The sequence below is a fragment of the Pongo abelii genome, chromosome 1 (genome assembly GCF_028885655.2).
Source record: "Pongo abelii isolate AG06213 chromosome 1, NHGRI_mPonAbe1-v2.0_pri, whole genome shotgun sequence".
In the NCBI taxonomy this organism is placed as follows: Eukaryota; Metazoa; Chordata; class Mammalia; order Primates; family Hominidae; genus Pongo; species Pongo abelii.
In genome coordinates this window covers 176,437,851-176,569,522 of record NC_071985.2, presented here as the reverse complement: position 1 = coordinate 176,569,522, position 131,672 = coordinate 176,437,851, and the positions used below count along the sequence as shown (strand labels likewise).

The 131,672-nt window shown below is 37.7% G+C and overlaps 1 protein-coding gene and 1 long non-coding RNA gene across 3 annotated transcripts; one reads left to right on the top strand and one right to left on the bottom strand.

The window, feature by feature from the left end:
• Positions 1 to 44,663: 44,663 nt before the first annotated feature.
• On the bottom strand, positions 44,664 to 63,590 carry LOC112133092 (uncharacterized). The gene is made up of 3 exons (XR_002914759.2): positions 63,490 to 63,590; positions 61,766 to 61,890; positions 44,664 to 44,927 (listed from the first exon to the last, which is right to left on the bottom strand). It is a non-coding gene; the product is annotated as an uncharacterized LOC112133092 (long non-coding RNA).
• Positions 63,591 to 63,652: 62 nt separating this feature from the next.
• Positions 63,653 to 130,470, top strand: PRKAA2 (protein kinase AMP-activated catalytic subunit alpha 2). 2 transcript variants are annotated; one of them, NM_001131701.2, is given in 9 exon segments: positions 63,653 to 63,765; positions 92,528 to 92,669; positions 109,522 to 109,615; positions 110,483 to 110,627; positions 111,887 to 111,974; positions 114,086 to 114,310; positions 121,543 to 122,047; positions 123,674 to 123,800; positions 125,057 to 125,734. In NM_001131701.2, coding segments are annotated over 9 exon segments (1,659 nt in total). In that variant the 5' UTR covers positions 63,653 to 63,671; the 3' UTR covers positions 125,296 to 125,734.
• Positions 130,471 to 131,672: the final 1,202 nt, after the last annotated feature.

The window sequence follows — 131,672 nt, the reverse complement described above, 5'->3', positions numbered from 1 at the left end:
GTCCATTTATAAGGCTCTGTGGGCTATTTTTCCATAACTAAAAGATCATAGTGTTAATTGATGTATGTAGTTCTATGCAAACAGGTATTATATTTGGGTAACTCTTCAAGGGACTGCTACAAATACTTGTTATGATAAAACTGATTTGAACAAGTAATAAAATATAGTGTCAACATATTTCTTTAGATAATGGGAAATAAAGCAGCTAACCAGACATATAAATTTGAAGGCCTCTTTGCCTTAAACCCTAAAGTTTACCAGCAAATAAATTGCAGCAAAACAGACTTGATAATTTAGAATGGTGTCATTTCAAGGTAATTAAGTAATTAGAATTTCTGGCAAACAAACTTACCAAAATTCACACATTAAAATGACATCCAGTTCATTAAATTGGTCTGTATAAAAACTATAACATCAGCAGGGATAAATGCCTTTTTAAGATTGACTTATTATGTGTGACAACAACAGCACATCATTCTTACATAACTGATACCTCCCAACAGATTTAAATGGTCTTCATTTCTAAGATCTCTCATTACCTCATAATTTTCTTTCTCTCTTTGACTCCTAATATTTAATAATTAATTATTTTTAGTTTTGAAAAGGTATGAATTGGCTCTAGAAATATTGAAGAGGAAAGTAGCTGAGTCCCTTTATATAAAATTGTATGGTTAAAAAGTAAGAGCCTAAGTTTCTTAAGCCATTGAAATTAACTTAAGAAGACATAGACGTTTTGACTAAGAAGTGTCTATTTATCCAGATTCTTCCAAACTGTTATATTCATATTCCACCTCTGGTTTTTACTAAACAAAAATTGCTAGCTTGCTGCTATAAGTGTTGGATTTGATATCACGAATGCTTCCAGAGGACTGAATGGAAACATCTACAGTAATACTCCTGACAAAAGGCAGGAAGGGGCAGGGGATTAGCAGAAGGGGTTCTGCTGTTTGACCTGAGGCAAGCTGAATAACCTCCCTGAACCTCAGTTTCCTCAACTTTTAAATGGGGCTGACATTTTTCTGTAGTTGTGAGGAGGGCTTAAAAGTATAAAATGAAATAATACATTTGAAAATGCTTGGTACACAATAGGCAATCAATAAATATTAGTTGAATGTTAATTTTGTCAAAGAAAGTAATCTTTTCTTTGAGACAGAGTCTTGCTCTGTCACCCGGGCTAGAGTGCAGTGGCGCGATCTCAGCTCACTGCAGCCCTCCTGAGTTCAAGCAATTCTCGTGCCACAGCTGGGATTATAGGCATGGCCACCAAGCCTGGCTAATTTTTGTGTTTTTAGTACAGACGGGGTTTTGCCATGTTGGCCAGGCTAGTCTTGAACTCCTGGCCTCAAGTGGTCAGACCACCTTGGCCTCCCAAAGTGCTGAGATTATAGGTGTGAACCACTGCATCTGGCAAGTTGAATGTTAATATTTTCAATGAACACTTTATTTCTACAAAATACCTCATTTAACTACAGCTATTTAAAAAGCATTTATTAAGTACCACCTTGAATATAACCATTTAATTATAGTCATCCTTCCCTAAATAAAATAACATCTTCAGCCTCTCAACTCCTGTCTTTTTAAAATATGCAATTTCTTGAGGTTTCAGAAAGTAATAATTCAAAATACTTATTTTCTTGAACGATTTACTTATATGTTGTTTTCTTTAGGATTTTTTGTGAAATCCAAGAAAAGCCATTTGCTTAAGCTAATAATCTTGTGAGAGTACAAGTGAAAGTACTTTCATTTTAAAAGCACTTTCACATCTATTATCTTATTTTATCTTTACAACTCACTGAAGTAGGTGGAGTTGCTATCATTAGTCCCATTTTACAGATGAGAAAACTGAGGCAAGCTCACTTAACTGGATAGAACTGGTTTTCCCCATAGGTAAAATGAAAATGATTCTAACATTAGCTCCTGCAGGGTGAAGTGTATAATGCTTTACAGTTTATAATATTTATAATACAGTTATACCCCTTAGAGTTTATAATGCTATTTACATTCACTGATCTTGTTTCCGAATAGGTAAGGCGGAGATTATTATCCTTGTTTTAGAAATAAGGAAATTGAATCTTGGAAAAATAGGAGATTTGATTACAGTTGGTGGTGAGGAGATTCCTGAAGAGCCACTAGAATCCAGGTCTCTTAATTTCTAAACTAAGGTTTTTTTCTTTACCCCACAAGGTCTCACACTCAAAGGTGCTCAGAAATTTCTGCTGTTCAACAGTGAATTCACAGAGTAACTTAGAGGGACTGAAGAATTAGCTTCATGTCTTTAGTAAAGAGACGGAGGGGAAGTTGTATTTTGTTTGTAATTTCTTACAGGCTTGGAAGGGAACAACATTGTTGCACCTTGTGTCTCTGAAACACATTTGGCTTCATAATTTGTCAAGCAGTTTTTTTGTTACAAAAAGGGAGCTTTAAGAACACAAAATCATAGTAGTACTGGAAAGCAGTCTTGGATTCATGTCAACATTTATACCTTTTTACAAGTAGTAATCTTTTCTTAGCTAGAAATTAGAGCAGTTAAGAGATAATCTTATGGTAATTCAAACAGTTAATGTTGTTCATTAAAAAAAAAAACAATTAGAATGGATGGAGGAACTTGCAAATAAAGATGCTTCAGAGATTTCCAAAACTGGTCCAACTAGAGCTTGGCTGATAACTTAAAAGGAGAGTGATGCTGCCATCTTGTGTCATTATAGGAAAGTGCCATGGCTCCCAAAGTGAAAATGGCAGTAATTGGGGGATGGGGAATGATTGAAATGGGAATTAAGAACTTTTATAGCATACATAAAATAATAGCCAACAGCTATTCGATTTTGACTATCCTAATATTGGTTATTCATTCAATAGAAATTTATTGAGCATCTGCTATGTACCAAACACTCTTCTATAAGCTAGGGATATGGCAATGAATAAAACAAAAATTCCTGTCCTCATTGAACCTTTAGGCTTTAATTATTTGATATGTGTTAACTCCTTTAATATTCCAAGCAACCCTGTAAGGAAGGTTTTTTTTCATTTTACAAATGAGGCTACTGGGGCACAGGAAAGTTAAGTAACTTTAACTGCTAGGTGATAGAGCCTGGATTTGAACCCAGGCAGTCTGAGATAGGAGCCATCAAGTCTTTATTACTATTACTTTTAAATGAGTATTTTTCTGGTGAATATTTAGAATTAGCCGGCTGGACTCAGCTTAGATGATCCCAGTTTTGTTGGCCACATCTGAAACGTAATTCAGGAGGCAATTGAACATATGTGTTCTCTCCACCGGGCCTGATCAGGGTGTTGACCTTGGCCATATCAAGGTCATAGAACTCCTTCATAGCCTGTTTGATCTGGTGCTTGTTTGTTGGCTTCGATATGCACAATGAACCCAAGTGTATCATTGTTTCCTTTTTTGTTTTTGCACATTACTTCCTTTATAGTTTATTATGAAGACTTTCAAATATACAGAAAAGTTGAAAATAATTTACCATGAGCATTCATATGCCCACTCCCTGGAATCACCATTAATATTCTACTTGTTTTATCACATATTTGTCATTCTGTTATCCATCAATCCATCTCGATTGTCATGTTGTTTTCTATCTTCTTCATAGCAGACTCAGTGGTCAATGGAACTGATAAGGCAGAGTGAGTAAGCTTGTTTCTCCTGGGGGAGCTCATCCAAGGATATTTGGGCTACTTCCAGAACCACAGTGCCTTGGGCCACCAGAAAGAGGGTGACATATGGATCTTTTTTTTTCGTGGCCAAAGTCTTTGCTTTTGGCATCAGCTTTGGAGGGGGCAGGAGCTTCCTTTTTCATCTTCGGTGCCATCTTGTGAAAAGGCTAAGGCGTTAATAATTAATCTATAATGAATAAACTTTGTCTGTGTAAGGCAGCAGCCCCCAACCTTTTTGGCACCAGGGACTGGTTTTTTGGAAGGTAATTTTTCCGTGGACCTGGGAGGGGAGTGGGGGGGGGATGGTTTCAGGATAATTCAAGCACATTACATTTATTGTGCACTTTATTTCTATTATTATTACATTGTAATATATAATGAAATAATTATACAGCTCACCATAATGTAGAATCAGTGGGAGCCCTGAGTTTTGTTTTCCTGTGACTAGACGGTCCCATTTGGGAGTGATGGGAGACAGTGACAGATCATCAGGCATTAGATTCTCCTCCGTACAAGCACAGTTCACAGTAGGGTTTGTGCTCTTATGAGGATCTGATGCCATCGATGATCTGACAGGAGGCAGAGCTCAGGCAGCAATGTGAGCCATGGGGAGCAGCTGTAAATACAGGTGAAGCTTTGTTCGCTGGCTGGTGGCTCACCTCCTGCTATGCAGCCCAGTTCCTAACAGGCCATGCCATGCACCACTACTGATCTGTGGCCTGGGGTTTGGGGACTTCTGGTCTAAGGCACACAGGAGAAAGGTTAGTGGTTTCTGAAGTGGCACTTTAATTGTGTGCATCTGGGAGGAAAGAGTGGAAGATTGTTTGTGTGTATGATGTGCACATATATATAAACATTTATGTATTTATTCACTGAATTCAAATATATGTATATATATACACTCACTGTATACATATGTGTATATTTATTCAATGTATATGTGTATTTACTTGCTAATTTAATCATTCATCAAATTTCATGATCACTTTTTCTATGCTAGGATTTATGCTAGGTGCTAGAGATAATCAAATTAATGCTTACGGCTTCTTTCTTCGAATGACTAATTTTTAGAAAAACATGTGAACAAGGCCAGGCGCAGTGGTTCACACCTGTAATCCCAGCACTTTGGGAGGCCAAAGCGGGTGGGTGAATCACGAGGTCAGGAGTTTGAGACCAGTGTGGCCAACATGGTGAAACCCTGTCTTTACTAAAAATACAAAAAATTCATTGGGTGTGGTGGCAGGTGCCTGTAATCCCAGCTACTTGGGAGGCTGAGGCAGGAGAATCACTTGAACCCAGGAGGCGGAGGTTGCAGTGAGCCGAGATCACGCCACTGCACTCCAGCCCAGGGATAGTGCAAGACTCCGTCTCAAAAAAAAAAAAAAAAAAGAAAAACATGTGAACAAATACTTGCAATATTATCATATTTCATTGTAAAGTTTAAGTTGTTTTCTTCAAAAAACTATAATCTTCTTCATGAAATTTGATGAAATCATGAAATTTGATGAATGATTAAATGAGCAAGTAAACACACATATCTTCAGACACAAACCACACCATGTGCCTAACATGGTACATAATAATAAGGCTTCAAAAAGTAGTTGTTGAAAGAATGACTAGAGGAAAGTTACAAGCACAAGGTGAGGGTATCAGGGAAAGCTTCAATGAACAGATAAGTCATAGTTGCATAATAAAATTGAAAAAGATATATAATAACTTAAGTACATAGAAGCAAATGTGTGAAACCTGTATTTTACATCATTCATAAAACTTAATCCCAGATGGATCATAGATATAAACATGAATAATAAAATGAAACTTCTAGAATAAGATGAAGGATAATATATTCATGATTTTGGGATAGGCAAACATTTCTTAAATAGTAATAAAAAAACATTGATGACAAAAGAAGAAACTGATAAACTGAAATTCATTAAAATTCATAATTTGTATTTATAAAATACACCAGAGCTGCCAAACTACGGACTGTGTATTAGTCTGTTCTCCTGCTGCTATAAGGATATACCCAAGACTGAGTAATTTATAAAGGAAAGAGGTTTAATTGACTCACAGTTCCACAGGGCTGGGAAGGCCTCAGGAAACTTATAATCATGGCTTAAGGGGAAGCAGACGTGTCCTTCTTCACATGGCGGCAGCAAGGAGAAGTGCAGAGCGAATGAGGGGCTGAAGCTCCTTATAAAATTATCAGATCTTGTGAGAACTAACTCACCATCATGAGAACAGGATAGAGGAAACCGCTTCCACAATTCAGTTATCTCCACCTGGTACCTCCCATGACACATGGGGGTTATGGGAATTACAATTCAAAATAAGATTTAGGTGGGGACATAGCCCAACCATATCAGACTATAAACTTAATCCAGCCTGTCAAGTGTTTTTGTACAATATATGAGCTAAGAATAATTATTAAATTTTTACATGGCTGAAAAACAATCAAAAGAAGAATGATAAAGTTTTTGCTTATTCAGTAAACATATTGTGTGTAGCTGCTTTTGCACTAAATGGCATAGCTCAGTAGTTGCAAAAGAGACCACATGACCTGCAAAACCTAAAATATTTATTATTTGGCTCTTTACAAAAAAACTTTGACCCCTAAAACATTAAATTAAGAAAATGAAAAGGTAAGCCACAGACTGGAACAATACATGGCCAAAAAGGATATTCACTAAAAGGATGTATATTCAGAGTATATAAAAAACTCCTACAAACCGATAAGAAAAAGACAGACAACCAAAAATAGGGTCTTTTTTTAAAAAAAAAAAGGGGGGGCAAAATTCTTGAATAGGCAGTTAACAAAAGAGGATATACAAGTGACCAATACACATATGACAAACATCGTTAGTCATTAGGGAAATGCAAATTAAAACCACAATGAAATACCACTTCACGCCACTGTATACCCATCAGAATGGCTAAAATTTGGAAGCTTGACAATATCAAATGGTGAGGATATGGACCAACTGGAGAGATAATTGGTATAGCTATTTTGGAAAACTCTTGGGTAAAATCTACTAAAACTAAACCTATGTCTATTCAATGGCCCAGTAATTCCACTTCTAGGGATATGCCCATCAAAAATGATGACGTATGTCTACCAAAAGACTTGTACAATAAGGTTCATAGCAGCTTTATTCATGATAACTCACAAATGGAAACAACACAAATTAGAATAAATCTATATCATACAGTGATACGTGGTGAAATACTATGCAGTACTGAAAAAAAGTAAACCACAGCTACACAAAAGGTCTTGGATGCGTCTTTCAGACACATGTCAAAAAAAAAAAAAGAAATTTACACAGGAGTGCATACTGTATCACTTTAGAAGTTCAAAAACAGGTAACTTGTCTATGGTGATAGAACTAGATAGAATAGTGGTCACCTTTGGGGAGGGGATTGTTAAATGGGAAGAAGCCTTCTGAATATTTGATTTGGATGATGGTTACACAGTTAAACAGATATGTAAAAACAGTGTGAGATTAATATGTGAACATAAAGCTTTTGTACCTATTGCACGTATGTTATACTGCAACAAAGATTTAAATTGTCAAAAAGTAGAAAAAGTGTAAATGAAAGTATGAATAAGGATGGTAACATAACTTAGCTGTGTATGATATGAATGGGAAAAGGGGTAAATAGAAGTATTTGTTCAATTTTCCAAATTGTGAACATTGGTTATATTTATCCATTTCCTGTTTCGCCAACAGAGAAATAATTAATTATTCTGAAATTTTAACTTACTTACTTACTCATTGCAATTCCCAAACAGATGCCAACATGATTTTGCCTTTGAACCATATTAACGGCTGTGGCCATATGAAAGTCTCTATCTCAGATAATTCTCAGTCATCTACCTCACTTATGTCTGTATGGACACTCCAAGAAAGAGAAAGAGAGACAGAGGGAGGAAGGGAGGGAGAGAGAGAGAGTAAAGAAACAAGAAAAGAAAAGAAAAAACATTTCTCAAAGACAACTTTTCAACTTAGAGAAAAAAGATGAGGAACGTGAGAAAGTCCATAACAGGGACAAAGAAGAACAGAAACACCTTTATTGAGTGTAGTGGATTGAATGGTAGCCCCCCCAAATGATATGTTCATATCCTAATGGCCAGAATCTGTGACTATGACCTTATTTGGAAAGGAGTCTTTGCAGATGTAATTAAATTAAGGATTTTTTTTTTTTTTTTTTTTTTTTTTTTTCTGAGATGGAGGCTAGCTCTGACGCCCAGGCCGGAGTACAGCGGTGCGATCTTGGCTCACTGCAACTTCTGTCTCCCGGGTTCAAGCGATTCTCCTACCTCAGCCTCCCGAGTAGCTGGGACTACAGGTGCGTGCCACCACGCCCAGCTAATTTTTTGTATTTTAAGTAGAGACGGGGTTTCACCGTGTTAGCCAGGATGGTCTTGATCTCCTGACCTCGTGATCCACCCGCCTCAGCCTCCCAAAGCGCTGGGATTATAGGCATGAGCCACCGCGCCTGGCTTAAGGATCTTTAGATGAGATCACCCTGAATTACTCAGGTGGATGCTAAATCCAAGGATAAGTGTCCCTATAAGAGACAGAAGAGAAGACATGGGCACACAGAGAAGGCCATGTAAAGACAGAGGCAGAGATTGGAGAGATGCAGCCAGAAATGCTGATGCAACCCCCAGAAGCTGAAATTGGCAAGGAATGGGCCCTTTCCAGAAGTTCCCTGAAGGAATGTGGCCCTGCTGGATTTTGGACTGCTGGCCTCCAGAACTGTAAGATAGCATATTTCTGTTGTTGTAAGTTACCCAACTTGTGGTAATTTGTTACAGCAGCCCTAGAAACTAATACTAAGAACATTATCTTCCTCAGCCCAGTGAAAATTTTCTATTTCTTTAAATTTTGGAGGATGGGAAAATGGGATTCAGAATGACAGAGATATATGAGCAGGGCCTTTGCACGAAATGTTCCCTCTGTTGGAGTGCTCCCCTTCTTCAGACTTTTACTTTGCTACCATGTCTGCATCTCCCCTGATGCCCTTGCTTTATTTTTCTCCATAGAATTTATCTGACACTGTATATTCTTTCTGCTTCTTCTTTTTTTTTGAGACAGGGTTTCACTCTTATCACCCAGGCTGGAGTGCAATGGCATGATATCGGCTCACTGCAACCTCCGCCTCCCTGGTTCAAGCGATTCTCCTGCCTCAGCATCCTGAGTAGCTGGGATTACAGGCGCCCACTGCAACGCCTGGCTATTTTTTTGCATTTTTTAGTAGAGACGGTGTTTTGCCATGTTAGCCAGGCTGGTCTTGAACTCCTGATCTCAGGTGATCCGCCTGTCTTGGCCTCCCAAAGTGCTGGGATTTCAGGCGTGAGCCACTGGGCCCGGCTTGACACTGTGTATTCTACTTGTCGTTTCTTTCCTGTCTTCCCCCACTATATTTCACACTCCATGGAGCTAAGAACATTCGCCTTTTTCCCCCTTCTGTCTCCCTGATGCCTGGTGCTCAGTAAATATTTGTTGAATAAACTAGAAAATAAACAAATGAGCAAGTGAATGAATGAATGAAGGACCAGTGGGGATGGCACACACACAAAGGTCTCAGGCAGAGTGCATGATGCTCTTACATATTGTTGAAGTCGTGTCCTCATTTGAAGAGCCCTGCTTCTTTGTTATTCATTAGATGAAACACACAGCTGTGGGGTTCATCTCATAGCAGCCAATGTTCCAAACCAATCCCACTTTTCTTAGGAATTATACGGTCTGGTCCACTGTTCATAGTTGCTGATTGCATTCTGTCTCCCCAACCTGGATTGTGCCTCCCCACTTAGACATTCTTTTCTCCATTTTCCGCTCCTGCGGCAATGTTCATTGGCCTTTATCTCCCATCTTAAACTGGTGGGCAATTTGCTGGGCTTTACCATACTGAGAAAATGTCTAGGTTAACCTAGTCCAAATAAAAGTGGGAAGTTTAATTAAGACAAAATTCAGGTGAAAAAATGGGGAAGGAAACTTTAGTAACATTCTTTGAATATCTAATACATGCTGGTTCCTTTCGTATGTATTATCTCATCTCTTCATGTCAACCCAGTGAGACAATATCATTAACTACCACTTATATCTGCTTACTATGTGCCAGCCCCAATCACTTTGCATATATTATCTAATGCGTATCTTTATTTAACAACCCTATGAGATAGGTGCTATTATTATCCCCATTTTGGGATTAAGAAAATGAGTCTTAAAGAGATTAAGATCATACAACTATAGTCATGGCAGAGCCAGGATCCAAATGCAGGCAGTTGGAGGTTCAGAGTCTGTGCCTTAAACCAACAAGCTGTAATAAGCCAGTAGATTATTAGTTGGCTACTGCAGGTTACGGTACCTCCATCTTACAGATGGAGGAATCAGGAAAAATAATAATGGTTTTCAATGTCACGTAGCTAGTAAATGGCAGAGCCAATATTTAAACCCAATCTAAACCATATATCAAACTGTTGATGTGTGTGTCTACATGGTTATTTTCAAACGCATCTCAAATTTAGCGTAGCCAGAACTACACCAAAAATGACTCTTCCCCCGGGTTTCTCAATCTAAGTAAGTGGGATCTCCATCTACTCATATCCTTCATGCCCTACATCCACTCAGTTTGCCAACTTTCACTGATTCTCTCTCCAAAATAGACACCAAAGTCCATCTCTTATATCTGCCTTCACTTCAACCATCCTTTCTTCCTAGTCCACTGCAATAACTTTTAATTGCTCTCCCAGTTTCTACACTTTCCCACTTCTAATTCTCCCCACGCCAGCCAGACAGAATGATTTTTTTAAATGGAAATTTGATTATGTCATTTGCTTGCATAAATCCCTCTAAATCTTTATTTTGGGGCTTCTGGTAAAACTTAAAATCCTCATACTATTGTCCTTATCTAACTGCAGCTTATTTTCCAACTTGTTCGTACACCTTAAGGATATTGGCCTTCTCTCTAATATCATAGGTACCATGATATCTATCAACTCATAGATATTAAGTTCCTTCCTAATATGGGGCCTTATTATTACTATTATTATTATTATTCTTACTGCCCCTTTTATTATGTTCTTTCCTTCCTTTCTATTACCTAACTCTCTTTTTTAAAAAACAGATTTATAGCAATGTAATACAGAAATGTAATTCACATACCATAACATACACCCATTTATAGTATACGATGCAATGGTTTTAATACATTCACAGAGACCCGTATCATCACCACAATCCATTTTAGAACATTTTTATCATCCCTAAAAGAAACCCTATACCAATTAGCAGTCACTCCCTTTTTCCTCCAACCCCTCTAGCCCTAGGTAGTTCCTAATCGACTTTATGTCTCCATGGATTTGCCTATTCTGGACATTTCATCATTTCATATAAATAGAGTTATACAATGTGTGATCTTTTGTGACTGGCTTCTTTCACTTAACATAACATTTTCTTTTCTTTTCTTTTTTTTTTTTTTTGAGATGGAGTCTCACTCTGTTGCCCAGGCTGGAGTGAAGTTGTGCGATCTCAGCTCATTGCAACCTCCATCTCCTGGGTTCAAGAAATTCTTCTGCCTTAGCCTCCCAAGTAGATGGGATTACAGGCACCCACCACCAAGCCCAGCTAATTTTTGCATTTTTAGGAGAGACGGGGTTTCACCACTTTGGCCAGGCTAGTCTCAAACTCCTGACTTCAGGTGATCCACCTGCCTCAGCCTCTCAAAATGCTGGGATTACAGGCATGAGCCACCGTGCCTAGCCTCATAATATTTTCAAGGTTCATCCAAATTGTAACACATATCAGTTCTTCACTTTTTTTAATGCTAAATATTATTCTGTTGTATGGATACAACACATTTTTGTTTACATGTTCATTTGGCTTTTTCCACTTCTTGGCTATTATGAGTAATGCTGCTATAAATATTTTTGCCACTGAAAGGACTTCAGCTTTTACTCTAAACAAAATGAATGTCCATTTTAGATGGGAGTCAGAGGAGTGATGATCTGACTTAATATTTTAAAAAGCTCATTCTGGCTGTTTTGAGAACAACTGGATATGGACAAAGGTAGAAGCAAGGAGTTTGGTTCAGAGGCTATTGCAATAATCCAAGAGAGAGATGACTGTCCATTGAATTAAGGTGGACACAGTAGAGAAGTTGGTAAGGATGGTCAGTTCCTGGATATATTCTTAAGACAGATTCCACAGGATTTGTTGACAAAATCGCTATGCAGTAGCATAAAAAGACAGGCATCAAAGATAACTTCAAGGGTTTTAGCCTGAATAACTAGAAGGATGGAGGAGCTGCCATCAAAGAAATGAGGAAGACTGAGAGTGAAGCAGGTCTGGGGAGGAAAGATCAAAAATTCAGTTTTGGACATATTACATTTGAAAAATCTATTAGATATCTCAGTGTCAAGATGTCAGGTAGACATATATATATATTTTGAAAGTGGATCCAGAAGGATCTACATATATATATGACATCTCTTGTATATATAATAGATATCATCCTGGTAACATTAAGTAACCAGTGTTGTTAATTTAATTTTGAGGCATAACTGTCAATTTTTTTTCTTTCTTTCTAATGAGATGGAGTTTTGCTCTGTCACCCAGGCTGGAGTGCAATGGCGCAATCTCGGCTCACTGCAACCTCCGCCTCCCAGGTTCAAGCGATTCTCCTGCCTCAGCCTCCCAAGTAGCTGGGATTACATTTTTGTAGTTTTTAATAGAGACAGAGTTTCACCATTTTGGCCAGGCTGGTCTCGAACTCCTGACCTCAAGTGATCTGCCCGCCTCGGCCTCCCAAAGTGCTGGGACTACATACCGTGCCTGGCCAACTGTAGATATTTAATAAGGGTAACCTAACTCTTTGCCTCAGATGGTATTCTACATATTTTAATGAGAGCAGTGTGGGGTCTGGAGATCTGAGTATGAGTTCCCTTTCTATTTTGTTTGATTATGCGATCTTGAGCAAGTATCTTTACTTATTTATGCCTTAGTCTCGTTAACTTTTTTTTTTTTTTTGAGACGGAATCTCGCTCTGTCACCCAGGTTGGAGTGCAGTGGCGTGATCTCAGCTCACTGCAGACTTCACCTCCCAGATTCAAGCGATTCTCCTGCCTCAGCCTCCTGAGTAGCTGGGATTACAGGCATGTGCCACACGCCCGGCTAATTTTTGTGTTTTTAGTAGACACGGGGTTTTGTCATGTTGGCCAGGCTGGTCTTGAACACCTGACCTCAAGTGCTCCACCTGCCTCGACCTCCCAAAGTGCTGAGATTATAGGTGTAAGCCACTGCACCTGGCCTCTTCAACTTTAAAATGGGGAGTTGTGCAAGATGGTAGCCAAGACCCACTCTGCCCCATCCCCTGCCCTGCAGCCCTAAAAATTCTTCATTTTATTTATCTTAACTGAAAACTGATTTTCTCAAGGTGACAGAATTTTTGGAATTTTACCGGAGAAGGCAGCTTTTTTTCCTTCTCCTGTTAACTCAGTGGGCAAAGAAACAAGAACTTTGTGTTTATATATGCCTGTCTCTCCATGGCCACTTTTTATTTTTTTAATTATTTATTTATTTATTGTTATTATTATTTTCAATACTTTAAGTTCTGGGATACATGTGCAGAACATGCAGGTTTGTTACATAGGTATACACATGCCATGGTGGTTTGCTGCACTCATCAACCCATCATCTACATTAGGTATTTCTCCTACTGCTATCCCTCCCCTAGGCCCCCAACCCCCAACAGGCCCCAGTGTCTGATGTTCCCCTCCCTGTGTCCATGTGTTCTCATTGTTCGGCTCCCACTTATGAGTGAGAACATGCGGTGTTTGGTTTTCTGTTCCTGTGTTAGCTTGCTGAGAATGATGGTTTCCAGCTTTATCCATGTCCCTGCAAAGGACATGAACTCATCCTTTTTTATGGCTGCATAGTATTCCATGCTGTGTATGTGCCACATTTTCTGTATCCAGTCTATTATTGATGGGCAGTTGGGTTGGTTTCAAGTCTTTGCTATTGTGAACAGTGCTGCAATAAACATACATGTGCATGTGTCTTTACAGTAGAATGATTTTGAATCCTTTGGGTATATACCCAGTAATGGGATTGCTGGGTCAAATGGTATTTCTGGTTCTAGATCCTTGAAGAATTGCCACACTGTCTTCCACAATAGTTGAACTAATTTACACTCCCACCAACAGTGTAAAAGCTTTTCTATTTCTCCACATCCTCTCCAGCATCTGTTGTCTCCTGACATTTTAATGATCAGCATTCTAACTGGTGTGAGATGGTATCTCATTGTGGTTTTGATTTGCATTTCTCTAATGACCAGTGATGATGAGCTTTTTTTCACATGTTTTTTGGCCACATAAATGTCTTCTTTTGAGAATTGTCTGTTCATACCCTTCACCCACTTTTTTGGTGGGGCTGTTTTTTTTTGTTTTTGTTTTTGTAAATTTGTTTAAGTTCTTTGTAGATTATGGATATTAGTCCTTTGTCAGATGGGTAGATTGCAAAAATTTTCTCCCATTCTGTAGGGATATGTAATTTTTAACAAACTATAACTATACCTTTGTTTCAAAACACTTCTTATTGAAGAATGAAATACAAACCTTTTTCTTTTTTCTTTTCTTTCTTTCTTTTTTTTTTTTTTTTTTGCCTGTACACTCGGATGATAGTTTCTTTTGCTGTGCAGAAGCTCTTTAGTTTAATTAGATCCCATTTCTCAATTTTGGCTTTTGTAGCCATTGCTTTTGGTGTTTTAGTCATGAAGTCTTTGCCCATGCCTATGTCCTGAATGGTGTTGCCTAGGTTTTCTTCTAGGGTTTTTATGGTTTTAAGTCTTACGTTTAAGACTTTAATCCGTCTTGGGTTAATTTTTGTATAAGGTGTAAGGAAGGGGTCCAGTTTCAGTTTTCTGAATATGGCTAGCCAGTTTTCCCAACGCCATGTATTAAATAGGGAATCCTTTCCCTGTTGCTTGTTTTTGTCAGGTTTGTCAAAGATTAGATGGTTGTAGATGTGTGGCATTATTTCTGAGGCCTCTGTTCTGTTCCGTTGGTCTATATCTCTGTTTTGGTACAAGTACCAAGCTGTTTTGGTTACCGTAGCCTTGTAGTATAGTTTGAAGTCAGGTAGTGTGATTCCTCTAGCTTTGTTCTTTTTGCTTAGGATTGTCTTGGCTATATGGGCTCATTTTTGGTTCCATATGAAATTTAAAGTAGTTTTTTCTAATTCTGTGAAGAAAGTCAATGGTAGCTTGATGGGGATAGCATTGAATCTATACATTACTTCGGGCAATATGGCATGGCCAATTTTATACCATTGTTTTCCTACCATGAAATTAATAATATCTCTTCTTTAAACAACAAATAATCTTTTATTATTACTATTACTACAAGAGTAATACATATTTAATGTGGACAATAATTCAAATTTTGTTGCCTCTCGTGTTTCTCTGCTAATTTCTCATAACATTATGTTCATACCTCTGGTATGGCATTTGTAACATTCTGTCTGCTATTACTGTTCTTTGTGGACTCTGAGATAGTTCATTTCATGATGCCAGTGATTGTCTCTGACTCATTTTTGCCAGTCACAGACTGTTCAGGTAAATGCCTTATCAATCATGAACACTACAAAAATGTATGGTGAATTAATGAGTGAGTCAATAAACCAACTATATAATAATAAAATAAATTTTCTAAAATACAAAGTACAATAAAATTAAATTTCCCAGAAGGACCTTTCTGATATCCGTGGGTGGGTTTTCTGCTCTTTTGAGCTTTTATGTAATATCATTAAACAGCTTGTGATTTCATACACACCTATGAGGTCATTGAAATTCTCTCTGGCACATGCAACTTATTTCTAACTTTTTAAAAAAGTAGCATAATGAAAAGATTATTGCAATTAAAAGCAGCAGTTGGAATCCTAGGTCTATCCCTAAGTAGCTGTGTGAATTTGGGTAAGTTGCTATCCCTCGCTGATCCTCAGTTCTCAATTTGATAAAGTGAGAATTACAGATCCTATGCACTGGGTTAATGTAGAAACACAATGAAATAATGAAATTCTTTGTAGACTAAAATGACTCTATTAAAAATATCTTTAAAAAGATTTTTGAATCAGGCAGTGTGGCTCATGCCTGGAGTCCCAGCACTTTGGGAGGCTGAGATTGTAGGATTGTTTTTAGCCCAGGAGTTTGAGACCAGCCCGGGCAACATAGGGTGACCCTGTCTCTTAATAAAAAAAAAAAAGAAAAGAAAGAAAACAATTTCTGAGAAGACACACTATTAGTACATTATTTTTACTGTTAAAATGATCAAAATTCTTAAATAGAATAATTTAGCAGACTCCCAGTTTAATGCTAAGCTATGATAGTGATCTAACCTGAGAGTTGTGCTCTATGATTTTTCAAATGAGGGGATACAAAAATATGTCCATAAAATTTTTAGAAATGTATGCTAGGGTTGCTGAATGTGGCTGCACCACTCCGGGTTCTCTATTCACACAGTCTCCAATAACAGCACAGTGTTCCTTGTGGTCATCCAAGCAGTTAGTCACAAGAATAATTGAGAGACCTAGTATGGATCACCTAATACATTCTGTGAGTGTTTGGAGAGATACCATATATTTATAATAAATTATTAAACTGTGTGTGTCCCTCCTTGTAATTACTAATACTAAAAATGTGAAGAAAAAGTTTTGAGTCAGACCAGACGCGGTGGCTGTAATCGCAGCACTTTGGGAGGCCAAGGCAGGTGGATCACAAGGTCAGGAGTTCGAGACCAGCCTGGCCAACATGGTGAAACCCCGTCTCTACTAAAAATACAAAAATTAGCCAGGTATGTTGGCGGGTGTCTGTAATCCCAGCTACTCGCGAGGCTGAGGCAGAAGAATTGCTTGAACCCGGGAGGCGGAGGTTGCAGTGAGCTGAGACTGTGCCATTGCACTCCAGCCTGAGCAACAGAGTGAGACTCCATCTCAAAAAAAAAAAAAAAAAAAAAAGAAAAAAAAGTTTTGAGAGAGAGAGATTGAGTTGAGAGGGTATAGCTAACTAGATACAGACAGAGCGATATGGATTCATCCCTCCTTGACCTAGGTTCTTCATGTCATTTTATTAACGTAGGTCTGTATCTCGGTTGGGCACAGTGGCTCATGCCTGTAATCCCAGCACTTTGGGAGACCAAGGTGGGTGGAGTTCGAGACCAGCCTGGGCAACCTGGTGAAACCCCTATCTCTACCAAAAATACAAAAAAATTAGCTGAGAGTGGTGGCACATGCCTGTGGTCCCAAATACTTGGGAGGCTTGAGGTGGGAGGATCGTGTGAACCTGGGATGGGGAGGTTGCAGTGAGCCAAGATTGCACCAATGTACTCCAGCCTGGGTGTCAGAGTGAGACCCTATCTCAAAAAAAAAAAGGAAGAAAGAAAAGAAAAAAGAAAAAGGTTTGTATTTCATTCTTCAATAAGAAGTGTTTTGAAACAAAGGTATAGTTATATTTCGTTAAAAATTACATATCCCCAATAAATCATAATGTCTAAAAACATGTGCAAATGTATTACATAGGTATATTTAAATACATAAAGGCTGCACTACACAACTTTTCTTATGTTACATAGATATCATGTTTCATGGATTTATCCATTTATTCAAATAAACATTGATTAGACGTTTAGTCTGTGTTCAGTCCTAGGAACAAACCAAAAAAAAAAAAAGAAGAAGGGAAGAAATAATGATCATTTCTTTTTTATATGGGGTAAAATCATCCCCAGGTAAGAAAGAGTTCAGACACATGAGTCAGGGTGGTGCTGAAGTTCATCATTTGAAAGAAATTGTTTGGCCTAGGACACTGAAATTGCTATCAAATGCATTTCATTCCAGCCAGAGGGAAGAAGTTTTAAAGTTCTTTGTGAACCAAATACAACCTTTTCCATTCCCAGGCAGGCCAGTGATACCAGTAAGGGATAAAGCAACAGTGTTGGCATGAGCCCAGCAAGTGCCAGAGCAGTAAGGTACACCTGGAGTAGCAGCAGCAGGAAGGAAACTTCATCCAGGACCCCATAGGAAAGGTGGACATGAGCAGCTTGGGATCCTAGTGAATTCACTGTTTCACTGTTATTAGTATTAAAGGTAGACTGGCCAGGCGCAGTGGCTCACACCTGTAATCCCAGCACTTTGGGAGGCCAAAGCAGGCAGATCATCTGAGGCCAGGAGTTTGAGACCAGCCTGGCCAGCATGGTGAAACCCTGTTTATACTAAAAACACAAAAATTAGCTGGGCCAGGCATGGTAATCCTAGCACTTTGGGAGGCTGAGGTGGGCGGATCACCTGAGGTCAGGAGTTCAAGACCAGCGTGGCCAACATGGTGAAATACCGTCTCTACTAAAAATACAAAAAATTAGCTGGGCATGGTGGCGGGCACCTGTAATCCCAGCTACTTGGGTGGCTGAGGCACCTGTAATCCCAGCTACTTGGGTGGCTGAGGCAGGAGAATCGCTTGAATCTGGGAGGTGGAGGTTGCAGTGAGCTGAGATCGCACCATTGCACTCCAGCCTGGGCAACAAGAGTGAAACTCCGTCTCAAAAAAAAAAAAAAAAAAAATAGCCTGGTGTGGTGGCATGTGCCTGTAATGTCAGCTACTCGGGCGGCTGACCTCTGGATTATTTGATTGCATCTAAATTTGAGGAAGGGTGATAGAATCTAAATTCCTCCCCTCTGTGACTTACAAGTTGCAAAACTGGTCTGAATGTCCACCTTTGCCATATAAAAAAAGGCATGTCAGAAAAATTATTCCTTCAATGCATAAAAATAATCCACTCTTAGAGCTAGAAAGACTCTTGATGGTAGCTTGGACCATGGCCTCATTCTACAAGAAGGAAATTAACCCAGAGAGACTAAGGAATTTGCTTACAATAGAGAAAAACCAAGATCCCAAGTCTTCTCATTCCCAGTTCTGTGCACCTTCCACCACACCACATTGCTTTTGTTTTGTTTTTCATGTGAAGGATTCTGTTTTACCAAAGAAGAGCAAGAAAGAACCCTTACCTTCATATATCTATTCCTATACTTTTTAATTCGTAACTCTTTCGCATGTAGTTTTCAGCCAAAAATATTTGGAAGTATGTGATAACTTTTTTTTATAGTCACTATGACTACGTGTACATAGTGATTGGGACCCAGGAATATTGCATAATACAGCATAATAAATATCCCACATGAAAGCAACAGTGGTCCTGGTGAAAAAGAAAAAAAAAACAAAACTGACACACTGATATGGGTTGGTTGTGTTCCAACCCAAATCTCATCTTGAATTGTAGCTCCAGTAATTCCCATGTGTTGTGGGAGGGACCTGGTGGGAGATAATTGAATCATGGGGGCAGTTTTCCCCATACTGTTCTCGTGGTAGTGAGTAAGTCTCATGAGATCTGATGGTTCATAAGGGGTTTCCCCTTTCAAATGGCTCTCATTCTGTCTTGTCTGTCGCCATGTAAGGCATGCCTTTCACCTTCTGCCATGATTGTGAGGCCTCCCCAACCACGTGAACTGTGAGTCCATTAAACCTCTTTTTCATTACAAATTACCCAGTGTCAGGTATGTCTTTATCAGCAGTGTGAAAATGGACTAATGCACACCCTGAATATGGTTCACGGATTGTGCTGCTAAATGCTTATATAAATACATTATATCCCATTTAATTCACACACAAAATAAGAGACATACTATCAAAATTTCCACTTTATAGAGTAGAAAACCAAAGCACTGAAGGGAAGAGTTGTATGTATGTAGGTATGCACATATGTACATGCATTGACATTTTCCTCAACACCACCCTTTTTAGTATCAAAGCACAGAATACAGGCATACCTCATTTTATTGCACTTCACTTGTTTGTGCTTCACAGATAGTACACTTTTACAATGCAAGGTTGGTGACAACCCTATATCAAGCAAGGCTATCAATGTCATTTTTCCAACAGCATGTGCCCATTTTGTGTCTTCATGTCACATTTTGATATTCTGAGAATATTTCCAACTTTTTCATTATTATTACCTGTTAAGATGATCTGTGATCAGTGATCTTTGATGTTACTATTGTTAATTCTTTCGGGACAACCACAAACCATTCCCGTATAAAATAGCAAACTTAACACATTTTGTGTGTGTTCTGACTGCTCCACTTTCTAGCCATTCCCTTCTCCTCTCTCCTTCTCCTCTGGCCTCCCTATTCCCTGAGACACAACAATATTGAAATTAGGCTGGTTAATAACCCTACAATTGCCTCTAAGTGCTCAAGTAAAAGGAAGAGTTACACATCTCTCACTTTAAATCAAAAGCTAGATATGATTAAGCTTAGCGAGGAAGGCAAGTCAAAAAGTGAGACAGGCTGACAGCTAGGCCTCTTGCACCAGTTAGCCAAGTCGTAAATGCAAAAGAAAAGCTTGTGAAGGAAGTGCTATTCCAGTGAACACACGAATGTTACAAAAGCAAAATAGCCTTATTGCTGATATAGGAAATGTTTTAGTGATCTAAATAAGAAATCAACTCCAACATTCCCTTGAGCCAAAGCCTAATCTAGAACATGGCCCTAACTCTCTTCAGTTCTATGAAGGTTGAGAGAGGTAAGAAAACTGCAGAAAAGTTTGAAACTAGCAGAGGTTGGTTCATGCAGTTTAAGGAAAAAGCCATCTCTGTAACATAAAAGTGCAAGGTGAAACAGCAAGTGCTAATGGAGAAGCTGTAGCAAGTTACTCAGAAAATCTAGCTAAGATCATTGATGAAGGTGGCTACACCAAATAACAGATTTTCAATGTAGATAAAACAGTCTTCTATTGAAAGAAGATGCCATCTAGGACTTTCCTAGCTAGAGAAGAGATGTCAATGTCTGGCATCAAAGCTTCTCATGACAGGTTGGCTCTCTTACTAGAGGCCAGTGCAGCCGGTATCTTTAAGTTGAAGCCAATGCTCATTTATCATTTAAAAAATCTTAAGGCCTTAAAATTTATGTTACATCTACTCTGCCTGTGCTCTATAAATGGAAAAACAAAGCCTAAAGGACAACACATCTGTTTATAGCATGGCTTACTGAATATTTTAAGCCCACTGTTAAGGCCTACTGCTCAGAAAGGAAAAAAAAAAAACTCTCTTTCAAAGTATTACTCTCATTGACAATGCATGTAGTCACCCCAGAGCTCTGATGGAGATGTACAAGAAGATGAGCGCTGATTTCATGTCTGCTAATACGACATCCAGTCTGCAGTCCATGGAGTAAAGGATAATTTTGATTTCAAGTCTTACTAATTAAGAAATACATTTTATGAGGCTATAGCTGCCATCTCTCCAAATTTTTTTAAAAGTTCTTCTGTGGGTAAAATGCTATCAAATAATATAACATGCTACAGAGAAATCTTTCATGAAAGGAAGAGTCAACCAATGCAGTAAACATTCTGGTCTCCCTATAAGAAATTGCCACAGCCACCCCACCCTTCAACAACCACCACTCTGGTCAGTAAGCAGCCATCAACATTGAGGCAAGACCCTCCCCACAAGCAAAGATTACAACTTGCTGAAACCTCAGATGATCATTAGCCTTTTTTAGACAATGCTATTGCACACTTAATAGACTACCAGATAGTCTAAACATAACTGAAAACCAAACAATTCGTGTGTCTTGCGTTAATGAGATCTGGTTTTATTGTAGTGGTCTGGTTCTGAATCTACAATATCTCCAAAGTGTGTCTGTATCTGAAACATTAAAAAGTGAGGGAAAATCGTTTTCTGTGTAGTTCCCTCTGCTTTGGTACCCTGCTCTGAAAATTCCAGCCAGCTCAGCTTCCCTAACTTTTGATCTCTTTCTCTCTTCAATTCAGTGAAACTTCTGTGCTTTGTCTGTGCTCTTTCCTGAGAAGGATCATACCAATATCCACTATTCTTTATTTTTATTTATTTTAGTGGATATTCACTATCCATTTTTTTTTTTTTTGAAAAAAAACTCTAGCTCTGTCGCCCAGGCTAGAGTGCAGTGGCACGATCTCGTCTCACTGCAACCTTCACTTCACGGGTTCAAGTGATTTTCCTGCCTCAGTCTCCTGAGTAGCTGGGATTACAGGTATGTGCCACCATGCCCGGCTACTATTATTCTTTATTTTTATTTATTTATTTATATATATTTTTTGAAACAGGGTCTGCTCTGTCACCCAGGCTGGAGTGCAGTGGTGCAATCTCAGTTCACAGCAACCTCTCCCCCCTGGGCTCAAATGATCCTTCTTCCTCGGCCTCTCGATTAGCTGGGATCACAGGCACACACCACCATGCCTGGCTAATTTTTGTATTTTGTTTGGTAGAGACAGGGTTTCAACATGTTGCCCAGGCTGATCTTGAACTACTAAGCTTAAGCAATCCACCCACCTCGGCCTCTCAAAGTGCTGGGATTACAGGCGTGAGCCACTGCTCCTGGCCAACCATTATTCATTTTCTACCACATTTGTATAATTTTTTTGGTACATTTCCTTATGATGTTATTTCCTATGCATCTGATTTTTTAAAAAAATTATATTAGTATATATACAAATGTTTACATTCTGATGTTTTCATGTAACATATTATAAACACCCCCTCACTGCTATATAGTTTTCATAACCATCACTTTACAATTACAATGTAATTAAGAAATTACAATGTTCAAATCACTGCCTATACTTTAATTAATTAAGCATCCTTTTTTAGTCCACTTTGCTATATTAAATACAAAAGGAAAATGTTCATAATTGATGTCCTCCTAAGTAATCTCTCTTTATTTCTCTCCCCGCTTCTCTGCAAGTCTTATTGTAGGCTTCAGCTATATTTTTGATAGTTCTAGGATGCCTCTCTGTCTCTGTGTATGCTACTTCCTTATCTGAAATATCCTAAAATATCCTTTACCTCTTCTCCTTTTGGCATCTCTTTTAGAGGAGGCATTCTTTTCTCTAGAAAGTCTTTTTGTGAGACTGCTATAAGACCTATGTGGTTGGATTAATTATGTGCCCATATCTATCAAAAGACTTACTATACAAAACTCCCACTTCCATCATAATGGGATAGCTAGTATTGGACTTGCCCTACTGCCATTAAAAAAAATTAGAAGAATGGACAAAATATATGAAACAGTTATTTTCAGAATTTGGACATTAAGCATAACAAATCTCTGACCCCTAAGGAAAGGGAAACAAATGAGAAAAGCCCTATGATTGCCCCATTTCTTTTACTTGGGGGTACTCTACAGAATATGAAGCAGGGAGAAAGAGCACAGATGTCTCACTGAACTGAAGGAAGGATGAAATGGCTGGAATTTTCAGAGTAGAGTACCAAAGCAGAGGGGGCCACACAGAAAAAGATTTTCAATAAACTGCATGGGAACCGACTGAGTCTGTTGTTGAATACTAAGTTTTGAATATGTACAGTAAAACTCCATAAGGCTGGAAAACAGTAACTGAAGGCCTGCAAGCTGAACGATTCTCAAAACCCACAGAAGAGCGGAGAGATATTCAAGTAACAACAAACTAAAGAACAGAGACATTATTGAACACCTACAGCATACAATAGAAACCTGAGAAGGCTCATACCAGAGTAGGAAAAAGTTCATACCATAGTAGTAGATTTCAACTAGTCCTAGAGTAAAGGCTACAAAGTACTGGGTTCACCCCAATAAAACTTAAAACAAGCCTCAAAAATATCAAGCTGATCTCAAAACAGCTTAGCATTCTTTTTCAAAAGACATCAAAATTTACATATTGGAGATCATAAAATCTCAATGTCTAATGTCCAATCAAAATGTCTGGACATAGAAGGAAGGAGGAAAAGATGACCCATAGGCCAGGCATGATGGCTCACACCTGTAATCCCAGCATTGTGGGAGGCCAAGGCAGGCGACTCTCTTGGGGCCAGGAATTTAAGACTACCCTGGCCAACATGGTGAAAACCTGTCTCTAGTAAAAATACAAAAATTAGCCAGGCGTGGTGGCACATGACTGTAATCCCAATTACTCAGGAGGATGAAGCATGAGAATTACTTGAACCCGGGAGGCAGAGGTTGCAGTGAGCTGAGATTGCACCACTGCACTCCAACTTGGGCAAAGAATGAGACTCTGTCAAAAAAAAAAAAAAAAAAAAAAAAAAAAGGAAAAGAAATAAAGGTGACCCATAATCAGGAGAAAAAATAAGCTAATATAAATCATCCAGAAATAACAGGTGCAGGCAGGAATTTTAAAGCAGTTCAAAAATTTAAAGAGAAATACAAACATAATACAGAAAAAAAATTCTAAAAAGAGTAAAATGGAAACTAAAACAATATTCTAAATAAAAGAATTCACTGAATGGGCTTAACAGATTAGATACTACAGAAGGAAAGGTGGGTAAACTTGAAGACACAGTCAACTGAAATACACCCAAAGTGAAGCTCAGAGAGGAAAAAGAACAAAAAATAATGAACAATTACAATGATTTGTGGATAATATCAAGCAGTATAACATGCATGTCATTCAAATCCCAGTGGAGTAGAGAAATAATGGTTGGAAAAGTTTTAAATTTTTTGAAAACTATAAACCCACAGATCCAAGAAGTTCAACAAATATCAAGCCCAATAAATACACACATATATACCCACACACAAGCACATGGCCCAAACCAAGGCACATAATAAGCAAATTGCCGAACACAAGTGTATAAACAAAGTCTAAGTGCAGCAGGAAAAAAACCAGACGTATTACACACGGGGCCATTTTCATAAACAATGCAAGCCAGAAAAAAAATGTAACAACATAAACTATTGAAGTGGGACAGAAACTGTCAATCTGGAACTATATACCCAGTAAAAATATCCTTTAAAAGTGAAAGTATCATAAAATAAAATTTAGAAAATAAAAATAAATTTTTAAAATGCTGGCAGATTAGACATACATAAAATAAAATTTAAAAAATAAAAATAAAATAAATAAAAGTTAAGGTAAAATATAGATTCAGACAAATAAAAGCTGAGAAAGTTTATTGCCAATAGACCTGCACTACAAGAAATGTTAAAGGGGCCGGGCTTGGTGGCTCACACCTGTAATCCCAGCACTTTGGGAGGCCAAGGCAGGTGGATTACCTGAGGTCAAGAGTTTGAGACCAGTCTGGCCAACATGGTGAAACCCCTTCTCTACTAAAAATACAAAAAAATTAGATGGGTATGGTGGCGCATGCCTGTAATCCCAGCTACTTGGGAGGCTGAGGCAGGAGAATTGCTTGAACCCAGGAGCCAGAGGTTGCAGTGAGCTGAGATGGCAACATTGTACTACAGCCTGGGAAACAGGAGCGAAACTTCATCTCAAAAAAAAAAAAAAAATGTTACAGGAAGTTCTTCTGACTAAAGGAAAATCACACAAGGTAGAAATTGGATCATGGATCATCTCTAATACAAGGTGGTAGCCCAGTTGCCAAAACTATCACCAGTGGTAACTTGAGAGGATGTTCTGGTGAAGGGGGGTGCCTTGGTTGGTGTAATAATTCAGGCATGGGGAAGGAGGCAATGCATGTGAGACCACTGGCTTGTTAATAAGTTATATTTACACTTTATAGAGGGATATATATAATGAAAAGCTGAGGGCAAAATTAATTGTGATGTCAAGAGAGCCTTGTTAGAAAGAGGCTCTTATCTCCTGTAGTGAGTAGCAGAAAAAGCTGAAAACCAGATTCAAGACTGAATAGTTAGAATTGCCTAGCTCAAAAACACTTAACCAAAGAAGTCTGTTATGCTAATGTCAGAATCTTAGTTGGGAAAAATCTGGGATTCTGAAACATGGGATGGAGAAATCTGGTTGCATGCCCCTGAAGATTTGTGTTACCTAGCCTTAGCTAAACCTTTAGAACCTGCAGAAGCGGCCTGCCTCTCCTTACTAAGAGCTAGCACTCTCTGTGGAAGACTTGTCCTCTACAGTGCTACTGGGCCTGAACATCAAAGTCAATAGCTATGTACAGTGACAGCATAATGTAGCTGGGTTTGTGCTGACCCCGAGAAGGGAAGATAGGGTAGCTGCTCTAAATGAGCAGGAAGAATTAGCATTTTACAGATAGAACTAGGGAAGTACCTGTGGCCAGGCTATGGTGCCTGGATATTTTGTCAAATACCAGTCTACATGTTGCTGTGAAAGTATTTTTAGATATGACTAACTTTTTATTTATTTATTTATTTTGAGACAGTCTCACTCCATCATCCAGGCTAGAGTACAGCAGCACAATCTTGGCTCACTGAAGCCTCCACCTCCCAGGTTCAAGCAATTCTCATGCCTCAGCCTCCCAAGTAGCTAAGATTACAGGCATGTGCCATGCCTGGATAATTTTTGTATTTTTAATAGAGATGGAGTTTTGCCATGTTGGCCAGGCTGGTCTCGAACTCCTGACCCTCAAGTAATTTGCCCGCCTCAGCCTCCCAACGTGCTGGGATTACAGGGGTGAGCCACCATGCCTGGAATTTTTTTTTTTTTTGAGAGAGGGGACACAACCAAACCATGTCATTCCATCCCTGCCTCCACCCATCTCTTATGTCCTCACATTTCAAAACTAGTCATGCCTCCCCAACAGTGCCCCAAAGGCTTAACTCATTTCAGCATTAATTCAAAAGTTCACAGTCCAATGTCTCATCCAAGATAGGGCAAGTCCCTTCTGCCTATGAGTTTGTAAAATCAAAAGGAAGTTAGTCGCTTCCTACATACAATGGGGGTGCCAGCATTGGATAAATACAGCCATCCCAACTGGGAGAAATTGGCCAAAACAAAGGGGCTACAGGCCCCATGCAAGTCTGAAATTCAGCAGGGCAGTCAAATCTTAAAGCTCCAAAATGATCTCCTTTGACTTTATGTCTCACATCGAGGTCACACTGATGAAAGAGGTGGGTTCCCATGGTCTTGGGCAGCTCCACTGCTGTGGCTTTGTAGGGTACAGCCTCCCTCCTGGCTACCTTCATGGGCTGATGTTGTCTTCAGCTTTTCCAGGCAAATGGTGCAAGCTGTCAGTGGATCCACCATTCTGGGGTCTGGAGGATGGTGGCCCTTTTCTCACAGATCCACTAGGCGGTGTCCCAGTAGGGACTCTGTGTGGGGGTTCTGACGCCACATTTCCCTTCTGCACTGCCCTAGTAGATATTCTCCATGAGGACCCCACCCCTGCAGCAAACTTCTGCTTGGGCATCCAGGCATTTCCATACAACTTCTAAAATCCAGGCAGAAGTTCCCAAACCCCAATTCTTGACTTCTGTGCACTTGCAGTCTCAACACCACGTGGAAGCTGCCAAGGCTTGGGGGTTGCTCCCACTGAAACTACAGCCCGAGCTCTACATTGGCTCCTTTCAGCCAATGCTGGAGGGGCTGGAATGCAGGGCAAGAAGTCTCTAGGTTACACACAGCACGGGGACCCTGGGTTCAGCCCATGTAACCACTTTTTCCTCCTAGACTTCCAAGCATGTGATGGGTGGGGCTGCTGTGAAGACCTCTGACATGCTCTGGAGACATTTTCCCCATTGTCTTGGGGATTAACATTCGGCTCCTTGTTACTTAGGCAAATTTATGCAGCCAGCTTGAATTTCTCCTCAGCAAATGGGATTTTCTTTTCTGTCGCACTGTTAGACTGCAAATTTTCTGAACTTTTATGCTCTGCTTTCTTTATAAAACTGAATGCCTTTAACAGCACCCAAGTCACCTCTTGAATGCTTTGCTGCTTAGAAATTTCTTCTGCAAGGGGTTGCAATCCTAGTCTCTGATAAAACAGACTTCAAACCAACAAAGATCAAAAGAGACAAAAAAGGCCATTACATTATGGTAAAGGGATCAATTCAACAAGAAGAGCTAACTATCCTAAATATATACGCACCCAATACAGGAGCGCCCAGATTCATAAAGCAAGTCCTTAGAGACCTACAAAGAGACTTAGACTCCCACACAATAATAATGGGAGATTTTAACACCCCACTGTCAATATTAGACAGATCAACTAGACAGAAGGTTAACAAGGATATCCAGGTCTTGAACTCAGCTCTGCACCAAGCAGACCTAATAGACATCTACAGAACTCTCCACCTCAAAACAACAGAATATACATTCTTCTCAGCACCACATCGCACTTATTCCAAAATTGACCACATAGTTGGAAGTAAAGCACTTCTCAGCAAATGTGAAAGAACAGAAATCACAAGAAACTGTCTCTCAGACCACAGTGCAAACGAATTGGAACTCAGGATTAAGAAACTCACTCAACACCGCACAACTACACGGAAACTGAACAAACTGCTCTTGAATGACTCCTGGGCAAATAACGAAATGAAGGCAGAACAAAGATGTTCTTTGAAACCAATGAGAACAAAGACACAATGTACCGGAATCTCTGGGACACATTTAAACAGTGTGTAGAGGGAAATTTATAGCACTAAATGCCCACAAGAGAAAACAGGAAAGATCTAAAATAGACATCCTGACATCACAATTAAAAGAACTGGAGAAGCAAGAGCAAACAAATTCAAAAGCTAGCAGAAGGCAAGAAATTACTAAGATCAGAGCAGAAGTGAAGGAGATAGAGACACAAAAATTCCTTCAAAAAATCAATGAATCCAGGATCTGGTTTTTTGAAAAGATCAACAAAATTGATAGACTGCTAGCAAGACTAATAAAGAAAAGAGAGAAGAATCAAATAGATGCAATAGAAAATGATAAAGGGGATATCACCACCGATCCCACAGAAATACAAACTATACTATAAACATCTCTACACAAATAAACTAGAGAATCTAGAAGAAATGGATAAATTCCTGGACACATACACCCTCCCAAGACTAAACCAGGAAGAAGTTGAATCCCTGAATAGACCAGTAACAGGCTCTGAAATTGAGGCAATAATTAATCGCCAGATGGATTCACAGCAGAATTCTACCAGAGGTACAAAGAGGAGATGGTACCATTCCTTCTGAAACTATTCCAATCAATAGAAAAAGAGGGAATCCTCCCCAACTCATTTTATGAGGCCAGCATCATCCTGATACCAAAGCCTGGCAGAGACACAACAAAAAAAGATAATTTTAGACCAGTAACCCTGATGAACATCAATGTGAAAATCCTCCACAAAATACTGGCAGGCCGAATCCAGCGGCACATCAAAAAGCTTATCGACCATGATCAAATGGGCTTCATCCCTGGGATGCAAGCCTGGTTCAACATATGCAAATCAATAAACATAATCACATAAACGAACCAAAGACAAAAACCACATGATTATCTCAATAGATGCAGAAAAGGCATTCAACAAAATTCAATAGCCCTTCATGCTAAAAACTCTCAATAAACTAGGTATTGATGGAACATATCTCAAAATAATAAGAGCTATTTATGACAAACCCACAGCCAATATCATACTGAATGGGCAAAAACTGGAAGCATTCCCTTTGAAAACTGGCACAAGACAGGGCTGCCCTCTCTTACCACTCCTATTCAACATAGTTTTGGAAATTCTGGCTGGGGCAATCAGGCAAGAGAAAGAAATAAAGGGTATTCAATTAGGAAAAGAGGAAGTCAAATTGTCCCTGTTTGCAGATGACATGATTGTATATTTAGAAAACCCTGTCATCTCAGCCCAAAATCTCCTTAAGCTGATAAGCAACTTCAGCAAGGTCTCAGGGTACAAAATCAATGTGCAAAAATCACAAGCATTCTTATACACCAATAACAGACAAACAGAGAGCCAAATCATGAGTGAATGCCCATTCACAGTTGCTTCAAAGAGAATAAAATACCTAGGAATCCAACTTACAAGGGATGTGAAGGACCTCTTCAAAGAGAACTGCAAACCACTGCTCAATGAAATAAAAGAGGATACAAACAAATGGAAGAACACTCCATACTCATGGATAGGAAGAGTCAATATCATGAAAATGGCCATACTGCCCAAGGTAATTTATAGATTCAATGCCATCCCCATCAAGCTACCAATGACTTTCTTCACAGAATTGGAAAAAACTACTTTAAAGTTCAAATGGAACCAAAAAAGAGCCTGCATTGCCAAGACAATCCTAACCAAACATAACAAAGCTGGAGGCATCACGCTACCTGACTTCAGACTATACTACAAAGCTACAGTAACCAAAACAGCATGCTACTGGTACCAAAACAGAGATGTAGACCAATGGAACAGAACAGAGCCCTCAGAAATAACACCACACATCTACAACCATCTGATCTTTGACAAACCTGATGAAAACAAGAAATGGGGAAAGGATTCCCTATTTAATAAATGGTGCTGGGAAGACTGGCTAGCCATAGGTAGAAAGCTGAAACTGGATCCCTTCCTTACATCTTATACAAAAATTAATTCAAGATGGATTAAAGACTTAAATGTTAAACCTAAAACTACAAAAACCCTGGAAGAAAACCTAGGCAGTACCATTCAGGACATAGACATGGGCAAGGACTTCATGACTAAAACACCAAAAGCAATGGAAACAAAAGCCAAAATAGACAAATGGGATCTAATTAAACTAAAGAGCTTCTGCACAGCAAAAGAAACTACCATCAGAGTGAACAGGCAACCTACAGAATGGGAGAAAATTTTTGCAATCTGCCCATCTGACAAAGGGCTAATATCCAGAATCCACAAAGAAGTTAAACAAATTTACAAGAAAAAGTCAAACAACCCCATCAAAAAGTGGGCAAAGGATATGAACAGACACTTCTCAAAAGAAGACATTTATGCAGCCAGCAGACACATGAAAAAATGCCCATCATCACTGGTCATCAGAGAAATGCAAATCAAAACCACAATGAGATACCATCTCACACCAGTTAGAATGGCGATCATTAAAATGTCAGGAAACAACAGGTGCTGGAGAGGATGTGGAGAAATAGGAACACTTTTACACTGTTGGTGGGACTGTAAACTAGTTCAACCATTGTGGAAGACAGTGTGGTGATTCCTCAAGGATCTAGAACTAGAAATACCATTTGACCCAGTGATCCCATTACTAGGTATTATAAATCATGCTACCATAAAGACAAATGCACACATATGTTTATTGTGGCACTATTCACAATAGCAAAGACTTGGAACCAACCCAAATATCCATCAATGATAGACTGGATTAAGAAAATGTGGCACATATACACCATGGAATACTATGCAGCCATAAAAAAGGATGAGTTCATGTCCTTTGTAGGGACATGGATGAAGCTGGAAACCATCATTCTGAGCAAACTATCACAAGGACAGAAAACCAAACACTGCATGTTCTTACTCATAGGTGGGAATTGAACAATGAGAATACTTGGACACAGGGCGGGGAGCATCACACACCAGGGCCTGTCGTGGGGTGGGGGAATGGGGGAGGGATAGCATTAGGAGAAATATCTAATGTAAATGATGAGTTAATGGGTGCAGCAAACCAACATGGCACATGTATACATATGTAACAAACCTGCACGTTATGCGCCTGGACCCTAGAACTTAAAGTATAACAAAAAATTTTAAAAAATAAATTTCTTCTGCAAGGTACCCTAAATTATCTCTCTCAAGTTCAAATTTCCACAAATCTCTAGGCAGGGCAAAATGCCGCAAGTCCCTGCTAAAACATAACAAGAGTCACCTTTGCTCCAGTTCCCAACAAGTTCCTCATCTCCATCTGAGACCACCTCAGCCTGGACTTTATTATCCATATCACTATCAGCATTTTGGTCAAAGCCATTCAATAATTCTATAGAAAGTTTCAGACTGTCCCACATTTTCCTGTCTTTTTCTGAGCCCTCCAAACTGTCCCAGTCTCTGCCTGTTACCCAGCTCCAAAGTTGCTTCCACATTTTTGAGTATCTTTTCAGCAGTGCCTCATTCTACTGGTACCAATTTACTATATTAGTCCATTTTCACGCTGCTGATAAAGACATACCCAACACTGGGCAACTTGCAAAGGAAAGAGGTTTAATGGAGAACTCATAGTTCCACGTGGCTGGGGAAGCCTCACAATCACAGCAGAAGGCAAGGAGGAGGAAGTCACATCTTACATGGATGGCAACAGGCAAAGAGTGATCTTGGGCAGGGAAACTCCCCCTTATAGAACCATCAGATCTCATAAGACTTACTCACTATCATGAGAACAGCATGGGAAACACCTGCCCCCTTATAGAACCATCAGATCTCATAAGACTTACTCACTATCGTGAGAACGGCATGGGAAAGACCTGCCCTCATGATTCAATTACCTACCACCAGGTCCCTCCCACAACATATGGGAATTCAAGATGAGATTTCAGTGAGGACAGAGCCAAACCATATCAGAGCCTTGGAAGTGTAATTGCTAAGTCAAAGAACTAATATATATGTTTAATTTTGCTAGATATTAACTGGTAGTCATTCTTGTAAACCTATTTCTTCTCTTTAATTTGTCATCTTCCTTCAAGGAACCTCTAGATATTAAGTCAAACAACTCAAACATTTGGAGATTACCTCCAATATTCCTCTTATTCCCTGCCACCATCAAAATAGACATACAATTAAAGTAATTTTACCTTTTAGGAATGTTTCAAATTGAGTTCTGACTTTTAATCCCTGAAGCCGCTGCTTTAATTCAAAGTCCCGTGAACTCTTTGGACATGCTCTTACACATATTATTTGTATCTTAGAATATAGGAGAGGCCAGGCACAGTGGCTCACACCTGTAATCCCAGCACTTTGGGAGGCCGAGGCAGGTGGAACACTTAAGGTCAGGAGTTAGAGACCAGCCTGCTCAACATAGTGAAACCCCATCTCCACTAAAAATACAAAATTAGCTGGGCATGGTGGTGCACACCTATAATCCCAGCTACTTGGGAGGTTGAGGGAGGAGAATTGCTTGAACCCAGGAGGCAGAGTTTGCAGTGAGCCGAAGTCGTGCCATTGCACTCCAGCCTGGGCAACAGGAGAAAAACCCTGTCTCGAAAACAAACAAACAAAAAGACAAAAACACAGCAAAACAAAAAACATAGGAGAGAGTATATAATACTAATTGGAAGACTGAAGAGGCACTAACTAGAGAAAAGGCATTCTAGGCAGAGGAAAAGGCATTTCCTAAGATACTGTGGTACAAATGTGTATGGAAAGGAAATAAAAGAAAGCCAATGTGTTGAAAACACAAACAGCAAAAGAAAATCAGTTGGAGAGCAAGAATCAGTTGGTAGCAAAACAGGCAGGGTTTATAGGCTATGTTAAGGATTTCTTATTTTATTCTAAGATATATAGAAACCATTTAAGGAGTTTAAGCAACTGGGTGAAACAATGAGATTTGGGGATTGGAAACATCATTCTAGCTGCTGGATGAACAAAAATTGGAGTAGTCCAGGCAAGAGATACTGATATACTCTGGTGGCAGTGGTTGTGGCAAAGTAGAAAGATTGAATAAATATTTTTAATAGATTTAATATATGTAAAAATAGATAGAACCTAGTGATGGATTGTTCAAGGGAGTGTTTCCCTTAATCACGTTTTTTCTTATATGAGTTGACAGACAGTGATTCTAATCACTGAAACAGGAAAAACTGAAAGACAGCCAGGTTGGGGCAGAGTTGGTGTGAGGCAGGGGTGGAAATAGTGAGTTGGCTTTTTATTATTTTTATTTATTTATTTTTTGAGATGGAGTCTCACTCTGTTGCCCAGGCTGGTGTGCAATGGCAATATCTTGGCTCACTCCAACCTCCGCCTCCCAAGTTCAAGTGATTCTCCTGCCTCAGCCTCCCGAGTAGTTGGGATTACAGGTGTGCACCACCATGCCCTGCTAATTTTTGTATTTTTAGTAGAGATGGGGTTTCACGGGCTGGGCACAGTGGCTCACACCTATAATCCCAGCACTTTGGGATGCCAAGGCAGGTGGATCACCTGAGTTCGGGAGTTTGAGACCAGTCTGACCAACATGGAGAAACCCTGTCTCTACCAAAAGTACAAAATTAGCCGGGAGTGATGGTGCATGCCTATAATCCCAGCTACATGGTAGGCTGAGGCAGGAGAAACACTTGAACCTGGGAGGTAGAGGTTGCAGTGAGCTGAGAACGCGCCATTGCACTCCAGCCTAGGCAACAAGAGCAAAACTCTGTCTCAATAAATAAATACATAAATAAATAATTTAAAAAAAGAAATGGGGTTTCACCATGTTGGCTAGGCTCGTCTAGAACTCCTAACCTCAGGTCATGTGGCCACCTTGGCCTCCCAAAGTGCCGGGATTATAGGCATGAGCCACCATGGCTGACCGAGTTGGCTTTTTAATGTTTTGTTGTTTTGTTTTTTTAAATCTTTTGAGATAGGGTCTCACTCTGTCACCCAGGCTGGAGTGCAGTGGTGCGATCACGGCTCACTGCAGCCCTGACTTCCCAGGCTGAAGCGATCCTCCCACCTCAGGCTCTGGTGTAGCTAGGATTACAGGCACGTGCCACCACGCCCAGCTAATTTTTTTATTTTTGTAGAGGCAGGGTCTCCCTATGTTGCCCGGGCTGAGTTGGCTTTTTATAAATGCTGAGACTGAGGTGCATTTGATATTCAAAGATAGGTTAGTAAGCACTAGATGGAAATAAAGTTCAGGGGAGAGGTCTCGGTTGTTGCTATACATTTGTGAGTCATCTGCAAATGGTGTAATTTGAGTCATGGGTGTATATGAAAATGCCTAAGTATGTAATGAGGACAGGAGAGGTCTAGACCAAGCCTTGAGGACTGACGACAGAAGCAACAGAAAGAAAAGGAGGAGCACACAAAGGAGATGGAGAAATAACAGCACATGAGCAGGGTTAAAAGAAAGCCATGGAAAGGGCCTATACAAAGGAAAGAATGCTTCGTTGTGTTGATTGCTGCTTGAGGCTGAGTTAAAATGAAGCTGTAAAAAATGATCATTAGATTGAGCAACAGAGAAGTCATTAGTAACTTCAATAAGGGCAGTTTCAGTGAAGTGATGGAGGCAGAAGCCTAATTAAAGTGGGTTGAGGAGTAAATAGAAGGTGAGAACATGGATTACAGCTTTTTCTTCAGAGAAGCTTAACTGGGATAGGAAATACAGAAGTGTAGAAATAGCTGGAGGAGAATGTGAGATGAAGGGAGGTCTTTTAAAGATGAGGGAATATTTTGAATACAGATGGGAACAATTCAGTGAAGTGAGAGGGTGGAAGAAAAAGTGGAAAACAAGGAACCAACCCCCTGAGGAGAGCAAAGGGAATTAGATCTATACTGAAGAACTGGCCAACCGTAGGAGAAAGAACACATCATCAGATGAAACAGGAAAGAAGGAAGAGGTGAGGGCAGATACAGATAGGTTCATAGATCTAATGATAAGATTATGAGACTGTGCCCATCTGATGGTTTCTACTTTCTCAATTTAATTTGAAGAGAGGTTTTCAGTTGAATGTAATAGGCATGGAGATAGAGATTCAATGAAATAGATATCTCAATGAATAGGAAAATGAGCTTATAGGAGAAATGTAGTATGATGGTTGGACAGTGCTGACAGCTCATTTTACTTGCCAATTGGCAATATGATTGTTCTTGTGTACTTAATTTCCTGTGTTGTAAATTAATCCAAATTGATCTCTGCAAGAGATGGGTCTGAAATAACCAAATGATGGCATCAGTTCCCCACTCCACTTATGTCTTAGCTGAGATCTTCCAAAAGCAGAGTCTGAAGCAGTGAGTTTATGTTCTTTTATTTTATTAGGGAGTACAATCCCAAGGAAGAAGAGTTAAGGACAAAGACAGTGAAACAAGGAAGGAGGAAGAGTCAAAGTGAGGATGTCATGTGTGAGTTGCTGCCAAGTGCTGTGCTCCTAAGAATCAGAATACACTGTATCTCAGGACTGCCCACTTAGTAGGGGAGGCAGTAGAAAAGAGGAAGATGTTATCCATTAGCTGTGATCTCTAAGATCATAAGTTCACCTGTTGGGCTTCCAAGTTGCCCATGTCTGGATGCCCGCCCCTAGTAGTGCCTAGAAGCAGCTGCAAGGCAAAGGAGGCCCTGAGATGGGAGGAGACAGGTGTAAGGAAGAGCAAGCAGAAAGTTCTTTTAACTTAGGCCTTCAAAGAGACAAAGAACGTCTATGTCCAAAGAGACAAAGAACGTCTACGTCCAAAGAAGCATCTGATACAATTTACAACAAGGAATATGGCTTACCTGATTTGACTAAAGCCAAGTAATACTTCAGAAACACAGACAAAATGAAAATCAGCTCATCTAACTCTAAAGTAATTAACAGATGTCTCCTTATCTGGCTGGTGAGCTGATCAGAGATTTTAAAGATGTTTTCTACGTAGCAGGAGAATTTCAAGTTTTATTTGGACAGACATGCAGTAAACAATTTTAAAATTCTTAGCAGGGCAGAAAAGTCTCAGGGATTCTGAATGGTTTTCTGTTTTTCTTTCTTTCTTTTTTTCCTATTTTTTTTTTTTTTTAAACAGGGTCTCACTCTGTCGCCAAGGCTGGAGTGCAGTGGTGCAATCCCAGCAGCTCACTGCAGGCTTGACTTCTTGGGCTCAAGCGATCCTCCTGCCTTGGCCTCTCAAGTAGCTGGGACATACAGGCACACCTCACCACGTCCAGCTATTTTTTTTCATTTTGTTATAGAGACAGCTGGTCTTGAACACCTGGGTTCAAGTGATCCCCCCATTTCAGCCTCCTAAAGTGCTGGAATTACAAGTGTGAGCCACCATGCCCAGCTTTTTTTTTGTTTTTAAATCATGAAGTGCTCCCGTTCTGCTATCTAGTGCTCACTAGTTTATCCGGGGAAATTTTCAAGGAATTGCTTTATGTGTTTATCAATAACAACATCACTACCAACATTTTGCGGCAGGACAATTTCTAGTTAAGAGGGACTGCCCCAGGCATTGCAGGGTATTTATGTCCCTGCCCTTCACTCTCCTTACACTCAGTCTCCTCATTAAATAGCAACAGCCACTCGCAGTTATTGTGAGGACTGAAAACACTCCTGCACATTTTTAAGTGTGCCCCATGACCCCAACCATTAGGAGCCACTGCAGGAGGGGTTGACAGCCTCTACTTTACAGATGGGACACTAGGGCTTAGAAGCTCAGTAACAAGATCATATGACAGATCAGCAGTAGAGCAGGAACTCATAAACATAAGTTATTTTCTAATGCCCTTTTCCTCTCTACACAGGATCTTTAAAAAACACTAGGGACTGGCCACGGTGGCTCACACCTATACTCCTAGCACTTTGGGAGGCTGAGGCAGGAGGATCGCTTGAGCCAGGTGTTTGAGACAAGCCTGGGTAACATAAGGAGAACTCGTCCCTATAACAAAATTTAAAAATTAACCAGGCGTGGTGGTGCATGCCTGTGGTCTCAGCTACTCAGGAGACTAAGGTGGGAGAATTCTTTGAGCTGGGGAGGTCGAGGCTGCAGTGAGCTGTGATTGCACCATGGCATTCCAGCCATGACAGAGTAAGACTCTGTCTCAAGAAAAAAAAAAAGGAACTGTAGCACACTTAGTGGATTTGTAATATGACACAATTTACACAGATTCTATTTTCACATAGCTTTATTTGATAAAGTGAGGTTCACTTGTGAGATCATCATAGTAACAAAGATAGCTAAATAATAGATCAGAGAAAAGTTACAAAATACAAAAATCATTAAGGGATTAAAAAAAGAGATTGAAAAAGAGACTGTAGAAGGAAATTTTAAACAAACTACATTTATTCAGACTGAAAATTGGAATCTGGATTTGAGGATGGTCTTCTAGCATATGAAGGATTTTCACACAGGAAATGGTATGTATAAGTGATGTACTATACTAGTTTGAGATACTTGTATTGGGATAATGTATGCACAGTGCTTGAAAGCTTACCAAGTACTTTCTTTTTAAAATTTTTCTATTTTTAAAATTTCTTTTTCCTGACCTATACTAGTTGGTTCACAACCAAGCACTTTCATATGCATTATCTTATTTAAATAATTTTATAGCATCGAGTGGAGTTAAAAATGTAACTTTTATATGCATCTTGTTATGTACATATGTAAAAGAATAGGGAAAATACAAACATTATTGATAAAGATAAGAGACAGGATTATTGAATACAAATATTTCCAATGATCCAGGTTTTAATTATATAGAAGATGGGAGTTCATATAGGTACATTTCCTATCACCTAACATCTAGATAATGTAGGGAATTGCTTAATTTCATTGAACATATGTATTATAAGATGTAGCTGAACAAATGAACAAAACATCAACCAAAGTGAAATCAAGTTTAGGCCAGGCACAATGGCTCATGCCTGTAATCCCAGCACTTTAGGAGGTCAAGGAGAACAGATTGCTTGAGCTCAGGACTTCGAGACCAGCTTGGGTAACATGGTGAAACCCCGCATCTACAAAAATACAAAAAAGTTTAGCCAGGCATGGTGGCACAAACCTGTGGTCCCAGCTACTCAGGAGGCTGAGACAGGAGGATCCCTCAAGCCCAGGAGGTGGAGACTGCAGTGAGCCAAGATTGTGCCACTGCACTCTAGCCTGGGTGACAAAGCGAGACCCTGTCTGAAAAAAAAAAGTGAAATCAAGTTCAAAGAGTAAGTATATGTGTATGACAAACTGCAAATTTTTAGAAAACAGTGAAGCTGGAACACAGGGTTATAAGGAATACATGAAGCACAAGGAAAAGACAGGACAAAGAAGATGAGATAAGAGAAACATCTGGAAAAAAAAGAATTTTGAGAACAAAACTATGTATAAACTGCAAGCCTCTAATTCATTATTCATGAGGAATTGTCCATTTCATTACCTGTACATGTTAGCTTATATAACTAGGAATGGGTACTTAACATAAGACATGAGAAGGATTGACTATGTAATCAACATTATTCATATTCATTCAATGTAGTACTTAACATTATCTAATCAACTTTTAAATTAAGGTATCTACTGTGATGGTGCCATTCTACCTTCCCCTATGAGATTGTTCATGCAACAAATAGAGTACCAGCCATGTGCCCCACACTATTTTAGGCACTGGGGATACAGTAGAGAACAAAATAAATATATTCTTGTCTTCATGGATATTATTTTCTTGTATGTGTATAGAGGAGTGGGAGAAGAGATAGACAAACAAAGATTTTAAAAAGTGCAGCATGTAGGTGGTGATAAGTGTTAGCAAACATTAGCTACTAAATACCACATACTAGAAAAAAGGCAGAAACAGACTATAGGGATTGTTGGGACATTAATGAAAAAGTAGTATTTGTTGCTTTGGATAAAATATCAGGTGAGGCCAGGCATGGGGGCTCACACCTGTAATCCCAGCACTTTGGAAGGCTGAGGCAGACGGATCACTTGAGGTCAGGAGTTCACCACCAAAATGGTGAAACCCTGTCTCTACTAAAAATACAAAAATTAGACAGCCATGGTGGCAAGTGCCTGTAATCCCAGCTACTCAAGAGGCTGAGGCAGGATAATCACTTGAACCCGGGAGATGGAGGTTGCAGTGAGCCGAGATTGCACCACTGCACTCCATCCTGGGCGACAGAGTGAGACTCCATCTCAAAAAAAAAAAAATCAGGTGAAAAGAGCAGAACTGAAAACTACATATAAGTCCCTTGTCAATTTTTATATAAAAATATATTTAATACAATATGCATAGAAAAGAGAATTAAAGGAAACATATCTGTTATGGTTTGGCTGTGTCCCTACCCAAATCTCATCTCCAATTGTAATTCCCATGTGTCGAGGCAGGTGACTGGATCATGGGGACAGTTTTCCCCATGCTGTTCTCATGATAATGAGGGCATTCTCATGAGACTCATGAGATCTGGTTGTTTCATAAGTGTCTGGCAGTTTCCCCTGCACACTCTCTCTCTCTCCTGCCACCATGTAAAATGTGCCCTGCTTCTCCTTTGCCTCCCACCATGATTGTAAGTTTCCTGAGGCCTCCCCAGCCATGCAGAACTGTGAGTCAATTAAACCTCTTTCCTTCATAAATTACCCAGTCTCAGGTATTCTTTATAGCAGTGTGAAAGTGACTAATACAGGAAATGCATACCGCAGAGAGTGGGGCATTGCTATAAAGATAACGTGAAAATGTGCAAGTGGCTTTGTAACTGGGTAACACGCAGAGGTTGGAACAGTTTGGAAGCCTCTGAAAAAGACAGGAAGATGTGTGGAAGTCTAGAAAGTCCCAGAGACTTGTGGAATGGTTTTGACCAAAATGCTGATAGTAATATGGACAATGAAGTTCAGGCTGAGGTGGTCTCAGATGGAGATGAGAAACTTACGTTTAAAAGGGAAGCAGAGCATAAAAGTTTGAAAAATTTGCATCCTGACCATGTGACAGAAGAGAAAAACCCATTTTCTAGGGAGAAATTCAAGCTAGCTGCAGAAATTTGCATAAGTAACAACTAGCCAAATGTTGATAGCCTGGACAACGGGGAAAATGTCTCCAGGCCATGTCAGATATCTTCATGGCAGCTTCTGCCATCACAAGCCCCATGGGAAAAATGATTTTCTCACTGGAACAGCTTTAGGACTTGGTGCCCTGCATCTCACGCTCCAGCTCCAGCTCTGGCTGAAAGGGGCCAAGGTACAGCTCAGGCCATTGCTTCAGAAGGTGCAAGCCCCAAGCCATGATGGCTTCCATGTGGTGTTGGGCCTGCAGGTGAGCAGAAGATAAGAGCTGAGCTTTGGGAACCTGTGCCTAGATTTCAGAGGATGTAGGGAAACACCTGGATGTCCGGGCAGAAGTCTGCAACAAAGGCAGGGTCCTCATGAAGAACTTCTGCTAGGGCAGTGAAAAGGATAAAGGTGGGGTTGGAGCCCCCACACAGAGTCCCCACTGGGGCACTGCCTAGTGGAGCTATGAGAAGAGGGCCATTGACTTCCAGACCCCAGGATGGAAGATCCACAGATAGCTTGCACTATGCACCTGGAAAAGCCACGGGCACACAATGCCAGCCCATGAGAGCTGCCGCAGGGGGTGAACCCTGCAAAGCCACAAGAGCTGAGCTGCTCAAGGCCTTGGGAGCCCACCTCTTGCATCAGTGTGACTTGAATGTGAGATATGGAGTCAAAGGAGATTATTTTGGAGCTTTAAGTTTTACTGCCTGCCCTACTGGGCTTTGGAATTGCATGGGCCCTGTGGACCCTTTGTTTTAGCCAATTTCTCCCATTTGGAATGGGAACATTTACCCAAAGCATGTACCACCCATCTTGGAATAACTAACCTACCTTTGATTTTACAGACTCATAGGTGAAAGAGACTTGCCTTGCCTCAGATGAGACTTTGGACTTGAACTTTTTTTTTTTTTTTGAGATGGAGTTTCACTCTTGTTGCCCAGGCTGGAGTGCAATGGCGCGATCTCGGCTCACTGCAACCTCTGCCTCCCAGGTTCAAATGAGTCTCCTGCCTCTGCCTCCCAAATAGCTGGGATTACAGGCGCCTGCCACCATGCCTGCCTAATTTTTGTATCTTTAGTAGAGACGAGGTTTCACCATGTTGGCCAGGCTGGTTTCAAACTCCTGACCTCAGGTGGTCTGCCCACCTTGGCCTCCCAAAGTGCTGGAATTACAGGTGTGAATCACTGTGCCTGGCTAGACTTGAACTTTTGAGTTAATGCTAGAACGAGTTAAGACTTTGGGAGACTGTTGGGAAGGCATGATTTGTTTTGAAATACGAAAAAAAAAACATGAGATTTGGGAGGGGCCAGGGGCAAAATAATATGGTTTAGCTGTGTCCCCACCCAAATCTCATCAATCTCCACATGTTGAGGGAGAGACCTGGTGGAAGGTGATTGGATCAGGGGGCAGTTTCTCCCATGCTGTTCTTGTGATAGTGAGAGAGTTCTCACAATATCTGATTGTTTGGTAAGTGTCTGGCAGTTTCCGCTGAGCTCTCTCTCGCTCTCCTGCTGCCATGTAAGACATGCCTTGCTTCCACTTTGCCTTTCACCATGATTGTAAGTTTCCTGAGGCCTCCCTATCCACGTGGAACTGTAAGTCAATTATACCTTTTTCTTTCATAAATTACTCGGTCTTGGGTAGTATCTTTATAGCAGTGTGAAAACAGACTAATATAATATCTAAATATTAAAGTTATTATCTTTTCTGGATGATGAAACTAGGAGTGGTTTTTAAAAACGTTTTGCTTTATACTTTGCTATTTGTATTAGTTTTCCTATCATTAGCATGTGTTAATTTTATAAATCAGAAACAATAATATTTTTTAGTTACTTTTCTAAATACATGTTCTGTATCTCCACTAAATGGAATGATTTGAGGTCCAACATAATATATTTGGGTCAGATGTATGAAAGAATCATTTTCTAGAGTGATAAAACTTTCCCAAAATGCCCTATAGTATCTCTCTTCATCATTACATTTCTTTCTATTAAAATGTGATTAGTTTTTCAGGTTCTGGACCAAATCCCCTGATTTCTCTTCTCTCATTCACTTACTGCTTAAACTACTCATAAAACAGTTATCAGTAATTTTCTTGTACTTAATAGCCTCCTCTTGAAAGGCAGTGAGGTATGGTGATTAAGAATACAAGTTTCAGAGACAGGCACCTAGGTTTGAATTCTACCTTGCTACTCACTATTTGTGTGACTTCGGCCAAGTTAACTTTCTGTGCTTCCGTTTCCCCACTCAGAAAACATGATGCCTACAATTCCTGTCTCATGCATTATTGTGAGGATATGTGAGTTCATTCATTTATAGTGCTTAGAACAGTCAATGGTATATATCAAATGTTAGTCATTATTATTCTAAATGTAATCTTCTAGAAGGCAGAGACATCATTTGTTTTTTCTCTATATTCTTAGCTACAACTAAGCACAGTGCTAGAAACTGTATCCTATCAATTTATACCTCTAGGACCCAACATATGTAGGGAACAGTGACATTTGGGGTGGGGGTGGAGGATAAAATTTCAAGCACTTTTATAGGTTATCTTTGTAATTCACTTTCTATCATTCTTTGAGGTAGATAGGAGATATAAAAGCTAAGGTTCTGAGAATTTAAACATCTTGCTCAAGATGAAATGCAAATTAAATTCATGTCTGTTTGACTGTTTTCATTGTATTATGTGTTGGAAATAAACAGGAATAAATGGATCAGTAAATCTGAGAAAGATCTTTAATTGTCTTTGGAGCTCCTCCTGTGTTTATTTACCACTGTATCCCCAAAATTTAGCACAGTGCCTACTTCACGGGAAGAGCTCAATAAATATTTATTGCTAAATGACTGAATAAATAAAGAAACAGAAGGACAAAAGAACAAAACAAAGAATGAATGGGCAAAAATGACTTCTTAAACAGGTATTTTCATCGTTAATATTCAGTCTCATAGATTCAGTCTATGATGAATTTATGACAAACGCTTCCATTCAGCACCTAGAGAAAGCAGAGGAAGTAATTTATACTTATTTGCTATAAGTATAAATTCAGACCAACTGGTTCACAATCACCTGTGGTTTTATTTTTATAAAATGAAGAAGTAATAAGCCTCCAGCTGTGCAACCACAAGTTTCATTTGTTTGGCTGTGGATTCACTTGGAATTGGCAAAGGAATTCAAATAAATTTGTGTATTGTATCCCAAACATATTCTTTTCTTTTTAATTCAGGGAACTTTAGGAAAACTTTTTTTTGTTTGCATTTTAGATGATTGTATCCTGACCCCCTCCCCCTCAAATATTCAGTCTCAAGCTGGTAAAAGTCTACAGGGACTCCTGGAGGAACTATTAGAGATGCTTCCTTAATGCAAATTAGTCCCCAACTTCCTCTTAATACATGCATGGGAGAAACACCTAAGTTTAACATAAAATGGATTTGTTTATAATAAGATGTCAACATGATAAAAACACATTAATACATCTGCAGGGTACAATGAAAAGTTGTTGCAAAAAATCAGCTGCAAAAATACTTTTCATTTAGATCACAAATACCAGATACTTGAGGAATGAGTCAATATATGTCTTTGTGAAAAGAAGTTTGTATCCCACTGGTGCTTATAAAACATTTCTCAATTTATAAAAGCAGGCTTTCTTGCATGATTTTAGAGTACATAAAACTATTCACCCTGGGAATGGCATAACATCATTTTGGTTTATACAGTTACATGTTTTCTGCCCTCACACATACAGATCTTCAACATTATAATGAATTTTAGAACAGTCTACTTTGAGATAGCCAACTGCCTATAATATTGCAAATATGGTGTAGTGAGAATGGCAGAAGTATATGCAGGATAAATGTTAGTCATAGATGCTTTTAAAGTTTTGGGATCCATTACTAATGTACAATATTGAACAAGAAATATTTCTCAGTTTTTGAACCAGAATCTTGCCACAAATGAGGGAAATTACTCATGTTCGGTATTCTTGTTCTTTTTATTATCGCACATATCCGTGGTATATAGTTATGTAACATTGTAGTCATACAATACTTATTATTTTTTTTTGTGGTCACTGGTACATAGAGAAAACTGTCTGAAGCATTTACTAAGCCTTAAGTTCTATTTTACTAGGGTAAAACAGCGTTTCTGTCCCATCTAAGTTATTTGGGTTGAATTAGAATGATGGCAATAGATTTTATTATAAAAATGACTCACTGTCCTTTTAAATTTTATAATGTAAGAAGAATCATGACAGATCTACAGCTATTAATCGCACAAATATATAGACACATAGACATATGTATAGGTTACTGTCTGGCTCCTAAATATTCGCATCTTATGCATACGCTCTGGTACTAAAAGGTGAAAAAGTAGCTGTGTTAAGGATGACACAATTGTAGCATATTCCACAAACTGTGTATAACATTAGCATCTTTTTGTTTTGAAAGTAAATTCAAATATCCTGCCTTTTGTTTATGTTACTTATGTCTTTTCTTACAGTGTGCTTATAAAGTCAACACTTGTATTAGTCAATGTTTGCTATAGTAACAAACAACCCCAAGACGTCAGTGGCTTATAATAATAAAGATTTATTTCATGCTTACAGGCCTTTGCGTTGGCTACAGCTTTGCTGGGCTGTATGTGGTTTTGCAGTCCTGGGCTGTCTGAGGAAAGCGCTTCTTTTGGTAGAGATCAGAAGCTCAAGAGACCAAGCCAATTCATGCAGGCACATTTAAAACCTCTGCAAGGATGTGGTAAATTACATCTACTGACATTCCATTGGCTAAAGAAAGTCACATGGCCAAGCCTTTTGTTGATGAAGTGACATATATTCTTCCCATGGGGTGGGCGAGGATATAGGAGAGTAAATAGTAGCTGAAAAATAACACAATCTACTATGACTATAGATTAAAAAGCTAAATCATGTGCCTGAGTTGCAAAAAAGAGTTAAATACTAAAATGGCATTGTAAATTTAAGGAAATTTTAAATATTTCTTTGAACAACTTCTTGCAAAGAACATGATTGCTTGGGAGCCAGAGTGGAAATTTAGAGAAAGAAATCTAATACATTAATTAAACATAAGATAGCATAAAACAAAAGAGTATTTATTTATGCCTCTTCCAGGCTTCCTTCATACCTTGTGCTTACCTCTATCATTTTACTTGTCATTGTGCTTTCTGATTTTTCATTTCTGAAGATAAAAATAAAGCTTTTTTTTTTAATCTTCATATACCCAAGGCTGAGTAAAATCCTTAGCACAGAGTGGGCACTTAATGGATGTTTGTTGAATGACTAAATGAATGCATGCATACATAATCCAGAATATATTGTTCTTACTATTCCTTTTTCAGTGCTGAAATTATTTATATTATATAACATGGGAGAACTAACATACTGTATTGGTTTTTTCCTCCCCATTTTCTTTTTCTACCTGAGACTTTTCACTTTTCCTTCCCTCAGTGAGATTATTTGATTTTAAAGAAACAATGTTGAACATTCTCTGTTATATACTGAAGTATTTTCCTGCTAAGCTGTGTGTGTGTGTTTGTGTGCGTATGTGTGTGTGTGTATAAGAGAGAGATCTGTGCAAACAATTTTTATATGTTTAGGAAATATCACTGGGGTACTCACTATTCATTTACTATACTACTGATGAAAATCAGTTCTTGAATTGGTTCTTTCTACATTTATTTCTTTTGTGATTTGCTCACCTTTTGTGATTTGCTCACCTTCAGAGATTGACATCCTGTAGTTATGAGACTGTCAGGAGGACTGTTACTATACTAACACTGTTAAAAACATTTCAAATAGGTTGTATAATGCAGTGCCTTCACAGTAAATAGCAGACAACAATAGAAACGAATGAAAAGGCTGATAATTTTTAAAAAATGGAAATAGTAGAATGCAAACTGTTTTCTATTGCCATTCAACACATATAATAAACATTTCAATTTCTATAAAATTATTGCTAAACTCACTTGGCTCAGCTGCGTATTTTTTATAATTTAAATTTCACGCTGAAGTCATGAAGTACTTTAAGATGAAGTTCATACAAAATCGCATCTTTCAAGTCATCCAGAAATAGTATAGACATATCATCTCTACAATTCCCCTTGCTCCTCCAAACCAAGATTTTACAATTCTGTAGTTATAGATAGGCTAAGCTTGTGTCAAAAGTAGAAAATATTGGCCAGGCACCGTGGTTCACGCCTGTAATCCCAGCACTTTGGGAGGCCGAGGCGAGTGGATCATGAGGTCAGGAGATCGAGAACATCCTGGCTTACACGGTGAAACTCCGTCTCTACTAAAAATACAAAAAAAAATTAGCTGGGCATGGTGGCGGGCGCCTGTAGTCCCAGCTACTCAGGAGGCTGAAGCAGGAGAATGGCGTGAATCTGGGAGGCGGAGCTTGCAGTGAGCCGAGATCGCGCCACTGCCCTCCAGCCTGGGCCACAAAGTAAGACTCTGTTTCCAAAAAAAAAAAAAAGTAGAAAATATTATTTTAATGTGGCTATACAAAAGGAAAAGAGATCTTGAAACTTAATTATTCATGACAAAACTTTTGAGGACTCAAGTGGATGTGATTTCTTAGTCAAGTGTTTAAGTGATGTTGGTTTTTTTTCCTTATAGGTCAAAATGGAATAACAGTATAGAGACTAGATGAATTATCCAAAAATTGACAAAAAAGCTATCTTGTTTCATGAAATACCAGATTTGTAATGAATATTCAGAAAATTTAAATTTAGGATCTTAGACGTATTATGGAAGAAATAGTAAAATGATTAAAAATAGTTAACATCTGAATTCTCAAAATTTTTGTTTAGTGCAGAAAAGCACTTGGAATATAGTAAGATCAAGTTCTTTTTATCTGATTATTGCATTTAGTGGAAGGATTCCTTCAGATACAATCTAGGCTAAGACTCGTGACACAAATAATATAGAGCTCCCAACAGCAAAGGAGTAAGAACGTGCAAATTCTTGTAGGGATTTATTTTTAATTTATATTTGAAAAATGTTCCTAACAGATGGGAAAAAGTAAGGGACTATTCATAAAACCGTTGGCTTTTTTCCACGAAAATGCTCCATTTATTGAACAGGAAATAAGGTATAGAATATGCTTTTAACCAAACTAGGAATTCATTTCCCCAATTCATAAAGTTATTCATTCCCGCTACAACTAATCTACATATATCTTCATCTGATACCTCTCAATAGATTTGTCTTTAAAGAGAGTTCAAGAATAAGTGTTTATGGCACCCTCTTTCAAGAAAGAGGAAAGAGCAATCTCTCTTTTCAATGTCGATAAATGCTAGGTGATGACCAGGTTAAGGATATTACTTGTTGTGACCAAGAAACTTGCCAGAGTGGTATGTTCCTGGTTTATCTGATATTATGCCAACTTCAGGTGAAAGCCTAGAGTTTCCTAGGGTGAGTCCAAATTTCATAGAATGAGTTTTGGACTGATGGAGATGATCAAGAAGTTGTTGAGCTTTTCAGATGTTGAATAAAGTAGGAATGGAAAACAGGGCTAAGTATCAAGAAGGCAGATTAGACTTAATCAGTAAACTAAGAGGCAAAGTAAGAGGCAACTGATAAGAGTTAACAACAGGTGTCTATATAAGCAATGCTGAGAGCCTTTCCAGCAATAATTCAGAATGGAAGCTGAGTTTGGATTCAAGGAACATAGTCCAATGTTGGGACTTAGAAACATGACATTTGTTAAAGACAGTTTTGATTAATTCTATCTTAAAGAAAAAAATTCCTCCTTGTCTTCCAGGTTGTTTTCATTAAGAAATTACCACATGACTTAACTTTTGCCCTGTGGGCATCATAAAGATACCATTAGATTTTAGAATGGGGTAGTAAAGAAAAGGGCATAAAGGGTGTATAATCACACTCTTATTTTATAAGTCTGTGACTCCAAGTGTTTTGTAATAGTCAATGAAAATAGGTAGCAAAAATCCAGTTAACTTCTTTCTTATATAACCAAAGAGAACTTGGTGAAAGGAATATAATGAGGTGCCATTTAAATTCATGAATTAAAAAGTAAGTAACTTGTTTTTAAATTATTTCATGGGTACAAGTCTTCTCCTTGAGAAGGTAAAAGCCTTGAGGGTGTTGTTCATAGGATAATTCTTTTGTATCTAGCATGTTAGACAATAAAAAATTCTTTTTTTTTTTTTTTTTTTTGAGACAAAGTCTTGCTGAGTTGCCCAGGCTGGAGTGCAGTGGCATGATCTCGGCTCACTGCAAGCTCCGCCTCCTGGGTTCACACATTCTCCTGTCTCAGCCTCCCGAGTAGCTGGGACTACAGGCACCCACCATCACACCTGGCTAATTTTTTTTTTTTCGTATTTTTAGTAGAGACGAGGTTTTACCATGTTAGCCAGGATGGTCTCCATCTCCTGACCTCGTGATCCACCCACCTCGGCCTCCCAAAGTGCTGGGATTACAGGGGTGAGCCATTGCGCCCGGCCAAAAAATTCTTGAGGCTTGAATTACATTCTGAAAAACTAGCATTTAGTTTACTAAAAAATATTTCCCCAATGAGTAAACTTTATAGCAAACCAAATTATAATTAACTGAATAAAGCATATTAAAAGTAGATGTTTTATAAAAGTGACTTACAATCAGTACAAAAAAAGAGAATATTTCTCAATTTATTTTTTCATTGTTCCTGAAACATTTGAGAAATATTAGAAAAGCCTTTAAATATACATTTTAAAAATAGAGGAAGATAGGATGATTTCTTTTTATTCTTCATGGGAGCATTTTAAAGCCCCACTTATGAGAATACAGTTGAAGATAGCTTTGACCTCTATTTTATTTTTCCTGGAAAAACTCATGAGAGATGGCATGATAAGCGTCTCATTATACATTATAATGTTTATTACTTCCCTAAGTGTGCCTGAAATTCTACACAATTTATTAAGTAATCTATGTTAGTAATCAAGTGAATAAATAATGAAAGAACATAAGAACAGGATTATGGGCTGGGTGCAGTGGCTTGTGCCTGTTATCCCAGCACTTTGGGAAGCTGAACTGGGCAGATCACTTGAGCCCAGGAGTTTGAGACTAGTCAGGCCTAGGTGGTGAAACCTCATCTCTGCTAAAAATACAAAAAATTAGCTGGACATGGAGGCACACACCTGTAATGGAGGCTGAGGCACAAGAATCGCTTGAACTCAGGAGGTGGAGGTTGCAGTGAGCTGAGATCATGCCACTACACTCCAGCCTGGGCAACAGAAAAAGACTCTGTCTCAAAAAAAGAACAGGATTATGGTGGCAATGCCATCTGCATGGTCACTTTGGAACACTGGCAAGGGTACCAAAGTGTCAAATTTGCATGGGGACCTCCTTGAAACATGTGTTGTTCTCTCCCTGCCCCCTTTAGGAGAAGCTTTCTGGGGCACTAGGATGATGATACAAAGAGGAAAACCAAACTGGGGGGAAAAAAAGCTGCCACCAATTTGGGGGAAAGTGGAAGATATTTCCTGAGAAGGTGAGAATTACCCAAGTGGCAAAAGAAAGAAGAAAGGTACACTAGACTCGGGCGACTCAATCATGGTTTGCAACAATAACTGCTCATCACTGTTCGTGGGTGACATCCCTCACGTGTTGCTCAGCCCGTTTCCTGAGAAATTTGTTGCAGATCCTGCATTGTAAAGGGCTGTAAAAAGGAATAAAATAATCTTTTCTTTTAAACTTATTTAAAATGTTTAGTTATTTTTCATAGAGAAGGGGTTTCACCATGTTGCCCAGGCTGGTCTCAAATTCCTGACCTTAAGCCATCCACCTGCCTCGGCCCCTCAAAGTGCTGGGATTACAGGTATGAGCCACCACGCCTGGCCCCAAGTCATCTTTTCAATTGGTAAAGGGTTGTAGGCACTGTGAAGAGAAAACAAAATCCCTTCTCCTAAATTTTAGGACTTGGCAATGAGCACTGGATGGACAAGCAGAGCCGAGGAACACTGGAAAATGGAAGTGAGTATGGGTCACTTGGGTTCCATAGAGAAAAGAGAGCAGAATTTTGTAAAACATCAGGAAAAACTCAGTTCCTGTAACATTTCTATTTGTCTCCAAGGCTAGCATGGTCTGGGAAAAAAAGCATAATTTTTCAAAGTAAAGTTATTATTTTATTTGGGATTTAATTTATGAAGGACAATATTGTGTTCCTCTAGCCCACACAAATAAATTATGCCCAGCCATAAATAGTAATATATTAAATGAGCAAACCAGTTTTGCATAAAAGGCATGGTCTGACTTCCCTGTGGACATGACAATAGAAATAGCATTCCTTCCTTTTTTAAATTCATTCATCACTACTTAAAGAATGACTATAATGTGGTCATTCTCAGTGGGGCAAGAGGTTGTTATAAATAGAAACAAGTAATGGAGCAAATGCAGTAGCTTATTGTTTATTTTAATAAAATAAATCATATCAGATTCAAGGGTGTTGCTTTTTTACCTCTTCCAGTGGGAAAGGGCAGAATGAATCTGAGCACCCCGGAAATTGGTATGGCTGTGTGCTACTCAAGTATAGTAGTACACAAAAAAGGAGAGTTGAGAGTCACAACTGTATAGCAATATAGCAAAGAATAAAAGTTTTTTTGTCCTTGGGCTTTTATAGTCACTCTAAATCAAGAACTGTTCCAGAGATCGATAATTACTCAAAAGAGAGAAAACTACAGGTAATAGAATTCCAGAGAGAAAGATTAACTCAAGCCAGGAATGATTAGAAAATTCTTCACAAAAGTGGAAAAAGCTGGGCATAATTACATGATGTATGACTTTAAAGGGTAAGGTGGCTCTTTAATTATTAAATAATACTTTCTTAAAACACTTATTGGGTACCCAAGTGGTGGGAATATAAAGATAAACAGGATAAAATCCATGCCCTTGAATATTTTAGGTAGGGGACACATACACCAAAAAAAAAAAGGAAGAAAAATAATGTCATGGAACAAATACAATGTCATACCACAATATAGTGCTAGAACAGAGGTGATATAGGGCCTCAGAACAATACATAGGAAAAAGCCTTCAGTGCTACCTGGGAAGGGATAGATAAAATAAGATAAAGTTATTTCTGAGGCTGAGCACAGTGGCTCACATCTGTAATCCCAGCACTTTGGGAGGCTGAGGTGGGTGGATCACTAGAGGTCAGGAGTTCGAGACAACCATGGCCAACATGGTGAAACCCTGTTTCTACTAAAAATACAAAAAATTAGCCGAGTGTGGTGGTGCTTGCCTGTGGTCCCAGCTACTGTGGAGGCTGAGATGGGAGAATCACCTGAGCCTAGGAGGCGAAGGTTGCACTGAGCCCAGATCGCACCACTGCACTGCAGCCTGGGCGGCAGAGCAAGACTCTGTTTCAAAGTAAAGAAAACAAAGTTATTTCTGAACTGAGATTTCATTCAGTTATTACTCATTAATTTAACTAATATGCATTAAGTACCTACTATGTTCACAGTGCTTGCTCTCAAGGGATTGATAGTCAAATGGTGGACAAGACATGTAAACAGATAAGTACAATGATGGATTTAATTAAATACCCAAGGTGCACAGCATTATTAAAGATAGGGAGGTCAAATGTGTGTGGGAGGTTGTGGAAATGCTTCATAGAGGAGGTGAGTTTTTAAAGATGTGGAGGTATTTGTTAGGCAGATTGTGATGGAGAGTATCAAGGATGAAGGAAGTTCCAGACAATAAGAGTGGGAGTAAAGGTGCAGTGGCCTGCTCCAACTTGGTGTATACACAGGACTGACAGAAACTTGATATGACTAGAGCTTTGGATAACAAAGATGAGACAAGAAATCAGGTTGGTAGGGACCAGATCATAGAGAGCCTTGAATCCAGACTTAAGGACTTTGATTTTTCTCTGTAGACCAGTAATTTTCAAACTGGATCACACTACTTCCTTGAGTTTCAAGGAAGTACATTAGGAAGGTGATATGGTTTGGCTGTGTCCCCACAGGGGAGCTCAAATTGTAGCTGCCATAATTCCTATGTGTCATGGGAAGGACCTGGTGGGAGGTAATTGAATCATGAAAACGGCTCTTTCTCATGCTGTTCTTGTGATAGTGAATAAGTCTGATGAAATCCGATGGTTTTATAAAGCGGAGTTCTCCTGCAAATGCTTTCTCTTAACTGCCGCCATGCAAAACATGACTTTGCTCCTCCTTTGCCTTCCACCATGATTGTGAGGCCTCTCCAGTCACATGGAACTGTGAGTCCATTAAACCTCTTTCCTTTATAAATTACCCCATCTCAGGTATGTCTTTATTAGCAGTGTGAGAGCAGACTAATACAGAAGGTAAAGAGCATACCAAAAAGGCAGACTTTTTGGGGGCTGTGAACGCTAAGCTAAAGAGTTTTAAACATTAATCTTTAGGTTATGTAAAATTATTGAACACTTTTAAGGAAGGAGGTGATAGGCTACGAACTGTTTTTGGATGATCAATCCATCCACAAGATTTCTGTACCACTCCAGAAATCTGTAAGTCATCCCAAATTGCTTCATTGTTCTTCTAATTAATAATGAAGCAATTGCTAAATCCTATTTATTCTTTCTCCTAAACAATCCTTAAATCCATCCTTTCCCTTCCCTCTTTACTGGGACTACCAGTGGTTCAGGTCCTCATCATTTTTCCCCTTGTCAAATAAAAGAGTGTTTAACTTACTGCTCAGTACTCTTTAGTCAATCCTATATGTAACTTTGTCATATCACTTCTTGCAACATTTTGAAATTTATTAGATTTTTTTTTTTTTTTTTGAAACAGGGTCTCACTCTGTCACTCAGGCTGGAGTTCTGTGGCACAATCATAGCTCACTGCTGCCTGGAACTCCTGGGCTCAAGGGATCTCTCCACCTCAGCCTCCCAAGTTGCTGGGACTATAGTCCTAGCCTCACTTTGTTGCCCAGCCTGGTCTCAAACTCCAGGCCTCAAGTGGTCCTTCTGCCTCAACCTCCCAAGTCTCTGGGATTATATGCGTGAACTACCGTGCCCAGCTGAAATTTATTTCTGAAGTGTGTATGTTTTCCATTAGAGTACAAGTTCCTGGAAAACTGATGTGAAAGGTCCTGAAAGACTGTCATTTGGATTCACTGCTAAATGTTCTTCAGTTATTCATTCTCTCTCACACATCAGTTCGTCCTTTTCTATGGATCATACAAGTAGCATACAAACATGCTATATTTTTCCCCATCTTAAAAAATCTACCCTTGTTTCCATATCCTCCATTTGCTGCTATTTCCTTCATAGCAAAACTTAAAAGAATTGTATAGAACCACTTTCTCTATTTCTTCACTTCAATTTTTTCATAAACTCACTTCACTCTGACTTTCATCTCCATCACTCCACTACAAAGTCACTTGTCACAGTCATCATATCCAATAGTTAACTCTTCATCCACATCTTCCTTGGCCTTTGAGTAGCACTGGATACAGCTGATAATAATGTTTTTCCATAGCTGAAAATATTCTCTTAAGTTTCCTTTTGGCTTAGCGGATATTTCTTTTCAGGATCCTTTTTTTTTTTTTTTTTTTTTTTTTTTTTGAGCCAGAGTCTTGCTCTGTCGCCCAGGCTGGAGTGCAGTGGCTCCATCCCGGCTCACTGCAAGCTCTGGCTCCCAGGTTAACGCCATTCTCCCGCCTCAACCTCCCGAGTAGCTGGGACTACTGGCGCCCGTCACCACGCCCGGCTGATTTTTTGTATTTTTAGTAGAGACGGGGTTTCACCGTGTTAGCCAGGATGTTCTCGATCTCCTGACCTCATGATCTGCCTGCCTCGGCCTCCTAAAGTGCTGGGATTACAGGAATGAGCCACCGTGCCCGGCCAATCCTCTTCCTTTTATAGGTCTCTAAGTATGGGATGGTTCAGCCCTGGAGTCTCTTCCTTTTGCTGTCTGCATTCACTTCCTAAGGGATCTCCAGTCCTGTGGGATATATGCTAATGATTTTGAAACTTACATTTTGAATTTGGGCCTCTTCCTTGAATGCTGATGATTTTGAAACTTACATTTTTGAGTCTGGGCCTCTTCACTCCGGTCACAAACTACCTACTTGGCGTGTCCTTTGGGATTGCTATTAAGCATCTCAAACTTAGCATGGTCAGATCAGAATTTTGTCCTGCAACCTCCCTTCTTTTCCCCCGGCTTATTTCTCATAAAGTCTTTGGCATTTCAGTCTATGGCATTCTTATTCATCTCATTGTATGGGCCAAAAATCCAAGTCTTTGATTTCTCTTTTTTGATTCTTTGCACACTTTTCGTCTAACCATAAGCAAAATTTCTTGGTGTTAACTTCAAAATCTTTATGCCAAATCTGAATGCCTCTCACCATTTTCACTGCTACCATCCTAGTGTAAGCTACTATCAGCATTCATCTGGTCTACTTCAATAGTCTCTAAATTAGTTTTTTGTTTACACTTTTGACCCCTTAGACTCTTCCACACAACCATCTAGAGCCATCTTTAAGTTTATAATTCATATCATGTCACTCTCCTGTTCAAAAATTCTCAGAATATACTTGACTACACTTTTAAAAAAATCTAAAGGTTTTAATACAGCTTACCCAGGATAATCTAGCTATAGGCATTCTAACCACAAATCCTTTCATTCTCCTCCTTGTACACACCACTCTGGACACATAAACCTCTTGTTATTCCACCAATATGGCTTTAGCACTGTCTCAGGACCGCTGCACTTGCTATTCCTTCTGCCTGGAATGCTCTTATCCCAACTATTTCAATGGCTTCTTCCTGCACATAATTCTTAGATGCTACATTCTCAGAAAGATTTTCTGATGATCTATATAAAATGCCTGCCCTCCCCCATCCCCACTTTCATCTCTGTATTCATTTATTCTGCTTTTCCTTCACAGTACTTAACACTAACCTTACATTACATTATATATTTATTTGACTCCTTATTTTCTGGTTCTTACAGTAGAATGCAACAAAACACTCTTTTCTTGACCTAACTCTAGTCAGACTCCTCTGATCCACTAGGTCCTGTCCTTGGGCATGTCTTCAAGAGCCCAGTTTTAGCAACAATTCTGCCAAGCCAATTTAGCCAAAATTCCCCACCCTCACTACCTGATCACTCTTGATGTCTAACCAAATTTCTCACCCCCACACCATTCCCTGGGTAATAGCTGATCACCCTGGCCTGCCTTCAGCAAGAATCCTGTTAGGTCCGTTTAGCAAAGAATTACCCCACCCTCCTAGTAATTTTCCATTCATCAACACATCTTGTCCCTCCTCCTTGGCTATAAATCTCTACTTTTCTTTGTTGTATTTGGAGTTGAGCCCAATCTCTGTCTCCTACTGTAAAACCTCATTGCAGGAGGTCCTATACCTATCACAATAGTCCCAAATAAAGTCTGCCTTACTGTCTTTAATAAGTGTCATGAATTATTATTTTCTTTAACAAAAACTACCATTATAAGTGGTAAATAAGATAGGCTATACTATTTGTTTTGTTCATTGCTACATTCCCAGTGCCTAGAAGAGTAGTGTGCCACTCAGTAGGTATTCAATATATCTTTGTTCAATGAATAAATGTACTTAGAACAAAGCAATGATATACTCCGAGAATCTAGAAATCTTTTATCTGTAGAATAGCTAGTTGTGTAACAATTTTAAAACATTTCAATATTTTAAAAGTAGAGGGTGAAAAGTTTATTAATTAATGCTTTTAAAAACTATTAATAGAATTTTACAGAATTGAAACGCCAGAGTCTTGAAAGGGCATCTAGTCTAAGCCTATATACAAATTAAAAAAAGAAATTGAATTATCTGATTTTTTTAAAGGTCTTTATTCTTGGAAGGATAATTAATTTATTATTTATAGAGCATTTAGAACTTGAAATTACCTAATTTATCTTAAGTTCGCATTAATCATGTCAAAGCTTAGTAGTTAATGTTAACAGGATTGTGCCAACAGCCAAAGCATTAACACCCACTTGAGGTCGTTAAAAGAGTATTATAAAAGGCTTCAAATAATAGTATATTACATAGTTTTGTCAAGGGGTTTTAATTCCAATGGACAGCCATAACAGAGACGATAATCAACTCAAGGTGACACTGGTATCTCCTTACTCCAACTTCACCAGTTCAAAAGTATTCAGTACAGATAGTCACTGAATCCATGCCAAGAGGGAAATAATTGATTTAACTGATCTAAAAGTGCGTTTGAGCTTTTTTCAGACAAGCTGTCAACACACACATGAAAGCAAGATTCTAAAAGTGCTGTCAGATCCATAATGTTTATACAGCAAAGCAAACAACCTTTGTTATTCCAATTAATACATCTGCTCATGAAGGAAGTCTGATCCAAAATGTTTTATTTTTTCTCAGCTGCACTGAAAATTATAATGTTGACTCATGTTGAAGCAATTTAGAAATGTACTCAGCCACAAAATGAAAATGGATTAAGTATAATATTTGTTATCGGGGTACCTGCTAAAAATAACATCCCAAAATTATTTATTACATTTCCTTTAAAGGGTTTCAAGTATTGTCACGTGTATCTACTTATCTCTTTGAAGGGGGCTAGGCCCATAATAGTATTCTCTCAACCTTACAAACCAATGATGATAAATATTAGGAGATAAACTGTGTATAGGGAAAATAATGTGGCAAGATCAGTTTGTTGAGATACCTTGGATGGTGACCTACAATACTTTACAGTAATTACTCTATCTTTTTCCCCCTATTGTTTAACTCTAAAACAGGGAGTGGAGTTTGGGAGTTGAATGTCAAAACAACTGACAAGTACTTTAGTACTTTATAGTCTAGTTGAACACTATTAGTTTTACCAATAAAAAATGAAATAATCTGTTTAAGGACACATTGCTAAGAGGCTAAGATGGAACATGAACTCAGGACATATATACACATATACAAATATATACACATAGATAATATATAGAGTATATGTATGTATATATACACATATATGTATATATGTATATATGTATGTGTATATATACATACATGTCTATATATGTATGTATGTATATATACATACATATATGTCTATATATGTATGTGCATATATACATACATACATATATGTCATATATGTATGTGTATATATACATACATATATGTCATATATGTATGTGTATATATACATACATATATGTCTATATATGTATGTGTATATATACATACATATGTCTATATATGTATGTGTATATATACATACATATATGTCTATATATGTATGTGTATATATACACATACATATATGTCTATGTATGTATGTATATACATACATATATGTCTATATATGTATGTATATACATACATATATGTCTATATATGTATGTGTATATATACATGCATACATATGTCTATATATGTATGTGTATATATACATACATACATATATGTCTATATATGTATGTGTATATACACATACATACATATATGTCTATATATGTATACACACATATTTAATTATATATATAAATTTGAGACAAGGTCTTGCTCAGTTGCCCAGGCTGAAATGCAGTGCTGTGATCTTGGCTTACTGCAATCTCTGCCTCCCAGGCTCAGGTGATCCTCCCACCTCAGCCTCCCTAGTAGCTGGGACTACAGGCGCACCCCACCAGTCCAGTTATTTTTTGTAGAGACACATTTTCACCATGTTGCTCAGGCGGGTTTCGAACTCCTGGACTCAAGAGATCCACCTGCCTCGGCCTCCCAAAGTGTTGAGATTTCAGGTGTGAGCCATTGCACCGGGCCATGATTTTTTATTCTAAATACTGAGCTTTCTCTACTACCTCTTGTGATCATGAATAATTATTGAGATAAATCCAACAAGATCGGGATATTCAACAGTTAAAATAATTCGATATTTCAACAAATGGATGACATTTTAAAAAAAGAGTGGGAAGAGAAAACACTACATATTAAAAGAGATGTATTGACAAAATGGTGTGAATTTTTTCATCTTGATTAGCATAAACCAATTTTAAAACTACATTCCTGAGACAATCAAGGGATATTCACCACAGAGTGGGTATTTCATAACAGTAAGGAATTAGTGCTAATTTTGTTAGATATGATAGTAGTAGTATGGTTGTGTTAAAAAGAAGTGCTTATCTGTTAGACCTAAATACTGAAGTATTTGCTAGTGAAATAATCTCCTTATTTACTTTAACATACTCCTGAAAATAAATTTAAAAAGTGCAGAGATAGATTGGTAAATGATGACAATGTTGATCATCACAGATGCTAAGGTTATTTATGTTACTCTACTTTTGTGTATGTTTGAAGTTTTTCACACAAAATTTTAAAAATGTAACTATTGAGCTTGTACTTCCTATAAAATACCATAAACACCCTTTATTATTCATCGAGTGTCCAACTTTTTTATTTTAAATTGGAGACAGCCATAGAAGCCCTATATCATGAATCTATAGACTTCAAAGGTGCTAACTCATGCCTCTCTAACCGCACTAATGACTGTGGTGCTGAGATGTAAAATTATGCTTTGCCTTTAATATGTGTATACATAAACTAAAACTGCACTCTTCCCTGTATTGTTGTCACTTGATTCTCTAGCTTAGTAACTAACCCTTTCTAAAATTCAATTTAGCAAATATTTTTGGAATGATACACCAGGTGCCACTAGGCCCCAGAAACAGCAAGTGGGGTATGAACATATCATTTGCATATATAATATGTAAATATAAATACATATATGTATATATCTATATGTATGTGTATGTATAATGTATATGATAATAGAATCGATAAACTCTGTATTAGCTATATTAAAGATGTACAATGGAAAACCTAAAAAGAAACATGTAATGAAAAACTTAATGAATCATGCTTAATGTCAGAATTATCTTTCTATTCTATTTAAAAATTTACAAAATATAAAGAGGTAATCAAAGAGTATACAGCCAGAAAATGTAGAAAACAGGTATTATAGAGGTATGTTAGATAATTAATTTATAAAAATATTGTTATTTTTCTGGATTTGGGGGTGTTTGTGGCATTTGTCAGCTTTTATAAATTTTTAGATAGTTGTTTTTCACTTCAAATACTCACTTTCATACCCAATTTTGCATTTGTTTTTCCCTTAAAGAGATTCCTCCACACTGAATAAACTTCAGGTGCCACACTCTGAATCTGCTTGGATATCTATATTTTGTCAGGCATTGTCCCGGGAGCTAAGGATACATCAGTGAACAAAATAGAGAAAAAAGGCCTCTCTTCCTTTGTGAAGTTTAGATTCTAATTGGGAGAAACAGACAAAAATATAATAAGCACATAAATTAAATAGTATGTTAGACGGCTAGTGCTATGTAAAAAAGTCGAGGAGGGTCAGGGGACGGAGAGTGCAGGGCGGGGAGCATGAGTGAGATAAAACTGCAATTTAGGCTTGGTGCGGTGGCTCACGCCCGTAATCTCAGTGCTTTGAGAGGCTGAGGCAGGAGAATCACTTGAGTCCAGGAGTTTGAGACCAGCCTGGGTAACATGGTGAGACCCTGTCTCTAAAAAAAAAAAAAAAAAAAATTAAAAAAAATTACCAAAAAAAAAAAGAAACTGCAACTTAAATAGGGTGGCCAGGGTAGGGTTCACCAAGAAGGTGACTGTGAGCAAAGACGTGAAAGAATTGGCCATCAGAGTGAACAGGCAACCTACAAAATGGGAGAAAATTTTCACAACCTACTCATCTGACAAAGGGCTAATATCCAGAATCTACAATGAACTCCAACAAATTTAAAAGAAAAAAACAAACAACCCCATCAAAAAGTGGGTGAAGGACATGAACAGACACTTCTCAAAAGAAGACATTTAAGCAGCCAAAAAACACATGAAAAAATGCTCACCATCACTGGCCATCAGAGAAATGCAAATCAAAACCACAATGAGATACCATCTCACACCAGTTAGTATGGCAATCATTAAAAAGTCAGGAAACAACAGGTGCTGGAGAGGATGTGGAGAAATAGGAACACTTTTACACTGTTGGTGGGACTGTAAACTAGTTCAACCCTTGTGGAAGTCAGTGTGGCGATTCCTCAGGGATCTAGAACTAGAAATACCATTTGACCCAGCCATCCCATTACTGGGTATATACCCAAAGGACTATAAATCATGTTGCTATAAAGACACAGGCACATGTATGTTTATTGCGGCACTATCCACAATAGCAAAGACTTGGAACCAACCCAAATGTCCAACAATGATAGACTGGATTAAGAAAATGTGGCACATATACACCATGGAATACTATGCAGCCATAAAAAATGATGAGTTCATGTCCTTTGTAGGGACATGGATGAAATTAGGAATCATCATTCTCAGTAAACTATCGCAAGAACAAAAAACCAAACACCGCATATTCTCACTCATAGGTGGGAATTGAACAATGAGAACACATGGACACAGGAAGGGGAACATCACACTCTGGGGACTGTTGTGGGGTGGGGGAAGGGGGGAGGGATAGCACTGGGAGATATACCTAATGCTAGATGATGAGTTAGTGGGTGCAGCGCACCAACATGGCACATGTATACATATGTAACTAACCTGCACATTGCACACATGTACCCTAAAACCTAAAGTATAATAATTAAAAAAAAAAAATTGGTTACTGATAATACCAATGGTGTCTAGTACAGTATATTAGTTTAGTGGTCTTGCAATGTCCTATTCAGGACTTATTTTAGAATATTTGAAGGTAAAACAACCCCAAAGTTTCAGAAGCAGGAGGGTAAAGCAGTAATAGTTGGACCAGCGCTAAGAACTGAACACCTCCCTGGGGCACCGGGCTTACAGATTGGTACTAAACAATAGCGGCGTGAAACCTTCATTGGAAGATAATAAAATGGGAACACTGCATTTACCAGAACATCTTTAGGGGTGAGACCTCCAAGAGGCATGACTCTTAAGGAGATCTAGTCTAATTAACTGTTGAGTTTTCTATTGCTGAGTAGGAAGAGGCAAATATGGAACCTTATCTGAAGTGTCCAGGACAACAGAGGGCTGAGAGCTGCCACCAAGAGTTGTCCTTCTTACCCACTTACCATTCAACCTTTCCTCTACATAAAAGTCAGAAAAACAACAAAAAGTAGTTTAAATATTTACAAATTTATAGGATATATTATTGGACTGCCCAAGAAATAATAAAAATATGAAAATGGAACCACAACTGTGAAAATTTTTAACTTTCTTAGAGCACCATACTTTCTTTTTGCATAGGCAGCTGCGGTATAGTAGGCAGACTGAAGGACAAGTCAGAACTGGATATGAGTTCTGACTCTGCTTTTAGCCCTGGGCAAATCAGAAAGGGAAAAACTAAGTTTTATCGTCTATAAAATGGGAATAATAATCTTTCTTTTATGACAATTAAATGAGATAATTGTGTTTAAATGAACTTCTTAATCAACAAAGTATCATAGATATTTCACATAGTAACAAGACTACAAGGTAGTCCACAGTAGCTATGTAAGAATCATAGTTATGAAGTATATAATAGTTTAACTTACAGTATTTATCAACAAATAGTTAAGACAGTACGAAATGCTTTGAAATCTCAATTTACAGTTAGTCTTTATGTAGCTTCAAGAAAGCAGTCATCTAACTTCAAGTGAAGACTTTTCAACATTTTTAACGGGATATTAGAGCAGAAGACATATACATCTCATACCTCAGAAGCAGAATAGGTCTTTTCTTACTCACTTGAATACTGAAAGAATGACCCTTAACCAGATGAAAGTTCAGCACAAAAATAACTGGCTATTTTCTCAAAATTGCCAGAGAGGTAGAGTGATTCCTAAATGATACTTGTCAGCAAGAAAGATGATCTGAAGAATGAACAAAAATAGCCTCTGTTTAACAGCTGTGATATCTATAATTTATAAGCTGTGATCATCTCTCATCAGATTGTCTTGATGTTTGGATGAGAATGAATGTTTGAAATTTCTATATTTAGTACTTATCAGACAACAAAGTTTTGTTGTGTCCTACTCTTTTTGATCAATACATTTCAATTTACATATAAACAGTGTTCAAGAGACTTCATGTTTGAGGAATGTGACCTTGAAACTTTACTGGCATGCAGTGCTATAAATGTTTGACTAATCCTTAATTACTTATCCCCAAACAGAATTTTTTTTACTGTTTTAAAATTTTTTATTTCATTGGCAAATAAAAATTGTATATATTTAGTATGTATATGTTTTGAAATATATTGATTGTGGAATGGCTATAAGTCAAGCTAATTAACAAACATTGCATACGAATCTTTTTGTGTGTGTGGTGAGAAGCAAATAAACTTTAATCACTGAAAGACAGAACAACATTAAAGAATGAGACAACATTAAAGGAAGGAAGGAAGGAGGGAGGGAAGGGCGGGAAAGAAGGAAGAGAGGCAGGGATAATCACTTTATTACCTAATTCTTTGCCAGTCTTTTTTCTTTTTTTTTTTTTTGTTGGGGGAGTGGGGAGGTCAGTCTTTGAACACGCTGCCTAGGCATCTTGCTTCTAATTTCCTCTTACCACTCTTTTCACTTCTATATCACATTTATTCTTCCTTTAATATGTGACCTTGTATCGGCCTCGCCCTTCACAATTCCTCTGTCGCTTACGTATTTTACTTTCTGTGGGCAGAATATTGTTTCCCTTTCCACGTCTTTCCCATTTCCCTCTTGTACAGCTGTATCACATTTCGGTACTATATGTTTATATAAGCGCGTGGTAAAACTACATATTTATATAAGCATGTGCTAAAATACACTCGAGCAAATACCGTGACTGAGATTTTTTGGAAAAGTGTGGGCAAATTAGTTAAAATTGAGAGCTCTGGCGGAGAGGGCCTCTTCCATCTGTAGGACAAAATAATTGGGAATTACAGAATAAGCAGAGGAGGACAATTCAAGAGAGTACAGAGCTGCGTGCGTTCTCCCTGTGCCGCGACCTGTATCCAAAAGCCTCAGACTAGACTTGAGGAGCTTCCTAGAAGCTCTCCTGCCACTGCCCCTTTGACCAGGGCCCTTCCCGCAGTCTCCCCTCCCGCCTCTTCCCTTTTACAGCCCCTCGCTCCCCACACCCGAGGCCCGTCTCTTCTTCCAGTTTGACTTCCAAGTCTTTCCACTCCCTATGATCGGGCCCCAGTCTCATCCCCTATTTTCACCCCCTTCGGTTTTCCTCAGAAAGGGCCTCCTGCCTCCCTCGGCACCCTCGCCTACCCCCCTCGCAGCACCTGTCGCCTCCGTCTCTCACTCGGACCCCGCGCATCTGGCGCTGCCCCTCCCGCACTCCCGCCCAGCGCCCCGCGTCCCCGGCCCCCCCTGTAGCTGCTTCGGGTTTCGCCGCAGGAGCCTCTCACTCCCGGGAGTGGGGGCCGCGCGCTGCCTCCCTCGGCCCCGCCCCGCCCCGCCCGCCGCTCGCCCGTTGCTTCCCACCTGGGCCCGAAGCGCCCAGCGCCCCCTCCCGGGACCCCGCGCTCGCCCCGCGCCCCTCGCGGCTCGGGGTCCGCCCCCTCGCCCGCAGGGCCCGCTGCACTGTGGGTAGGCGGCGGCGGCGGCGGCGGCGGCGGCGGCTACGCGGAGCGGCAGGCGGCGGAGCGAGGCCGCGCGCGCCGAAGATGGCTGAGAAGCAGAAGCACGACGGGCGGGTGAAGATCGGACACTATGTGCTGGGCGACACGCTGGGCGTCGGCACCTTCGGCAAAGTGAAGAGTTGAGTACGCGCCCCGGACCGCTGTGCGGGGCTGCCTGGCTTGCGGGAGCCCAGTTGGAGAGGCGGGAGCCCCGGGCCTCCGGCGGGCGCGGGGCTCGGCGGCAGGTGGAGCGGTCCCGGGTCGCGCGGAGCTGGGGCCCCGGGAGGGTGGCGCGCACCGCCTCGCCTGGCACCGGCGCTCGGGCCCCGCAGGGTCCAGGGAAGAGGGCGGGGGTGTGAGCTGAGGACGGGCGTCCTGGGTTCCAGGTCCCGCGCCCATCTGCCTTTCTGGAGGTCGGAGCAAGGCACTTCTGTCTTCTCTGGACCTCAGTGTCCTCCTCTGCAAAATCGGGAGAATTGGACTCGTTCTGCGAGGCGCCTCCCAGCTCTGAGCCTGTAGGCTTAGGGCGGGGATCATCCACGCTACTGAGGACTGAGGCGCCGTTTCGTGCCGGGTGCCCTGTTAGGTGCTTTACATGGGATCTCATTGAATCCTTACAGTGACTTGGTCAACATGTTGTCCTCACCCTAAAGGTGAGAAAACTAGGACCCCTAGAGATGTAGTAACAAGCTCAAGGTCACACAGAAATGGGCAGTACCAGAGTGAAGTCTAAGATGTCCTCCAATTCTGGTCTTGCTGGGAGGTCCCTGCCATCCCCAGATTCCTTCACGTTCCAGGACTCTCGTTTGTTGGGGGTGACTGTTTGGGGGATGCTCCAGGGGCCAGAGGTTGTGAGTCTTTTTTCCTGGGGTGTTGTTTAACGCTGGAATGCAGCTGGATTGGGTCAGAGGTTAATTAGAACAGAGAGGTCTGAAGGTGTTCGTGTTTGTAAAATGGCTATGGGAAGACTTCTGGGGTAAGGGAGAGAAAAAGTTTCCTTGGTGTTTGGAGGATTTGAGGCTGAGGAGGTCAGGACTGCTAAGGCATATTCTGCTAAGGTCTGTCTTCATGGAGATAGGATCCCATTTTGGATGTAGAAAAACAGGTTGCTTTTGAAATGTTATACTTTATTCGAGTTAAGTAACTAGTAAGAGTAGTTGAGTATGGAACTTTCATTTGTTTTCTTTTTTGTTAATTAGCCACATGGGATTTAATTAACCTGCCTTCTCTCCAGGATAGAGACAGTTGTTTATTAAAAATACTTTATTGCAAATCCAGAATTATAAGTGAAATATTGACCTTTTTTTTTCCCCCTTTGCTGAAGAAATGCTGGGTAGGCAGTCTGGAAATTTTATTCTGAGGTCTCTATTTCCTTGTAAAATTCATATTTTAACCCCAAGTCAAGGCTGTTGAATGAGTAGAAGAGACTCATTGTTCGTTCCTGTGGTGAGAATCAGCTCCTGTTTTCTTGCACATATTTAATACCCATTCATTTGTTCAAAAAACGCTGAGCACCTGCAACGTGGTAGGCACTGTTCTGGGCAATGAGGATACAGCAAGGAAAAAACAGATCTTTTTGTTTAGCTTTCTAGTAGGGGAAGGCAGACAGTAATCAGAATACATATGTAAAAGGTATGTTTAATTTTATTGAGAAATGAATCAGGGAAGGGAAGATAGAGAGTTTTGTGAGGTTGGCAGTTTTCAATAAGGTGGTCAGACAAGGTGGTATTTTTGCAAAGACCTAAAAAGTTTGTAAAATTCTTTGCTGTCCTGTGAGTGTTATAAAGTCCTGGGTTATTTTTGAAAGACCTTATAAGTAGAGTGGATAGTTAGAATGTATTTAAGATGAATACAGGACAATCCAGGGATTGAATTAATGCCTGTAATGTTACTTGTCATTTAGTATCATTACTAAGGACTATTGTGTTACAACATTATACAGTTGCTCAAGCAAACAGTGCCTTTGACATTTGGACATGTACACTCTCAAAGTTATATAACTTAACCCTATGTCCTTTCATATTGTGTTAAAAGTTTTTGCTTGTCTTTTTAAGTTCATATACTGTAATCTGAATGTAGAATAGAATACCCATCAGATCAATCAGTCCATTACCAAAGACAACTTAAATCTCTTGTATGTACTTTTGAATTGTTTCCAGGTACTGGCTTCTTAAAATATAAACAGAAAGAACTTTGATTTATGAGAAATTCTTTTCCTGGAGAACCTCTGTCCAATGAACAACCAGTTGAAGGAGTTTTCCTAACACTGTGTTAGATCCTCTCAAAAGTGATACTATGGTTTGTTATCCAAGATTAGGATCAGTACAGTTGTTACTCATATAATTCTTCAAGGGACAAGCGAAACAAAAAGTCATGTTTTTTTTAGAAAACAGCTTTATGGTTGGGCACTGTGGCTCACACCTGTAATCCCAGCACTTTGGGAGGCTGAGGCGGGCAGTTCAATTGAGGTCAGGAGTTTGAGACCAGCCTGGCCAACATGGTGAAACCCTGTCTCTACAAAAAATACAAAAATTAGCCGGGCGTGGTGGTAGGCACCTGTAATACCAGCTACTGAGGAGTCTGAGGCAGGAGAATCACTTGAACCCGGGAGGCAGAGGTTGCAGTGAGCCAAGATTGCATCACTGCACTCCAGCTTGGGCAGCAGAGCAAGACTCCGTCTCAAAACAAAACAAAAAAAAAAAAAAAAAAAAAGAAAACAGCTTTATTTAGGTATATTTTATATATGAAATTCATCCATTCTAAGTGTACAATTCAATGATTTTTACTAATTTTGCCAAATGTTGCAACCATCATTATAGATAGGTTTTAGGACATTTGAGGACACCACAGTAAGATTCTTTACACCCATCACAGTTAATCTCTTTCCTACCCTCATTCCCAGGAAATCACTAATCTGTTTTCTGCCTGTATAAATTTGCTTTTTCTAGGCACTTCTTCATAAACATGATCATTCAATATGTCATCTTTTTTGTCAAGCGTCTTTAACAATGCTTTTGAGATTCATGCATGACATAGCATGTGCCATTAGTTTGTTCCTTTTTATAGTTGAATAATATTCCATAGTGTGGATATGCCACATTTTGTCTATACAAAACCAGTTGATGGTCATGATTTCAAGTTTTGGGCTATTATAAATAATGGCACTACGAATATGCACATGTAAGTCTTTGTGTGGACATATGTTTTCATATACCTTGGGTAGATACCTAGAAGTAGAATTGCTGGGTCATATCATAGTTTTATGTTTTACTTTTTGAGAAACTGCAACACATTTCCAAAATGGTCACACCATTTTATAACAGTCCCATCAAAGATGTATGAAAGTTCCCTTTTCTGAGTATCTTTGCCAACATTTGTTATTGTCTGCCTGATTTATTATAGCCATTCTAGTGGGTGTGAAATAGTATCTCACTGAGGCATTAATTTTGCATTTCCCTAAGGACTAATGATGTTGAACATTGTCTCATGTAATTACTAGTCATTTATGTATTTTCATCGTTGGAATGTCTGTTTATATCTCTTGCTTATTTTCTAATTGGGTTGTCATCTTATAAGTTGAGTTGTGAGGATTCTTTGTAGATTGTGGATACAGATCCTTTAATGGATACATTTTGCAAATATTTTCTTCCAGTCTGTTGTGTCTTTTCATTTTCTTGTGTCTTTTGAAGTATAAAAATTTTGAATTTTCATGAGGCCCAATTTATTAGTTTTTAAAATTATTTTATGGACTATGCTCTTGATGTCATAGGCAAGAAATCTTTGCCTAGCCCAAGTCTCAAAGATTTTATGTTTTCTTGTAAATATTTTATTATTTTAGCCCTCATGTTTAACTATGTGATCTATTTTGAGTTAATTCTTGTGTATGGTGTGAGATGAAGGTGTAAGGTTAACTTTTTGCATGTGGATAACCAATTGTCTCAGCAGTTTTTGTTGAAAGCAGGTGCATTTTTAATTGTTGTAGATTTTAGACATTGCAAAATGAATTTCTACTAAAAAAGCTAATAGGAGATGATTTAATTTTAAAAGGTTGGCCAGGTGTGGTGGTCCATGCCTGTAATCCTAGCACTTTGGGCGACCAAGGCAGGAGGATCCCTTGAGCCCAGGAGTTCAAGACCAGCCTGGGCAGCATAGGGAGACCCTGTCTTTGATTGATTGATAGATAGATAGATAGATAGATAGATAGATAGATAGATAGATAGATAGATGGATGGTTATAAAAACATGGAAATGGAGAAGTAAGGAACATTTTTTGTGCTTTCTCTCGACTTTTTTCATTTTTCTTATTTATTTGTTTACTAATTAGTTTTTTTTAGGGACTATGTTGGCCAGGCTGGTCTCAAACTTGTGGTCTTAAGCAGTCTATCTGCCTCAGCCTCACAGTGTTGGGATTATAAGTGTGTCCCACCATGCCCAACTTTGACTGTTATGCTAATTATAGATTTAGAAATTTTAGGCCAGGCACGGTGGCTCACGCCTGTAATCCCAGCACTTTGGGAGGCCGAGGTAGGTGGATCACTTGAGGTCAGGAGTTTGAGAACAACCTGGCTAACATGGTGAAACCTCGTCTCTACTAAAAATACAAAAATTAGCTGGCTGTGATGGTGCGTGCCTGTAATCCCAGCTACTTGGGAAGCTGAGGCAGGAGAATCACTTGGACCTGGGAGGCGGAAGTTGCAGTGGGCCGAGATCATGCCACTGCACTCCAGCCTGGGTGACAGAGCAAGACTCCGTCTTAAAAAAAAAAAAAAAAAAGAAAGAAAGAAATTTTACCTTCAGTTGTTGATACATCAATTTATGGACCAAAGTTAGGGACAAAAAGCAAAAATTGAAAATGGAATAGTTTTAATAGCAGTAGTTTTAATTTGTTTTTTAAAAGTATATGGAAATCTTTGTGTTTGTTAATAAAGCCTTATTTAAAATGTTTTAAATTTTGTCCTTCATTAGTCTATTGTATTATTAGATTGCTGGGGGACTGTTTTTGGAAACAGATTATATGGGCTGACAGAGTTTAAAAGTAGTGCTTTTTAATCTATTTAAAATTTTTCTCTATATTGACTGTTTAGTTTCTCACTCTGGGTAGGGTAGAACTGTTAGAGAGCTCTTGTAATTAGACTTGTTCATTTCTTATCTAACTTCTCTAAAGGGGATAGGAATTCTAGAAGAATGGTCCTGTTTGTGTTATATAAAGACTGGTTGAAGAAAAAACTTATAATGCTAATTATTTATTTAAAAAGAAGCCTGCATTTTCAAGATGAGGAGTAGTATATATGTGGTTTATGATTTAAACAAATTTTTTTCAACATTTTACTCCAGAAATATGTTTACCTATATGTGGTTTATGAAATAAATATTCTTCATTGGAATTGTACACCAAGGGTACTTAGGTTCTTTCTTGTCGGCGAAGTCTCACTAAGAAGTTACCCTTTCCGTTTTTCAAATAGTTACATGAGTGGCCTACAGACTGCTTTCATGAAATTAAGTAAATATTTTACTAATTCCCCACTTGTTTTTGAGATAACAGGAAGGATAAGCCAAAACTTAAAAAACAAACAAAAAGTGTTACCTTATTTTGAAATGTAAATATCAAGTCCTAAATGATAAATCAAATTTCACACAACTGTCCCATCAATTGATGGAGCTAAAAGTTATGTCTGTGGTATTTTGGTCCCTTGCTAGGATTTGTTTTTGACTTGCGTGCTAGTGTGGAAGCCCTGAACAATTAAACTCCCTGGGCCTTGTTTTCTTCCCCTCCTAAAGGATAACACTGGAATAGCGAATCTGTGAGGTCCTTTACAATGCTATCATTAAACCGATTTTTAAAACATGTAACTCCAAAAAAAGGGTGTATTTAATTATTCATCCTGGTTAATGAAAATTTGAGTTCCTGAATCTGAAATGTAGATGTAATGTAGAACAGGGGAAAAGGAAACATATTTGCAACACTTCAGTGATAAAAGGTACAATTTCATTAAGTTGTTACTATATTCTAATCACTGTATAATATATGCACTTGATTTTTTTTTATTCCCAGAGTAATCCTCTAAGTTTGGTATTATCTCCATTTAACAAATGAAGAAATCGAGAATCAGATACTTTAAGTAACTTGTCCAAAGTTCCAGTGCTATTAAGTGGTAGAGCTAAGCAATCAAATTCAGGGTTCTCAGACTGCAAAGTCTCTACTCTGTGGACTGTAAAGTCAAAATGCCTAGTATGTTCTGAGTTTCACCTTCAAGGATATAATTTTCTATGTTTGCTCATATTTATCAGAATTGGGAAAATAAGATTTAAATGTCTTTCAGTCCATATTTAGAGATAAATAACGTTTTTTGAAATGCCATATATAGATGATTAAAATTTATATTTTTACTTTTCCAACATTTACTTGGATGCCTCAATCTTTCATTTGTTATTATAAAATGTGCTGAATTCTACCAGTTTTAAGCCATGTCTCTTAGAAATACTAGTGATTTCAGTGTGTTTACTGATATAAAAGTAATCTTTTTTTTTTTTTTTTGAGACGTCGTCTGGCTCTGTCGCCCAGGCTGGAGTGCAGTGGCGCTCTCTCGGCTCACTGCAAGCTCCGCCTCCTGGGTTCACGCCATTCTCTTGCCCCAGCCTCCCGAGTAGCTGAGACTACAGGCGCCGGCCACCAAGCCCAGCTAATTTTTTTTTTTTTTTTTTTGAGACAGAATCTTGCTCTGTCGCCAGTCTGGAGTGCGGTGGCGCGATCTCGGCTCACTGCAACCTCTGCCTCCTGGGTTCAAGCGATTCCACTGCCTCAGCCTCCCGACTAGCTGGGACTGCAGGCATGCACCACCATGCCCTGCTAATTTTTTATATTTTAGTAGAGATGGGGTTTCACCATGTTGGCCAGGATGGTCTCGATCTCCTGACCTCGTGATACACCCGCCTCAGCTTCCCAAAGTGCTGGGAATAAAGGCATGAACCATCGCGCCCGGCCTCGCCCGGCTAATTTTCTGTATTTTTAGTAGAGATGGGGCTTCACCGTGTTAGCCAGGATGGTCTCGATCTCCTGACTTCGTGATCCACCCGCCTCGGCCGCCCAAAGTGCTGGGATTACAGGCTATAAAAGTAATCTTGACTAACGATTGCCAGTAACCTTTAGTAACCAGACTAAAGAGAACTTGTACAAATGATTTGATGTTCTAGAAGAAAACATTGGTTTAAGAAGGTATTAGCTCTGGAATTTAATTCCATTTCTACTACTAGTTGTCTCACCTTTGGGAAAAACCATTAGACACTGAGCCTTTGTTTCCTCCTTCGTAATATGGCAATGATCATACTTGTCCTGCCTACCTTCTGGAATAGTTATGAAGATCAAATGAGTTGAGGTACATAAAATGGCTTTGGAAAAGATAAAATGCTGTACAGATAGATGACACTGTTGTGGAGATGGTGACATGCATGGCAATTGTAGGTAAATTCTGCGCCCAGTGTTAGAAAGTACTTACTTTCCATTGAAATGCCTTCAGTTCTCACACCAACACTGAGATAGAGGTTTAGTAATCTGCCCCTATTCTGTGGTTGCCTAGGTTGAAGAAAGCTCTTAATGACTACTTTATCTGTGCTTTATGATACTTATTAATGTTTATATTAAAAACAATATCCTCTATGACTAAGTCATGTAATTTGCTTTTTCCCAAATATGAAAGATGAATAAAATAAGAATGAAATGGAAGTAATAGTGAAATAAAAGTGAATGTACACACATTCACAGTAAATTGATTTTACTTTTGAAATTATGCAAATTCTAAACAAGTGTTAAATATTGGTTCCAAATAATGAAATTATGTTTCTTCTCAAATACTAGATTAATGATTGAATTAAAATCAGTTGAATTATTCTCGCAAACAATTAGGTAAATATGTGCTATTTAGGTTTCTTTTGCTGATATATATATATTATATATATTTTTATGTATATATTATATATATATTATATATTATATATATTTTTATATATATATTTATATATAAATATTATATATACATATATGTAATTTTAATCATCTATATAAAAATATATATAATATATAAAAATATATATATAATTTATATGATTTTTCAATTGTGTCCTTAATATCTGAATGGATTTTGTTCATTTGATGTAATTAGTTGATTGACTTTCAAAGGGTATTTTAAATAGGAAACAATGTTATAAATGGTAGCTAGTTTCAGAGTATGTCCACAAAGGCAACATGATGTAGTATATGTACTTTCTGTAGTATGTTGAACTTAGAAGACCTGGTGTGGAACCTTCGTTTTGTCATAAACCAGCTATGTGGTCAAACTCAATCTGTAAAAAAGGGAATAATACCATATGTTCTCTTCTAGTGTTGTGAGAAGTACATGAGAAAATGTAGATAGATGAAAAAGCACTCAGAAGTACTTATATACTTTTGTGTATGTAGACACCATTATGTACTTAAACCCACAATTAGCTGAACTATGAGAATAATCTGTGATCTGGTTCTGTGACCAGAAATTTATTGATGAGAGAGAGGGAAGAATTCACTACCTCCTGTCTTGTTTTACTCTGATCTTCTTTCTGCAAATGAATATGTTCAGAAACCTCTAATTCTCTAGAAGCTGCTCACTTTTCACCCTCTCCTGTACATCACGTGGAAGGCACAAACACATTATATATATTTTGTATACATACATATATATGTATGTATGTATTCCAGATCCCATGGTATCCATCATAGAAACTCTTGGAGGAAAGAGGCATAAGCTGGGAAGGGGGAAAGTATGGGCAGCAGAAGGCATTTAGTATGAATGGGTCATTTTAAAGTCATGGTCCACTTGTAGTAGAACCAAACTGAGGCTATACATGTATTTTCAATACAGATAATACACTCTGAGCTAAAAATGCTTTTCTACCAAACTTTCTCTTAACATAGCCATATAAATTAGAAAGGATTTTGTAGTTTGGTCATATATTGAGGTAATTACCTCAGTTCCATGAACTTTCTCCCTTTTTCGTGCTGACACAACCATGCTTTATCTTGCTTCTTTTTGTAAAAACATCCCAAAATGTCCACGTACCTTGTGGTCCATGTTAGCTTTCTTGAAAGCATTTGGTACTGCTTTGTAATAATAATACCACCGCATTTATTCTTCTGAGATTCCTGTGGTTTCCTAAATGATAGGGAAAATATTTTGTAGAGGAAGTATTAATAATTTTTGAAGCCAAGCAGATAATTTAATTTGACCTAGCAGGAAGATCTAATCTCAAATCCTTTAAGAGATAATGAGTAAGTGGCTGGCACAAGACCCTTAAAACATTAAATATGTTATAAAAATCAGAGCAAATCTACCTAGTATATTTATCAACTACAAATATAAGAGAAATGTAAACTTTAAATCGGGCTTTTATTTTTATCTGTTATTGAAGTGATTGAAGTGCATATGAAAAGCAATGTGTTTATTTTGAAATGTGATGAACCTTTTTATTTTTAGTATGGTGTTATTAAGGAAAGAATTTCAGGCAGTTATCTCTGCTAATAATAGAAGCCTTCTTCACCCCTTTAAGGGAACAGTATTCTTGCTTAAGTGGTGTCTTATGTTTGGCAGTGTTTGCCTCTGATAAATTTTATGTATTTCTTTGGGTGGTACCTTTGTTTTTAAAATATTCATAATTCTCTTTTTAATTTGCCATTAGATCTTTTTAAACAGCCTTTTATATGATTAAAGATAATTTATAAAATCTTGCTATATGTCTCTTACTCTGAATGTTAGTATGTTATTAATATACTTTGTTTTTTCAGAGTCATTTTTCTTCAGATTATATATACTATTAAAACAAGAACAGTGTGTTCTTATTCAACATCTCAGTTTCTAAATTATAAATGAATTATAAGGTAAGTTAAACTGACTGTCATAAAACAATAGTTCTAAAATTTTTAAATATACCATACTTATTTTTTTAAATGCTTGTTTTACTTGGGCAATATAAGTTATTTTCATTTTCTTTTTAAAACATTTATTTTACTGTTTCTCACAATATATGTATATTTTATATATATATATTTTTTGTAGAGACAGAGTCTCACTGTATTGTTCAGGGTAGTCTCAAACTCCTGGGCTCAAGTGATCCACCTACATTGGCCTCCCAGAATGCTGAGATTATAGACATGAGCCACCATGCCCAGCTCTTTCTTTTTTTAAATGTATTTGAGTATAAGTTGGAACTATGTGGTATCCATAATTGATTCCAGTTTTTCCAGCCTTAATTAATGGAATAATACAATCAATATATATTAAGTATTTGCTGTGTTTAGTCATACTGGATTTTAAGCAAAATATTTTTTGCCAGTGTTCATCTGTTCATGAGGGATCTTCTTCTATGACCCAAACATTTCCCATTAGGCACCATCTCCAACATTGGAGATTAAATTTCAGTGTGAGATTTGGATAGGACAAATATCCAGACTATGTGAAGTGGCTAAAAGGCAGAAGAACTAAGCAGAGTTTGAGTCTTGGGAGACAACAGTTGGAGTTTGCAGTTTATCAAGGAGAGTCTGATAAACAGTTGGGTTTTTGGTAGCAACCCTCTGAAGACGGATATCCTGCTTAGAATAAGCTTAATCTCAGATTGATCTGCCTCTTATCTTTCTTCTCTGGGGGAAAATAAAACTATCAGAGCCTCTACAGATTTTCACACACAATGTTCAGCATTCCAAGAGACAGGGTGAAGATAATAGAAACAGGTGTGTAGGGGATGCAGATAGTAAAGATATCAAACACAGAATTTAAAATAACTGATACTTTTGTTTAAAGTGGAGAATATTAGCAGAGGACTGAAATCTATGAAAAATAAAGGAAATTCTAGGACTGAAAAAATACAATAATTGAATTATCCTTTAGATGATTAATAGCATCTAAAGATGATTCCATTGAAGAGAGGATTAGTGAATTAGATGATGGGTCAGAAGAAAATATCCATACTGAAAGGCAGAGAGACAAAAGGATGAAAAGAAAGTATAAGACACATATGAGAACAGTGAAAAGTCTAATACGTGTATTATTGGAATCTATATAGAAAAAGTTAATTGCAAGCCTCCATTTTTTTTTTCTGTAAAACGGTAACCCCAGGTTTGCCTTCTTTTAATACAGTTTCTCTGGACATAGACTAAGATAAATGTGATTTATCAGTTCTATTGCCAACAACAATATTTATTGTAAAAATGACCTGTGATTGGTTAACTGCATTTGGACTGGGAGGACTACGAATGGACATGTTATACTCCTGAGAGACTACATTATTCACCATTTCTACCAGCATAAAACTTATAGGGAAACAGACCTCCAGTTTCCCTTTAAGGTGTCTCTTCAAACTCAAGCACTTCCTGATGGGAGGCTTAGAAGCTGCAAAAATGGGCTTATTATATGAAGTATTTCTTGTTTGAGGCTTGTATATGCTGGAGTATACTGTATCCACTCATATGGGCTTCCCAACTTCATGTACCCCTGTGTGATGAGGAGGCATGGAAGTAGCAACTGAATATTTTAAGGACTTCTGATGAAGATGTTTTTGATTATGCCATCCTGACATTCTGTGTTTCTGTCCTAACTTCTCATAAAAAGCTAAGTAAAACTGATGTAACATTACCACCTTTTGTATCCTGGGATATGAATGTCATCTTGAATCCAAGACCACTGATGGTCATACACAGCAGGTAATACACGATTCCAGAAGAAGACAAAGGGAATGGGGCAGAGGCAGCATTTGAAGAGATAATGGCAGAAAGTATTCTAAAACTGATTAAATGCCTCAAGCCACAGATTTAGAAGCCCCAAGCAGAATAAATATAAGAAAACCATTCCTAGAGATACCACTGCGCAACTGGTCTAAACCAATTCCCTTTTCTTGAGCCTCCCTTATGCTAGTGTAGACTGTATTTATCCTTGCAGAAATGGGAAAAAAATGTTGAGAATATCTTAAAAGCAGCTGGGGCGGGGGAAGCGGGGAAGAAGTGTATTATCTTCAAAGGGACAACAATAAGTTGACTTCTGAACTGAAACAGTGAAAACAAGGAAAAAATTGAATGGAATTGTTTTTTTACCTTCAAAGAGGTGAAAGAAACAAACTGCCAGCCTATAATTTTATGCCCAGCAAAAATGTTCTTCAAAAATAAAGGCAAGCTGGGCGTGGTGGCTCATGCCTGTAATCCCAGCACTTTGGGAGGGCAAGGCAGGGATCACCTGAGGTCAGGAGTTTGAGACCAGCCTGGCCAACATGGTGAAACCCTGTCTTTACTAAAAATACAAAAATTGGCCAGGTGTGGTAGCACACACCTGTAATCCCAGCTACTCGGGAGGCTGAGGCAGGAGAATTGCTTGAACCCAGGAGGCAGAGGTTGCAGTGAGCCAAGATCGTGCCATTGCACTCCAGCCTGGATGACAAAGCGAGACTCCATCTCAAAATAAATAAATAAATAAATAAATAAATAAATAAATAAATAAAACTCCAGCCTGGGTGACAGAGCAAGACTCCATCTCAAAATAAATAAATGAATGAATGAAGGAAGGAAGGAAGGCAAAATGCATTTTTATGGAAACATAAATTGAGACAACTTGTCAACAGAAGACATATAGTAAAGGGAACACCAAAGGCAATTTTTCAGGAAGAAAGAAAGTGACCCCAGGTGGAAGGAATAAATACAAAAAGAAATGAAGAGCGTTGGAAAGTCTAAGTATGTGGGTAACTAAATAGATACTGACTATACAAAATAATATCATCTTGCGAGATTGAAAATATATGTAGGAATGAAATGCAAGAACAGAAAAGATATGAGAAAAAGTAGAGTTATAGTGTTCTAAAGCCCTTGCTTTGTTTGGGAAATGTAAAAACACAAATTTTTATTAGACTGAAGTTAAGGATACATGTTGTAATATCTGGGGTAGCCATGAAAATGAAACCTGAGGGCTCTAGAGAAAAAAACACAGGTCATGTTTCTTGTTTTGTTTTAGAGAGAATTCTAAATCATTCCACAACTCTACTTTAAAAAGAAATTTTATGGAATGTAAAATTATGTAGTCAACATGAAAACATTCAGAGGTGGTTAATAAGAATGGAAGGGGAGTTGTCTGAAGACAGGAAAATAAAGGAGGATGAGTAAGAAGGAGATGAAGCATGTGGAATAAGAGAGACAAAAAGAAAATAGACACATAAGGACCAGAGTTGGAAAGACCTAAGAGAGGGCATGGTTTATGATGCTTTGGGATAAATGTTGCTGGCAGAATCTACTGAATGCTAATACATTCTCCAACAGTGTTAAATAATTTATGCTGGTAGACCTTTTTTTTTTTCTTTCCCCCCACCATTTTTTTTTTTTTTTTTTTGGAGTCTGGGTCTCACTCTGTCACCCAGGCTGGAGTATAGTGGCACAATCATAGTTCACTGTAGTCTCCAACTCCTGGGCTCAAGTGATCCTCCGTGATCCTCCTGCCTCCTTTTTTTTTTTTTTTTTTAGAGACAGAATCTTCCTCTGTCCGCCAGGCTGGAGTACAATGGCATGATCTTGGCTCACTGCAACCTCTGCCTCCCGGGCTCAAGCAATTCTTGTAACCTCAGCCTCCGCAGTAGCTGGGACTCCAGGTATGCTCCATCACACCCACTCCTGCCTCCTCTTTCTGAGTGGCTGGGACTACAGGCGAGTGCCACCATGCCCGGCTAATTTTTATTTTATTTTATTTTTTTATAGAGACGGCGTCTTCCTGTGTTGCCAGGGCTGGTCTCAAACTCCTGGCTTCAAGCGATCCTCTTGCCTAGGCCTCCCAAAGTGCTTGGATTACAGGCATGAGCCACCATGCTTGGCTGTAAACTGTTTTCCTGACTCTATTTTTTAATCTTAAATGATTATGTAAAAATAAAGTTGATTTTCCTGTGGAATCCTAGATTAACTTAAATTTTAAAGAAGTATTTTATTGGCTGGGCACGGTGGCTCATGCCTGTAATCCCAGCACTTTGGGAGGCCGAGGCAGGTGAATCACATGAGAGGCCAGGCGTTCAAAACCAGCCTGGCCAAGATGGCAAAACCCTGTCTCTACTAAAAATAGAATAAATGAGCTAGGCGTGGTGGTGCATGTCTGTAATCCCAGCTACTTGGGAGGCTGAGGCAGGAGAATTGCTTGAATCTGGGAAGCAGAGGTTTCAGTGAGCTGAGATCGTGCCATTGCACTCTAGCCTGGGTGGCAGAACAAGACCCTGTATCAAAAAAAAAAAAAGGTATTAAATATTTGATTTATTTATTTTTCTTTCTATTGCTGCTGCACAAATTAAAGTTTTAAAGAAATATTTTAAAGTTACAATCTAAAGCCAATATAAACACTTATTTTAAAAATAAAGCAGAGGTGTCATATCTCACTCCTGTAATCCCAGCACTTTGGGAGGCTGAGGCGGGTGGATTCCTTGAACCAGCCTGGGCAAAATGGCGAAACCTCATCTCAACAAGAAACACAAAAATTAGCCAGGCATGGTGGCACGTGCCTGTAGTCCAAGCGACTTGGGGAACTGAGGCGGGAGGATCGCTTAGGCCTGGGAGGTTGAGGCTGCCGAGAGCCGTGAGTGTCCTACTGCACTCCAGCATATGTGACAAAGAGAGACCCTGTCTCTAAATAAATAAATAAAGCAGAATACAGCATATCATATAATTAAAGAAGTTAGGTGTAGAGCAAGTCTTTACTAAAATAAATTATTTTCGTAAGTCTTTCCTGATCTATTTAAAATAGCCCATTTTCCTGTCATCTTGTCACTCTGCTTTCTTCATGTATCATCGTTACATCACTATGTTTCTTCTGTTAGAAAATTTCCTTATTTTTTGTCTTCTAACACACCAAGCACAACTATAATGTTGTATATTTGTTTATTATTTATGTTCTCCACCAGAAGGCAAGTTTCATTTATTTTCACAATTCAAGGCAATGGCTAGTACACATCAGACACTCAGAATATATTTGTTGAATGAATGAGCAAATGAACGTGGAGACTAATGGGGTAAGAACAAGTAGGAGAAAAAAGTCTTCAAGGATGTACAAGTTCATTCTCTTAATAACATTTAAGTTCATTTTACATATTTTATTAGGGGATTTAGAGACTCTTAAGACTTTCAGTTCATGTGTTATTTTCTTGATTTTTCAGCACCTCTCGATGAATAGCCTTAGTGTATCTGATCCATACAAGGGCCACAGCCCTACCCCAGCCTCACTCTCTAACTGAACACAGCAATTCTCCATACTTGATTATTTTCATGCATTGTCCCTCCCTGCTTAGCCTATCACTACTAGACTATATCCCTTCACTGTGACCTCATTTCTCAAATCTAATGCTAGAGATAATGCTTATCCTCTTAAGCATGCAAGTGAGCACCCTTGATACATTGTAATCAAGGAAACCTGAGTATTGAAGGGTAAAATTGTGTGAATTTTGAGCTTGGGCGTTAGAGGCAGGTACACCATCCTGTCACTCACTGATTTCTAATTTCCAGTTTGCTCACTTGCAAATAGGGCATAATAATATTTACCTTGTGGGAGTTTTGGGAATTAAATATGTATGTAAAGTGCTATTTAATAAATATGGTACTTATTTAATAAGTTGTAGATAAAAAGGAAAGGAAGTCTCTTGCTTCCTTGTCAGAACCATCCTTTAGAGAACTTTAAAGGATTTTCAGGGAAAGGAAATTTGGAGAAGAGCAATGAGATTGTTTTGTTTCACCATGGGCAAAGGTGAAAGGAGCGTTGCGTTGTTTTGGCAGGAGTCTGGGGATGGTAGGGGTCAGAACATATGTGCATTACATAACGCTGCTGATCACCAGAGTTATGGCTCTTGACATGAATGAGTAAAGGTTGCTGACCACCCCATGAGGCCCAACTGGCAGATACATGTGTGATCTCTTGGCTCGTCATGGCTTAGGTATATAGTGTCCTCCAAATATTCTTAATTTTTTTATTGTACTCCATATACAAAAGTGTACTGGTATCTTTTACGTAAATTCTCAATAAATTTTCACAAACTGAACCCACCTATGTAACCACCACTTTGATAAAGACATGGAAAATGACCAGTTTCCCAGAAGTCCCCTTGTGTCCCATATCCCCTTGTTTCCATCCTCCACCCCACCAATGGGAACCACTATCCATGGATAGTTCCACCTGTTTTTGAACTTTGTAGAGACAGAATTCTACTGTATCTGGCTTCTTTACATGGGATTATGTTTATGAGATCTATCCATGTCATTGCATGTAGTTGTAATTCATTCTCATTGCTATATAGTATTGCATTCAGACTATACTATTATTTGTCCATTCTATTACTGATGGAAATTTGGTAGTTTTTACATCTTGGTTGTTATGATTAATGCTATTTTACACATTCCTGTACATGTCTTTTTTCTATTTTTATTATTTTAGGAAAACGTGAATTCAAAACCATATATGTAAATATTATTTTAGAAATATTGTTTTTTTTCTACTCTCACATTTCAGATTCTTGTCATTACTGGGAATATTTTTTCAATTATCTACCATGGCTTTCTAGAATACCGTATTTATTGTTATTTAAGTTGTTTGAGATCCAATACTTTTGAATCCATACACAATACTATAACAGGTGCCTGCTAATATAATGTTACAACCACAGGTTTCTTTTTTCACTTGTCTTTTTGAGTTATAACCTTCACTATGTTGTAACTACTTAGTATACTAATTTTTAAAGTAATCTTTAAAAGACTTTAAAATGATATTCTACATTTGTAAGTGTGAAATAATTCTTCAGGGATAATTATCATATTACCATATCCTTGATAAGTATCTATTTTGTTGTTACTGATTCCATCAGAAGTTTTCTCCCATGTAGTAAGGATTGATACATTTGCTAGGCAAGTGTGTCTTACATATAGTCATTTGTTGTTCAAAATAATTTAGAAAGTGCCTTCTTAAGGTGAAAGTGTCTTCTAAAGATGAAAGATTTACGAGAACTTGAATTTAGGAAGAGTCTCTTTTTTTCTGCAGTTTAACTTTTGATTAAAAAGGAACCATCAAATTATATTTGGGACTATATATCTTTGAGAAAAAGATATGACAGCACTTCAAAAATTCGTGGAAAAATGGAATTAAAAGATAAAAATAAAAAATATAAACATTTTTAATTTTTAATTTTAATTTCAATTTTTTAATTAAATAGAGATGATTTTTTAAAAAAAATTAAATACAGATGAGGTCTCACTATGTTGCCCAGGCTGGTCTCAAACTCTTGAGCTCATGTGATCCTCTTGCCTTGGCCTCCCAAAGTGCTAGGATTGATTGCAGGCATGAGCCACCATGCCCGGCCAACTTTATTTTTTAGCATAAATGCCATCAAGGTCAAGACACTTTTGTAAGCAATGATAGCAGCCATTTAGTCCATTCCTAAAGAACTTTTGGTCCTGAGAGTTTAACCATGTCAGTGTAGTCTTTTTTACATGAATAACTAAAAGAAAATGGGTTTGTTTTAAAGGTTTTTTTTTTTTTAATATTAAGAAACAAAGTCAGAAGGAGCCAAATCAGAATTGTAAGGTGGATGCCTAATGATTTTCCTTGAAAATTCATGCAAATTGCGCTTGTTTGATGAGAGGAATGAGCAGGAGCATTGTCATAGTGGAGAAGGACTCTTTAGTGAAGCTTTCTATGGGAGTTTTTCTGCTAAAGTTTTGGCTAACTTTCCCAAAACACTCTAATAATCACATGTTGTTGTTCCTTGGCCCTCCAGGGAGTCAATAAACAAAATGCCTGAAGATCCCAAAAAACTGTTGCCATGAACTCTGCTCTGTTTTTTGTTTGTTGTTTTTTAAGAGACAAGGTCTTTGTGGCACTGAGGCTGGAGGGCAGTGGCACAATCATAGCTCACTGCAGCCTGGAACTCAAGTGATCCTCTTGTCTCAGCCCCCTGAGTAGCTGAGACTGTAGGCCTGTGCCACCACACTTGGGTCATTTTAAACAATATTTTTGAAGAGACAGGGTCTTGCTATGTTGCCAGGCTGGTCTCGTCCTCCTGGGCTCAAGTGATCCTCTCGCCCCTGTTTCCCAAAGTGTTGGGATTCACAGGTGTAAGCCACTGCGCCTAGCCCACATTTGCTCTTCACTAGTACACTGTGCTTTAACTGGACCACTTCCACCTCTTGGTAGCCATTGTCTGGACTGTGCTTTGTCTTCAGGATCATATTGGAAAAGCCATGTTTCATTTCCTATTACAACTCTTCGAAGAAATGCTTCAGGATATTGATGCTACCTATTTAAAATTTCCATTGAGAGCTCTGCTCTTGTCTGCAGCTGATCTGAGTGCAACAGTTTTGACACCCATTGAGTGGAATGTTTGCTCAACTTTAACTTTTTAGGCAGAGTTGTGTCAAACTAAATCGATTGAGATGCCTGTGATTTCGGCTATCATTTCTGCCTGTCCTTTTCAATTAAGGCATGAACGATATTAATTTTTTTTCTTCCAAATCTGTGAGGGTGGTCTGCTGCTATGGGCTTCATCTTCAAAATCATCTTGTGAGCCAAGCATGGTGGCTAACCCCTGTAATCCCAGCACTTTAAGAGGCAGAGGTAGGAAGATCGCTTGAGCCCAGGAGTTTGAGACCAGCTTTGGCAACATAGCAAGACCCTGTCTCTACAAAAAATAAAAAATTAGCTGAGCATAGTGGTGCACGCCTATAGTTACAGTTTCTCTGGAGGCTGAGGTGGGAGAATCACTTGACACAGAAGGTCAGGGTTGCAGGGAACAGTGATTGCATCACTGCCTTCCAGCCTGGGCAACAGAGTGAGACCCTGCCTCAACACAAAACAAAAAACTCTTCTTGTCCCTTCTTAAAACGAATTACCTATTTGTAAACTGCTGATTTCTTTGAGTCGTTGTTCCCATAAACTTTTCGTAAGGCCTCAATGATTTCACCATACTTCCGTTAATGCTTCGATATAAATTTGATGTTTGTTTTTGCTTTAACATTAGCAGAATTCATGTTGCTTTAATAGGGACTCTTTTCAAACTGATGCTTATCCTTCTTAGTACCTCAAACTAGATCCTGTTCAGACATGTAATAGTTTATTTTGGTACAAAAGTTTTTTGATATCCATGCATAGTTTTTTCATAATGTGCATTTCCATGAATTTTTTGATTTTTTAAATATTTTTCTTTTTAGTTCAGATGTTGTTTCTGGTCTAATATTTACTTGTTTATATTTAATAAGTTATTTTTTACTTTAAAAATATTTTGATCTTTTTTTACATGCATGTTTGTGTGTGCAGTTTCTGGTGTATTTTTAACAGTAGCAATAGGACTGTTCAGGACTCTTAGGAAGTGCAAAGAGAGCAAATTTTTTTTCCCCTTGAGACTTGCTTTGAAGATAGCAAGATATAGCTTTGAATCACAGCTCCAAAATTGATTGCTTATATGCATTTTGGTTAAGTGTCTTAAACTCTGTGAGCCTGGGTTTTCTCTTCTACAAGAACTCTTGTAGAATTTAAATTAAAAAAAAAATAAAGTGCTTAATGCATATATATATACATACAAACACATGCATGCATGTGTATATGTGTATATACACACATACAGACACACACACACACATATATATATATATATGTACACACATACATACAAACAGCCTGGTAAGTATGAGGCACGCATTACCATTATTATTATCTGCCTTTCAGAATTACCTGTTTTCTATTGATATCATAACTACCTTTCCTCAATTGCTTTATCTTTTAGGCCCCAGAATTGTCTGGTCTTTCCTGCCTTGGATACCCACTCTAGCTAGTTCCTATCTTTTTTTTTTTTTTTTGAGACAGAGTCCAAAAAAAAATCCAGGCCAGAGTACAGTGGCACAGTCTTGGCTCACTGCAACCTCCGCCTCCCCGGTTCAAATGATTCTCCTGCCTCAGCCTCCTGAGTAGCTAGGATTACAGGCGCCCACCGCCACACCCAGCTAGTTTTTGTATTTTTAGTAGAGACAGGGTTTCACCATGTTTGCCATGCTGGTCTCAAACTCCTGAGCTCAAGTGATCCGCCCACCTTGGCCTCCCAAAGTGCTGGGATTGCAGGCGTGAGCCACCGCACCCGGCCTAGCTAGTACCTTTCTAAAGTACAATGTATGAGTACTTTTCTTTCCATTTCTTAGATCTTTGCTACCTAAAGTTTAAGTACATAGGTTAGCAGCATTGAAAGCTTCTTGTAAATACTTCAAAGCACTTGAGCACTTTTAATTTATGCATTTCCATTGGTTATAATACTTGGGAGTGAAATCGCTGAGTCTTAGAGTATATACATGTTCAGTTTTAGTAGTTATGCATTTTGCATCAATTTATTGTTTTCCCAAGTGTTTGCACTAATTTACATTCCCTCCAGCAACATATAAAAGTTCCAGTTGCTCTATTTCTTGATTAATACATGGCATTGTCTATCTTTTTTATTGTGCTATTCTGGTGAGTATATTATGGTATTGTATTGCATTGTGGTCTTAATTTACTTTTCTCTGATGACCCATGATATTGAGCACCTTTTCATGTTTATTGACTATCTAGATCTCCTCTTTTCTAAATCTGTTTTCCTGTGAGACATATACCTTCTTTTGTAATGCCCAGACCTTGAGTAAATTGTAGTTCTGGTGCAGATGGTTATTATTTTTTCTTCTGATTCTTTTCCATATTTAGAAGCTTCTGGAATGCAGTACTACATAGGATTCTTTAGGACTTGGAATATATAGATAATAACTCCCTTTTGATAGGTATTTGTTGGTTTGCTCAGATATGAGAGTGATTAGCACACCGAACTTACATACACCTCATATTCTAAAGCAGCAATACTAGTAGATTATGAAGCCTGTATCATATATTCATGTGCCCGAAATATTAGAGTTAGTCATGCATTTTTTTTCCATACAGTAAATAAATAGTTACTGAGTGTTAGTTATGTGTTAGGTACTGTGCCAGATGCCAAGGATCAATGATAAATGAGACACAGACCCTGTTATGAAAGAGCTAGCCACCATAAAGGAGATCAGTAACAACAGCAAAGTAGGTAATTACAGCACTTGATGTTAAGAGCCACCAGGAAGAGGAGCTGTGGGATTACATTAGAACATCACTTAATCAGACTGTTGAGTTGGTGGAATGAGTTGGGGAATGGGGTACTAGTTAGGGATTGCTTATTGAAAGGTGGCACTTCATTTGAAAGACAAATGAGACATAGACATGTGATGCATTGGAGATTTGGTGAATGGGAATTTAAATAGTTCACATATTTAATGGCATTTATTTATTCCATTGAATACAGTTCAACTGAAATTTGCTGAATGCTTATCATAAACTGGGCATGTGTTGGCTCTGAAAATGAGAGAAAGCACAGTCCTTATGGGAAGTCCCAAATAGTTCTAAATGACTGAAGTATAACATTTGAGGTGAGGGAATAGTGAATGATGATACAGGAAAGACAGGCAGAGACATATATATGTATTATATAAATACTATGTGTATACCTATAGCACTATATGAAGTCCTTTAATATTCAACCATTCTGATTACCTTCTTACTCCAATTTTCCAATTAGGTGCATAACATGCTATGAGTATAGAATGGGTTTCCGCTTCCCAATATCAGTGGAGCCTCCGTTCTATATGGTAACATAATTTGTCCTGACTCCCAGAGCTTCTGTCCAACACCATCGTACAAAATTCTTGAATCTTCCCCTTGCTTTTCATTTCAATCAGCTTGCCTTACCTGTAATTACAGGGTATACAGAAGACTAATCTTTCTTACTACTAAAGTATTTCATAACGTATGGACACTTTGGTCAAAAGCAATTAGTGGAAAGAGAAGTGTTTCTAATTCAGGGTCTACAGAAAATAAGATAGTGGAGCTGGCTGAGGACTGATACACATGCTTTCCATCAGAGCCAAAACTTATCTATGCTCGTTCCTCAATTCATTCATTCTTTCCCCCAATGTTTTTTTCCCCCACTTCTTAAACTTAGGGCCAATTTAAAGGTCTGGCCGTCAGACTGTTTAGGGTCATGAGGGGAACATTGTAACTGGTAGCCAAAAATGCCACTCTAACTGGAAGGCTGTATCTCTAGCATCTAAACTTGGAATTCTAAGTGTCACTTCTCCCAAACCCAAATTGTTATTACATATGGTGTGTATTAATACATTCTATAATACCTTTAATACAATAGCATTATTTTATATATTATGAGTTAAATCTTTCTTTGGGTAACCACAGATTGCATTATAGTATAATCATTAAGAACATAGGCTTTAGAGTCAGATAGATCTGGATTTAAATACTGATTTTGTCCATTACTAGTCAGTTTGAATTTCTCTAAGTCTTAGTTTCCACATCTATAAAATTTCCTCATACAGTCATTAAAAGCTTAAATGAAACAATGTATATAAAATGTTAAACATGTATATATACAGATAGATACACACCTGCTAGGTATCCCTCACAGATTTGTGAGAAAGAATAATTAACTGTCATTAAATAACCCCTGCTACAAATCTGGCTTATAAATTGACTTCTGTAGACACCCTGAAGGATGATATCCATTTCTTGATAGTCTCTCTTGTGCCTTCACTTGGAGACCCTCCTGAAGGACTTAGTGCACATTTTTTTTTAGTCTAAATTTTAAGTCAGACCACCCCAAATATGTCCGAAAAGTTCTAAGAAACTTTTTAAGCTATGGTAATACAATGGTAGGCTTGATTTTATTTATTTAGATAAAATACGATGATAGACTTGATTTTACTTATTATATAGACTAATAACTTTCTGGGAGCGCTATGATTGCCACAATTCCAAAGAGAAGAAAAACTTTTCAAGCACCAAAAAAGTAGCTTAAAAACAAATTTTGTACACCAGTCAGGGACTCTTTAGAGTGTAAGAAATACCACCTTCAGCACTTTGTCCAGTGGAGCATGTGAAATTAAGTACTTAGATTCTTTTTGTGGACTGAAGCTTCATTTTCTTTGGGCTAGTTCAAATTATTATGCAGTATTTCCATAGCCTTTACATTTTGGCAACTCTTTTCTTTGATCCTAGCAGAAAAATAGATTATAATTTAGGCTCCAAATAATTATTTTTTAATTGTTCCTTTTGTTTTAATTAGATATGATAATATCCTAAACTATATAATATATTAAAATAGAATGAGGATGTATCTGATATGAATTACTATGGGATGATGTACAGATACAGAAGTGTTCCAAACTATGCCTTATGAAACTATGTCTTGCCTGTGGTAAAAAATGCTGGACTTCATATGGGAATGATATTGGAAATTTGAAAACTTTTAATCTTTGTGTAAAACAATTGTGTATTTATACCTGTATAACACAGCTGTGTGAAGTTCTGTGTCTTGTATATAAAGAAAAATGTGTCAAAACTGAAAAGCATCCAGAAAGTGGCAACCAAAATCATCAAGAGGCAGGAGTGGCTTAAAAGCTTTATACCTTTCAATGTGGAATGATCCTCAGGGATATCGTTAGAAAAGTCTTAGAGTTGGAAGGGGAATTAGCCTTGATCTACTCCAACCTGTTATTTAATGCAGGAATTTATCTTATGATAATCCTGATAAATGGCTGAGCTTCCTCTGTTTGAATACTGGATGATGCATTAAGAGTGCTGATTTTGGCTGGGCACGGTGGCTCACGCCTGTAATGCCAGCACTTTGGGAGGCCAAGGCAGGCAGATCACCTGAGGTCAGGAGTTCCAGACCAGCCTGGCCAACATGGTGAAACCCTGTCTCTATTAAAAATACAAAAATTAGCCAAGTGTGGTGGTGCGCGCCTGTAATTCCACCTACTTGGGAGGCTGAGGCAGGAGAATCACTTGAACCCGGGAGGCGGAGGTTGCAGTGAACTGAGATTGTACCACTGCACTCCAGCCTGGGTGACAGACTGTCTCAAAAAAAAAAAAAAAGTGCTGATTTTGGGGACATTCTGCTTGGGTTTAAATCCCAGCCCTGCCTACTGGGATCTACCATGGTCACTCACCTACTAGTTGAGTGACCATGGGCAAATTCTTAACCTCTCTGCAAATTTTTAGCCAGCCCTATTTCCTGGCTTATTATTGCCAGCATCTGTGTTCCTGACAATAGGCGAAGACACAAGGGATCTGGCCTCTGACCCCATCCCATCTAGCATTGAGAGATGAACTGAGAATCAAATAAATGTTTGCGTTATACATCTGGTGGAAAAGAAAGTATATTCAGCATATAGTAGTTACCTTAAAAAATGAAATTTTCAGTATAGACCAGAGTGGTGAAAAGCAAGTTTAGGGGAGGCTTCATGGATCAGACAAGTCTGTTAGTTGAAGGAAAGTCTATTGACTGTTCCCAGTTCTGCCTTTTGGAACAACATAAATCAGTTTAATTCCTTCTGTGTGAAAATTCTTCACCTTATCAAACGTAAAATATAAAAGGCATAGTTTGGGTGAGTGTGGATTTTTCCCCTCTTAAAATTCCATAGCTTTAGAGAGTATTTTGTGTATTTTGGCTAAAATTTAGGAAAAACAAAATGAACCACTAATGGGTGATAATTTTGTAGAGCTCTTAAACTTTTTAATCCAAAAAATTGTGTGGACTATAAATTAAAATTCATTTCCATCAACTCATATATGGTTACTCAGCAAAATTGGAAGTTTGAACTAGATTCCAAACTTTTTGAGTTTTAAAATATTCTAAATAATGTATTATTTAGATTCGGCTTTGAGTGACAGAAATATCCAAAATAAGAATGGCTTAAACAAATAGCAGTATTTTGCTGTCTTGTAAAAGTCTGAGCAGGTGATGTAGACTGTTGTTATGTCTGATGGTGTCAAAAATATGGTTTTCTCTTTTCTGTTGCTCTCCCCTTCTTAATGTCTGGTCTTGAGGTGCAAAATGGTGGCTTTGATCATTCTAGGCTTCAGGATGAAGGAAGGGATGAGGAAGAAGTTGCCAGGGACATTTCTGCTTTATATCTCATTGGCTGGAACATACTCATGTGGCCACATCTATTAATAGTTACAAGAGAGGCTAAGATGCAGGCTGTACGCTGGGTAGCCATGTACTCAGTTGTAATTTGGGAGTTTCATGTATGGGAGAAAGAAAGATGCAGAAGATATTGGGGGACAACCAGCAGTGTAATGTAATTGGTATAGCTACTTACTTGAGTAGGCCTTCATTAAATCGTTGTTCAACAGATGAATGTTTCTAATTGCTCCTGTCAAAGTAGGTATTGATCTGGATATTTATGTATATACATGATAAATTATGGCAAGATTATTTATTATTGGTGTTTTTATAATTTTATTTCTCATCTACTCTTTACAAATATGGTATATCTGACAGTCTTCAGGCAGATGTAATACTGTACAAGATTTATTTCAGTTTATTTATTGCTGTCCCCCCCCACCCCCCAAAACTTGGAGGCATATTAAAAAATCTCTTCTCATGTGTCTATGATCAGTGTTTCTTGCATATGCTTGGCAAATGTTTTGAGATTGAATAAATGAATGGTAATAAAACTTTGAGGCATCCAAGCCTTTTCATTTCTTTTGTTTTGATTTACACAAAGAAAAGTTTATATCTGTAATATACATAGAAGAAATTCTTGACCTTAAATCTGTATTTATTACAAGATTTTCAGGAACATTCATTCAGCTTTCAGGTGGAATGTGGTTAGGTTTTGATTTAATTATGGTTAAGTGCCAATTATGGCGTTATTAGGCAAAAAAGGCTAAATCCCCATTGTAGAGATTTCAGTGCTAATTATTTCATTGAGGCTATCAGGGATTTAAGGAGAGAGACGTATTTGTTAGACCACCCTGGCAAGGTGTTTGGGTCTTATAAAATTCCCAAAGATGAGTAATAAACTACCCAGGTATCAAGAAACCATTTAGCTTATTTTAATTGAATAGAAAGTTCCTAGAAATCGGTAAGGTTTTTCTGGAGTCCTGGAAACATATTTTGAAATGTTAGCAAGTTATATTGCTTGAACTTGATATGTCTCACTTTGTTTGTTTTATATGCTGAGAAAGTAACTTTCAAGCTTTGTTAAATTTTTTGACATAATTTACAGTTTGCAAAAGTTATTAAGATAAAAATAATCTCCAGCGACAGAAACTCAGTTCTTCCTAGGTCATCGCATTACATGTTTGGAGTACTCTGACTGAGGATATTACTGTGTGGCAGTTATGCTGGCTCTGAAGTCAGACAGCCCAGGTCAGATGTTGTGCCATCACTTACTGTGTGACCTCGGGTGACTTATTTAGCTCCTCTGTGCCTCAGGTTTCTCATCTATACACTGGAGGGTAATAATACTTCATAGAGTTGAGAGAGCAGGGAAGCTAGCACTTAGAATAAAGCTTAGTACATAATAAACAATAAATGTCATTAATGGTCACTTTTGTCATCATTATTAATGTTTTTCTCAAAACGAGTTAAAATATGACTCCAAGAAATATTTAGGAGATTATATCAGTTGACTTTTTCATTTGTAGCATATATGCTATGTGCTACCAAGTGAAATAGAAGACACAAGTTTGGTGAAGAAGAGGAGGAGAATGCTGAATATGGTTTTTTTGTTTTTGTTTTTCGTTTTTTTAGAGACAGGATCTCACTCTGTCACCCACGCTGTATTGCGGTGGCACCATCTTGGGTTACTGCAACCTCCGCCTCCCAGGCTCAAGGGATCCTCCTTCCTCACCCTCCTAAGTAGCTGGGACTATAGACATGTGCCACCACACCCAGCTAATTTTTTATTTTTAGTAGAGATGGGGTTTTGCCATGTTGCCCAGGCTGGTCTCGAACTCCTGGGCTCAAGTGAACCAACTGCCTCGGCCTCCCAAAGTGCTGAGATTACAGGCATGAGCTGTCATGCCCGGCCCTTGAATTTAGTTTTGAATGTGTTGAACTTGAGCTGTTTGTGGGATATTAATCTTGAAATACGAATTTAAAGGAGGGACAGAGGTCACTGGCATATGGGTGATAATTAAAACTATGGGAGATGGATGACATAACATAAGGGTCTACCTTGGGCCTAGGTTTGAAACCTGGGGACACTAACCTTCAAAGAACAGGCAGAGGACATAAAGGAAACCATCTGAGAGTTAGTAGGAGAAACAGGAGAGAGAAATACCACCAAAAAGAGGTATGGTGTCTGATGAAATAGAGATTATAGTAATCTGAGAACTGAAAAGTATCCATGGCTTGTTAATTAATGGGTATTTTGTGACCGTTTGGTATCCGTAGAGTGGAGGTGGAAACCAGATAGCTGTGAATTTAGGGATGGTGATAAGGGAGGAAAAGAAGGCAATAAATGTAACTACTGTAACTACTCTTTTGAGAAATTTTAATGAGACAAGTTGGAAACTAGAGGAAGATACAGGATCAATGGAAAAGTTTTGGAGGGTATATGATTTGGATAGGCTTAAGAGAAATAGCTATTAGAAAAGAAAAAAGGTTGACTATGAGGAGTGTGTAGAAAAGATGGGTTCAAGGCCAAAGTTGATGAGACTGGCTTTGAATAGGAGGAGGGATGTGGATAGAAGTAAGCCTTTAAGATAGAGGAAATTGGGGTTCACCTGTAATCCCTGCACTTTGGGAGGCTGAGGCAGGAGGATCACTTGAGCCCAGGAGTTCAGGACCAGCCTGAGCAACGTGGTGAGACCCCATCTCTACAAAGATTTAAAGAAAAATTAGCTGGGGATGCTGGCACATTCTTGTAGTCCCAGCTACTGGGGAGGCTGAGTCAGAAGGATCACTTGAGCCCAGGAGGTTGAGGCTGCAGTGAGCTATGTTCACACCACTGCATTCCAGCCTGGATAACAAAACAATACCCTGTCTCAAAATAAATAAAAGATAGAGAAAGTCACTCCAAATGACTTCCATGTTCTCTAAAGAAATAAAAAGGGTGTTTGTCACTGAAAGGAGGGTTAGATAGATGTTTTGAGGAGAATAGTGAAAGATTAGAATAGAATTGAGGAAAATGGGAGAGGTAGCTGACAAATTTGTTCCCCAACTGAGGGATTTTTCACCTGAACAGTATTTAAAGATATCACTGTTAGTGTGGATGCCATGAATGTGTTATATGAAAAAACTGAATGACTATATTTATCATAGAATATATCGATTTAGCACCTCTGTGTACAAAGCACTGTGCACATATGCTTCCTGAGAGATTCAGATGAGCACTGGTCATCTTGTCCAAGGAGAGTATGAGCTAATAGCTCAGGTCATGTGATTTGTCACAAACGCAAATGTTTATAAAAGATTAAAAATGGTAAATGACACATGAGTTTTATAAACATACTATAAGTTTGAAAGAGATAGAGATTCCATCAAGTAGGGGGAAAATAAGAGGACTTTATGAAAAAGGCACAAAAAAGGGCTAGGTGTGAATTCTCTGTTGAAATAGTGATTACTGTGAATTTTTGATTTATTACACTATTTATTCTTCTGTAATACAATGACTGGCATTAAACAGAAGAAGAGAACAAAGAGATTAATGAAACGGTGAGTTCTCTCCTGTCCAAACAATGTTCTAAAATTGATTATGTTTTTAGTAAGAATATAGAATTCAGTAATCATTTTCACAAATATTTCACAAATATGAACATCTCTGTTAGGTGCAAAAGATACAGAGATGACTAAGATACAGTTTCTGTCCTCAAATAGTGCATACTCTAATAGAAGAAACAGAAGTAAAAAGAACTGTAGTTTTGTACAAGGGATATAAAGATGGTATATATGAGTAAAGAAGTTTAGGGCACAATGGAAGGAAGCATGAATAAATGATTATGTTGATATGATAGCACATTTTTTTTCCTTTTTCTTTTCTTTAGTTGGAGAACATCAATTAACAGGCCATAAAGTGGCAGTTAAAATCTTAAATAGACAGAAGATTCGCAGTTTAGATGTTGTTGGAAAAATAAAACGAGAAATTCAAAATCTAAAACTCTTTCGTCATCCTCATATTATCAAACTGTAAGTATTTTTGTGTCTAATAATGCCAGAGACACCTATCTTAAAATGTTTTTTAGGAATTTTATAATAATTGTTCATTGTTAACCTTTTACAAAGATTTTTTTCATGTTCATATTCAGCAAGTGTTAATTCATTTAACCTTTATCAGTCCTTTTTTTTGCATACTCTTTGTTAGAATGAACAGACATTGTTTCTAAATTAGTACTTTTCTCAAGTGATGAATGAAGCCTTAGAAGTTGATTCTTATCCAACTTTAAATGTCATTCAGGGCTTTGACATTTCTAGATTCATTTTTATAATTTTTATCTAGTCAATTTTCACTAACATATCAGGGTATTTTTTTCTTTGGAAAGATAGAAAGTATATGTCAAAGATTATTTCACATAGTATGTTACTTGTAGAACTGAAAGTAGTACTATAACTATAAAGCTTTTAGGAAGGCAAATGTGTTTTTTTCCCCTTGGAATAAATTATTAACTTAAAAGTTAGGTAAATATTGAGATAAATAAGATAATTAATTGAACGATAGATTATTTTAAAATTGACTAGACCCTAGAAAATTTAAATATTCATTGTGCAATAATGTGTTTCTTTCAATCATTTAAAGTTGCAGTCTAATATTCGTTGGGAAAATATAACGTGCTAGACACTGAAAATTGTCTTATTTATCTTTAAGCTTGGATACAGTTTTATAAAATAAGTATTGCTCTTACTTATTGAGTACCTGATAGTGGTCAGGAACTGTACCAAGCATTTTTTTTTTGTCAAGGTTCTGCTGAATGTGTGGAGCATTTTACATATTTAATTTAATATTATCTTCATGATCAGTGTCTAAAGTAGGCTTACTTTATAGACAAGGAAACTGCATTATCTAAAAAGTAATAGCAGCTTATCCAAGGCCACACAGCTAGTAAGTCACAGAGCTGGTAGTTGAGGTCAAACTTGATTCCAAATGCCATGCTGTTAATGCTCCAGCACTCCAGTTTTTCTTAAAACTGAGAGTTATATAAATTTCTTTTAAAGAAAAAATAAATTTATGGATCCCTCATTTTGACTTAATTATTTTTAATATACCATTACTTAAGAAACAAAGCCTTACGTATAAACTTCATATGCATATAGTTCGAATACAACTATGAAACCAAAAGAAATTCACAATTTAAATACAAAAAAACAATGGAATCAATGGAATTCAAAGCAGTATCAATAGTATAATGTGACAAATAGTAGTGTTTTATAACAACCAAATCATTGTTAGAGAGTTTAATAGTGGAAACAGTAGGAGATCAAATACTAAATTTATATTGTGAGTCAAATAAGATTGGTACAGAGAAAGCGTGTTCATATAAATATACTACTAAAAAGCAGTATTAATAACTCTGAGATGTCATTTGCTAGTTCATTAAAATCAGGCATTATATTTAGGCTGACCTTTGTCAGTGAGCAATCTTTGAATGTCAGCATCAATGGGAACAACTTGATAACCCCGTGGAGTTATGTTGTTTACTTGATGACAAGAGTAGCATAGAAGTGTGATAAGCAGAGTAATACCTGCCCCCCATGTCTATTTCCTAATTCCCAGAATCTGTGAATATGTTAGGTTGCATGGCTAAGGGTAACATTGCTAACCAGCTGACCTTAAACTAGGAGATTATCCTGGATCATGTAGGTGGGCCAAATATTAACACAGTGGTTCTTAAAAGTAGAGGAGAAGAGTAGAAGAAAAGAGTCAGAGAAAAAGGTCTGAACATGGAAACAACATCAGAATGATAAAATGTGAGAAGGACTCAACTGGCCATTGCTGCCTTTGAAGATGGAGGAAAGGGAGCTTGAGTCAATGAATGCAGGCGGTCTCTACAAGCTGGGAAATGCAAAAAATTCTGCCCCAGAGCCTTCAGAAGGCAACACAGCTCTGCTGACGCTTTGATTTTAGCCCACTGAGAAATACGTCAAGCTTTTAAGATAAAGAACTGTAAGATAATACATTTGTGTTGTTTTAAGCCACTGAGTTTGAAGTATGGCAGCAATGGGAAACTAATACAGCATCATTCTTGAAATCCTTAAATAAATGGCTGGTCCAATTATTGTTGAGATTTGGAACATTCATTTAGTCTTTACTGCTGTACTTATTGTTAGAGAACTATGGCTAATTGGTATTTTTAATAAAGGGACCCATGCAGTGCATCTTACCGGCAGCAAGAGTATGCCACTGACTGTTCAGAGCAGGCTTTTATGGGATTGGTGTGGATGACCGGTGATGACTCAGTTCTCACATCACTGCTAGGAAACCTTCATTCTTAGAGTAAGCTTCAATGTCATATGATCTTCACTTGAAGTTCACTTAGTCATAAACATAAACAAAAAAATGAGGTCCCTGAAATTGCATGGCAGTACTTGATTATAAGGTTATCATCTAGGACCTATGTATTAGATGGTCCAGAGTATGTATATAGAGGTTTGTAAAGATTATCATAAGGATTAAAATTCCACCCATGAGCTTGGTGACTCACCTCTCCTATCCTTTATTTCTTTAACTTTAAAATGGGACACCTCATTTGAGGATTAAATGTGTTGGCACTGGTATAATGCCTAGTGTTTGATGAGCATTGGCCCAGAGCAGGAATTAGCAACTTATAAACTAATTCCAGTCTTCTTTCATTATTCCAAATGGTTTTCACTTAACTTAAACAGTTAGTCTCTGACTTCAATTCCGTATTATTAATGACTTTGTTCTAGTTACTGGGTAACATCTAAGCTAAATCTCTTTGCCCTTCCCCACTGAGTGTCCACTTCCTATGAGAAGAGAAAGCTGAAATGGCCAGACTAAAAGTGTCATATGCTAGAATGAAAGTGGAGAAGGGAAAGATCTTTCCATATTTGCCTTATACCTTGACCTCATCACTTTTACAATGCCAACCCTGAAAGACTTTGAGGAAATTTTACGCATTTGGGTATGAGTCCTACTATCTGTACAGTTCCCAGTTCCTAAAAACACAAATCAGATTTTATCAATAAGCAGTTGCAATTGTCATAATTGTCATGAGGATTCTCAGGCTTCTTTTCCTTTTTTTTTTTTTTTTTTTTTTTTTTAACAGAGCCTAGCTCTGTTGCCCAGGCTGGAGTGCAGTGGTGCAATCTTGGCTCACTGCAACCTTTGCCTCCCAGATTCAAATGATTCTCGTGCCTCAGCCTTCCAAGTAGCTGAGACTACAGGCATGTGCCACCACACCCTGCTAATTTTGTATTTTTTGTAGAGACAGGCTTTCCACCATTTTGCCAGACTGGTCTCGACCTCCTAAGCTCAAAACCGTCAGCCTGCCGCAGCCTCCCAAAGTGCTGAAATTACAGGCTTGAGCCACTGCGCCCAGGCCCGAAGACTTATTTTTGATGTCATAGTTATCAGTGTTTTCTTGCCTCCATTTCTATATTTACTTTCAATCATTTTATTTTTGTTTGACTGTCTCATCCTGATATAGGATTATTTAATTATTTGCTATTTTCTGAAGGAATTATAGAAGATTGTCAGAGTTGGTCAGAAAGTAATTGACAGAGGTGAATTTGCAGTTTAAAACTTTTGGCTTCCAGCCTTGAGATTAATTCATTCAGCTACATTGCCTCTTTAATTGTAGATCTGATCTTAAAACAAAAAACAAACAAACAAACAAAAAAACACTCATGTATTTTTGCTACAGAACAAGCTTATTGACATTGTCTCTAACAGTGTTAGTGATTTAAACAGAGAGAGCAACCTTATCCTTTCAGTAGTTTTCTTTTGTGTAGCCTTGGACTAACTGTCAGGAATAGTTTCCTTATTGCAAAAATGGGACTCTAGAATTAGCAAGAAAGTTTGAGCACAGAATGCCAAGAATGAAGGATATTTATTGCATGATTTCTTTATTAACCCAAATTGAAAAAAAAATTACAAATGAATAACCTAAAATCCACTGGTAGAAAATTAAAAGGTACAAATAGGATTTAAAGAGAAATCCAAACTTTCCCATGAAGTAGAATTTGTTGAATTGATTTTTGTCCTTGTTTTTCTTTCCTCCATAGTTCTTAATGCAACTTGATTTTACTTGGTCAAAAGATGCTTGTTAGTCTGGTAGAGATGATCTTGTCTAATTTTTTTTTTTTTTTTTGAGACAGTCTTGCTCTGTTGCCCAGGCTGGAGTGCAGTAACATGATCTCGGCTCACTGCAACCTCCGCCTTCTGTGTTCAAGCGATTCTCCTGCCTCAGCCTCCTGAGTAGCTGGGACTACAGGCACACACCACCACACCCAGCTAATTTTTGTATTTTTAGTAGAGACGGGGTTTCACCATGTTGGCCAGGATGGCCTTGATCTCTTGACTTCGTGATCTGCCCACCTTGGCCTCCCAAAGTGCTGGTATTACAGGCGTGAGCTACCACGCCCAGCCTAATTCTTTTTAGTTTATCTTATTTAACCTATGGCCTGCTTTTTAACATCATTAACCGCCAGCACCACCTTGAAATGTCTCTAGGTTTCCATGATACCTCAGGCTTCTGTTTTCTTTTTTTCATTCTTGTTTATTCTGAAAACTTTCTTTTATGGGCCCCTCTTTATCTTCCTGGCTGTTAAGTATTGATGCAGTCAAGTACACTGAGCTAGTGTAATTTTCTTAGTGAACCGTCTTTTGATGATTTCATCTACTACCATGGTGCCATTTGCCATCTCTATGCTGAAGATTTCCAAATCTTTATGATTTCTGGCCCTTTTGTTTCTCCAGATTTCTGAGCACATTTATCAAATTGTTTATCAGATGTTCACATTCTAAAGTCACAGAGTCACCTGAAGCTACACTTTTCTCTCTCTTCCAAATTTACTTCTCTATTTTTGGGGGCGGGGGTCGGAGAATGGAGGGAGGTAAATGAAAATACCATTCATGCAGTTTCCCAAGCCCCAAACTTGGGCAAAATCTTTAATTTCTTCTTTTCCCTCATTTCTTACATACAATAAATCATTAAGGTCTGCACTTCTTTTTCCTAAGTGTCCTCTGAATTTATCCATTTTTCTTTGCTCTGTCAGGTTACCATCTTGCTTGTTGTACTTCAGCTGTTTCCTCTGCTTGGAATACTTTATCCACTTCTCCCTTTCCCTAGGCTGCCAATTCCAACTTGTCTTTTAAGTGCAATTACATTTGACCCTTGAATGGTATGGGTTTGAACCACATTGGTCTACTTATGCTTGGGTTTTATGCCGCCTTTGCTACCCTAAGACAGCAAGACCAACCCCTCCTCTTCCTCTTCCTCGTCAGTCTACTCAATATGAAGATGACAAGGATAAAGGCCTTGATGGTGATCCATTTCCACTTAATGAGTAGTTGGTATATTTTCTCTTCGTTATGATTTTCCTAATAACATTTTCTTGTCTCTAGCTTACTTTACTGTAAGAATACAGTAAATAATACATTTAACGTGCAAAATGTGTGTTAATTATTTCTGTTATCTGTAAGGCTTCTGCTCAACAGTAGGCTATTAGTAGTTAAGTTTGGGGTAGTCAAAAGTTAAACATGGATTTTTGACTGCACAGGGGTTGACACCTTAACCCCCACATTGTCTGAGGATCAACTGTACCCCTGAAAACCTACTTTACTCACTAAGACTAGGTTAGGCTCTAACTCCTCTTTGCTCCCAAAGCACTCAATGTTCACCTTTTCCAAGGCCCTTAAATTGTGTTATAATTGCACATTTTCTTATTGGTATTTCCCACAAGACTGAAGTACTTAGGAGCAGGAATTATGCTTTTTTTTTATTCAAAAAAAATTTTTTTATTATACTTTAAGTTCTAGGGTACATGTGCACAACATGCAGGTTTGTTACATGTGTATCCATGTGCCATGTTGGTGTGCTGCATCCATTAACTCGTCGTTTACATTAGGTATATCTCCTAATGCTATCCCTCCCCCTTCCCGCCACCCCACGACAGGCCCCGGTGTGTGATGTTCCCCTTCCTGTGTCCAAGTGTTCTCATTGTTCAATTCCCACCTATGAGTGAGAACATGTGGTGTTTGGTTTTCTGTCCTTGTGATAGTTTGCTGAGAATGATGGTTTCCAGCTTCATCCATGTCCCTACAAAGGACATGAACTCATCCTTTTTCATGGCTGCATATTATTCCATGGTGTATATGTGCCACATTTTCTTAATCCAGTCTATCATTGTTGGACATTTGGCTTGGTTCCAAGTCTTTGCTATTGTGGATAGTGCCGCAATAAACATACGTGTGCTTGTGTCTTTAGAGCAGCATGATTTATAATCCTTTGGGTATATACCCAGTAATGGGATGGCTGGGTCAAATGGTATTTCTAGTTCTAGATCCTTGAGGAATCACCACACTGTCTTCCACAAAGGTTGAACTAGTTTACAATCCCACCAACAGTGTAAAAGTGTTCCTATTTCTCCACATCCTCTCCAGCACCTGTTGTTTCCTGACTTTTTAATGATCACTATTCTAACTGGTGTGAGATGGTATCTCATTGTGGTTTTGATTTGCATTTCTCTGATGGCCAGTGATGATGGACATTTTTTCATGTGTCTGTTGGCTGCATAAATGTCTTCTTTTGAGAAGTGTCTGTTCATATCCTTTGCCCACTTTTTGATGGGGTTGTTTGATTTTTTCTTGTAAATTTGTTTGAGTTCATTGTAGATTCTGGATATTAGCCCTTTGTCAGATGGGTAGATTGCAAAAATTTTCTCCCATTTTGTAGGTTGCCTGTTCACTCTGATGGTAGTTTCTTTTGCTGTGCAGAAGCTCTTTAGTTTAATTAGATCCCATTTTCAATTTTGGCTTTTGTTGCCATTGCTTTTGGTGTTTTAGACATGAAGACCTTGCCCATGCCTATGTCCTGAATGGTATTGCCTAGGTTTTCTTCTAGGGTTTTTATGGTTTTAGGTCTAACATTTAAACCTTTAATCCATCTTGAATTAATTTTTGTATAAGGTGTAAGGAAGGGATCCAGTTTCAGCTTTCTACATATGGCTAGCCAGTTTTCCCAGCACCATTATTAAATAAGGAATCCTTTCCCCATTTCGTGTTTTTGTCAGGTTTGTCAAAGATCAAATGGTTGTAGATGTGTGGTATTATTTCTGAGGGCTCTGTTCTGTTCCATTGATCTGTATCTCTGTTTTGGTACCAGTACCATGCTGTTTTGGTTACTGTAGCCTTGTAGTATAGTTTGAAGTCAGGTAGCATGATGCCTCCAGCTTTGTTCTTTTGGCTTAGGCTTGTCTTGGCAATGCGGGCTCTTTTTTGGTTCCATATGAACTTTAAAGTCATTTTTTCCAATTCTGTGAAGAAAGTTATTGGTAGTTTGATGGGGATGGCATTGAATCTATAATTACCTTGGGCAGTATGGCCATTTTCACGATATTGACTCTTCCTATTCATGAGCATGGAATGTTCTTCCATTTGTTTGTGTCCTCTTTTATTTCATTGAGCAGTGGTTTGTAGTTCTCCTTGAAGAGGTCCTTCACATCCCTTGTAAGTTGGATTCCTAGGTATTTTATTCTCTTTGAAGCAATTGTGAATGAGATTTTTACTGAGCACCTACTATGGGTTGGGTGCTGTTCTAGGCATAGGGGATATAATCATGAAAGACAGAGTCTCTTTCTTGTGTTTTTTATGTTCTGGACAGTAAGTAAACAAATTAAAAAGATCATTTTAGGCAAAGATAAGTGCTATGAGAATGAAACATGAGAATGAAACGTGTGACTAGGAAAGAAGAAGGGCTAATTTAGATTAGGTATGAGGAAGCCTCACTAAGAAGATAGGTTTGACCTAAGACCTAAAGGATGATAAAGATCTGGACATGTGAAAATCTGGGGACAGAGTGTTTTCAAAGCAAGGGGAAGAGCAACATCAAACAGGTGAAGCAAACTTCAAGTGTTGTAGGCAAATGAAGATTATGTACTCTCAGGAGTGGAGTGAGGAGAAGAGAAGTAGTTCAGGAATTCTAAGAGTAGTTGGGGACCAGATAACAAAGGGATTTGAAGGCCTTGCTAAGAAATTTGATTGTGTTCTAAATGGGAACTTTTGGAGAGTTGGAGAAGTAACATGATATGAATATAGTATAGAATGGGTATGGTGGCAGAGGTAGAAGCAGACAGACCAGTTGGGAAGCTATTGCTATAGTCTACCTGGGAGATTATGGTGGCTTTAACCAAAGTGATAATCTGGATTAGTGTTGGCTAATACTGTAGCCACTGGCCACATGTGGCTGTGTAAATTTAAATTAATTAAAATGAAAAATTTAGTTGTCTGGTCACACTAGCCACATTTCAAATACTTAATAGCTACATATGTTTAGTGACCACTGTGTTGGACAGAGCAGATAAAAAACATTTCTATCGTTATAGGAAGTTCTGTTCAACAGTCCTGGTCTAGATGGAGAGAAATGGATGGATTTGATATGTGTTTTGGAGGGAGAACTAATGAATTACTGATGGGTTAGATAAGGAGGAGAAAGAAAGGATTTTTTTTTTTTTTTTTTTTTTGGCTTAAGCAACTGGGATTTTGGGTTTTGGCTTGAGCAAGTAGGTAGTGATAGTGGTGGCATTTTCTGAGATGGAAAGAATGGAAAAGAAACATTAGAGAGATGTGAACATTAAGGATACTGTTTTGGCCATGATAAGCTAAGAATCCATTAGACATGTAAATGGAGATATCATCTATCATCTTTATGTCTCCTGCAAGTAGCACAGTAGTAGGTATTCAATAATTACTTGTAGCTCCATAAAGAGGTGACGTTCGAACAAGGTCCTGATGGCCCTAGGAGCCCAAGCAAGAACAAAAGAATGAAGGTGTAAGGAATATGGTGTATTGGGAACAAACAGTCTGGTTTGTCTGCTGCACAGAGTATGTATAGGGAAGTGGAAAAATAAAGTCAGAAAGGCAGGTTGTTGGTTGATCCATTCATTCAACAGATGACACCATTTAGGCAATAGGGATACAGCAACAGACAAAAAGGCAACAACAACAAAATCCTTGCTATTATAGAGATTGTATTAGTGTGTGGTGGAGGGGTGGTGGGGAAATAGACAATAAATCCCTTATTATATGTCATATGTTAGACAGTGAAGAGGTGAGGGGATATGCCATGTAGATACCTGGCGGTGGCGGGGTGGGGGGAATGTTACACATAGAGGGAAGAGCAAATACAAAGGAAAGCAGAAATTCCTGCAGGTCAGAGATCAAGGGAGCAGAATGATCTAGGAGGATTAGAGTAAGAGATGAGGTCAGAGACGTAAAGGGCATTATAGGCCATTGTCAGGGCTTTGGCTTTTACTCTTGTGTAAGATGGGAAGCCATTGGAAGGCTTTGATTAGAGGTATGATGTGATCTGACTTACTTTTAGACTGTAGGTGAGCAAGAGTTGAAGCAGGGAAACCAATTAGGAGTCAATTGCAGTGATCTGTAAAAGATGATGTTGGCTTGGAATAGAGCATAGTGTAGTAGTGTTTAGAAGTAAGCATGTTTTGTATGTACTTTCAAGATAGAGTCAACAGCATTTGCTAACAGATAAAATGTCAGTTGTGAGAGGAAAGAAGTTAAGGATGACTCCAAGGCGTCTGGCCTTGGCGAAAAAACAAGGATGGAGTTGCCAGTAACTGAAGTGGAGAAGATTGTAGGAGGAACAGGTTTGAGGTAGGATGTTAGGGGGGTGGTTTCAACAATTTAATTTTGGTTTTATGAAGTTGAAATGCTTATTAGGCATCCAAGTAGAGATGTAAGTAGGCTGTTGAATAAGTGAATCTGGAGTTCAGGGGAGAGGTGTAAGCTAGAGAGATAAATTTGGAAGCCATCAGCAGACAGACTGTATTTAAGATATTTAAAGCCCTAAGACTGGATGAAATCACCAGGATAAACAAGAAGTCCAAGGATTGGGCTCTAGAACACTATGATGCTAACATGTCTGAAAAATGAGGAGGAACCAGTAAAAGAGAATGAAAGTGATCAGTGAGGTGGGAGGAAAATTAAGGGAATCAGGTAATCTTGAAGCCAAGAGAAGAAAGTGTTTCAGGAAAGATCACCAACTGCCCCTTTTACTGATGAATATTGAGTAAGATGATAACTGAGAATTGACTGTTAGAATTTGGCAATGTGGAGATTGCTGTTGTCTTTGAAAAGAACCAATTTATTGGAATGATGAGGGCAAAAACCTGATGTAAAGGGTTTAAGAGAGAATATGAGATAAAAAAGAGGAGATAGTAACTATAGGCAGGAGAGGAGAGACATAGGAGTGGTAACCAGAAGGGAATGTGGAGTCTAAGCGAGGTTAGCTTTTTAAAATGGGAGATATTATAGAATGTTGGTATGCCAAAAGGAGTGATTCAGTCAAGAGGAAGGAATTGATACAAAAGAAAGAGGGGCTAATTATAGAAGCCAAGTCCCTTCATAGGTGTGGGAGATAATCGAGTGCATAACTGGAAGAGTTAGTCTTTGAAAGTATATGACCATGGAGTGGTTGGCTATGTGTGGTGGAAGAAAAGATAATTAGAAATGAGGCGTTCAAAGAACTTAAAGGCCATATGTTAAGATATTTTAAGACTTAAGACTGGATGCGGTTACCAAAGATATGAGTACAGATAAACAAGAAGTCCAAGGACTGAGCTCTAGAGCACTATGATGTTAACATGTCTGTTTCTATCACAGATTATCTATAAAGATATCACTTACACCTTAAACAGTGACAGTAGTAGCAATGGGGAAAAAGACATTAATTCAGAATGAGAAGGAGTTAGTAAGAAGATTGATTGATGACTATAATGTGAAAAGGTATTAGGAGGTATTATCTGATGGCCTGCACTTCAAAGACAATGAGATTTTTGAGGTAGTAAGTTTTGGGTAAGAATTTCTTTTAGATCAGAGTTCATTCGTTACTAGACTATGCAAATTTGCCAGTATTTAAAATTTCATTAAATTAATGTGAATTAATGCATCTAGGCTCTGATCAACAGTGGCTTCCAGTGTGTCAGAAAAAGAGACACATTATATGCCTTTGGCTAGAGGTACACTACACTACCTAGTCTTTCAAATGAAAACAAAAATTGCAAAAATGAAACAAATCTGATCACGTATCTAGATTTAAGAGTGGGTTAGAAATTGTGCATTATGCTGCTATAAAGGATGGAACAACAAAATTCATACTGTGGAATCCTCTTTAACACAAACTAACTGGTTTCTTCAACAAAAGAATGCGAGAAAAAAAACAACAGATGGAGGAGCAACCTATAAATTAGAAGAGACATAAGAGACAAATGAACCAATTACAATATACTGATTGTGTTTGTATCAATAAATCTTCTGATTGGATATTTGATGACATTCATGGTTTTTTAAATTTATGCATGATAACAATATTTTGCATATTGTGCATACACACATATATTTTTAAGTTATCCTTTAGAGATATGTACAGATTTATTTACAAAGGAAGTGAAATCCAAATTCAATGTGAAATGATGACTGAAAACATATGCTTTTACAAAGTTAATAACCAAGACATTAATTACCTTAGACTCTAGAATGTTATAGAAAGTTTGACTTATTCTATATGTCCATACATAAATAAGAAAAGCACTGTCAACTCAATAAACATGGGCAAAAGACACAGCATTTTCTACGAAGAAATGTATATGGTGTTTTGCAACTGTTGGAGAATATATAAATCCACCAGTTTTCTAAAGATTTTAGCATTGCCAAACTTCCTTTGGAAAACTGTCTTTGGTATTATCTTTTCAATTGGAACATACACAATAACTATGACTCAGCAGTTACACTCATCAGTGTATATCAAGGAGAAAATCTTGCCATGTAGAAGAATGTTCGTGTTAGTCCATTTTTACGTTACTATAAAGGAATACTGAAGGCTGGGTAATTTATAAAGAAAAGAGGTTTAATTGGCCCACAGTTCTGCAGGCTGTACAGGAAACATGGTGCTGGCTTTTACTTCTAGTAAGGGTCTCAGGATGCTTACAATCATGACAGAAGGCAACTGGGAGCCGGGTTGTCACATGGTGAGCGGGGGAGCAAGAGAGGAAGGAGGAGGAACAAGAGAGGAAGGAGGAGGAGCCAGGCTCCTTTAAATAACCAGCTCTCTCATAACGGAGCAAGAATTCACTTATTACTGAGGCAATGGTGCTAAACCATTCATGAGGGATGGATCTACCCCCATGATCCATTCATGTCCCACCAGTCCCCATGTTCAACATTGGGAATCACATTTCAACGTGAGATTTGGAGGGGATGAACATACAAACCATATTAATGTTCACAGCAGCAAATAATAGCAACGTTGTAGAAACAACCTGAATACTATTTTTTTTTTTTTGAGACAGAGTTTCACTCTTGTTGCCCAGGCTGGAGTGCAGTGGCGCTATCTCAGCTCACTGCAGCCTCCGCCTCCCAGGTTCAAGCGATTCTCCTGCCTCAGCCTCCCTAATAGCTGGGATTACAGGCATGTGCCACCACGCCCGGCTAATCTTTAATTTTTAGTAGAGACGGGGTTTCTCCATGTTGGTCAGGCTGGTCTCAAACTCCCGACCTCAGGTGATTCTCCTGTCTCAGCCTCCCAAAGTGCTGGGATTACAGGCATGAGCCACCACACCTGGCCAAAACTCTTTAGTGGTAGAGTAGATGAATAAATACAATAGGATATTATAACAATGGTCAAATCAAATAACTATAGCAAACACAACAATAGGAATGAATCTCAATAAAATAACTACTAGGATATTACATAGAGCGTGATACCTGGTTTTTAAAGCAAAGAACAGTTTAACATATATATGATTTTGAATTATTCATATATGTGCAATATACATATGTAGAGAGAGGGGATACACACATGCGTATGTACATATATAAACTGTATAAAAGAGGTGGGAAGGAAAGGATAAACAGGGTGTTCAGGATGACAGCTGCATTGGGTGAGAAGCAATGGGATGGGGAAGGCGGATCCCTGTATTAATTAGTTGGAAGCTGTTGTCAAGGTCTTGGCCTTTTGTCTGTGAGTGGTGGGTTTGTAGGTATTACATTATTAAAAATAGTAATTAAATAAAAGGTCATTCATAGACTACTGAAGACAAGTGTTATCAACCAAGCATGATTGCTACATTTCTATGTAACTGAGTTCTAACTAAAGAAAAATCTTATGTGTATGTAGCTACATAAATAATATTCTAAAATCTCAATAGATTTGACCGCCAAAAAGGTGTACTCATGAATGTTGATTTTTGGCTAACTTTGGAAAGATTTCTATTTTTTTTGATTTTCATATACTGTTTTATGTGGCTATTTCCTAAAAATGCATATAACTTGGTCAACTGGAAAATGCTTAGGATTTTTCTGGATTATTAATTTTATTTTTACCAATTAGAAATGCTGTTTCTGAAAAATTTTTAAAGTACATTAGTTTATTTCTCTGCTGTACTAAGAAAATAATACTGACAAGTATGAGTGATTCATGATTGAATTTCTTGTAATGCTTCAATATACTTGTATTTTAGAGAGCACAAGAGATTTGACTTACTCAGGCCAGGCTTAGAATGTAATCCTGGAATTTGCCTTTTCCACTAAATCCTAAATGTAAAACTGTCTTTTTAAGACTTCTTCCTTCTGAAATTTGTTTCCCTTTGTCCCTACCCCATTGTGGTTAGGGGTGGGGGACAAAGGGAAATTTTATTGGTTGAAGTTTTGCTGTGATTTTGCTATGACTTTTCAGTTTCAGATTACTCTGGTTTTGGCTCTAAGCACTCACGTTATTTAAAAGTGCTAATTTATACATTTACTTAAATACCTACTTTGTTATAGGCACTTTACTAAATACATACTCATTAATCAAATTATTGTAATAATAAAAACATATAATTACAAACTGAGGTGCGTGGTCTGAAGCTCAGGAAAACGCATCTGTGAGTGCAAAAAGGCACCTCACCTGGACTTAGGAAGTGACTTTTAAGCTGAGATCTAAAGGATGATTAGGGCTCAGGTCATAGTATAGGATTCAGGTCAGTGAAAACAGCTTATACAAAGGAGCTGTAGCAGGAGGACGTACAGCATGACTAACACTGAAAAATGTGGTATGACTCAGTGTTGTGACTCAAAGGTGAGACCAAACAACAGAGATGGCAAGGGCCTGATTTATTCAGGACCTAAGAGCAATGGGAAACCTTTGAAAATTCTAAATTGAGAGGCTACTGGAGATCGTATTTGTGTTTGAAGAGAATCTTTATTTAATGTCTGTCTTTCTGGCTAAACTGTAACCTCCATGACTAGAGGCACCAACTTTTGATCTCACCAAGTACAATACAAGTAGGTACTGAATAAATGTTGTGTCACCATTTAATACCTTAGTGCCTGGCAGACAGTAAGTGGTTAGTAATGGTATGGTTTTCATTGCTCTAGACTGGCCTTTAGTGTAAGGCAGTAGCTGCTAAGGATTTAGAGGTTTCATGAAATAATTAATTCCAAGAATATCTGTTGAAGACCTGTGATATACTCAGAAATGGCAGCTAAATTTATTTATTAGAATGTCATCGCTTCTTTTCTTTTGTGCCCCATCTAGGATGTACAGAGCACAAAAGTGAATGAAAATTGTTACTAAATCAGACCAACCTACAGTGAGGTGCTACAGCAGATGCACCTGCCGTACAGTATTCAGTTTACGTGATCACTTTGGTGCTTGTAAAGATAGCTTTTATAAAACTATTTCTTCTAGAGTTCTCAGTATAATTACCTTTCCAAAGTTCATTTGAAATAGTCTCAATTCTTCTTCAGTCATATTCATTTATTTTATGTAAATTATGATACCTTGCCATGTTTCTTCCCAAAGACTAATGATTGCCATTCAAAATATTTCTTCTGGCCGGGCTCGGTGGCTCATGCCTGTAATCCCAGCATTTTGGGAGGCCGAGATGGGCAGATCACTTGACGTCAGGAGTTCGAGACCAGCCTGGCCAACATGGTGAAACCCCGTCTCTAATAAAAATACAAAAATTAGCCAGGCATGGTGGTGCATGCCTGTAATCCCAGCTACTCGGGAGATTGAGGCAGGAGAATTTCTTGAACCCAGGAGGTGGGGTGTGCAGTGAGCCGAGAGCATGGCCACTGCACTCCAGCCTGGGTGGCAGAGCGAGACTCTGTCTCAAACAAAAGAAAAGAAAATAACTAATTTTAACGTCTCCAAAACTTGATTTGGTAAAATTGTGTATAGGGGTGTAAGTTGTAGTTTTTGGGAAAAAAATTTATTTTATCAAATAAAGCTAATTTTTTTTTCTTAGTTTTTAATGTGCCCAGCTTTGGATGCCTAGAAACACAGACACACACACACACACACACACTTAATTTTTTCATGATGGGAATTGTTTAACATTTACAAAAGTAAAACGGTGAAACCCCATGCATGTCTTATTCAGCTTCAACAATAGTCAATTCATTGTTTTACCTGCTCCCCCCTATTTCCCCACGCCAGATTATTTTGAAGCAAATCTCAACATTATCTTTTTAATCTGTAAACGCTTCAGTATCTACTCTAGAAAATACTTTTTAAATTCTAAATAACATAAACATAGTATCATCACATCTTTTTTTTTTTTTTTTTTTTTTTTTTTGAGGCGGAGTCTAGCTTTGTCGCCCATGCTGGAGTGCAGTGGCGCGATCACGGCGCACTGCAAGCTCCACCTCCCAGGTTCATGCCATTCTCCTGCCTCAGCCTCCCTAGTAGCTGGGACTACAGGTGCCCGCCACCATGCCCAGCTAATTTTTTGTACTTTTAGTAGAGACGGGGTTTCACCGTGTTTGGTTTAGCCAGGATGGTCTCAGTCTCCTGACCTCGTGATCTGCCCGCCTTGGCCTCCCAAAGTGCTGGGATTACAGGCGTGAGCCACCGCGCCCGGCCTATCATATCTTAATTAAAATAATTAACAACATTATCCACCACTAATCAGCATGTAGACTTTCCTGATTGTTTCATAAATGGTTTTTAAAGTTGGTTTATTTGAATCAGAATCAAAATAAGTCTATACAGCATAATTGGTCAATATGTCTCTTAAGTTACTTTTAACATATAGTTTACCCTTTCCCTTTTTTTTCTTGCATTTTATTTGTTGAGGAAATGGTCATTTTTCACTTTCTGGATTTTGCTGAATGCATCCCTGTAGTATCATATTATGTGTCCAGGAAAATATATGTATGTTTTACAGAAATGAGGTCTTGCTATGTTGCCCAGGCTGGTAGAATACTGACTTTAGAAGATATATTCCACTTAATTGCCAACATGATGCCTATGCTTTTCAAAATCGGTTCCATAAAATCATGTTGAAGATCAGTTATTTTCTTTTCTTAGCACTTTCATGTATGTTCTGTTTTAGTTTGTTTTACTGTCAATTCCCCAAAACATTGCCCTGAGCTCAAGTGATTCTCCCACCTTGGCCTTCCAAAGTGCTGGGATTACAGGCGTGAGCCATAGTGTCTGGCCCAAGTATATTTTCTGTTTATCTTTAAATATGTGATACCTGATCTCCTTTGACTGTAAACAAATTTTTGTTTATATGGAAAAATTAATGCTTAACTTAGTTGTTGAAGAGGGAAAGATTTCAAAAATTATGTAAACATGAAAGGGAGGATCTAAAGGAATGGCCACGAGCCTCAAGAAATAGAATAATTTTGTAATGGTCTGTGTTTATTGCTCTGTGATTATTTTGATAACATATAATTTGTTGCCATCTTAAAGTATTATAAAACATTGAAATATAAAATTGTAGCAAGAGTAGATATACCAGGTTGATTTTCGTTAAAGTAACATATTTCGTTAACTTTTTTTAATTAACAAAAAAGATACCAGGTGATCAGCACTCCAACAGATTTTTTTATGGTAATGGAATATGTGTCTGGAGGTGAATTATTTGACTACATCTGTAAGCATGGACGGGTGAGTAACATACTATCTGGTACACTAAATCTCTAAACTAATAAAAAGGAAAGTATTGGGAAATGGAACAATTGCAAAGATATCTTCAAGGTTGAAGTTGCTTTTACCATAATGCTCAACTAAACATATAGAGTGTTAGACAAATTTTCTTTCTTAAAAAGCATACCTTTTGAAATACTGATTTTAGAAAATATGTTTCACTTAATTGCCAACATGATGTGTATGCTTTTTAAAATCTGTTCCATAAAATCATGTTCAGTTATTTCCTTTTCTTAGCACTTTCACATATGTTCTGTTTTAGTTTGTTTTACTGTCAATTCCCTAAAACATTGTGCACATTTAATAATATTAATTGAAATTTAAATATTTCTGCTTAGCAACAAAGAAAAACTTGTCTGTTGACATGTTGAGCTTTGACAAGCTTTTGGCTGGTTTATTTTGTCTGATTTGTTGAGAATTCCAGCATAATTCTAGCTTGCTTAATTATATTTAGCCTAATTATGAAATTAAAACTCTTGTCAAATAGATGTCTCAGATTTTTTTTTTTTGAGACAGACTCTTGCTCTGTTGCCCAGGCTGGAGCGCAGTGGCATGATCTCAGCTCACTGCAACCTCTGCCTCCTGGTACAAGCAATTCTCCTGTCCCACTCTCCCGAGTAGCTGGAACTACAGGTGCATGTCACCATGCCCGGCTAATTTTTGTATTTTTAGTAGAGATGGGGTTTCACCTTATTGGACAGGCTGGTCTCGAACTCCTGACCTCAGGTAATTCACCTGCCTCGGCCTCCCAAAATGCTGGGATTACAGGCATGAGCCACTGTGCCCAGCCCCAGATATTCTTAATGCAGTTTCTTTTATGCTTGATAGGTTGAAGAGATGGAAGCCAGGCGGCTCTTTCAGCAGATTCTGTCTGCTGTGGATTACTGTCATAGGCATATGGTTGTTCATCGAGACCTGAAACCAGAGAATGTCCTGTTGGACGCACACATGAATGCCAAGATAGCCGATTTTGGTATGTAACTCCAGAGTTGTTCAGAAATGTACTAGCTACCTTTTAAAGCATAACAACTCATTGAACTAAGAACTTTCCATTTCAACCTTGTACGTTCTGTACCATGAAAAGGGATTAGCTGAAATCTCCTCAGTAGCTTTTTTTTTTTCATTTAATTAAATTTTCATTAATTTTCATTAAATATACTTTAAAAATGCAGATACCTTGAGAAGTTAGAAGGTTGTCATCAAGATAAATCCATTCAATCTGCATTTTCTCCTAAGGAAAAAATGATGCATAACTGTTTTTTTTTTTTTTTTTTGAAGAGAGGGGAGGAGTCCCAGACTTCTTTGAAAATCTCGTGAAAGTATGGGCACTTTCCCTGATGAATGCATATAGACTGAGGTACCTGAAAATATACATGCAGTTGGAAAAAAGCCCTTCTGAATTGCTCCACAAAGAGGTCCTTAGGTGTAACGTCTAATAACTTGATTAGAGAACAGTTTTTGTCAGGGGTAAAAGGTACATAAAATGTGATTTTTATACTCCAAACACTTTCTGAGATAAACATATGTGGAAAGGATGCCTTAATAGGGTATTTGAGAAAAAGACTAGGAAGTGAGAGATTAAAGAGAAAGAGATAGAAAGGTACCGGCTATTGTTGCCTATTTGTGGTCTATACCTTGTCTTTAATTTAAAAACCTGGAAACTACTTTCTCCATTTCTCTTCCTTCTCTAAATCATGAAACTTATTTATTACTATAGCTCAACTAGATTTTTGGTTCAATAGTTATTTTTTCTATGTTGAATTAAATATTTCTAAATTAAAAACCTTTGGAACATAATCTTTTTATGAGGTGGGGCCCATCTGGTTTCTAATTATAGAATTTAAAGAGGCTTTTGAAAGCATAGGGCAAAAAAGTAGTAGTCTCTATTTTATTCTTTCGACTATGGAAATAGGTAAATAATATTTTGATGTTTTCATGTTTGGGAAAGTTAATATGCTTCAGAATAACCTCATTTGTGATGGGAATCAACATTTTTATTTAGAAAGGAAATTTAGTTTCACTCATACATGTGACGTGCTTTAGCTTTTTGTTATAGTGTAAGCACTCTGAGACGGTCTCTTTCCAGTTAAATGCTTTCCACTGCTTTTTTTTAATAACTAAAAAAAAAATGATATATGGAGGATCCAGGACTTGAAATTTTGCTCATATTTATATGACTTTATCTACTTTTAAAAATATCTAGCACCAAGTAAACATTACTTTTATTTTTAGGATTATCTAATATGATGTCAGATGGTGAATTTCTGAGAACTAGTTGCGGATCTCCAAATTATGCAGCACCTGAAGTCATCTCAGGCAGGTAATAATCAGTGAAGCATAAGCTTTTTGTAATCTTGTGTTCATTTTGATAACATTTAATTACAATATATTCTCTATGGAAGGTAAGATTTTAACGTGGTAGAAATGGATTGTTCATGTATTTTTCCATTGTTAAAGGGATAATGGTTATATTAAAAAATGTTAAACATTTCATTTAGATGTCATTATAAATATACTTACGAAGTTTTCCCCATTGGAAAAATAACTGAAGTAGATCCTGATTTAACATGTCTTTCATGTTACAAAAGTGCAGATAAGAGAGTGAGAATTTGCTAAATTTAAGCTAGTGTCATTATTTATTTATTAGATTTAGTTCTTTAATTATTAAAGAACTAAATATATACTTTGCATATTTTCCAAAGTATATAGAGCATTGTTTTATATTTTGTGTTTGGAAGAATGAGATTTTGGGGGACAATATTGTTTCATGAAATTAAACTGCACAAGTAGAGATTGTGTAGTTACTCATATAACTTATTCATTGGTACATTATAAAAATGTTTATACAGATTGCAGTGGTAAACTCAAGTTTTTCTACAGTGATCATGTGATTTTAAAAGTTAACAGAATCCTATGAGAGAAAATATGGTAAAAGTATTATTGCAAATAGCAGATAAAGAATTATCTTAGTCCATTTGGGCTGCTATAAGAAAGATACAATAAAGGTGATAGCTTATAAACAACAGAAATGTATTTCTCACAGTTCTGAAGTCTGGGAAGTCCAAGATCAAGGTGCCAGCAGATTTGGTATCTGGTGAGGGTCTGCTTCCTCATAGACTACTGTATGCTCGCTGTAACTTCACATGGTGAAAGGGACGAGGGATCTCTCTGGGGTCGCTTTTATAAGGGCACTAATCCCATTCATGAGAACTCTGCACTAGTGACCTAATCACCCCCCTAAAGTCCCCACCTCCTAATACTATCTCCTTGGGGGTTAGGATTTCAACACATGAATTTTGGGAGGACATAAGCATTCAGTCCATTGCAAGGAGTTTGAACAATACAGCAAATGATGTAAACAATCACCATTTTTTATATAAACAGATTATATTCTTTTCATTAGAATAGTAGAGATTTACTTTGTTACCTCAGACCCAGGTTTGAGTATGGTAATATGCTATCATGGGAATTGTGATGCTGTAGAAACGTAAGAGAAAAAAGGAATAATACTATAAGCATAGGTTATCTGGATCAAAGATAATTTCAGTCATATGAGTTAGGAAGTGATGAGAATGGAAGTGGTAAGTACTCAGGATAATGTGTTACAGGATAAATACTGTCTACACAGTACTAATGAAGTACTTTAATGTTTTAAATCTCTATATATATATAAAATATATTTTTTATATATATTATTATTATTATTTTTTGAGATAGAGTCTCGCCCTGTCACCTAGGCTGGAGTGCAGTGGCACAATCTCAGCTCACTGTACCACCTCCTGGGCTCAGGTGATCCTCCCATCTCAGCCTTCTGAGTAGCTGGGACTAAGATGTGCACCACCATTCCTGGCTATTTTTTGTATTTTTAGTAGAAACAGGGTTTCACCATGTTGCCCAGGCTGGCCTCAAACTCGTAGCCTCAAGCAATCCACCCGCCTCAGCCTCCCAAAGTGTTAGGATTACAGGTGTGAGCTACCGTGACCAGTCTTAATATTCTTCAAAGGTGTGCCAGGAGTAGAAATTCTATTATATGTATACATTATACGTATGTTTTCTTTCTTGTAATAGTTCTTTGGGAAAAAGATTTAACCTATACACCATAGTATTTTTTCAAGTTTGTGGTCATCTACTTTGTTTCCCTCAAAAATCAACCACAGAAAGTATTATATATTTTAATTAGTATGTTTCAGTTAAATGAATTTGTGACAAATAAAAATACCCTATTCACTTGGCAGGCTTGAATAGTAGTTGGCTAGCCCCATTACTCTCTTTGGGGAACAAACACTGAATATTGGGGAGCAGCCATGGACTTCATTAAAGACCTTGGAAATGAATATGTACTGAATGTAGACTACCTATATATAGAAGTAGGGTACATAGAGAAAAAGTGATACTTGCATTTCAGGTTTGTGTTGTCATCTTTTTTCTTAGATTGTATGCAGGTCCTGAAGTTGATATCTGGAGCTGTGGTGTTATCTTGTATGCTCTTCTTTGTGGCACCCTCCCATTTGATGATGAGCATGTACCTACGTTATTTAAGAAGATCCGAGGCGGTGTCTTTTATATCCCAGAATATCTCAATCGTTCTGTTGCCACTCTCCTGATGCATATGCTGCAGGTTGACCCACTGAAACGAGCAACTATCAAAGACATAAGGTGATTTTTCTTTTTGTTTCTGTTCTGCATATTGTCTCATAGGAATAATAATGTTAATTAAATGATTCTCCCAAAGTTTCATTTCCTGCCCTCACCACCTCACCCCCAGTACTCATGCTTCAGCCACATTGAACTTGTCCTTGTTTCTCAAACCTAACATAGATTTTATGCCTTCTTGTCTTTGTTTATATTATTCACTTTGCCTTGATGCCTTTTCTTGTTTCTTTTTTGACCTGATAGACTTCCATTCATCCATTAAAGTTCATGCCACCCCTTTTGTGATTTCCACAGGTGCTTCCATTTCTGTTTTATCAACATTTTGTTCATGCTTTTATTATTTAATTCTCATCCTGTATCTAGTTATTTCTCAGTGTGTCTTTTTTCTCTCTTAAATTATGATATCAGGGTAGAGAGTGTGTCTTATTCATCTTTGACTACACAATGCTAAAAGGCCTGGAAAGATGGTATGCTTAGAAAGTGTCTGAAGAAATTTCAAATGGAGAAATAGGGTGAGATTTTGTATTTTAATATGGTTAAAGACATAAAGCATAAAAAGTTTTGCTAAGTTTTTGAATTCAATAGCTGCTAGTCAGCTTACTGTGAAGGCTTTTGTGTCACTTGAGAAAGTTTGGAAAGTGCCATTGCTGATGCGCCTATGAATATGACCTTTGTATATCCCACACCTGTGTATAGTAGCAAGATGATTAATTGCATCCTGCCTATGACTTATCAAGGCATGTTTCTTAGAGGTTTTTTGTTCTTACCTAAGATTTCATCTGTGTTTGTTTACAAACATGTTCTTTTGACATCTTTCCAGAACTCTTCCCCTTTTCATCATTAGCCAGCAAAGACTTTTTTTCTTTTCTTTTTTTTTTTTTTTTTTTAAGGCAGGGTCTCACTCTGTCGCCAAGGCTGGGGTGCAGTAGTGTGATCACAGCTCACTGTAGGTAGCCTCAACCTCCCAAGCTGAGGTGATCCTCCCACCTCAGGCTCCTGAGTAGCTGGGACTATAGGCGCGAGCCACCACACCCAGCTAATTTTTTTTTTTTTTTTTTTTTTGTATTTTTAGTAGAAATGGAGTTTTGCCATGTTGCCCAGGCTGGTCTTGAACTTCTGAGCTCAAGCGATCCACCCACCTTGCCCTCCCAAAGTGCTGGGATTACAGGTGTGAGTCATTGCACCCAGTTCCAGAAAAGACTGTTTTGAGACCTCTGACCTTTGGAATATTTAAATGATGGCTGAGATAGCTGTTTATGTGACTGCTGCTGATTTCATACAGGCAAGGACTGATGATTCTTTTTGCATTTATGTATCATTTTCTTTTCCCAGCCTTTCTTCAGTGTTCCAGACCTCATGTATAACAATGTAAAAATGTAAATTAGCCACCAGATTTAATTATAAAAATGAACTTAGCAGGAAAAAAGCCCTTTGTGTTTATAGTTCTTTAGCATATATACTTCTGTTAATTGACTTTTCCTTAGAAAATTAGACATGCTGGTATATTTGCAGCTGCTCATATCAGCATATACATTTAGAATAGTAATAGGCTGGGGGCAGTGGCTCATGCCTGTAATCCCAACACTTTGCGAGGCTGAGATGGGAAGATTGCTTGAGGCCAGAAGGTCAAGACTAGCCTGGTCAACATAGTGACAGCCCATCTATATTAAAATTTTTTTTGTTAAAAAAAAAGTCAAATGGTAATAATACTGATTCATTGCTTTGAAACAGATGTTTGTATATTTATAGACTTCAGAAGAAAAATGTAAATATATTTACTGGGAAGAGTTAATTTGTACGTAGGAAGATGGCATGAAAGTGTCATTCATCTCTGTACTTTAATATGATAACTCGAATCTATAGTTTTCGTCTTTTTTTACTTATGTCATATATATATTTACTTATCTATATTCAATTTTTTAATGTTTGGGAATTCTTTTCATTTTTTTAATTCTTTTTTTTTTTTTTTAAAGAGATAGGGTCTTGCTATGTTTACCAGGCTGGTCTTGAACTCCTGGCCTAAAGCGATTTTCCCATCTTGGCCTCCCAAAGTGCTAGGATTGCAGGCATGAGCCACCACACCTGGCCAATGTTAGGGAATTCTTGATTTGATAAAATATAGTTCAATAGGGAAAAGAATTACTAATCATTGAAAAATTACAAAATACCAAGCATTTTGCTTTATGGCTTGACTTATGTTATTGCACTGACTTTTCATAGATAGCTATAAACCATTTTACAAACCATGAAACTGAAGCTCAGGAAGGTTACATCATGATTTATGTATCTGTTTGCCCCTATTAAATTATAAATTACTTTAAATTAGGGACCAATTATTCATAGCAAAATGCACAAGGTCTAACACATATTAAATGTTGAGTAAATCTGTGTTTGTTGAAAATTACACAACTAATAAGGAGCACAACGGGGCTCAACTTGGAACTTAACCTGAATTCAAAACCTGTGCCATTTCTACTATTCCAAATTGTTACATCAGTTCTGTGATATCTATCCTTCTTTCAATCTATCATATTTTATTTATCTCTTATGCTACTACATACTTACTGTCTCAATATTATTTTTGTACATCTATTATTTTCTTGTAAGATAGCCATTGGAAGTTCGAAAATATATCTTCATATTTATTTGCTTATTTAACCATATTTGCTTTTATTCACTCAACAAATATTTGTTTCACATCTGCTCTGTGCAAGGTCTTGTGCTAGGTGCTGGGAATATAGTGGTAAACAAGAGAGATATTATTTTCATGGAAAACACATCTTTTTGTTCTCCAGGTATCTTAAGCTTAGTAATAGTATTAATGTTATCATAGTTAAGGTGAGAGGTCTGAAGTTCAACTGAGCACAAATCCCAGTGCATCTGTTTATTAGCAATGTGCAACTTAGTTACTTCCTACATATATTAGAATTTTGGGGAGTGTAGTCATAGATCAAACCATGTGAAATTGCCATATAAGTAGGTCTGAAAATGATTGAATATCAGAAACTGCAAATATTCAACTTAATATAATTAAAGCTTTTAGAACAATGTCTAGAACATAATATTAGCTATTATTATTTTTGAGGGAATATTTGAAAACCTTTTAGCCGCACTTAAAAAAAGAAATTTGGGCATATCATGAGGTTTCTAAAATTTGATAGTCTTTAAAATCTAACCTTAAGTCATATATCAATTTCAGGTATCAGGTAGTAGTGATAGAAAAATATAATTTCTGATGCCTGTATAATAATAGCCCATGTGAAGTGAATTGCTTTTGTCTCAGATGAACCTTCATAAACATCCTAGTTACTGCTCACTTTGGTAGAGTTAGTTCAGAAACTGACTCCTGAAAATCAAAAGCTAGAAGGATGGCTTTTAAAATTGTCAGTTATTACAAGCAATTATGGCCATTTGACTAAATTAATGAATTAGAAATCAAAGTTAGATTGTTTCCTTATTGTTTTTTAAAACTAATTTTAAAAATATAATTCACATATCATAAATTTATCCCTTTAGATTGTATAATTCACTGGCTTTTAGTATATTCACAAAGTTCCATAATCATTACGGCCATCTAATTCCAGAACTTTTTTGTCATCCCTGAAAGAAACTATACACACTAATAGTCACTCCCCATTTCCCCTTCCTCCTATCCCCTGGCAACCACTAATCTACTTTCTGTGTTTGTGCCTGTTCTGGACATTTCATATAAATGGAATCATACAGTATGTGGTCTTTTGCATCTGGTGTCTGTCATTTAGCATAATGTTTATAAAGTACTTTCCTATTGTAGCAAGTATTAGTACTTCATTTTTTTTGCTTGAAAAATATTCCAGTGTATGAATATACTACATTTTGTTTATGCATTAGTTGATGAAGATTGAATTGTTTCTAATTTGTGGCTTTTATGACTACTGTTTCCATGAACATTTACATACACAGTTTGTATGGCTATGCTTTCATTTCTCTTGGGTGTATATACCTAGAGTTTATAATTGTCATATGTTGTTGCTGCTGCTCCTGTTTGTTTGTTTAGTGATTTTCCTGATCTGATTCTGTAAAATCTGTATTCTTTTCTATATATGGCTACTGAAATCTCTCTTTGGTTAGCTTAATGATCAGCTAGTGATTAGATAAAAATTTCCTTAAATGCCCTGATCTAATAAGTCTCCCATCCTTTGCTGATGGGCTCTGTGTGATGTTGGGGTATATCCTCAGTGCTCCAACAGGCAGTTATAACTCTGCCTTAGCCTTCACTTCCGGCTTGTGCAGAGCCTCAAAATCTGCCAGTGGTGAGAAATTATGGCCCTTTCAGTTTTTTCTCAGGCAAACACACAACCCTGCATTTGTTTCTGCCCTTTCTGAGTCCCAGAAATATATCAGAGCTTTCCAAAGACCCCTCTGGAAATTGTGTTTCCTAATTTTTCCTTTTAAGTGTTTTGGTCAGCTTTTCATTTACCCAACTTTCACTGCTGCTTCAGGCAGTTGGAATGTTAGACAGTTGCCATTGATTTTTTTTTTCTTTTTTAACAAATGCTGTGGGGAGAAGGCTGTTTGCAGGAGTAAGCTCTGAGTCAGGTCACATAAAAACGAGGCTTGTGAGTGGTTTCCAGAGAACTGCTAGACATGTAAAATAATGACAGTTCTCTCATGGTAAGATTTTTGGGGAGCTCTAAACTATTCTGCTGCTCTATTCTCCCCACCTCAATGCCCCAGTGATTGTTAAGCTCCTGTTTTCTTAGCTCTGTGATTATGAGGCTGTTGGTTTTCAAGGCTGCCATGGAGCTGGACAAAGGGAAGTGGACTTAGGGCAACTTAAAAAGCCACAAATCTCACCTTTCTTATTGAGATTCAGCCATTTTTCTTGAATAAACAGTCTTCAGATTGTTGCAAGCCTTTGGTTAATTTCCAGGGTTCTGAAAAAGTTGATTTTCACAGTTTTTGGTTAATTTCCAAGGTTCTGAAAAAGTTGATTTTCACAGTTTTTGCTGGTATTTTATTGTTTTATGGAATAATAGATTTTTTGAGTTTATTTTGAAAGTGCTTAACTTTTCTATTTGTCATTGATATTTTAAAAATATTAGACATGTAACATAATTTTTTGTCTTCTTTTACTTCTTTTGTAGCTGGGTGTGGTGGTGTGCACCTGTAATCCCAGGTACTCAGGAGGCTGAGACAGGAGAATCACTTGAACCTGGGAGGCAGAGGTTGCAGTGAGCCAAGATTGCGCTACTGCACTCCAGCCTGGGTGACAGAGCGAGACTCCATCTCAAAAAAAAATATATAGAAAAGATCTATCTCAAGTTATTTTTATTGCTGAACATTAATAGGTGCTTAATATTATTATATAGCCAATAAACACATGAATGAAATTTTTTTTGTGTCCATACTTTGTCTATTTATCATATATGCAGCATTTATTGAGCATTTACTCTGCTAGGTAGTAGGGTAGAGCTAAATAAGATATGGTCACTATTTCAAGAAGTTGTCAGTTTACTGGGCAAGATTAAGAAAAAAATCAACAACTAAAAGAATGTATGGTGATAGAAAAGTCTAGTAGCTGGTAGAAGTTTTATCTTTGTACATATCCTCAGGGCCTGACACACCATTATTTCTTACTTGGACTATTGCAACTAGCATCACCATCATCATTTTTATCTTTTCAATTCATTTTCTGTACCACAAACAAAATGATCTTTACGGAATGATAACTAGGTTATTTTACCCTGTCTCTTTAAAATCCTTCAATGATTTTCATCAACCACCAGTTCAAATCATGAGATTTCCTTTTTATGGCCTATAATTCTTAGAAATATCTGATTTCATTTGGCACTCCATCTCATAACTCATTCTTCTTTCATGATGTTGAGCTCATTCCGGTTCCTAGAGCACAGCATAACTCTTTCTTTTCTCATGGTCTTTGCACATATTGTTTCTTTTGCTGGGAATATCTGTTCCACAACTCTTTGCATAGCTGACTTCAGATCATTCTAGTGTCAGCTTAAATATTACTCAGAGTGGCTTCCCTGATCACCCGCCTCTCATTCTAAATTATATACTCTCATTTTACTCTATGCAATTTCTCTTGCAATCTTTATCACAAGATTGGCATATTTGTGTATTTGTAACTATATTTTATGTATATTTGTTTAATCTCTATTCAGCTGAAATATAATCTTTGCGAGGAATGTTTCTTTTTGTCCATAGTATGTCCTCAGTAAATATTCAAAAATAAATTAATCAGTGAATAGAAGACATTCAGTCAAAATATATCTTCATCTGAACTTAGGGGATGCCCAATTCTACCAGGTAATAATGTCTAAACAATCTCAAAGGAGTAGTTTGTGTTAGATGAAAATGGTTTGGTATTCTAGGATAACAATAGTAACATCAAGCGCAAAGGCCCAGAAGTGTGAGAAAATAAGGCTTAGGAGAGCAGTTCTCAAACTTTTTGATTTTAAAATCTTATAACTCTTAAAAATTATTGAGGACCTCAAGGGGGATTTTTTAAAATGTAGGTTATATCTATCAATATTTACTATATTAGAATTAAAACTGAGAAATTAAGAAAATATGTAATTTACTTAAAAATAACTATGTTAAATAATACATTTTTCATGAAAAACAACCATATTTTCCAAACAAAATTGTGAGAAGGATTACTTTATATCAAAGACAACTAGGTTTTCATACCTTCTTCATTCAATCTGTTGCACTATTTTGTATTAGCTGAAGTGTGGTTTTCATACCTTCTTCATTCAGTCTGTTGCATTATTTTGTATTAGTTGAAGTGTGTAAAGAAGGTCTGACCTCATTCAGATAAGTGGTTGAATAAGAAAAAAAGCATATTTATTATTATTAACACCAACTTTATCAGAAAGTCTTTAAGTATTGCGAAGCTGTTAAACTCATACAAATAATACAAAATTTGAAATTTTTGCTTGAAAGCTTGAATTTTATCATTGGCAACAAATATTGCTGGTTGTTTTCCTTAAAGCGATGGGCTCGCTTTTTTCATTTTTGAGAAAATGTCGTCCAAATGCCAAGTCTTAATAACCATAGTTATTCAAGGCTAGTGGGTAATTAACTTGCTCAGGATCACATAGCTAGTAAGTGGCAGAGCTAGGTTTAGAGACCAGATCTTTTGATTATATTCTATTTTATTGCCCTATGTCTAAATTATTTGGACTTGCCAAACCGTGTCTTACAATAGTGTATTGTGGTGTTTTTCCTAGAGAGCATGAATGGTTTAAACAAGATTTGCCCAGTTACTTATTTCCTGAAGACCCTTCCTATGATGCTAACGTCATTGATGATGAGGCTGTGAAAGAAGTGTGTGAAAAATTTGAATGTACAGAATCTGAAGTAATGAACAGTTTATATAGTGGTGACCCTCAAGACCAGCTTGCAGTGGCTTATCATCTTATCATTGACAATCGGAGAATAATGAACCAAGCCAGTGAGTTCTACCTCGCCTCTAGTCCTCCATCTGGTTCTTTTATGGACGATAGTGCCATGCATATTCCCCCAGGCCTGAAACCTCATCCAGAAAGAATGCCACCTCTTATAGCAGACAGCCCCAAAGCAAGATGTCCATTGGACGCACTGAATACGACTAAGCCCAAATCTTTAGCTGTGAAAAAAGCCAAGTGGCATCTTGGAATCCGAAGTCAGAGCAAACCGTATGACATTATGGCTGAAGTTTACCGAGCTATGAAGCAGCTGGATTTTGAATGGAAGGTAGGAAATTATAATGTAATAAGATCATTTGTAGAAGCCATTTTTCTATATTATAAGCTGCTCTGAGCTCCTGAGTTGAGTATTAAGCCCAACTTTTTCTGGTAATATGCTATGCACATTAAAAACAAAACAAATAACCTCTATAAGGATGAAAAGTGGTTGATACTGGGAACCAACATATTTTGAATTATAGAAGTGTTCTTGGTCAAGAAAAAAGTAATCAACTAGAAATCATCTGAGAAAATAGCTTACCAGTTTCAGCATGCAACATAGCAATGAAAAATCATGAGTGTCTTCAAAGATAGTATGTTTTTACTTTCTCTTTTTTTTTTTTTTAGGGAGGTTATTTTTCTTTTCTTTTTTTTTAGGTGACAGAGTAATACAGAGACTGTAATAGCTAGTGGTCAATACAAATTATATTATCAGGACATATTTACTCAGTTAATAAACACTTTTCTCCAAGTTGTGATATTCTCTTTTATTTGGCTAGTGCTTTTAATACTTGGAGTACATTTTCCTTACTCTCAGCCCACAGTTTGCTTTTCTTAAAAATTAGTGCTCAATTTCATTTCAGTTCTATTTGAGTATATGTGTAGGGAGGGGCATTTTTTCTTTTCAGATATGCCTTTCACTCTTGTTCTTTTCTTGAGGATTGTGAACTTTTAAAGGAAGAAGAAAAATGTGCAAACTTACCACATAAATATGCATTTGACGTGTTCAAATAAATCAGTCATTTTCATTTTATTATTTGTACATGAAATGAATATTTTATTAAAATCATTTAAAAAACAGATCTCTCTGTTTTGGAGCAGTCTTATTTAGTTAAAAAAGAGATGTTAACATTTTTAAAATTCTGTACTGAAATATTTTGAAACTAGTACCACAGATGTTTTGAAAATCCAAAGAAGTGTTGTTTTTTTGTTTTTTTTGTTGTTGTTTGTTTTTTGAACAGGGTCTCACTCTGTTGCCCAGGCTGGAGTGCAGTGGCGCGATCTTGGCTCACTGCAACCCAGGGTCAGGCTGAGGTGAGAAGATATTCTCACCTCAGCTTCCCTAGTAGCTGGGACTACAGGCGCCTGCCACCACACTCGGCTGATTTTTTTTGTATGTTTTTGTAGAGATAGGGTTTCACCATGTTGCCCAGGCTGGTCTCAAGCTCCTGGGCTCAGGCAATCCACCCACCTTGGCCTCCCAAAGTGTTGGAATTACAGGCATGAGCCACCGTGCCTGGTCCTCTTTGTTCCTTCTACTCCATAATCATCCATGAACATGTTCAGGCAGAGACTGGACAACCAAATTAGAATTGATGTTTTAGAGTTGATGCTTATCTAGAGTGAAAGCTAGACCCTATGTAATCTCTGGGTTTTCTTTAAGCTTTTCTTTTATCTTTCACTTTTTTCTTCAGTACCCCAAATTTATTCAAGTAGCTTTTCCTTTAAATCTTAATTGCCATACAGTACTGCTAGTGGGGATTAAATAAATACTAAAGTAAACTACCGGTAATATAAAAAAATTATTCAATATTCCTTTCCTACCTCACCCCTATTAGTTACTTGTTTTGACTTTTTTTTGCATAAAAAGGTAGATATTTTGTAGTTTATTATTTTTATTGATTTTTCACTTTAGGTAGTGAATGCATACCATCTTCGTGTAAGAAGAAAAAATCCAGTGACTGGCAATTACGTGAAAATGAGCTTACAACTTTACCTGGTTGATAACAGGAGCTATCTTTTGGACTTTAAAAGCATTGATGGTAAGGAAGCTATGCATGCATGAGCTCTGAGAAGATAAAACTTGGCACTAGTTGACCAGATGTTAAAATCATCTCGAAGACATCCGGTGGGTAGGTCCTGCGCTGGTTTTTAAGCAATCTAGACTTAACCAAAATGTAAGTGAAGTGAAAAGGATGAAAGACATGTTGAATACCTCTTACCTGGCATCTTTCCACAAGAAGTATCTCCGTGGCATAAAAGAATCATTTGAAGTGTTGGCCGTGGAGCACAAGTAAGGAACAACAGGGAAGCAGGTTTTACTTTTCAAAATTAACTGACTTGTCAGATTCTTTGTCACATTTCTCCATTCATATTTTATTAGTTAGTATTGTAGTGTCTAAACTTTCCCCTTCATCACCTTTCCTCATCCTGGGTGGCCAGGGTGACCAAATAGGTCTCCATTGGGATTTGGGTTGGATTTAGGTACCCATGGCAATCAAGGAGCCAAAGGCGTCAGGGAAAATTGTCATGTCCAAGAACTTAGTGTGTGCCAAGAATTAAACTTGGGTAAACCAAATCTGATTATTCATTTCAGAGGCCCAAGTGGGATAAAACCAGAATAAACCAAGGGTCAGGTGCTGGATGGAACAAGAGTGGAACTGAGTTTAGAGTTAGGGAAGTTGTTTTAAACAAAGCATTTAAATTTTACTCTTGAACTACCATCAACTATGTATGGTAGTGTTTATATGGATCCCAGACCTCTTTCATCGAAATTACATGTTGTTGTTATTAAAACGCAGATCCCTGGGAGCCACTCCAGACCTATCAAATCAGAATTTCTGGAGATTGGTCCTGGGAATCATAGAATCTGCAGTTTTAACAAGATTTCTCTCACTTTGCCCTCCACCTCCCCAAGGCAATATATGATGGTAACTTTTATTTTTACCTTAATGATTTTTTTTGTTGATAGGCTAGAAGAAAATAAGTTGTCAAGGGTATGCTTTCTTCACATGCAGAGATATCAGTTTGATTCCAATATCAATGCCGAATACTCCGATTTGAGAAGGACTTAGGGGCCACATTTTGACTGTGTGCAAGTGTTGTGATTGGTAGCGATGTTTGTTATGATTGTTGGAAGGAAGAGGACTGTGCTTCTACAACACTGAAACATGACATTCATTATTAAGTTGCCCTTGCTCAGATGTGTTTACTTAATATTCTGAATATCATAAATTCATAGGAAGGGCTTGGGCATATATACTTTCCATATAAATTGCTCTTCTTTGGTCCATTTCAGATGAAGTAGTGGAGCAGAGGTCTGGTTCCTCAACACCTCAGCGTTCCTGTTCTGCTGCTGGCTTACACAGACCAAGATCAAGTTTTGATTCCACAACTGCAGAGAGCCATTCACTTTCTGGCTCTCTCACTGGCTCTTTGACCGGAAGCACATTGTCTTCAGTTTCACCTCGCCTGGGCAGTCACACCATGGATTTTTTTGAAATGTGTGCCAGTCTGATTACTACTTTAGCCCGTTGATCTGTCTCTAGTTTCTTTCTGTTATTGCACTATGAAAATCAGATATATTCTTTAAACTTTTATCTTACTTTTGGATAATATCCACTGCAATACTAATTGAGAGACATGAATTATTTCCAGGGGACACACAATGCTATTGAAATTACTGAAAACAAAATATTTGACATCTTATTTACTTGTAGAAATCTGTAATTCTATTGTGCCTATGATAAATTCACATAGGCAATATCTTTAATAGGTTAATATCGATGAAGATTTTTAATTACAATAATGAGTTCACTACAGATGATTAACACACCACACTGGCGAACCATCTCAATGTAAGGGTGGTTTGGCAACACCTCCTTGCTTTACTGTTTGGTGTAGGTAAATCTAGTTTACTTCCTGAATTTCAGTAGGCTTTATGCTGTGTTTATGCCCCCAATTTATTTTAACAAAAGAAGATTAAAAAGTAAAAGAACCACGAGTAAGATATTATTTAAATGTTGAAATCTTAAAAACCTGCCTCCAAGATTTCAGAAGCCAAGTTTTTCTAACAGTATTTGTACAAATACTGCCTAGTGTGTTCAACAGAAGGACTGTGGTCATGTAACAGGTAACCACAATTTTCAGGTTTCTTAAAAACAGCTGTAACTAACTCAGGATTTTTATCTTGAGATTTCCTGGAATAAAATATTTATCTTAAGAGCCTTCAAGTTTCAAATTAATATTGGAACATCTGGAATTGCAGCAACTTTTGTCTTTTACATAAACTTACGTCACTTAAAAAATGTCTTCAAAATCTACCTTTCTCAAATTCTTTTTCGCTCTATTTATTTTTGCGTTTCACCAACAGTGATAAAATAGTTAAATGAAACAAAGCAAAGTATCAACAGTCCCTTAAATGAGAATCCTTATCTTTGATCTTTATTTTGTGTGTTAGGTGTTAGGGTCCTGGTGCAGCTCATAATGCTAATTCTTCATTGGAAGCCACTCCCTTCACCCCACCTAACCTAGTCACTATTGTCTTTGTTCATTGTTTGATCCTGAGTGGTTGATTGATATAGCTTTGAATGTTTTCTAGTCCAAGTTTGAAAACACTGTTCTGGCCCTAAGGGCTGGCTGTGACCTTCACTGTTGAACCTGATAGGGCAGGGAAGCTTTGAACATCAAGAAAAAATTTTTATCTTAAATAAATAAACATATATTCACACACCAGTGCTTTTAAGCAAAAACCAGTTTTGTTTTGTTTTGTTTTGCTTTGTGCAGGTTTTTTTTAAGATTAAAAAAAACACAAACTATAGCAGGGTAGATAATAGTTTATTGATTATATTTTGTTTTAGTAAAAGTATTTAATTTTAAATTCTGTGTAATTTATCTAATTTGTATTTATTCATTTGTTATTTTTATGTTGTAATTAACACTTATTTACCTGGATTACCCTAAAAAAATTAAGCTCTTGAAAACAAAAAAATGACATTACCTTGACAGGCTTCTCTTTGCCAAAAGTAATGTACGTTCTACCAAGAAGCAAATGAGAATGTTAGACTGTTTCTCCTGTGTTAGTGGAAAACAAGTGTGTCTATCTTTAAATATTCTTTGAATCAGGAGTTTGTGTTGTGTCACATCATATGGCTTTGTAGATCTTTTAAAAACTGATGTTAAATAACTTATAAGTCCAACTTCTTAATATCAAAATAAATGAATAGTTCACCAATTTGGGAAAGAGGGCGGGTTGCAATTTGAGATAGTTTAAGGTTTAATTATTGAAAGACTGCCATCTTGTGGCACCAAAGGGTAATTTTTACGTGATTATTTGTATAGTGATAAGCAGTCCTGCTGTGTTAGCCTGGTGCATTATAGATATGGCATAGTTTTGGGTTCTCTAAATGGGTACATATCTCTTTTGGGAAAAAACAGGGCCACCTCATAATATTTGCCTGATTATGAATGGAATTACCTTAGAAATAAGGAACTAATGAGATTACTTAACCCCAATGACAAAATCCACAAAAATTTTGAAGGCAGAGAAACAGAAGGAATCCAGTGGTGTTTTAGCTCCATTAGTCTAATAGGTCAGATATTAAAAAATTGTTCATATCAAAATTACCTTATATGGATGATTGCCATGTTTTTTGAGAGTTAATTATTTACTGTTTTCTAATTCTTGCCACTGTTTATGAACAGCTGTAGTTTGATATTTACCTACTGAATTTTAGGAGAATTAATGGTCACAGTTTGGGTTCTTTTATGTGTATGTTTTTAAAACAGCTATTTTGTGAATCTAGGTGGTTGGTTTTTAGAGAGAAGATTTCAGGAGACGCAGTCCAGCACAATTAGAGCTAGAACATTGTTACAGCAGGCTTTTTGTTGCTCATGGGCAGATAGAGGGAAAGAATCAGTTGTTAGCCCCAAATTTCCACAGTTCAGTCTTGTAAACTCTGGATGTGGTAGGTAGATGTGGGCTAAGAATAATTTCCTCCAGTTAAGACACAGGAGAAGAGCTTCTATTATTAGGTTATAGATAAGGCCTTAGTTATATCATGGAGATGGACTCCATGTAGTTCTAGAACTGCATTTCCCAAAGTATATCCTGTGAGATGCTCCACAGAAAAAAGATTGCATGGACTAAGTTTGAAAAATGTTGCATGCTACTCTTCCCCTCGAAGACGACAGTGAATTTCAGCGTTAAAGACTTTGACAGGTCTTTCTGTGAAAAAAAGAAAGCCATATAACTTTGTTGAACTTTGCCCAAATTAATTTTTCATTTTAAAAAACTTTAATATCCCATGAAAGAAGGCAAATTTGGGAAATACATTTTTTAGGAAATATTTTCCCAGAATGCCATAATTAGGGTAGTTAATAATTAACACTTCCTTTTCTCTTACTGGTTGTTGGGAGAATCTGATTGAAAGTTAGAATCATTTTGTTTTAACTTGCAGACATGTTCATCATGAGTGAATGCTGGATTAAATAGAATTTTCTATGTCTGCAACTTGTTTCATGACACCTTAGTTTTCTTTATCATCTTGTGTTATTATTTGAGTGCAACGTTATTCTTATGGATGGGTGACTGAAAAACCTGAAACAAGATTACTTGTTAAAAAAGAAGTCTAAGAGACTAGTGACTCATGCTTATGGCTCTGTGGGTAATGAATCAGTGTCACTGATTCTTTTAAAATGTGTAGTCAGTGAACATTTTCTAAATACTTTTCTTTGGGATACCTTATGAAGATCTAATTCCTTATGTTTCAATGTAGGAACAGCTACCTTCTCAAATAGAATATGCAGGGAGGGAAGTAGGCAAACCGTTTGCAAGTTGGGTTTTTGTTTTGAATAACCTTTTAAGAGATGCTTTTGTAATCTCTAGTGTTTACATTCCTTTATACTAGCTATCTATAAAGAGAATCCAGGAGCCTAAATTAATCAGAAATAATTGTATTTCTATGTCAGGGTATTGGCTATACGTAGCACAAACAATTCTCCATTTTCTGCAAATGGGTTTTTTAGGACAGTTTTATAATTCTGGGTTTGCTTTTTCTTATTCCCTAGACAGTTTGTACTCAGGGAATACAAATTGATTTTTACTGTTAAATGAGACATAGTTTAGAAAATAATCATAAACAACTATTATGGATTTTTGATCTGTTTGGATTTATCTGTAGCATCAAATAATGTGCAGTGTACTGAGTTAATGTAGGCACCTCGCTTTCGATTTATAAAATGTAAAAACCTGGAACATGCCTGCCACAGACACCACTTTGTCTATTCACTGGTTAATAATTTACATCCTATTAATGGTTGTAAAAGCTCAGTGTCTAAATGCTAGACATGTTCACAATTTTGTCTGTTTTTGTTTATTTGTTTTTAAAGACCCAAACCTTTTCAATCTTGCATTTATTTACTTGGTTCTCCTGTGTCACCCTGTGGCTTTTTAAATAGGGAATGTAATTTATTTTAATAGTAGTTCTCAAAGACTCTATTAAAAACTCTGGGCGAGGGATATGTGCAATCTGTTGGTAAGTCACATCCTATGTTTGGCCTTATTTTTATAACTCCTAAAATGAGAAAGGTAGATTTTAACACTTCTAAGGTACCTTTGAGCTTTAAAGTTCTTTTCTGCTTTTCCATATGATTTGTGTTAGTGTTCACTTTTTATATATTTAGAGTTTTTATGCAAGTGTGAATGTTTCTGTTTTGATTTGGTGAGGCATGTCAAAGGTATATACTTGAATATTTTTCTAAATACAGCTGCCAGAGGAATGCAGATGGCAAAAATCATCCAGAAAACCAAACACGGTGAAACATCATGTCCATTTGGCATGAAGCAAAGCATTACAAATTTGGAGTGATTAAAGTGTTCCATATATTTTTTATAGTGATTTTTCGATCTAGAGACCCTTCATATTGTTTACTTACTATTACAATAACTTTGAGAGGTAACCAGAGAAAGCATTTTTGCCATTTCCAGATGAGGAAGCAGGACCAGAAAGCTCTTCATAAAGCTTTAACACCATACAAATATCCAGCAGTGATCAGTTGCTCTTTATAGGAAACCACCTTTCCTCTGGGGAAGAACAGTCTGAATTAATAAAACATCAGAGTGGTTGAGTAATAAAAATAAACACAGATGTATTGCTTTCAAGTCTTAGAGTGACATAAAGTAGTCTTAAATAAATAGTTCTTAGTTTATTTTAACCAGTTGATTGTACTAACGAGATGTAATTATCTGAAGTATTTATGATTAGCATATTGGTTTTTATAAGTATTTCTAAGTTATTGAGGGTGCTTAAAAATGCTGAAGAAACTTTGAAACATGATTCTTCTTATAATTGTATGTGATTCTTATAGCACAATCATTTTTGAAAAAGGAAAACTAGGCCGGGCGTGGTGGCTCATGCCTATAATCCCAGCACTTTGGGAGGCCAAGGTGGGTGGATCACCCAAGTTCAGGGGTTCGAGACCAGTCTGGCCAACATAGTAAAACCTCGTCTCTACTAAAAATACAAAAATTATCCGGTGTGGTGACAGGCTGCTTGTAATCCCAGCTACTCGGGAGGCTGAGGCACGGGAATCTCTTGAACCTGGGAGGCAGAGGTTGCAATAAGCCAAGATCATGCCACTGCATGCCAGCCTGGGTGACAGCACAAGACTCTGTCTCAAAAAAAAAAAAAAAAAAAGGAAAAAGAAAGAAAACTAGCCCCAGTCCCTGTCTAAATTGTTATAGTTTTTGACTATTATCTGAATTAGTCTTATCCAAATTTCATATGCAGATTGATAATTTTTCATTTTGTATGTATATTACATGATATAACTATTTTCATAGAATATAATTTACAAACACTGAATTATTATTAGCTTGATAGAGTTTCTCCCAAACCTTATAAAACTTTGAAATGTACTTATGTTTGAGCTTTAAAAATTATAAAAACTTCATTTAAACAAGTTGCTGGCATCATTACTAGCCTTTCCACCTATAATTATGATGCATTTGATGCCACTGAACAGTAATAGCACAAAGAACAGGTTGCACAGTCTAGACTGGATTGAGTTTTAATTAAACTTCTTCAGCCATAGCCTGATAAGAATCAGGCTGGGTCTAGAAGAGTTATCAGACTGTAGGCCTGTATTAATTTTGCAAGCTAATGTTAATGTTTGCTGCCAGCCTTGCATAGCAATACCAGTTTGCAGTTGTGACTATGTATGTGACTTTTGGTAAAAATGGTTTATATTTAAAGTAGTTTAGATTTTATGGAAGTGGCTCTTGATTGTTTGGATAAGCAGGGTAGGTAAATTTCAATTATGTTTAAAGTGTAATTAAATCCTAGAATAGAGCACTCTCCAGAAAAAAAATGAAAAAAGAATTTGGAGAATATCCTGGCATGAAAACTTTTTTGAATAATACATAGAATTTTGACAAGGTTCATGCAGTGCATACAGTGTGACCTTTTTTGAGGTGGGCAGGGAGGGTTGCTACTTTGTGTTGATTTAAAATTTCAAGAAGGAACAAAAACATTCTAGCCAAGGAGAATTGCATTGTTAATTTTTTTCTACTAATTTAAACGTGCATTTTTCACAGTTACACATTTCTTTAAAATAAGTTTTGCTACCAAAAATGGCCATTTTTCTAGACAGATAACATTTTCCTAAAGTAGAAAAGAGATCCACTGTTCTGAAAAAACAAACAAAACACTAAATTATGCCTTCTCCCTTAAATTATAAGAAGAGTAATAGTAAACACTTGTTTAAACTATATTTTCTTTTTTTCTAGTCCCTCTCAGTTCTCCTTAGATCTGCCTCCTACAAATGATCATATTGTTTGCATCTGCCTGATTGAGTTCCCTTGGTCAAACCTCTCACTATCACTATCAGAAGTTGTTCACTAAATGTATTTTCCT

Coding starts and splice junctions, on each gene's coding strand:
- PRKAA2 (XM_063724316.1), top strand. CDS start 109,556: ATGGTAATGGAATATGTGTCTGGAGGTGAATTATTTGACTACATCTGT. Junction 110,628..111,886: donor TGCCAAGATAGCCGATTTTG/GTATGTAACTCC, acceptor TTTTATTTTTAG/GATTATCTAATATGATGTCA. Junction 122,048..123,673: donor AGCTGGATTTTGAATGGAAG/GTAGGAAATTAT, acceptor TTTTCACTTTAG/GTAGTGAATGCATACCATCT.